Source organism: Triturus cristatus, chromosome 6 (assembly GCF_964204655.1).
Source record: "Triturus cristatus chromosome 6, aTriCri1.1, whole genome shotgun sequence".
In the NCBI taxonomy this organism is placed as follows: Eukaryota; Metazoa; Chordata; class Amphibia; order Caudata; family Salamandridae; genus Triturus; species Triturus cristatus.
Window position 1 is genome coordinate 1,302,402,083 of NC_140589.1, and position 142,663 is coordinate 1,302,544,745.

The window sequence follows — 142,663 nt, forward strand, 5'->3', positions numbered from 1 at the left end:
ATGGGTGTGGGGTGGGAGTGGGGGTGTAGGCCAGCACTCGGGTAGTGGCTGGTAACAAAACAACTAGAACAGTGACCAGCGGGTCACTACTCCCTCCAAAACTTTATTCAAAATAAGTCCAACCTGTGGGAGTGAATAAAACAATAAATAGGAACTTCCACTGTGTCTGTTCAGCTGCTGGCAGAAACAAGACGATCGTACAACTGCAGCTAGGATCACCAGTTCTGCTTGGCACAGTTCAGTGTTGCCCTGCAGGTCCAGTACTCCTTAGACTCCAGGCGTGGAAGTTGACACCAATGACTCTCTATGTCCAGTTCTCTGTGACGGTGCAGGTGGAGTAATGGTGAATCACTCATCAGTCCTGGTTGGTGGGCCATCCACACAAGTGCTACAATGCTTCCCTACAGAAAGGTGAAGTAGTTGCAAACCATCCCTCTCTCCAGGATGCCCTTCTTGTAGGTGTTCCCCTCTCAAGGGATGTCCCGGAGGCCCTCTTCACCAGGCTTCCACTGGACTGGTTGTACTTCACCGTGTCGCTCCAACGCCACCCTCTAGGTGTGTGCAAGAAGCGCTTTGAGTCCTACCTTCAAGTCCCTAGCTCCACCTGAAGGGTAGTTATTTACTCCTGCCACTTAGCACAAGCTCTTTGTGTTCCTGGGACCTGCGGAAGGGCGGCTGTAGACTCATCTCTCGTGGCGGGACCCGCTCTCACCCATGTCCGAGGACTTTGCCCCTGGGTCGCCATGGTCTGGTGTGGAGTGGTTGGATCCTCTTCTTCAGGACGTCCAAGCAGCCCCACCGTCCAGTCTCCTGTGCGACCCCAGATGTGGATGTCACAAATGGTACAGCCTGCTCGCCTCTGCAATCACCAGGTTTGCTTGGTGTTTCGAAGAATCGTGGATAGCTATTTCTCCAGGTGCCACCAATGTTCTCCAGGTACTGTGCTCCATGCCAGATGTTCTTGCACTCTGTCACTTTTGTCTTCTGGTATGCGAGTTGTCAGATCACACACTCCTCTCTTCTCTTCTTCTTGAAATTTATTTGGGGTGGCGTCATGCCACACAGTTTCCTCCTTCTTGTTCCTTTGCTACACGAAATGGTCTAGTCCCCTCCGATCTTGCACTTCTCTGACCAGGCCTCTTTGTGTGACATGCACTCCACATGGGTCTCCCTGGTCCTTTCTTACCCCTAGGACAATGCATTCTTGTTGGACTTGGCCCTTTTTGCAAGTTCATCTCTAGACATGGTGTTGGTGGTTTTAGGACTCTGGGCACTTTAGCACTGCTGTCCAGTGTAAAGTGTGTGTGCCCTCTGTGTTACATATGGTAAGATTGGTCTACACCTGTTTGGCCTTTTTAATTTACCTGTCAGTCCCTTGTAAAGTGGTATATCATATACCCAGGGCTGGTAAATTAAATGCTACTGGTGGGCTTGCAGCGCTGATTGCGCCACCCACCAAAGTAGCCTTTCAAACCTATCTCAGGCCTCTGCCATTGCAGGGCCTGTGCGCGCAGGGTTGCTGTGAAGTGGCACCTAAAGTGTGTGCCATGTCTATGAACCACCTTTTACTGCATGTCAGTCACCACTAAGGTAGGCCCTAGCTAGCCCTATGGGCAGGGTGCATTGTAGGAAAAAGGTAGGACATGTACCTTAAGTGTGTGACATGTCCTGGTAGTGACAAACAGCCATTTTGGTTTCTCATTACTGTGAGGCTGCCCTCCCATAGGAATGCATTGGGAAATCCCTGAAAAGTGTTTCAGTTTTAATTCCTAATATGAGAGGAGCAGCGTTGTCAAGTTTAGTATATTTGGAATGGTAATAATAAATGCTGCACAATGGTGTGCTCAGATTTATTATAACTGTTTTAGAAATGCCACTGTTAGAAGTTGGCATTTCTGTGTGCCATGTGTCTGCCTGCCTGATGTGAATTGTATGTCTGGCTTTTGAGTTACAGGGGCTGGTGAGGTGTGTGTGGCTCCAGGAGGGGCAGGGTGAGGCAGCACTAGGCTGAATGGGACATCTGCATTTGGAGTAGTGGGAGGAGAAGTCCCTGGTCCCTGAATAGGTCTGTGCCTAGCCTGTACAATTGTGGCTCCGCCCCCTGTGGTGTGTCTGATGACGTGCCCCCCACCTGACAAAGGGGAAGAGGAGCCTGGTGCTCCAATTCCCCCCTGAACCAGTTTTTGCTTTTTCCCCCAAGCCCCGTGCCAGGGCAGACAAAGCCCAGAGGTAATATAAATATAGGGGCTGTGACCCCATGAATTGTGGTGCTTTTTGGTGCTTGTTCTTGTGCTGGGGGCTTGCTGCTGCTGGGCTCCAGGAGGAACATCCAAGAGGGACTGTCTCCCTGCTGGTGGGCCCTGTGTGCTGGCCTGCCTGGGCCCAACCTTGCGCCTCTAGAACTTTGCCCTGGACTTTGGATTCTAGCGCCTTGTGAGCGCTTTGCTTTTGTTCTGGAGAGCTCTTTACTTTCTTTCCCAGGCCGGGAGAGGGCTGGGGCCTTACAGCACTGAGCTGCGACGTCTGGAGAGGAAATCCCAATGTATGGATTCCCCCGCATTTGGCCCAACAGAGCGGGAGCCTACCTCACTTTATGCATATCTTACCCGTGGGTGCCCACCCCGCATTTCTGTCACTTTTGAACGGGTGCCCACCCCTCTTATGGTGTTTACGAGTGGGTGCCTACCCCGCATTTATGCTTATCTAAGAAGCGGGTGCCCACCCGCATTCTCTGTGACTTACGGTGGGAGCCCCCCCTGCATTACGTGTTTTCCGGCGGGAGCCCAACCGGCATGTGGTGCTCTACGACGGGAGCTCACCCCGCACTTTGCCACGAAGACAGGAACCGTCGCTCCGGGAGCGACCCAGAAGCCAGGCGGCCTTGCCTGACTGTGGGCGGAGCCTCTGATGCCGAGGGCATGGAGGAAGTCGAGGCCGGAGGGTTGAGCGGGGCTCCCATGAGTGGAGAGAAGAGGAGAGGTCCCAGTGAGCGCTGCCCCGCCGAGGCACATTGTTGGTGCCTGGGACCTGGGCACATTTGTTTTAGAGAGTCCCAGTGGGGACCCAGGAGGCACAATGGTGCCAGAGCTATAATTTCTTTGGGGGCATTTTTGGTCTGCACAAGAAGAAAGAAGTGAGATACACTCCTGCCCTGCCCCAGCGCAATTACGCACTTTGATTTTGCTTCATTGGCAGCCAAGCCCTGACATTTTGGACATAGGGCATTTGAGCCCCAGAGAAAAGGCCAGTTGGCCTGGGTCAGTTTTGGTAGGGTGCAAGGCCCTATTGTGATTAATGCACCATGATTTATGCCTCTGATTTTTAGGCTTATGGGGCTATTGCATACTGGGTTTATACTGGTGCATCTTATTGCCGAATGTGGTTTATACTTATGAGGTTGGCGCATAATGTGTTTTACGCCTAATGTGATGCTGATTGCATAATGTGATTTATGGTGCAGGATATAATGCTGAGTACTCTATTTTGACAGTATTTACTGGTTGTCTTCTACATTATTTGTGTTTTGTGGTGGTTCTGACAGTGGCCCAATTGGCCCTATCGTGTATATAATCCCCTGTAAATATTGCCTAGTGCCAGTTGGCACAGTGTATATTGTGTGATTACTATTCTAATGTGTTTTAGATAACACAAAGGCTATTTTTATATATAACCTTGTGTGGAGTTTCTTTTGTGGTGTGCCTTGTGTGTTGCTGCTGTGTGTGTGTTGCGCAAACGCTTTACACATTGCCTCTGGGATAAGCCTGACTGCTCATGCCAAGCTACCAAGAGGGTGAGCAGGGGTTATCTTCAGCGTGTAACTCCCTTACCCTGACTAGAGTGGTGGTTTCTTCCTGGCTTTGGCGCAAGCCTTAGCCAACCAGAAATCCCATTTCTAACAATTCTCTTCTCTTGGTGAGCAGACATGTTGTCGCCACCTTCTTCCATTCATTACTTCTGACTTCAGGTCAATCTTGTCAGACCTCTCCTCGGTCATCTTGTCAGACCTCTTCTCAGGTCACCACTTCTCCGACCTCTTCTCAGTTCGCCTCTTCTCCGACCTCTTCTCAGATCACTTCACTTTGACCTCCTGCAGGTCATCCTTGCCGACCTCTTGCAGGTCATCCTTGCCAACCTCTTGCAGGACATCTCTGCCAACCTCTTGCAGGTCATCTCCACCAACACCTTGCAGGTCATCTCCGCAAACCTCTTGCAGGTCATCTCCGCCAACCTCTTGTAGGTTATCCTCTCTGGAGGGCACGCTCCAGGCGCCTCAATACCATACCGACGTGGCTCTCTCTTTGCAGCCTCCACTTGGGCCGGCTTCACAGGATGAGTCACACCATGTGCCTGCCTGGGCACTCTTCCTTGCAGGGTGCACACTCTGTGGCTCCAGCTCATACCGTCACCACCTCGGGAACGATCTTCTGCGCCATTCTCTCCTTGCGTTCTCCATCCTTCGTCTGACGGTATTGCTGCATCGGGTGGCTTGTGCACTTACTTCTTCCACTTCCAGTGGGGTCCTTTCGCCACGGGGCGCGCATGCTGCGCACTTCCTCCAGTCCCTCGGAGTCTTGCTGCCTGGGGCTGTTGTCCTGTACCCCACCTGCTGTCCAAGTGCAGATCTTCACTGGTGTATTACTGCTGCAGTGACCACCCATGGCCACTAGGCATCACTGCAGCTCTTCTCACCGGCCCTGGCAGCCTTTTACTTAAAGTTCCTTCAGTGCTCACTTGCTTACTAATGCTGTAGTCCTTTCTCCACCAAAAGCAAGACGGAGTCTTGGGGGTTTAATAGTGCAATTTAGGTAGGTACACTTTGCCCTAACAACATTGAATTTTAATGACTCTTCCTGTGCCGTTGTGCTTTACCCTTTTCTCACTGCAGTCCTCTTCCTAGGCCTTGGCAGTTTTCTCCATTATGTTCATGGTGGGAGTATCTATCTGCAGGGCTGCCGTTTCCTTTTACTCATTTTTATTTCTCAGTGCGTTACTGCAAAATGGCCACTAAGTGGCACTTCAAGGCTTTTTTGGGGGTTCACAGCTGTTTCTTCTTCTCGGTCTGCCCCTCTTCCACACTCTGCATTCATCCCGGGCCAGGTTTGCTGTTTTGACCCGCCCTGGGGTGTGGAGCACTTCCAACATCCCCACCCTGCCGGACCAGGGATGCCATCCGGAGCTGGGTCAGTCTCTTTTTCTTTTAACTGCTCGGCACATCCTCTGCACGGTGAGCATTTTACTTTGGGGGACGTGTAGTGGGTGACATGTCTTTTTTAATATCACGGGGAGGGACTCGCTTTCCTCCTCCCGACTGGTCCTTGTACGCCAGGCACCCTCATTGCGTGCTTCCCAATTCGACTGCCAGAACAGGCCCTTTACTGTAACTGCTGACCACTGCCTCGGTAGCGTTACGCTGCGGGCATCACCTTCCATGGGCACATGAGCAGTCCACTACGCCGCAGCTTTCTAACCCCCTCTGCTGGCCCCTCACACACGCCACTAGTCACCTCGGTTCACTGGCAGTTTCGCCAGTTGCAGGGACTTCACATGTGGGCTGAGCTCCTGCTCTGCTCTTGCTTCAGTCGGGTCTCAGCAGGTTGGTAGCCGGAGTCCTGCCACTGGTCCCGTCACTTGCCACACGATCTTTTTGTTGGGTGCCACCATGGACTTGCAGGTACGTCAGGAACGGGTTGGGCTCCCGATCTCCACCTTCTCTGCAGGGCTTTTCCATGCCCCGCGGCCCGTTGGGTACCTCCTACGCCTGCAGTCATGGGGTGTCCTTGACACGGGCAGCACTCAACCACCAAACGACAAGGCAGCTGCACACGCAGGCTCAGCCTGCACGTCGCCATTGTAATGTTGTGGGGCCCTGGGACCCTATGCCTAAATAGAAAGGACAAAGGCACACTTAGACAGTTGGTAGAACTGGCCCAGAGCAAGTGCGCCCGGACTCTTTTATTGTTAGGGTCACATGTCGTGTGACGCCTGTGCTGGATGGGTGTGGGGTGGGGTGTAAGCCAGCCCTCGGGGAGTGGCTCATAACAGAACATCTAGAACAGTGACCAGCAGGTCAGTAGAGTCCTCATGGACACAGTTATCCTGCTGCCCGAAGCGACCCTGTAGGCAGTCTGACCCATACGACGATGCCAGGAAGGAGAGGCAATTGCTCGATGGCACAGAGACGCCCAGAACAGAGATGGCCCAGACACAAACAATGTGTGAGGCCCAGCTACGGAGTGACAAGATGCGACGGCCTACCAGACCTGATGACCTAGGCAACCACTGTGAGACCGCACAGAGCGGTAGTGGACAACGGACTTGAGAGGCACTGGGTGAGTGGCAAGCCACCAGCGGTGCACCCTTGGGTGAGAAGTACCCCTTCCAGGGAGGGGGATGGTCTGTCCGAGCGCAGGTGTGAGTCCTGCCTGCAGAGACTGGGTGTCACATTTAGGGAGGTTCAGAGCAAGCGCTGCAACATCGCAGGAGGGATTGTTCCTCCCAGGACTTGGGGACAGTGTTTCTTGAGGTCAGCAATGGCCGTGGGAGCCCTCGGCCCCGGCCATAATAAAGAAAGTGGGTCCAGTATCATGGAGGGTGCCAGAAGGGGGCCCGGAGACATGACAGGAGTGCTAGATACTAGGGGTCGCTGCTGTTTGGGAGCGAGCGACAGTCCCCCTAGCATATGTTCAGGCTGTCTAGTTTTAGGTTTATACCTATAATAACTGATAAAACCCCACCGGAAGGAAAATAGCCCTCACTTGTGTAAATATATAAACACTGAAAAAACTCTTGGACAACCACAAACTAAATGCCAATCAAAGAAAAGGAGAGTGAAAGAGTCATTTTTATTTCTTCCTTAAGGGGCCAATACAATGTAACTTTGTTATATAAGGTAGTAGTAAGAAATAATGGGCTAACATTATTCTGCTTGAGTTTTGTTGTTTGGGGATGTCACAAAAATATTGTTTCTTCTTCCTTTTTTCAGTTTTGTGGTCTTTGGTCTAAAGATACAGGGGTTAGAAGCATGTTTTAGGTGTTGTTTATGTTTTTATAAACTATAGAGAACCAGGAAATATAAAAATTATATTTGATGTTTTGGCTACGTTTGAGTCTTTCACTGATAGGAAAAATGTAGGTTTAATAAGAATCTTACCCAATATGTACCATCACATTTAACCACAGAGAATGGGTAAAACCCTTGATACATCAGCCCCCTTGTCTAGTGAGTCAGTATTGATAGTAGGTGAATTGCCAAACATCCCAGGCTTTAAACATGCAATGCAAGGTATAGTGACAGGTATATGTGAAAAGAGTGCAGCCACAAAGCAACTGAGATACTGGTGAAAACATGACACCAGACTTTTGGAAAACATGGAACGCGGTGTCACTTGGAATGCTGCTGCAAAAAGTTCTTACCAAGTTCAACAAAGATTGGAGTGATTTTATTTGTATTTGTAGTGATTCAGCTACGTATATGAAAAAGTTGTGTGATGACCTGTCAAAATCGATACCTGTGCTGAAGAGCTTCCCTGTAAGAGATCCTTGCCACTTGTTAGATGGTGTGCTGAAAGCATCTTTGCAATTTTTAGAGTTAATGAAGAATGCTGTTGACTTTTTAGTACCTTCTGGTGCACTGTTTTGCTATGCACAGAAACTAAAATGCAATTATTTCTCATTATGTGCTTTGTGTGGCATCAAAGAAAGAGTCATCCCAACAGTGTCACTTAGCTGGTGGTTCTCAGTCCTAGAGGCCATGAATGCTATAATATCCTCGTGGCAACCGGTCACAGTACTTTTGCTGAGTGATGATGACAAAGGCAAGAAATGTGAGGATCTTTGATCACATATTGATAGTGATTTGAAAAAAGTACACTCTATTGCATTCTTAGATTTTTACAGGAAAGCATTCCTGCTGTAGTGGACATGATAAAAAAACTAGAGTCTGAAAACACCCTTGTCTACCAAGTGATCAGCATAATTGGTGTAGATGTGAAACATCTACTTGAGAGTAGGCTGGGCGACACTTTTAGTGACTTTGGCATTGAAACGTGTTATATGTTAGAGTGCCTGCCACTTGGTAAGCAAAGAAATGTTGAGGAGCAATTCAGGAACTTTTATTTTACAATGTATGAGAAAGCCCTTTACCAATCATGGCATTTGAAGTCAATGAAGCCTCACTGTGGTACTCTGCACAAGTCATAGATCCCTTCCGTAAAGGCAAATTTTCTCCCGAATTTCAAATGTGCTGCTTCATTATTGACCGCTTCAATAACTCTGAAGGCATTTGCGCCAAGTTCAATGCATATGTTGCAGACCCTGTCGCAGAGAATCACAATCTTCAGGTGCATCATTATTGGCATGGAAAGCTATGTGAGTGGCCAGAGTTAGCAAATTGTATACTGGCTATTTTGGCATTGCCTGAATCAAGTGCCAATGTTGAGAGGGCCTTTTCACACATAAAAGTTTTCATGGGAAGGAAAGAGCGAGTGTGCATGACCAAAGACTCTCTGAAGAAGTATTGTGTGGTCTACGATAAGTATGATTTGTAAAAATGTATTTAGACCTCATTTACACTGTACATACACTGTCTATATACCATGCACTATCAGTGCAGAAAGCAAGCAATAATAAAAGCAAAAAGTTCCATAAACACTGGAAAAACACTGTTTCTGTTGTTTTTAATTGCGCAAAAATGTGTACCCACTGCTAACCACTGTTTTTTTGAGGTATTGATTTCATTTAACACTGAAAAAAAAACGCCACAATTTACGAAAAATAGAAACTGAAAACAGGAAAGCCTACATATGTTTAAGCCCAATATGGGTGGGCTCATGGACTACAGCCTTGGTGGGGGGATTGCTGAAGGTAACGATGACCATGAGAGCCACAGCGCATGGATCTCGAGTGCTGGGAGCAGCTTGACCAGGCCTAGAGCACCCAGACACTGAGAGCGGCTGCACAGGAGAGGTGTGAAGCAGCACACCCACAAGGTGTTAGTGATTACTGAGACTATGACGACAGGGTATCCCTCTGTGGTTGCGAGCTAGGCCGGTGAGGCAAGACCTTTAAAGTGAGTGACCACTAACGAAAGGCCCCTAAACATTCGACATATATGACCAGCACTTGGGATACCGAGGCCGGATAGCGGAGATAGCTGAAAGGGGGTCAAAGTATGCATCCTCTTCTGAGCCTACAGTAGCGGCCCCGGGATCTGGTATTGAAGACAGCTAGACAGTGAGTCTGGCATGCTCGTGCCTGCAAGTGGAGCTGTGCTTGCCCGCCTTGAGCTAGCTATTTCTGTGGCTTAGGCCGGGTCTCAGGGGGGGCAGAGAAACTGGCCTCCGGTGGGAATGGGGCAGGTGACTGAGTTGGGATGGACACCTGGGCGAGGATCAAGTGACTGCCAAAGCCTCAGTGACAGAACTGACTAGGCACTCCACATCACTATGGTATGCACTAAGCCGGCAAAATCAAGCCTAACCGTCGATACCGTGCAGCTCCAGCAGACCCCTCATGACAAGATCCTGCCAAACTAAAGCTTGGAAAACCATATGGTGGTGATTTAGGCAGTCATCACTGATACTAAAATGGCACTGGAAAACAACATTTATGCAGTTTCCCTAGACCTGGGGGTCCTATGCGCTGATCACAGGAAACTAGTGGAAGGAGTGGTGGACACAAAACCCGCACTGACCCAGCTTCAACCCACGGTCTCTGAGAATGACAAGAAGATTTGTTCCATGCAGAAAACCATAGATAGGCTACAAGAACGTGTTGATGATGCCAGGGGTAGACCTCGGCACAACAAATTGAGAAAGGTGGGAATCCCTGAAAAGGGAGAAGGCCCAAGTATGGAACTCATCCTCGAGGACTGGTTGCTAATGGCGGTCAAGGAAGGTAAGGCCTCTAATGTAGACACAGTGAAAAAAGTCTGCAAAGTACCGGCCACCAGTGCCAGGAGCTCCGTCCAGGGCCATTATTGCTAGACTCCTGAACTTTGGAGGCAGGGATAACATACTACAGAGTGCACTCTCTAATGGAACATGGCAAATAGCCGTGGGAATGGTGAACATATATCTAGAGTTAATGTAGTTCAGCGCCAAAGAGAAACATTCTTAACAGGAAAACAACAGCTGTGAAGATTTAACCTGAAGTATGCTTTATTGTTCCCAGCAATACTCTGCATGACGGACCAGGAGAGGTTATATGTTTTTGCTACAAGAGCGGATGTTTGGACTTGGTTGGAAAGTAGAGGGCACCTGCCCACAGAAGTATTGGGGAGAGACAATCAAACGGAGTAGTAGAGACCAAAATCGAAACACTGGCCACGAGGTCTAGAGCAGTTCCGACCAAAGATCAAGCAGAGACCAGGAGGGCACAGTTAGTGGCAGTGATATAACACCAACACTCTCTGTCTACCAGCAACAGATAGGCAGAGCTGGCACAGTCATCGGAAGACTCAGTGGAGGGGTGTTAGAAATGGGGGTCTCTAGTTGGCAGTGGTTTGCACCCTATCCAGGGTAAGGACCCTACCTTCTTGTCAGGGGAAGGGGATTACACAGCTAAGATAACCCCTGCTCCCCCTTGGTAGCTTGGAACGAGCAGGCAGGCTTATCTCATAGGCAATGTGTAAAGCATTTGTATATAAACACACAGTAACACAGTGGAAACACTACAAATGGACACCACACTAGTTTAGAAAAATAGCCAAACTTTATCTAAGCCAAGAAAGACCAAAACAACAGAAATCCAACATACATTTATCAAAATATCACTTTTTAAACAATTGAAACAGCTCAGTCTATATAAAACTATGGATGTGTCACTTTCTGTACAATGTATCTGGGATGAGTGAAAATCACAAGACAAAAACAGGTGCAGGGGAGGTGAGGCGCCGGAAAGCAAAGCGATGCATTGCTTCCTTACATGCAGGGACGGTGAAGCGTTGGTTTCTTACTCACAGGGAAGGTGATGCTTCGGTTCCTTGCTCCGGGGGATGTGATGCGTCGGTTCCTTACTGTTATGCAGGGGCGGTGATGCGTTGGTTCCTTACTGAGAAAGGAGGTGAGGAGTTGCTTTCATTCTGCAAGGGGAGGTGATGCTTTGGTTTCCTTCTGCAAGGTGAGGTGATGCGTCGATTCTGCAGACACGTGGCCTCGGTTCCTTACTGGAGCACAGCATCGATGATGATTTGGTGCACAGGTCCGATGCATGGAGAATATGGACACGCTGGAGTTGAAAAAGGTGCTGCGTCGATTCTTGGAGCCGTTTGCAGGTGATGCAGTGCTTCCTTCAGCCACATAGCAGGGCCTGCGTCGGAGTTGAAGCGGGCATCACGTACGTCGGAGACATGGTACTCTGGACTCGGGCTACGGCAGTTCTTTCACCTGCGGCAGGCACTGCATTGATCTTTCCTGCTGCATCGCGGAGATGAGTTGGTTTTTCAACCGCACGGCAAGCTAGCAATGGGAAAACAGCGCTAAAGAACGATACGTGGATTTTCAGCTATTCTTGCAGCAGCACTCACGAGAACTGGAATTGGCACCACTTGGCAGGTCAGAACTGCCAGCGGAGGAGTTCAGGGGCTGCAGGTGAAGTCTTTGATGGCCCTGAGACTTCTTAACAGGGGGCAAGCAAACACAAGCCCTAATAGAATCTTCTCAAGCAGGATGCCAAAGCAAAAGTCCAGTATTTAGTCTCTCCAAGACAGAAGCAGCAACTACAGGCCAAGCCAACAAAGCAAACACAACAAAGGGGCAGTGCTCCTCCTGACAACTATCCAGCTCTTTCTCTTAGCAGAGTCTCTTCTTGATCCAGAAGTGTTATAAAAGTCTGGGGTTATGGGTTCAATACTAATACCTCTTTTGGCATTTGAAGTAAGCATACTTGAAAGGCTAGTCTTTGTAGTGCACAGATCCTGCCTTGCCCTGATTGGATCCAGGCACGCTGCAGGGGGTGGAGACAGTATTGTGAGAGGCCAGGCACAGCCCTATTCAGGTGCCAGTAAAAATTGCTCCCACCACTCAAGCTCAGAAAGGGCCATCAGCCTGGTTATGGCCAATCATGTTATGCAGGGCACACCTCATCTCCCTTTTGTGTGACTGTCTAGAATTAATGCCCAAACAGCCCAACTATCAGTCTAAACCAGATGTTGATTCCACAGGCAGGCAGAGGCACAGGATGGCAAAGCAAGAAAATGCCCACTTTCTAAAAGTCGCATTTTCATACACACAATTTAAAAACCAGCTCACTAAAAGATTTGATTTTAAATTCTGGGCTCAGAGAGCCCAAACACCAAATCTCTAGCTCTATCCAATTGAAAATTACACTTGTAAGATGGTACAAGGCAGCTCCAATGATAACCTATGGTAGAGCTAGTCCTTGCAATAGTTAAAAAAGGTAATTGGCAGTATTTCACTATTGGGACATGTCAAACACACCAGTACATGCCCTACCTTTCACATACACTGCAACCTGCCCAAGGGGCTACCTAGGGTTTACCTTAGAGGTGCCTTACATGCAGTAAAAGGGAAGGTTTGGGCCTGGCAAGGTGGTGCACTTGCCAGGGTGAAATGGCAGTTTAAAACAGCACTTGCAGACACTGCAATGGAAGGCCTGAGACATGTTTAGAGAAATATTAATGTGGGTGGCACAACCAGTGCTGCAGGCCCACTAGTAGCATTTGATTTACAGGCCCTGGGCACACAGTGTATGCCTGGCTGTAATGGAGCCGAGGGCACCGTTCGCGATGCTCACGGCGCACCGCCCCAACTCGCACAGCAGCCGCGACCTCACTGACGCCAGCACTTTATCATTGCGGAGCCGATACCTGGCGTGGGTGACCTCCCGAATCTATTGACCCTGCATCGTCGTAAGGAACCGACGCCTAGACGCCATCGCAATGTCAACTCCCCGGCAACAGTAAGGTACCAACGCCTCCCCTCCCATGCATCGCAGTAAGGAACCAACGCCTCACCTCCACTGTGGTCGTAAGGAACCAATGCCACCCAGCACCAACAAAGCATGACCTCCCCGACACTGTGCACCATCTTTGTTTTCATTGTTTACCAAGGTACTGTTCTTTGGGGTCCGTGTGACTCCGGGCCTAACGCCGTGCACATTGCGGTCGGCACAGTACTTTGGGATTTTTAGCTGTCACAACGTCGGAATAGCCCCAGGTGGAGATACTTGCAACTATAAGCTTTATTTTGATGAATAACCTATTTTTGATGGTATCATGATATATGTGATGGAGCAGGGTTTCACAAAAATGAAACCTGCTCGAATCGAGTACCCCCATAATACGTACTAACAGTAAATAGATGTAGTGAACCTAACGTGCACCCACATAAACACAAGGGAACTGCTTTGTGCATGACTGAATTAACACGTAATAACACAGTATTGTAATAACTTTTGTGCTTTTGAAGAAACGAAGAAGTTGCATGAATAGGCCACATGTGCATTATTGCTTTTGCATGTTGCATCCTGCTTTAACGTAATAATTAATACTGCTCTTGCACTAAGCTTATTCTAGGTAACATTAATGGGAAGTAGTGAATGGTGGGTGGTAAACAGTTATGGTTTCATTATCACATGATTAATATGCATTTATTTTTTCATTTGCTTTAGTGTACTGGATGAAGACGCCATTTTATTTAACCTAGCTATGGTGGGAAGGGGGAGTTGTTAGGAGCCAGTTCGTTTTGCCATGAGGAGAAAAAGATGTGCTGTGCACCGCAGATGACATGTGAAGGCCAGTGTGTCAGTCGCCTGCCAACTACTGTACCCGAGCGTGGGACCGGAGATGTTTTCTGCGAATAACTTTAATTCATATGAAGAAGAATGTGAATTTGTAACTTATGAGGGGAGCATGTGAATAAGCTGAGATTCAGACCATGGGAACCGTCTTCCACAATAAAGTTGTTGAATAAAGGTGAAGTCATGGTGGTGTGACAACACCACCTCCTCAGCCCACCAATCCCTGTGCAAGTTTGATTGTAGAATGCAACATTTGTGGGATGGACATGTCAATTTAGACTATAACCAAGGTGCCTTTAGGGGTGGGGGTAGGTTTAGGCTGACAGAAGAGAAGAGGGGAGAGGCATCGCTGTCCCTCAGTTTGCAGAGAGGCCTAGCGGTTCCTGACCTGTCCTGTTTCTGTCCTTATATCTCTTGTCCCCTGATTTCCCTTATGGGGAACCTCCATCCTCTCCTGGGTCCAGGGGGTGGTTTTCCTGCAGACTACAGGTTTGTATTTAGCCTATATCGTTTTTACAACTTCAGTATTAATGTATTTGTCTCTCAATCTTTTGTCTCTCCACCTATCCACTCCGTCAACAAATAATGAAATCATTATTTTAGATGAACCTATTGTCTCTTCATCTATCCCTCCATTAGGAATATTATTATCTGGCATAATTATTTGCTGAACCTTTTCTTCCTTCACCTATCCACCCCTTCATCGCATAATGTCATTGCATAATGAGTCTGTATAAATGTATAATTTCTCCTTTTATGAGGTTCTATGTTTGCAATTGTGACCTAATGTAATTGAGCATTTACCTTTTAACTGAGATAAAATGTCATTACTAACCTTACCGAGAGTCTGTAATTAATTGACTAAATGGTTGGTAAGTTGGTAATTATCATTGCCATCAACTATTCGACTAATGGGTTCATCGACCAAGTAGAAGGAAAGTTGATATCAAGATTAGTTATTTAACGGATGTCCAAAGGGATTCATCAAATAAATATTTGATGGAAGGAACAAAATTGACCCCAGAGCATCAGGGATACTGAGTGAATGTGAATGGGCCATTGTAGTGATGTTGTTAAGTATCAATCCCTGATCAATTATTGGTATTGGCACTGGATCATATGTATGGGGGATTTTGTCAGTTTGGTCTTGTTTTGTTTATATAAATGTTTCCTATTTTTCTAAACTGTTGTGGTGTCCATTCGTAGTGTTTTAAATGTATTACTGTATGTGTGCACAAATGCTATGCACACTGCCTCTGAGATAAGCCTGTCTGCTCGTGCCAAGCTATGAAGGGGATGAGCAGGGTTTGTCTAAGGGTGTAACTCCCTTACCATGGCTTGAAGCAAGGGCCCCTACATTAACAAAGGTGCAAACCATTACCAACTAGAGACCCCCGTTCCTAAAAGGTAGGGATTCTGGCACGTGAACTCTTCCGCAGGAAATTTCCAAAACTTGGATAAACAAAAATGGATACTAGGTGGCAGTACATGGGCATTGCTATGGTAAGGATCCGGTGATGGCATCATGCTTTTTCGTCCTGGCCTACAAACTGAGGGGCTAGACCACTTCGGTAGTACCACAGATGTGATGATAATCATTGGTTGTGATTTTAACTTGACCCTACAGGGGGACTTGGATAGAGTCATGTTCACCGGGGAGAAACCAAGAACTGATGTACGCTTGGCCACCTTTGTGAAGGTACTAGGAATGGCAGATCTTTGGCAGGAAGACCACACAGAGACATGGCACTACTCCTATGCGGCCAACCACATGTGGTCCATGTCTAGGTTAGACTACCTCCTGGTGCTGCACCATCAGATGGAGAGGTTTAAACACACAGCCTTTCTGCCACAAGGTATATCGGATCATTCGCCCATAGGTATGAGTATACAAACCGGTATACCGGGCCTGAAGCATGATTGGAGACTGGATACATGGGAGTTGAAGGACTAGGATACCAGAAAGATAATTACCAACACTATAGACCTGAACTTCAAAGAGAATACTGTAAAATCTGAGATGGATCTGTGGGATGCATACAAAGTGGTGATAAGGGGCCAGCTGATTGTCCACCTGATGGGGAAGAAGAGAGAGAAAGATGGAGAAAGCAGCAAGCTGGAGGTCAGGCTGCTGGACTGAGAGCGAGAATATGTGGTCTCACCCTCCCATGACCTGACTCTCAGGATTGAGGGCACAACACAGGTCTATAGAACCCATGTCAAACTTGTCAAGGCTTTACTGAATCTTCTTGTATCTTTTACAAAGCTTTAAATAAAGATTTGTATATATTGATTTTCCCGAAAAACTCCACTTTAGCCCAGTATGTTTATGATTTATTAACCCTGTCTGTCACTCTTAACGAATGCAAGATAGATTCCCTACTATTGTTAGCTGAATTGGCCAACAACAGAAAGCTTTTGAAGAGACCTAGGTCACGAAATTTCTACTGGTGAGCACCACCTGAAATCTAAGATAATAGAAGACATTTGTATGTTACCATAACCAGTGACCATCTCTCAGGAATGCACTTTCCTGCGGATAGTTGGATACTGTTGACCTTGGATTTTCGAATTTGCTGTCCTAGGGCACCCATTGCAAATAAAGACACCAAGAACCCTTTTAATGGTCAGAGGAGGCACACAGTGCCTTTGTGAAGGGTAACAAGTTACTGGATGCTGCACCTGTAGTGGAGCACATAGAATACAGTCAACCATGTACGTTATATTGCGATGGAAGAAGCAGGTATGCTCTTAGAGTATTGGTGCAAAATCATGGGGATCAGAAAAAGCCAGTTACATTATTCATCTGACCTCAACCTCAAATGAGCAGAGTTCCCACTGCTCTTGCACTCTGTTGAGATAGAAGGCTCTGAAAACATTGTGCTGGGTTCAACCGATTGTAGCTGATCCCAGTGGCGGCTGCCTCAGAATGGGGTTGGTGGGGCAGAGGATGAAAAAATAATAATATTAAACTTACCTGTCAATGCCACCGCCGCATCTCCTCCGTCCTCAGTCTTGGCACTGGCACCACCGGAAGCACCCAGGCTTCCAGACTCTCCCAGTCAACCACGACGCTGCATCAGCAGTGTTGTGATTGGTCTGAGCAGCCTGTTTGGCCGCTGAGGTAGTGCCTGAGAGCCTGAGCATGTTCTCCACCGGGCTGTGCAACACAACCAGGTGGAGAAAATGCTAAATGTGCATGCAGTTTGGCTGCCCAAGAGGGCCGACCAAACCGTCATGAGCACTTAGAGACTGCAAAAATCTCTTTCTCCCTCTGACGGCAGCAAGCCCAGACCCACCCTAACCTGTCTTTGAGTCGCACAGAAAAATAAAAAGATAATAACGTCTTATTATCATTTAATTTAATTTTTTTTTGCACTGCTCAATGAGCAGTGGGGTGACACTCCTCCGCCTTAGCGGAGGAGCCCCCACTGACTGTTCCTCACTCAGTCGCAGCTTTACTCCTTACCTCCTAAACACATTTGTCTACCGTTAGGTTATCTTGATACAAGATTTTCTTGTTTTCCGCTTCTCACATCACCCTAGTTTGCTGCCCACCCTGAACCCAGCCTCTTTGATACCCACCTCCAATGAGGAAAAACCCCATGATTGCCTTGCAGTCACTCAGCATGTCATGAAACCCACATTGAATTCACTTATACACCCGATAAAACAGCAGGCCTGTTTACTATGTTGATGGTTCATGTCTTAGAGCTAATGATAGAATTCTCACTACTGCTGGTTAGGCTGCACGTTGATTCTAAACATGCAGCTGAACTTGTAGCCCAAACCGAAGTGCGCATGCTCGCAGAGAAAAAGATTATCATATTGAGAGACTCCAAGTATGCCTTTGGAGTGCCCCATGATTTTCGGCTGCTATGGATGCAGCATGGATTCATCACCCAGTTTGGGACTCCTATTAAAAATGTAATGTATGTGAAATATTTGCTGAATGCTCTTCTGCTTCCTACCAGAATTGCCCACCAACCAGTCCTAGATAATATGTCCCAAGGGAATGCTGTCATAGATCAAGTGGCTAAGGAAGCTGCTCTTTAACCTTACTATGAGTCTACAAAGTGTCTTTTAATGTCTGATGTTACCCTGTACCCCCTCTCAAAGCCTTATTGCAAGAGCAAGCTTTAGAGGCTGAGAAACAAAATTGGATTAAGTTGAATTGTAAAAGGGACCCAGAAGGAGTCTGGAGGGTTGGCAGTGGTATAGCGGTAGCCCCAAAATTTATGCTCCGCAACCTTGTCAAACTATATCCTGGCTTTGTCCATGTTGGGAGAGATGGTGTGATACGGGCTGCTGCCAGCCACTGTTTGCCCCTAAATTAATCTCTGTCACACAGAATGACTGCCATGCATCTGTTATTTGTCAAGCCCACAATGTTGGAAAAGAGATTATGACTCGATGCTGCTCACCTTCTTCTTTGGTGCCCCATTATCATCTGCAATTTCACTTTATCCAAATGCTCAGATGTGGGCCTTACTTGTATGGTCTAGTGATTGCTTGTATGATATCTGGCTGGGTGGAGGCTTATCTGTGCACCTGGGTGTATGTTGTTACAGTTACCAAGAAGTTGTTGCAAGACTTAATTCCCCATTTTGTGGTACCCCGCGACTGCCCAGCGACTCCACTTCATTTCAGCTGTAGTTGAGGGAGGTCTGCAAAGCCTGTGGAATAAGCCAACTCTTTCATTTTGCATACCATCCTGAATCTGCAAATCTGTAGACAAAGTAAATTGCAACAATGCCACCTCAGAAAATAAATTAGCGAAAATATATAACGAGACTCATCTCAAGTGACCTGATGCCTTACTTTTTGCCCTTTGGTCAACCCATGCTACTTCATCGCAGAAAACAAGTTCGGGCTGACTAATGATTAAAATCTTTCTTCTTGCTAGATTTGAGATCAATAAAGCTTTGACATAACCACAGCATGACAACTAGGTGGTTCCCAGATCCCTCTATCATGGATATGTCTATAACAATTTTCAGCTGCTACCTATAAGATCACACATTTGGATCGAATTTCTGGGATGGGCTGGGTAGTAGCTCGGGTTAATAGCAATTGTCTTGCAGTTTCCAGACTTAAATGTCCACCAAGTAGACAGACTGATAATCTAGCATTCCTTGTAAAGGCGATTGTATATTGTTGCTTTGCCTAACAGCCTGGTGTGGTAAATGGGTTCCTAGACATCGTCTGTAGAGATCTAGTTCATTTTGCATTTAAAGCTGCTAGCATAACTGAATGTTAATGCCTATATGAATATCCATGATCTATCTGGTGCGAAGCACCTTTGAGGAGCCTTGCTAGTCTGGCGGCTCTTCGGGTAATTAAATGTCTCATACATATAGTGTCACACCTTAGACCACATCTCCTTCTAGCCTACTTCGATGGATATATTATACTGCAATCCAATCCCATATAGACACTGATACTAGAACATGTGGCTGCCAAGGTTGCCCTCCATTTGTGAACCGATCCTGGTTGGAACTGAGTTCACACTACTTCATGAAATCTGTGGCACAAACTAATTAGTGTGAATCAATGTCAAGCCTCCCCCTTAATCAGGGCCTGAATGCGGTTAATTGTGCTATTCCTGTTAAATCATTTACTCGCAAGCGGTCACCGTTTAAGCCGTCTGGTTTTCACGCGAATTAGCAGCTGCTATAACATCATTTAAATTTGTCGAGCACAGATTTCGAATGTCATTACTCGCCCACTGGAAAATCATATACACCAAAACTTTATCCCAGCATATAAAGTTTTGGGGGAGGGAGTGTGCCAGGGTCTGAAACCTTGGCAGCTATGCTTGTGTTACTTATTTTAAATCGATTAAATACACATTAATTGAAAATCGCCTAGAAACTCAATATACAAGTGTTACTTCTATGCCCGTACAAGCGTCATCCTAGTGTATCTTTTGTGTTTTTGAGTGACTGCCATCTATTGCTGTATTGCACCTCTTCATGTATCTCGTTTGCTTCTGTAAGATGTACATTTGTAACATTCTCCTCATGTAACGTACTTGGGGGCATATTATCAATGGCCAGCGATAACTATCGCTGGCCGTGCTTGGCGAAAAATTTCTTATCGCAGGCTATCTCTGGAATTTATCGCCCTGGTAGCGCGTTATTAACAACGCATTTCTCCAGGGCGATAAAAATTCCAGAGATAGCGAGGTTATCGCCGTTTTGCATGGAACATTGCTGGGTTTCCATCGATGTTCCCTGCAAAACGGCGATAACCTTGCTGATACGACCCTGTGATCTTATCAGCATAATCCACCCCCTATGTCAAACATAGCTAAGTCAGGATTTTAGCAGACGTTAGATTTTGGCGAAAACAGCAGAAAACTGCCGTTTTCGCCAAAATCTAACGTCTGCTAAAATCCTGTGGGCTGCCTTGTAAATATTGCGATGTGAACATCAACGATATTTGCAAGGTAGTCCATCCGGGGTACGCCCAGTGACGCCCACTTTGCATCTCATTAGAGATGCAAAGGGAGGTGCTGGGAAAAAGGGAGCTAACATGCGATTATGCATGTTTGCACCCTCTTGTAAATAGGGCGATAGTTTTATCTCCGCTTTTTTGGCTTTTTAAGCCAAAAACGCGGAGATATAGGCCTTGTAAATATGCCCCTCTGTTCTATTGTGAAGCGCTCTCACACCTTTGGAAAAACTCCGCGCTATATAAAAATGCATAAATAAATACATATATATCGTTTTTACATGCAAAGTGCTTATTTTGGCGGCTGGGTTTTACTTATTTAGCAGACTAGGGTTTCGGAACCGGAAGAAAAGCACTGAGTATATGCCAGTGCAACATACCAAAATATGCCTTTTCTGCTTCCTGAAATATGCATTTTCCCCAACCATGATAGGCGGAGATCAACAGGGCTGGTTCGAGGGGCTATTGGGCATCACTGTGGCCCATCCTATCGCTTGTTAGTTATGATTCCTGGGCAACTCTGATTGGCACGTCTACGAGTAAGAGGCGGGCGTCTCAATGTTAACTTCTCGAACAGGAAACCCGCCAATGAACAGTTACCAAGCCTACATTTTATTTGAAATGATTTCACACATATATGTTTTAAATGAAACAGAGAAGTTTCATCACATAATTTTTTCACATCGCGGCACTCCTGCTCTTTGTTTACACTATTCTAACTAGGGCGGTCAAAACCCAGCCACCCAGCCGCCCAATCAGATCACGCAGTGCCAAGCCTGCATGGTGACGTACACCACGGATGTTTAACAAGCTGGCGGTTTCCCATACAATCGTGCTCAGTGTGAGCGCCGTCTTCTGGTGAATTTCAATGTCGTGGTATAACCTTCGCCATTGTAGCACAAGCGCCATCGGAACTGTTCTGCTTAATGCGAGTTCTGCGAAAATAACAGGCGGCAAAAATACAATGATAATAACAGAATCCAATTCTGGTTCGGTGTACCATTGACATCAGTCGTGCAGACCACAATCCGTCACCCGCACCAGGATGGCCGAGTGGTTAAGGCGTTGGACTTAAGATCCAATGGACATGTGTCCGCGTGGGTTCGAACCCCACTCCTGGTAGATGGATTTTTTTTCTCCCATGGCACCGTTTATTTAAATATAAATGTATGCATTTTTCCCAATTGTACATTATTAATAATAAGATAGAAGCTACATATTAAATCTGCATAGTAATTAACAGGAATTCTTCTACAAAATACAAAGTAAATCAGTTACTTGTGCTCGTCAAATGTCTAATTTGGAAGTTTCCATGTTTTGGGGAACAGGTCGTCCGCCTGATTACTTTTCAGTTGGTTTGACTTAGTTTTTCTGTTTCTATTTTGTTTATAAGGAAATACAATCTTGATTGTGTGATTGCTCTAAGGACGTACAAAAGCTCTCTACCAGGAGTGGGGTTCGAACCCACGCGGACACATGTCCATTGGATCTTAAGTCCAACGCCTTAACCACTCGGCCATCCTGGTGGTGTGTTTATCTGTCCACCTACATGGAAATCTTCTAATGGAGTGATGTAGTTGAGTGTATGATATCTATATATATTTGATGGAAATAAGCACAGGCTGTTAAAGTAATATTATTGTTCGGTGCTATAAAAATATATTGTTCTTTTTTCTAAAAAAAACCTTAACATTTTTCTGAAAATAGCAAAGGTTAAAGTACAGTTGGGTGAACTTGTCAGTAACAACATTTTGAACAAAATAAAATCACACAATAATTCAGCAGGGATAGTCAGGAGAGCTAACAATAACTTGTGCCTAGCCATGCACTGCTTGTGATCTTACATATGACATCACTTATGACATCATTGATGACATCAGTGATATCACAGTCTGCAGCCAGGCCCTGTGGTCAAACCCTCCCAATGGCAGCCAACACCTCACTGCACACAGCCTTTGACCGTTGGTGCATAGGCTATAGGGTCATCACTCAGGGCCTTTTCTGTTTTTTATTAAAGGGAAGTGGAGCAGTGCGGCCCTCCTTCCCAAGTCTGTTTAGGCCCTGGGTGCCCATCCCCCGGGCTGTACATATAAGTTAAAATGCTCGTGGCCCACCCTCCCAGGACCATGCAAGGCCCTCGGGGGGGGGGGGGGGGCTTTTTTTTAATGAAAGGGGAAGGGAGTCATGTGGTACTCCTCTCCGAGTCTTTTTGGGCCCTGGGGACCCTATCCCGAGGGCCGCATTTATACTTTAAAAGGGGAGGGCGCCTCACAGCCACCTTATTGCAGAACCGTGTAATGCCCAGGGGACACCATCCCCCGGGAACGTTTGTTTTTTAATTAAAGGGGAGGGGGCAACTCAGCCCCTCACTCCAACCCTTGATAGGCCATTGAGGACCTCATCTCCCTGGGCCATTTCTTAAGATAAAGGGAATGGGGCCGGATGGCCCCTCCTCAAGCCATAATGGGCCCGGGGACCCCATCCCTCAGGGCCACTTATACTAAATTATTAAAAATAAAGTGGGGCCATGTGCTCCCCCTCCCCAGGGTTCTTTAGACCCTGGGGACCCCATTCCCCAGGACAGTACATATGTCTAAAAAAGGGGAGGGGTCATGTGGTCCCCCTCCCTGAGCCTCTTTAGACCCTGGCGATCCCATGCTCCAGGGCCGTGTATTTTTGTAAGGGGAGCGGGGTCACGCGCCCCCCTCTCTGAGCCATTATCCACCTTGGAGATCCTATTCCCCGGGGCCACTTATTTAAATAATGGGAGGTGGTAGTGTGGGCCCCGTCCCCGAGCCTTGTTAGGCCCTGGGGACCCCATCCCCCAGGGCCACTCTTTTAGATTGAGGGGAGGGGGCAAGTGTAGCCCCCCTCCCTGGGCTGATGTCAGCCCTGGGGACCCCATGGGGCCTTGCGTGCTTTTTGGAGGAAGAGGGAAACACAATCCCCCACTTCTCCGGGCTGATTTCAGCCTCAGGGACCTCATTCCCAGGGGCCCTCAAACTTCACCCCCCACCCATACACAATATGTTCAACCCCAGGGGTGGGCTCCCTGAGGCCTCTGATGGCTCGGGGAGTGGGAGCAGGCAGCCCTCCCCTTTATGAATACAGCCCCAGGGCTTATAGCGAATTAATGCGTCCTATCCACCAATTGAGGTTGGTTATTTTCAACCCCACAAGAGTTTAGCTGTGTAGCAGCATGTTTGGCTGATTTTCTTCTCATTTAGGTCCCAGAGGGTCCCTCGGGTCACCCCATGCGGCTCTGGAGGTCAGTGTATCCCTACGCCTTCCCCTCATACATATTTTTGTTAACTTCAGGACAAGATACTAAGGGGCTCATTAGGATGGCGGGCGGAGACACATCCGTGGTTCTGGCTGTAGCGGAAAATTTATTTTTCCGCACTCCAGCAGCGGTCCTCGCTCCCGCCATATTACAATAGGCAAACATAGCCCATTTTCGGTAAGCTGCGGCAGAGGCAGCCAATAGAGACACACCACCGTGCGGAATGACGTCCCGTCCAATGTACAAATCACAATGCCGCAAACAGCCCATCACACCGCAGTTGAGAATCCCCCACCCAGAGACAGCAGAAGCACGAAAGCGGAGCGCAAAACCAGACTCCCGGTCCCTCCACCCGGTCCTGAACGCAATGAACCCAGCTCTACAAGCCTTTCCACTTCTGTACCTCATCCACTACCAGCAAATAATGCAACGTCACAGACAACGCTGCAAGTACGCAAATACACAATTCCGCACACAACCACAACACACAAACTCCTGTGCTGACATACAGTTCCTGTCCACATCAGACACTCTGGTTGGGACAGGAACATATCCCCCAGTGTACCCACACATGTCCTACCTGTCAGAAACTCACCCCTCCGCATCCGGGTCACCCATTGAAGGAGAGTAGGATCTGCCTCTTATGTTGCCCCCACTTTTTTTCTGATGTTTACACTGGTTTCTGGCTATAGTCTGGCTGGGACCCTGCTAATCAAGGCCCCATCCTCTCTGTTCTCTCTAAAGAACTTGGAGTGCATATTATGTGCACTAGTGATTGGATACTGTGGTACCTTATGAGCCCCTAGTATATGGTACCTTAGGTGCCAAGGGCATAGGTACTTCACAGGCCTACCAGGGGCTGAAGCATGTATTATGCCACCCCTGGGAAGCAGACTAAATATGATACCACAGGCCTGCTACTGCAGCCTGGGTGAGGTAGTGTTAGCACTCCTCACTGAGATATAGGTTCACTATATCTCTCCATGAACACACATTTAAACCTATCAGTCACCCCTAAGGCAGGCCCTATCAATCCTGAGGGCAGGGTGCTCGGTTTCCATGTGAGGGGGTGCCTCTGCCTGAGCAGGGCCCCTCTGCAGCTCTCAGAGTCTATTCTCTGGGGCTGTTTGTGAATGCGGTCAAACCATATACTCTTAAGTGCTTTATAACCTCGCAGTAAATGCTAACTATGGGATGGCTGCATCAAAACATGTAGTGTTTGGTGTCAAACGATTTGGAATCATACCCCCACACCAGTAACTGGTGTGGGAGTATGATCGCACCCTTCTAGAGGGATAGACATGTACCGACTGTGGAAACACGGTAGAATCCTGCAGAGCCCTGGCATCACAAAATGGATGCCACCAGTCACAGACACTGGGCTGCCCTCCTGCTGATGACCGAAACTCGCAGTGGAGGAGGCCCAACAATAGGCATCCTGTCACAGGGAGGTGTGATTGCTGGAGCAGAGTTTTCTATTGAAAATTTATTGAGATTTAAACTCCAGTTTATGTTTATATGTCATAATTAAAATTACATGATAAATTAATTATTAATTATTAATTATGTTGAAGTTTCTGACTAACCAACATTACTAATGAAAGAATTACACGCGGGAATGCATTTATGTTGCTTTATTGATACGTGAACTAAGTCAGTGAGCGAATTAATTAAATATGTGTGGCTAAAGTGCTATTTGTTTCGTATTTGTGCTTTAAAATAACGTGCTTTAAATGCTTCTTTATGTTGCAGATGGCTAGATAATTACATACACATAAGGGTATTAGTGGGAATTAACACTGTTTAATCATTACGATGTAGTAACGTTGTTTTGTATTTCTTTTAATTAAGATGGTCCATTTTGGCCTAATCCAAGATGGCCGATATTTACAGCCTGCATTTGAGTTGCCGAAAAATGAAGAGAGGCCTCGCTGAATATGGTTAGAAACCACCTGACCTCGGCCTCTGACTGTATTAAAAGTTTCCGTAAGGACAGCAGCTCCAGGCATGCTGCCAGTTGCCCTTGGAGGAGAATAAAGCCACAATGAACTCTGATAAACTTGCGGTGGCTTCACTATGATTCCGAGGAAGTGCATTCATGGATGTAACGTTTTCTAGTTTGAGCTTCCTTCTTCCGTGTTTTTATTTTTGTGATTTTCGAGAGCGGAGATTTTCTAAATGTTGCAAGTCAACATCCTTTCCTGCTCGCTCTGCTCAGCGGCTCAACGGACGTCTCCCAAGATGGCCACCAGAGACAAAAGAGCCCAAATGTAGCCCAAATATCACCCAGATGTAGCCCATGTATAGCCCAATGACAGAATGTCCCAGAGTGTTCTAACGAACAACTAGAGCGCTAACAAGCTGGCGGTTTCCCATACAATCGTGCTCAGTGTGAGCGCCGTCTTCTGGTGAATTTCAATGTCGTGGTATAACCTTCGCCATTGTAGCACAAGCGCCATCGGAACTGTTCTGCTTAATGCGAGTTCTGCGAAAATAACAGGCGGCAAAAATACAATGATAATAACAGAATCCGATCATGGTTCAGTGAAACATTGACATCAGTCGTGCAGACCACAAATCCATCACCCGCACCAGGATGGCCGAGTGGTTAAGGTGTTGGACTTAAGATCCAATGGACATGTGTCCGCGTGGGTTCGAACCCCACTCCTGGTAGATGGATTTTTTTTTCTCCCATGGCACCGTTTATTTAAATATAAATGTATGCATTTTTCCCAATTGTACATTATTAATAATAAGATAGAAGCTACATATTAAATCTGCATAGTAATTAACAGGAATTCTTCTACAAAATACAAAGTAAATCAGTTATTTGTGCTCGTCAAATGTCTAATTTGGAAGTTTACATGTTTTGGGGAACAGGTCGTCCGCCTGATTACTTTTCAGTTGGTTTAACGGATGGTTAAACATGACTTAGTTTTTCTGTTTCTACTTTGTTTATAAGGAAATACAATCTTGATTGTGTGATTGCTCTAAGGAAGTACAAAAGCTCTCTACCAGGAGTGGGGTTCGAACCCACGCGGACACATGTCCATTGGATCTTAAGTCCAACGCCTTAACCACTCGGCCATCCTGGTGCTGTGTTTATCCTCCCACCTACATGGGAATCTTCTAATGGATTGATGTAGTTGAGTGTATGATATCTATATATATTTGATGGAAATAAGCACAGGCTGTTAAAGTAATATTATTGTTCGGTGCTATAAAAATATATTGTTCTTTTTTCTAAAAAAAACCTTAACATTTTTCTGAAAATAGCAAAGGTTAAAGTACAGTTGGGTGAACTTGTCAGTAACAACATTTTGAACAAAATAAAATCACACAATAATTCAGCAGGGATAGTTAGGAGAGCTAACAATAACTTGTGCCTAGCCATGCACTGCTTGTGATCTTACATATGACATCACTTATGACATCATTGATAACATCAGTGATATCACAGTCTGCAGCCAGGCCCTGTGGTCAAACCCTCCCAATGGCAGCCAACACCTCACTGCACACAGCCTTTGACTGTTGGTGCATAGGCTATAGGGTCATCACTCAGGGCCTTTTCTGTTTTTTATTAAAGGGAAGTGGAGCAGTGCGGCCCTCCTTCCCAAGTCTGTTTAGGCCCTGGGTGCCCATCCCCCGGGCTGTACATATAAGTTAAAATGCTAGTGGCCCACCCTCCCAGGACCATGCAAGGCCCTCGGGGGGGGGGGGCTTTTTTTTAATGAAAGGGGAAGGGAGTCATGTGGTACTCCTCTCCGAGTCTTTTTGGGCCCTGGGGACCCTATCCCCGAGGGCCGCATTTATACTTTAAAAGGGGAGGGCGCCTCACAGCCACCTTATTGCAGAACCGTGTAATGCCCAGGGGACACCATCCCCCGGGAACGTTTGTTTTTTAATTAAAGGGGAGGGGGCAACTCAGCCCCTCACTCCAACCCTTGATAGGCCATTGAGGACCTCATCTCCCTGGGCCATTTCTTAAGATAAAGGGAATGGGGCCGGATGGCCCCTCCTCAAGCCATAATGGGCCCGGGGACCCCATCCCTTAGGGCCACTTATACTAAATTATTAAAAATAAAGTGGGGCCATGTGCTCCCCCTCCCCAGGGTTCTTTAGACCCTGGGGACCCCATTCCCCAGGACAGTACATATGTCTAAAAAAGGGGAGGGGTCATGTGGTCCCCCTCCCTGAGCCTCTTTAGACCCTGGCGATCCCATGCTCCAGGGCCGTGTATTTTTGTAAGGGGAGCGGGGTCACGCGCCCCCCTCTCTGAGCCATTATTCACCTTGGAGATCCTATTCCCCGGGGCCACTTATTTAAATAATGGGAGGTGGTAGTGTGGGCCCCGTCCCCGAGCCTTGTTAGGCCCTGGGGACCCCATCCCCCAGGGCCACTCTTTTAGATTGAGGGGAGGGGGCAAGTGTAGCCCCCCTCCCTGGGCTGATGTCAGCCCTGGGGACCCCATGGGGCCTTGCGTGCTTTTTGGAGGAAGAGGGAAACACAATCCCCCACTTCTCCGGGCTGATTTCAGCCTCAGGGACCTCATTCCCAGGGGCCCTCAAACTTCACCCCCCACCCATACACAATATGTTCAACCCCAGGGGTGGGCTCCCTGAGGCCTCTGATGGCTCGGGGAGTGGGAGCAGGCAGCCCTCCCCTTTATGAATACAGCCCCAGGGCTTATAGCGAATTAATGCGTCCTATCCACCAATTGAGGTTGGTTATTTTCAACCCCACAAGAGTTTAGCTGTGTAGCAGCATGTTTGGCTGATTTTCTTCTCATTTAGGTCCCAGAGGGTCCCTCGGGTCACCCCATGCGGCTCTGGAGGTCAGTGTATCCCTACGCCTTCCCCTCATACATATTTTTGTTAACTTCAGGACAAGATACTAAGGGGCTCATTAGGATGGCGGGCGGAGACACATCCGTGGTTCTGGCTGTAGCGGAAAATTTCTTTTTCCGCACTCCAGCAGCGGTCCTCGCTCCCGCCATATTACAATAGGCAAACATAGCCCATTTTCGGTAAGCTGCGGCAGAGGCAGCCAATAGAGACACACCACCGTGCGGAATGACGTCCCGTCCAATGTACAAATCACAATGCCGCAAACAGCCCATCACACCGCAGTTGAGAATCCCCCACCCAGAGACAGCAGAAGCACGAAAGCGGAGCGCAAAACCAGACTCCCGGTCCCTCCACCCGGTCCTGAACGCAATGAATCCAGCTCTACAAGCCTTTCCACTTCTGTACCTCATCCACTACCAGCAAATAATGCAACGTCACAGACAACGCTGCAAGTACGCAAATACACAACTCCGCACACAACCACAACACACAAACTCCTGTGCTGACATACAGTTCCTGTCCACATCAGACACTCTGGTTGGGACAGGAACATATCCCCCAGTGTACCCACACATGTCCTACCTGTCAGAAACTCACCCCTCCGCATCCGGGTCACCCATTGAAGGAGAGTAGGATCTGCCTCTTATGTTGCCCCCACTTTTTTTCTGATGTTTACACTGGTTTCTGGCTATAGTCTGGCTGGGACCCTGCTAATCAAGGCCCCATCCTCTCTGTTCTCTCTAAAGAACTTGGAGTGCATATTATGTGCACTAGTGATTGGATACTGTGGTACCTTATGAGCCCCTAGTATATGGTACCTTAGGTGCCAAGGGCATAGGTACTTCACAGGCCTACCAGGGGCTGAAGCATGTATTATGCCACCCCTGGGAAGCAGACTAAATATGATACCACAGGCCTGCTACTGCAGCCTGGGTGAGGTAGTGTTAGCACTCCTCACTGAGATATAGGTTCACTATATCTCTCCATGAACACACATTTAAACCTATCAGTCACCCCTAAGGCAGGCCCTATCAATCCTGAGGGCAGGGTGCTCGGTTTCCATGTGAGGGGGTGCCTCTGCCTGAGCAGGGCCCCTCTGCAGCTCTCAGAGTCTATTCTCTGGGGCTGTTTGTGAATGCGGTCAAACCATATACTCTTAAGTGCTTTATAACCTCGCAGTAAATGCTAACTATGGGATGGCTGCATCAAAACATGTAGTGTTTGGTGTCAAACGATTTGGAATCATACCCCCACACCAGTAACTGGTGTGGGAGTATGATCGCACCCTTCTAGAGGGATAGACATGTACCGACTGTGGAAACACGGTAGAATCCTGCAGAGCCCTGGCATCACAAAATGGATGCCACCAGTCACAGACACCGGGCTGCCCTCCTGCTGATGACCGAAACTCGCAGTGGAGGAGGCCCAACAATAGGCATCCTGTCACAGGGAGGTGTGATTGCTGGAGCAGAGTTTTCTATTGAAAATTTATTGAGATTTAAACTCCAGTTTATCTTTATATGTCATAATTAAAATTACTGATACATTAATTATTAATTATTAATTATGTTGAAGTTTCTGACTAACCAACATTACTAATGAAAGAATTACACGCGGGAATGCATTTATGTTGCTTTATTGATACGTGAACTAAGTCAGTGAGCGAATTAATTAAATATGTGTGGCTAAAGTGCTATTTGTTTCGTGTTTGTGCTTTAAAATAACGTGCTTTAAATGCTTCTTTATGTTGCAGATGGCTAGATAATTACATACACATAAGGGTATTAGTGGGAATTAACACTGTTTAATCATTACGATGTAGTAACGTTGTTTTGTATTTCTTTTAATTAAGATGGTCCATTTTGGCCTAATCCAAGATGGCCGATATTTACAGCCTGCATTTGAGTTGCCGAAAAATGAAGAGAGGCCTCGCTGAATATGGTTAGAAACCACCTGACCTCGGCCTCTGACTGTATTAAAAGTTTCCGTAAGGACAGCAGCTCCAGGCATGCTGCCAGTTGCCCTTGGAGGAGAATAAAGCCACAATGAACTCTGATAAACTTGCGGTGGCTTCACTATGATTCCGAGGAAGTGCATTCATGGATGTAACGTTTTCTAGTTTGAGCTTCCTTCTTCCGTGTTTTTATTTTTGTGATTTTCGAGAGCGGAGATTTTCTAAATGTTGCAAGTCAACATCCTTTCCTGCTCGCTCTGCTCAGCGGCTCAACGGACGTCTCCCAAGATGGCCACCAGAGACAAAAGAGCCCAAATGTAGCCCAAATATCACCCAGATGTAGCCCATGTATAGCCCAATGACAGAATGTCCCAGAGTGTTCTAACGAACAACTAGAGCGCTAACAAGCTGGCGGTTTCCCATACAATCGTGCTCAGTGTGAGCGCCGTCTTCTGGTGAATTTCAATGTCGTGGTATAACCTTCGCCATTGTAGCACAAGCGCCATCGGAACTGTTCTGCTTAATGCGAGTTCTGCGAAAATAACAGGCGGCAAAAATACAATGATAATAACAGAATCCAATCATGGTTCAGTGAAACATTGACATCAGTCGTGCAGACCACAAATCCATCACTCGCACCAGGATGGCCGAGTGGTTAAGGCGTTGGACTTAAGATCCAATGGACATGTGTCCGCGTGGGTTCGAACCCCACTCCTGGTAGATGGATTTTTTTTTCTCCCATGGCACCGTTTATTTAAATATAAATGTATGCATTTTTCCCAATTGTACATTATTAATAATAAGATAGAAGCTACATATTAAATCTGCATAGTAATTAACAGGAATTCTTCTACAAAATACAAAGTAAATCAGTTATTTGTGCTCGTCAAATGTCTAATTTGGAAGTTTACATGTTTTGGGGAACAGGTCGTCCGCCTGATTACTTTTCAGTTGGTTTAACGGATGGTTAAACATGACTTAGTTTTTCTGTTTCTACTTTGTTTATAAGGAAATACAATCTTGATTGTGTGATTGCTCTAAGGAAGTACAAAAGCTCTCTACCAGGAGTGGGGTTCGAACCCACGCGGACACATGTCCATTGGATCTTAAGTCCAACACCTTAACCACTCGGCCATCCTGGTGCTGTGTTTATCCTCCCACCTACATGGGAATCTTTTAATGGATTGATGTAGTTGAGTGTATGATATCTATATATATTTGATGGAAATAAGCACAGGCTGTTAAAGTAATATTGTTGTTCGGTGCTATAAAAATATATTGTTCTTTTTTCTAAAAAAAACCTTAACATTTTTCTGAAAATAGCAAAGGTTAAAGTACAGTTGGGTGAACTTGTCAGTAACAACATTTTGAACAAAATAAAATCACACAATAATTCAGCAGGGATAGTTAGGAGAGCTAACAATAACTTGTGCCTAGCCATGCACTGCTTGTGATCTTACATATGACATCACTTATGACATCATTGATGACATCAGTGATATCACAGTCTGCAGCCAGGCCCTGTGGTCAAACCCTCCCAATGGCAGCCAACACCTCACTGCACACAGCCTTTGACCGTTGGTGCATAGGCTATAGGGTATTCACTCAGGGCCTTTTCTGTTTTTTATTAAAGGGAAGTGGAGCAGTGCGGCCCTCCTTCCCAAGTCTGTTTAGGCCCTGGGTGCCCATCCCCCGGGCTGTACATATAAGTTAAAATGCTCGTGGCCCACCCTCCCAGGACCATGCAAGGCCCTCGGGGGGGGGGTGGGGGGCTTTTTTTTAATGAAAGGGGAAGGGAGTCATGTGGTACTCCTCTCCGAGTCTCTTTGGGCCCTGGGGACCCTATCCCCGAGGGCCGCATTTATACTTTAAAAGGGGAGGGCGCCTCACAGCCACCTTATTGCAGAACCGTGTAATGCCCAGGGGACACCATCCCCGGGAACGTTTGTTTTTTAATTAAAGGGGAGGGGGCAACTCAGCCCCTCACTCCAACCCTTGATAGGCCATTGAGGACCTCATCTCCCTGGGCCATTTCTTAAGATAAAGGGAATGGGGCCGGATGGCCCCTCCTCAAGCCATAATGGGCCCGGGGACCCCATCCCTTAGGGCCACTTATACTAAATTATTAAAAATAAAGTGGGGCCACGTGCTCCCCCTCCCCAGGGTTCTTTAGACTCTGGGGACCCCATTCCCCAGGACAGTACATATGTCTAAAAAAGAGGAGGGGTCATGTGGTCCCCCTCCCTGAGCCTCTTTAGACCCTGGCGATCCCATGCTCCAGGGCCGTGTATTTTTGTAAGGGGAGCGGGGTCACGCGCCCCCCTCTCTGAGCCATTATCCACCTTGGAGATCCTATTCCCCGGGGCCACTTATTTAAATAATGGGAGGTGGTAGTGTGGGCCCCGTCCCCGAGCCTTGTTAGGCCCTGGGGACCCCATCCCCCAGGGCCACTCTTTTAGATTGAGGGGAGGGGGCAAGTGTAGCCCCCCTCCCTGGGCTGATGTCAGCCCTGGGGACCCCATGGGGCCTTGCGTGCTTTTTGGAGGAAGAGGGAAACACAATCCCCCACTTCTCCGGGCCGATTTCAGCCTCAGGGACCTCATTCCCAGGGGCCCTCAAACTTCACCCCCCACCCATACACAATATGTTCAACCCCAGGGGTGGGCTCCCTGAGGGCTCTGATGGCTCGGGGAGTGGGAGCAGGCAGCCCTCCCCTTTATGAATACAGCCCCAGGGCTTATAGTGAATTAATGCGTCCTGTCCACCAATTGAGGTTGGTTATTTTCAACCCCACAAGAGTTTAGCTGTGTAGCAGCATGTTTGGCTGATTTTCTTCTCACTTAGGTCCCAGAGGGTCCCTCGGGTCACCCCATGCGGCTCTGGAGGTCAGTGTATCCCTACGCCTTCCCCTCATACATATTTTTGTTAACTTCAGGACAAGATACTAAGGGGCTCATTAGGATGGCGGGCGGAGACACATCCGTGGTTCTGGCTGTAGCGGAAAATTTCTTTTTCCGCACTCCAGCAGCGGTCCTCGCTCCCGCCATATTACAATGGGCAAACATAGCCCATTTTCGGTAAGCTGCGGCAGAGGCAGCCAATAGAGAGACACCACCGTGCGGAATGACGTCCCGTCCAATTTACAAATCACAATGCCGCAAACAGCCCATCACACCGCAGTTGAGAATCCCCCACCCAGAGACAGCAGAAGCACGAAAGCGGAGCGCAAAACCAGACTCCCGGTCCCTCCACCCGGTCCTGAATGCAATGAATCCAGCTCTACAAGCCTTTCCGCTTCTGTACCTCATCCACTACCAGCAAATAATGCAACGTCACAGACAACGCTGCAAGTACGCAAATACACAACTCCGCACACAACCACAACACACAAACTCCTGTGCTGACATACAGTTCCTGTCCACATCAGACACTCTGGTTGGGACAGGAACATATCCCCCAGTGTACCCACACATGTCCTACCTGTCAGAAACTCACCCCTCCGCATCCGGGTCACCCATTGAAGGAGAGTAGGATCTGCCTCTTATGTTGCCCCCACTTTTTTTCTGATGTTTACACTGGTTTCTGGCTATAGTCTGGCTGGGACCCTGCTAATCAAGGCCCCATCCTCTCTGTTCTCTCTAAAGAACTTGGAGTGCATATTATGTGCACTAGTGATTGGATACTGTGGTACCTTATGAGCCCCTAGTATATGGTACCTTAGGTGCCAAGGGCATAGGTACTTCAAAGGCCTACCAGGGGCTAAAGCATGTATTATGCCACCCCTGGGAAGCAGACTAAATATGATACCACAGGCCTGCTACTGCAGCCTGGGTGAGGTAGTGTTAGCACTCCTCACTGAGATATAGGTTCACTATATCTCTCCATGAACACACATTTAAACCTATCAGTCACCCCTAAGGCAGGCCCTATCAATCCTGAGGGCAGGGTGCTCGGTTTCCATGTGAGGGGGTGCCTCTGCCTGAGCAGGGCCCCTCTGCAGCTCTCAGAGTCTATTCTCTGGGGCTGTTTGTGAATGCGGTCAAACCATATACTCTTAAGTGCTTTATAACCTCGCAGTAAATGCTAACTATGGGATGGCTGCATCAAAACATGTAGTGTTTGGTGTCAAACGATTTGGAATCATACCCCCACACCAGTAACTGGTGTGGGAGTATGATCGCACCCTTCTAGAGGGATAGAAATGTACCGACTGTGGAAACACGGTAGAATCCTGCAGAGCCCTGGCATCACAAAATGGATGCCACCAGTCACAGACACTGGGCTGCCCTCCTGCTGATGACCGAAACTCGCAGTGGAGGAGGCCCAACAATAGGCATCCTGTCACAGGGAGGTGTGATTGCTGGAGCAGAGTTTTCTATTGAAAATTTATTGAGATTTAAACTCCAGTTTATGTTTATATGTCATAATTAAAATTACTGATACATTAATTATTAATTATTAATTATGTTGAAGTTTCTGACTAACCAACATTACTAATGAAAGAATTACACGCGGGAATGCATTTATGTTGCTTTATTGATACGTGAACTAAGTCAGTGAGCGAATTAATTAAATATGTGTGGCTAAAGTGCTATTTGTTTCGTGTTTGTGCTTTAAAATAACGTGCTTTAAATGCTTCTTTATGTTGCAGATGGCTAGATAATTACATACACATAAGGGTATTAGTGGGAATTAACACTGTTTAATCATTACGATGTAGTAACGTTGTTTTGTATTTCTTTTAGTTAAGATGGTCCATTTTGGCCTAATCCAAGATGGCCGATATTTACAGCCTGCATTTGAGTTGCCGAAAAATGAAGAGAGGCCTCGCTGAATATGGTTAGAAACCACCTGACCTCGGCCTCTGACTGTATTAAAAGTTTCCGTAAGGACAGCAGCTCCAGGCATGCTGCCAGTTGCCCTTGGAGGAGAATAAAGCCACAATGAACTCTGATAAACTTGCGGTGGCTTCACTATGATTCCGAGGAAGTGCATTCATGGATGTAACATTTTCTAGTTTGAGCTTCCTTCTTCCGTGTTTTTATTTTTGTGATTTTCGAGAGCGGAGATTTTCTAAATGTTGCAAGTCAACATCCTTTCCTGCTCGCTCTGCTCAGCGGCTCAACGGACGTCTCCCAAGATGGCCACCAGAGACAAAAGAGCCCAAATGTAGCCCAAATATCACCCAGATGTAGCCCATGTATAGCCCAATGACAGAATGTCCCAGAGTGTTCTAACGAACAACTAGAGCGCTAACAAGCTGGCGGTTTCCCATACAATCGTGCTCAGTGTGAGCGCCGTCTTCTGGTGAATTTCAATGTCGTGGTATAACCTTCGCCATTGTAGCACAAGCGCCATCGGAACTGTTCTGCTTAATGCGAGTTCTGCGAAAATAACAGGCGGCAAAAATACAATGATAATAACAGAATCCAATCATGGTTCAGTGAAACATTGACATCAGTCGTGCAGACCACAAATCCATCACCTGCACCAGGATGGCCGAGTGGTTAAGGCGTTGGACTTAAGATCCAATGGACATGTGTCCGCGTGGGTTCGAACCCCACTCCTGGTAGATGGATTTTTTTTTCTCCCATGGCACCGTTTATTTAAATATAAATGTATGCATTTTTCCCAATTGTACATTATTAATAATAAGATAGAAGCTACATATTAAATCTGCATAGTAATTAACAGGAATTCTTCTACAAAATACAAAGTAAATCAGTTATTTGTGCTCGTCAAATGTCTAATTTGGAAGTTTCCATGTTTTGGGGAACAGGTCGTCCGCCTGATTACTTTTCAGTTGGTTTAACGGATGGTTAAACATGACTTAGTTTTTCTGTTTCTACTTTGTTTATAAGGAAATACAATCTTGATTGTGTGATTGCTCTAAGGAAGTACAAAAGCTCTCTACCAGGAGTGGGGTTCGAACCCACGCGGACACATGTCCATTGGATCTTAAGTCCAACGCCTTAACCACTCGGCCATCCTGGTGCTGTGTTTATCCTCCCACCTACATGGGAATCTTTTAATGGATTGATGTAGTTGAGTGTATGATATCTATATATATTTGATGGAAATAAGCACAGGCTGTTAAAGTAATATTATTGTTCGGTGCTATAAAAATATATTGTTCTTTTTTCTAAAAAAAACCTTAACATTTTTCTGAAAATAGCAAAGGTTAAAGTACAGTTGGGTGAACTTGTCAGTAACAACATTTTGAACAAAATAAAATCACACAATAATTCAGCAGGGATAGTCAGGAGAGCTAACAATAACTTGTGCCTAGCCATGCACTGCTTGTGATCTTACATATGACATCACTTATGACATCATTGATGACATCAGTGATATCACAGTCTGCAGCCAGGCCCTGTGGTCAAACCCTCCCAATGGCAGCCAACACCTCACTGCACACAGCCTTTGACCGTTGGTGCATAGGCTATAGGGTCATCACTCAGGGCCTTTTCTGTTTTTTATTAAAGGGAAGTGGAGCAGTGCGGCCCTCCTTCCCAAGTCTGTTTAGGCCCTGGGTGCCCATCCCCCGGGCTGTACATATAAGTTAAAATGCTCGTGGCCCACCCTCCCAGGACCATGCAAGGCCCTCGGGGGGGGGGGGGGGGCTTTTTTTTAATGAAAGGGGAAGGGAGTCATGTGGTACTCCTCTCCGAGTCTTTTTGGGCCCTGGGGACCCTATCCCGAGGGCCGCATTTATACTTTAAAAGGGGAGGGCGCCTCACAGCCACCTTATTGCAGAACCGTGTAATGCCCAGGGGACACCATCCCCCGGGAACGTTTGTTTTTTAATTAAAGGGGAGGGGGCAACTCAGCCCCTCACTCCAACCCTTGATAGGCCATTGAGGACCTCATCTCCCTGGGCCATTTCTTAAGATAAAGGGAATGGGGCCGGATGGCCCCTCCTCAAGCCATAATGGGCCCGGGGACCCCATCCCTCAGGGCCACTTATACTAAATTATTAAAAATAAAGTGGGGCCATGTGCTCCCCCTCCCCAGGGTTCTTTAGACCCTGGGGACCCCATTCCCCAGGACAGTACATATGTCTAAAAAAGGGGAGGGGTCATGTGGTCCCCCTCCCTGAGCCTCTTTAGACCCTGGCGATCCCATGCTCCAGGGCCGTGTATTTTTGTAAGGGGAGCGGGGTCACGCGCCCCCCTCTCTGAGCCATTATCCACCTTGGAGATCCTATTCCCCGGGGCCACTTATTTAAATAATGGGAGGTGGTAGTGTGGGCCCCGTCCCCGAGCCTTGTTAGGCCCTGGGGACCCCATCCCCCAGGGCCACTCTTTTAGATTGAGGGGAGGGGGCAAGTGTAGCCCCCCTCCCTGGGCTGATGTCAGCCCTGGGGACCCCATGGGGCCTTGCGTGCTTTTTGGAGGAAGAGGGAAACACAATCCCCCACTTCTCCGGGCTGATTTCAGCCTCAGGGACCTCATTCCCAGGGGCCCTCAAACTTCACCCCCCACCCATACACAATATGTTCAACCCCAGGGGTGGGCTCCCTGAGGCCTCTGATGGCTCGGGGAGTGGGAGCAGGCAGCCCTCCCCTTTATGAATACAGCCCCAGGGCTTATAGCGAATTAATGCGTCCTATCCACCAATTGAGGTTGGTTATTTTCAACCCCACAAGAGTTTAGCTGTGTAGCAGCATGTTTGGCTGATTTTCTTCTCATTTAGGTCCCAGAGGGTCCCTCGGGTCACCCCATGCGGCTCTGGAGGTCAGTGTATCCCTACGCCTTCCCCTCATACATATTTTTGTTAACTTCAGGACAAGATACTAAGGGGCTCATTAGGATGGCGGGCGGAGACACATCCGTGGTTCTGGCTGTAGCGGAAAATTTATTTTTCCGCACTCCAGCAGCGGTCCTCGCTCCCGCCATATTACAATAGGCAAACATAGCCCATTTTCGGTAAGCTGCGGCAGAGGCAGCCAATAGAGACACACCACCGTGCGGAATGACGTCCCGTCCAATGTACAAATCACAATGCCGCAAACAGCCCATCACACCGCAGTTGAGAATCCCCCACCCAGAGACAGCAGAAGCACGAAAGCGGAGCGCAAAACCAGACTCCCGGTCCCTCCACCCGGTCCTGAACGCAATGAACCCAGCTCTACAAGCCTTTCCACTTCTGTACCTCATCCACTACCAGCAAATAATGCAACGTCACAGACAACGCTGCAAGTACGCAAATACACAATTCCGCACACAACCACAACACACAAACTCCTGTGCTGACATACAGTTCCTGTCCACATCAGACACTCTGGTTGGGACAGGAACATATCCCCCAGTGTACCCACACATGTCCTACCTGTCAGAAACTCACCCCTCCGCATCCGGGTCACCCATTGAAGGAGAGTAGGATCTGCCTCTTATGTTGCCCCCACTTTTTTTCTGATGTTTACACTGGTTTCTGGCTATAGTCTGGCTGGGACCCTGCTAATCAAGGCCCCATCCTCTCTGTTCTCTCTAAAGAACTTGGAGTGCATATTATGTGCACTAGTGATTGGATACTGTGGTACCTTATGAGCCCCTAGTATATGGTACCTTAGGTGCCAAGGGCATAGGTACTTCACAGGCCTACCAGGGGCTGAAGCATGTATTATGCCACCCCTGGGAAGCAGACTAAATATGATACCACAGGCCTGCTACTGCAGCCTGGGTGAGGTAGTGTTAGCACTCCTCACTGAGATATAGGTTCACTATATCTCTCCATGAACACACATTTAAACCTATCAGTCACCCCTAAGGCAGGCCCTATCAATCCTGAGGGCAGGGTGCTCGGTTTCCATGTGAGGGGGTGCCTCTGCCTGAGCAGGGCCCCTCTGCAGCTCTCAGAGTCTATTCTCTGGGGCTGTTTGTGAATGCGGTCAAACCATATACTCTTAAGTGCTTTATAACCTCGCAGTAAATGCTAACTATGGGATGGCTGCATCAAAACATGTAGTGTTTGGTGTCAAACGATTTGGAATCATACCCCCACACCAGTAACTGGTGTGGGAGTATGATCGCACCCTTCTAGAGGGATAGACATGTACCGACTGTGGAAACACGGTAGAATCCTGCAGAGCCCTGGCATCACAAAATGGATGCCACCAGTCACAGACACTGGGCTGCCCTCCTGCTGATGACCGAAACTCGCAGTGGAGGAGGCCCAACAATAGGCATCCTGTCACAGGGAGGTGTGATTGCTGGAGCAGAGTTTTCTATTGAAAATTTATTGAGATTTAAACTCCAGTTTATGTTTATATGTCATAATTAAAATTACATGATAAATTAATTATTAATTATTAATTATGTTGAAGTTTCTGACTAACCAACATTACTAATGAAAGAATTACACGCGGGAATGCATTTATGTTGCTTTATTGATACGTGAACTAAGTCAGTGAGCGAATTAATTAAATATGTGTGGCTAAAGTGCTATTTGTTTCGTATTTGTGCTTTAAAATAACGTGCTTTAAATGCTTCTTTATGTTGCAGATGGCTAGATAATTACATACACATAAGGGTATTAGTGGGAATTAACACTGTTTAATCATTACGATGTAGTAACGTTGTTTTGTATTTCTTTTAATTAAGATGGTCCATTTTGGCCTAATCCAAGATGGCCGATATTTACAGCCTGCATTTGAGTTGCCGAAAAATGAAGAGAGGCCTCGCTGAATATGGTTAGAAACCACCTGACCTCGGCCTCTGACTGTATTAAAAGTTTCCGTAAGGACTGCAGCTCCAGGCATGCTGCCAGTTGCCCTTGGAGGAGAATAAAGCCACAATGAACTCTGATAAACTTGCGGTGGCTTCACTATGATTCCGAGGAAGTGCATTCATGGATGTAACGTTTTCTAGTTTGAGCTTCCTTCTTCCGTGTTTTTATTTTTGTGATTTTCGAGAGCGGAGATTTTCTAAATGTTGCAAGTCAACATCCTTTCCTGCTCGCTCTGCTCAGCGGCTCAACGGACGTCTCCCAAGATGGCCACCAGAGACAAAAGAGCCCAAATGTAGCCCAAATATCACCCAGATGTAGCCCATGTATAGCCCAATGACAGAATGTCCCAGAGTGTTCTAACGAACAACTAGAGCGCTAACAAGCTGGCGGTTTCCCATACAATCGTGCTCAGTGTGAGCGCCGTCTTCTGGTGAATTTCAATGTCGTGGTATAACCTTCGCCATTGTAGCACAAGCGCCATCGGAACTGTTCTGCTTAATGCGAGTTCTGCGAAAATAACAGGCGGCAAAAATACAATGATAATAACAGAATCCGATCATGGTTCAGTGAAACATTGACATCAGTCGTGCAGACCACAAATCCATCACCCGCACCAGGATGGCCGAGTGGTTAAGGTGTTGGACTTAAGATCCAATGGACATGTGTCCGCGTGGGTTCGAACCCCACTCCTGGTAGATGGATTTTTTTTTCTCCCATGGCACCGTTTATTTAAATATAAATGTATGCATTTTTCCCAATTGTACATTATTAATAATAAGATAGAAGCTACATATTAAATCTGCATAGTAATTAACAGGAATTCTTCTACAAAATACAAAGTAAATCAGTTATTTGTGCTCGTCAAATGTCTAATTTGGAAGTTTACATGTTTTGGGGAACAGGTCGTCCGCCTGATTACTTTTCAGTTGGTTTAACGGATGGTTAAACATGACTTAGTTTTTCTGTTTCTACTTTGTTTATAAGGAAATACAATCTTGATTGTGTGATTGCTCTAAGGAAGTACAAAAGCTCTCTACCAGGAGTGGGGTTCGAACCCACGCGGACACATGTCCATTGGATCTTAAGTCCAACGCCTTAACCACTCGGCCATCCTGGTGCTGTGTTTATCCTCCCACCTACATGGGAATCTTCTAATGGATTGATGTAGTTGAGTGTATGATATCTATATATATTTGATGGAAATAAGCACAGGCTGTTAAAGTAATATTATTGTTCGGTGCTATAAAAATATATTGTTCTTTTTTCTAAAAAAAACCTTAACATTTTTCTGAAAATAGCAAAGGTTAAAGTACAGTTGGGTGAACTTGTCAGTAACAACATTTTGAACAAAATAAAATCACACAATAATTCAGCAGGGATAGTTAGGAGAGCTAACAATAACTTGTGCCTAGCCATGCACTGCTTGTGATCTTACATATGACATCACTTATGACATCATTGATAACATCAGTGATATCACAGTCTGCAGCCAGGCCCTGTGGTCAAACCCTCCCAATGGCAGCCAACACCTCACTGCACACAGCCTTTGACTGTTGGTGCATAGGCTATAGGGTCATCACTCAGGGCCTTTTCTGTTTTTTATTAAAGGGAAGTGGAGCAGTGCGGCCCTCCTTCCCAAGTCTGTTTAGGCCCTGGGTGCCCATCCCCCGGGCTGTACATATAAGTTAAAATGCTAGTGGCCCACCCTCCCAGGACCATGCAAGGCCCTCGGGGGGGGGGGGCTTTTTTTTAATGAAAGGGGAAGGGAGTCATGTGGTACTCCTCTCCGAGTCTTTTTGGGCCCTGGGGACCCTATCCCCGAGGGCCGCATTTATACTTTAAAAGGGGAGGGCGCCTCACAGCCACCTTATTGCAGAACCGTGTAATGCCCAGGGGACACCATCCCCCGGGAACGTTTGTTTTTTAATTAAAGGGGAGGGGGCAACTCAGCCCCTCACTCCAACCCTTGATAGGCCATTGAGGACCTCATCTCCCTGGGCCATTTCTTAAGATAAAGGGAATGGGGCCGGATGGCCCCTCCTCAAGCCATAATGGGCCCGGGGACCCCATCCCTTAGGGCCACTTATACTAAATTATTAAAAATAAAGTGGGGCCATGTGCTCCCCCTCCCCAGGGTTCTTTAGACCCTGGGGACCCCATTCCCCAGGACAGTACATATGTCTAAAAAAGGGGAGGGGTCATGTGGTCCCCCTCCCTGAGCCTCTTTAGACCCTGGCGATCCCATGCTCCAGGGCCGTGTATTTTTGTAAGGGGAGCGGGGTCACGCGCCCCCCTCTCTGAGCCATTATTCACCTTGGAGATCCTATTCCCCGGGGCCACTTATTTAAATAATGGGAGGTGGTAGTGTGGGCCCCGTCCCCGAGCCTTGTTAGGCCCTGGGGACCCCATCCCCCAGGGCCACTCTTTTAGATTGAGGGGAGGGGGCAAGTGTAGCCCCCCTCCCTGGGCTGATGTCAGCCCTGGGGACCCCATGGGGCCTTGCGTGCTTTTTGGAGGAAGAGGGAAACACAATCCCCCACTTCTCCGGGCTGATTTCAGCCTCAGGGACCTCATTCCCAGGGGCCCTCAAACTTCACCCCCCACCCATACACAATATGTTCAACCCCAGGGGTGGGCTCCCTGAGGCCTCTGATGGCTCGGGGAGTGGGAGCAGGCAGCCCTCCCCTTTATGAATACAGCCCCAGGGCTTATAGCGAATTAATGCGTCCTATCCACCAATTGAGGTTGGTTATTTTCAACCCCACAAGAGTTTAGCTGTGTAGCAGCATGTTTGGCTGATTTTCTTCTCATTTAGGTCCCAGAGGGTCCCTCGGGTCACCCCATGCGGCTCTGGAGGTCAGTGTATCCCTACGCCTTCCCCTCATACATATTTTTGTTAACTTCAGGACAAGATACTAAGGGGCTCATTAGGATGGCGGGCGGAGACACATCCGTGGTTCTGGCTGTAGCGGAAAATTTCTTTTTCCGCACTCCAGCAGCGGTCCTCGCTCCCGCCATATTACAATAGGCAAACATAGCCCATTTTCGGTAAGCTGCGGCAGAGGCAGCCAATAGAGACACACCACCGTGCGGAATGACGTCCCGTCCAATGTACAAATCACAATGCCGCAAACAGCCCATCACACCGCAGTTGAGAATCCCCCACCCAGAGACAGCAGAAGCACGAAAGCGGAGCGCAAAACCAGACTCCCGGTCCCTCCACCCGGTCCTGAACGCAATGAATCCAGCTCTACAAGCCTTTCCACTTCTGTACCTCATCCACTACCAGCAAATAATGCAACGTCACAGACAACGCTGCAAGTACGCAAATACACAACTCCGCACACAACCACAACACACAAACTCCTGTGCTGACATACAGTTCCTGTCCACATCAGACACTCTGGTTGGGACAGGAACATATCCCCCAGTGTACCCACACATGTCCTACCTGTCAGAAACTCACCCCTCCGCATCCGGGTCACCCATTGAAGGAGAGTAGGATCTGCCTCTTATGTTGCCCCCACTTTTTTTCTGATGTTTACACTGGTTTCTGGCTATAGTCTGGCTGGGACCCTGCTAATCAAGGCCCCATCCTCTCTGTTCTCTCTAAAGAACTTGGAGTGCATATTATGTGCACTAGTGATTGGATACTGTGGTACCTTATGAGCCCCTAGTATATGGTACCTTAGGTGCCAAGGGCATAGGTACTTCACAGGCCTACCAGGGGCTGAAGCATGTATTATGCCACCCCTGGGAAGCAGACTAAATATGATACCACAGGCCTGCTACTGCAGCCTGGGTGAGGTAGTGTTAGCACTCCTCACTGAGATATAGGTTCACTATATCTCTCCATGAACACACATTTAAACCTATCAGTCACCCCTAAGGCAGGCCCTATCAATCCTGAGGGCAGGGTGCTCGGTTTCCATGTGAGGGGGTGCCTCTGCCTGAGCAGGGCCCCTCTGCAGCTCTCAGAGTCTATTCTCTGGGGCTGTTTGTGAATGCGGTCAAACCATATACTCTTAAGTGCTTTATAACCTCGCAGTAAATGCTAACTATGGGATGGCTGCATCAAAACATGTAGTGTTTGGTGTCAAACGATTTGGAATCATACCCCCACACCAGTAACTGGTGTGGGAGTATGATCGCACCCTTCTAGAGGGATAGACATGTACCGACTGTGGAAACACGGTAGAATCCTGCAGAGCCCTGGCATCACAAAATGGATGCCACCAGTCACAGACACCGGGCTGCCCTCCTGCTGATGACCGAAACTCGCAGTGGAGGAGGCCCAACAATAGGCATCCTGTCACAGGGAGGTGTGATTGCTGGAGCAGAGTTTTCTATTGAAAATTTATTGAGATTTAAACTCCAGTTTATCTTTATATGTCATAATTAAAATTACTGATACATTAATTATTAATTATTAATTATGTTGAAGTTTCTGACTAACCAACATTACTAATGAAAGAATTACACGCGGGAATGCATTTATGTTGCTTTATTGATACGTGAACTAAGTCAGTGAGCGAATTAATTAAATATGTGTGGCTAAAGTGCTATTTGTTTCGTGTTTGTGCTTTAAAATAACGTGCTTTAAATGCTTCTTTATGTTGCAGATGGCTAGATAATTACATACACATAAGGGTATTAGTGGGAATTAACACTGTTTAATCATTACGATGTAGTAACGTTGTTTTGTATTTCTTTTAATTAAGATGGTCCATTTTGGCCTAATCCAAGATGGCCGATATTTACAGCCTGCATTTGAGTTGCCGAAAAATGAAGAGAGGCCTCGCTGAATATGGTTAGAAACCACCTGACCTCGGCCTCTGACTGTATTAAAAGTTTCCGTAAGGACAGCAGCTCCAGGCATGCTGCCAGTTGCCCTTGGAGGAGAATAAAGCCACAATGAACTCTGATAAACTTGCGGTGGCTTCACTATGATTCCGAGGAAGTGCATTCATGGATGTAACGTTTTCTAGTTTGAGCTTCCTTCTTCCGTGTTTTTATTTTTGTGATTTTCGAGAGCGGAGATTTTCTAAATGTTGCAAGTCAACATCCTTTCCTGCTCGCTCTGCTCAGCGGCTCAACGGACGTCTCCCAAGATGGCCACCAGAGACAAAAGAGCCCAAATGTAGCCCAAATATCACCCAGATGTAGCCCATGTATAGCCCAATGACAGAATGTCCCAGAGTGTTCTAACGAACAACTAGAGCGCTAACAAGCTGGCGGTTTCCCATACAATCGTGCTCAGTGTGAGCGCCGTCTTCTGGTGAATTTCAATGTCGTGGTATAACCTTCGCCATTGTAGCACAAGCGCCATCGGAACTGTTCTGCTTAATGCGAGTTCTGCGAAAATAACAGGCGGCAAAAATACAATGATAATAACAGAATCCAATCATGGTTCAGTGAAACATTGACATCAGTCGTGCAGACCACAAATCCATCACTCGCACCAGGATGGCCGAGTGGTTAAGGCGTTGGACTTAAGATCCAATGGACATGTGTCCGCGTGGGTTCGAACCCCACTCCTGGTAGATGGATTTTTTTTTCTCCCATGGCACCGTTTATTTAAATATAAATGTATGCATTTTTCCCAATTGTACATTATTAATAATAAGATAGAAGCTACATATTAAATCTGCATAGTAATTAACAGGAATTCTTCTACAAAATACAAAGTAAATCAGTTATTTGTGCTCGTCAAATGTCTAATTTGGAAGTTTACATGTTTTGGGGAACAGGTCGTCCGCCTGATTACTTTTCAGTTGGTTTAACGGATGGTTAAACATGACTTAGTTTTTCTGTTTCTACTTTGTTTATAAGGAAATACAATCTTGATTGTGTGATTGCTCTAAGGAAGTACAAAAGCTCTCTACCAGGAGTGGGGTTCGAACCCACGCGGACACATGTCCATTGGATCTTAAGTCCAACACCTTAACCACTCGGCCATCCTGGTGCTGTGTTTATCCTCCCACCTACATGGGAATCTTTTAATGGATTGATGTAGTTGAGTGTATGATATCTATATATATTTGATGGAAATAAGCACAGGCTGTTAAAGTAATATTGTTGTTCGGTGCTATAAAAATATATTGTTCTTTTTTCTAAAAAAAACCTTAACATTTTTCTGAAAATAGCAAAGGTTAAAGTACAGTTGGGTGAACTTGTCAGTAACAACATTTTGAACAAAATAAAATCACACAATAATTCAGCAGGGATAGTTAGGAGAGCTAACAATAACTTGTGCCTAGCCATGCACTGCTTGTGATCTTACATATGACATCACTTATGACATCATTGATGACATCAGTGATATCACAGTCTGCAGCCAGGCCCTGTGGTCAAACCCTCCCAATGGCAGCCAACACCTCACTGCACACAGCCTTTGACCGTTGGTGCATAGGCTATAGGGTATTCACTCAGGGCCTTTTCTGTTTTTTATTAAAGGGAAGTGGAGCAGTGCGGCCCTCCTTCCCAAGTCTGTTTAGGCCCTGGGTGCCCATCCCCCGGGCTGTACATATAAGTTAAAATGCTCGTGGCCCACCCTCCCAGGACCATGCAAGGCCCTCGGGGGGGGGGTGGGGGGCTTTTTTTTAATGAAAGGGGAAGGGAGTCATGTGGTACTCCTCTCCGAGTCTCTTTGGGCCCTGGGGACCCTATCCCCGAGGGCCGCATTTATACTTTAAAAGGGGAGGGCGCCTCACAGCCACCTTATTGCAGAACCGTGTAATGCCCAGGGGACACCATCCCCGGGAACGTTTGTTTTTTAATTAAAGGGGAGGGGGCAACTCAGCCCCTCACTCCAACCCTTGATAGGCCATTGAGGACCTCATCTCCCTGGGCCATTTCTTAAGATAAAGGGAATGGGGCCGGATGGCCCCTCCTCAAGCCATAATGGGCCCGGGGACCCCATCCCTTAGGGCCACTTATACTAAATTATTAAAAATAAAGTGGGGCCACGTGCTCCCCCTCCCCAGGGTTCTTTAGACTCTGGGGACCCCATTCCCCAGGACAGTACATATGTCTAAAAAAGAGGAGGGGTCATGTGGTCCCCCTCCCTGAGCCTCTTTAGACCCTGGCGATCCCATGCTCCAGGGCCGTGTATTTTTGTAAGGGGAGCGGGGTCACGCGCCCCCCTCTCTGAGCCATTATCCACCTTGGAGATCCTATTCCCCGGGGCCACTTATTTAAATAATGGGAGGTGGTAGTGTGGGCCCCGTCCCCGAGCCTTGTTAGGCCCTGGGGACCCCATCCCCCAGGGCCACTCTTTTAGATTGAGGGGAGGGGGCAAGTGTAGCCCCCCTCCCTGGGCTGATGTCAGCCCTGGGGACCCCATTGGGCCTTGCGTGCTTTTTGGAGGAAGAGGGAAACACAATCCCCCACTTCTCCGGGCCGATTTCAGCCTCAGGGACCTCATTCCCAGGGGCCCTCAAACTTCACCCCCCACCCATACACAATATGTTCAACCCCAGGGGTGGGCTCCCTGAGGGCTCTGATGGCTCGGGGAGTGGGAGCAGGCAGCCCTCCCCTTTATGAATACAGCCCCAGGGCTTATAGTGAATTAATGCGTCCTGTCCACCAATTGAGGTTGGTTATTTTCAACCCCACAAGAGTTTAGCTGTGTAGCAGCATGTTTGGCTGATTTTCTTCTCACTTAGGTCCCAGAGGGTCCCTCGGGTCACCCCATGCGGCTCTGGAGGTCAGTGTATCCCTACGCCTTCCCCTCATACATATTTTTGTTAACTTCAGGACAAGATACTAAGGGGCTCATTAGGATGGCGGGCGGAGACACATCCGTGGTTCTGGCTGTAGCGGAAAATTTCTTTTTCCGCACTCCAGCAGCGGTCCTCGCTCCCGCCATATTACAATGGGCAAACATAGCCCATTTTCGGTAAGCTGCGGCAGAGGCAGCCAATAGAGAGACACCACCGTGCGGAATGACGTCCCGTCCAATTTACAAATCACAATGCCGCAAACAGCCCATCACACCGCAGTTGAGAATCCCCCACCCAGAGACAGCAGAAGCACGAAAGCGGAGCGCAAAACCAGACTCCCGGTCCCTCCACCCGGTCCTGAATGCAATGAATCCAGCTCTACAAGCCTTTCCGCTTCTGTACCTCATCCACTACCAGCAAATAATGCAACGTCACAGACAACGCTGCAAGTACGCAAATACACAACTCCGCACACAACCACAACACACAAACTCCTGTGCTGACATACAGTTCCTGTCCACATCAGACACTCTGGTTGGGACAGGAACATATCCCCCAGTGTACCCACACATGTCCTACCTGTCAGAAACTCACCCCTCCGCATCCGGGTCACCCATTGAAGGAGAGTAGGATCTGCCTCTTATGTTGCCCCCACTTTTTTTCTGATGTTTACACTGGTTTCTGGCTATAGTCTGGCTGGGACCCTGCTAATCAAGGCCCCATCCTCTCTGTTCTCTCTAAAGAACTTGGAGTGCATATTATGTGCACTAGTGATTGGATACTGTGGTACCTTATGAGCCCCTAGTATATGGTACCTTAGGTGCCAAGGGCATAGGTACTTCAAAGGCCTACCAGGGGCTAAAGCATGTATTATGCCACCCCTGGGAAGCAGACTAAATATGATACCACAGGCCTGCTACTGCAGCCTGGGTGAGGTAGTGTTAGCACTCCTCACTGAGATATAGGTTCACTATATCTCTCCATGAACACACATTTAAACCTATCAGTCACCCCTAAGGCAGGCCCTATCAATCCTGAGGGCAGGGTGCTCGGTTTCCATGTGAGGGGGTGCCTCTGCCTGAGCAGGGCCCCTCTGCAGCTCTCAGAGTCTATTCTCTGGGGCTGTTTGTGAATGCGGTCAAACCATATACTCTTAAGTGCTTTATAACCTCGCAGTAAATGCTAACTATGGGATGGCTGCATCAAAACATGTAGTGTTTGGTGTCAAACGATTTGGAATCATACCCCCACACCAGTAACTGGTGTGGGAGTATGATCGCACCCTTCTAGAGGGATAGAAATGTACCGACTGTGGAAACACGGTAGAATCCTGCAGAGCCCTGGCATCACAAAATGGATGCCACCAGTCACAGACACTGGGCTGCCCTCCTGCTGATGACCGAAACTCGCAGTGGAGGAGGCCCAACAATAGGCATCCTGTCACAGGGAGGTGTGATTGCTGGAGCAGAGTTTTCTATTGAAAATTTATTGAGATTTAAACTCCAGTTTATGTTTATATGTCATAATTAAAATTACTGATACATTAATTATTAATTATTAATTATGTTGAAGTTTCTGACTAACCAACATTACTAATGAAAGAATTACACGCGGGAATGCATTTATGTTGCTTTATTGATACGTGAACTAAGTCAGTGAGCGAATTAATTAAATATGTGTGGCTAAAGTGCTATTTGTTTCGTGTTTGTGCTTTAAAATAACGTGCTTTAAATGCTTCTTTATGTTGCAGATGGCTAGATAATTACATACACATAAGGGTATTAGTGGGAATTAACACTGTTTAATCATTACGATGTAGTAACGTTGTTTTGTATTTCTTTTAGTTAAGATGGTCCATTTTGGCCTAATCCAAGATGGCCGATATTTACAGCCTGCATTTGAGTTGCCGAAAAATGAAGAGAGGCCTCGCTGAATATGGTTAGAAACCACCTGACCTCGGCCTCTGACTGTATTAAAAGTTTCCGTAAGGACAGCAGCTCCAGGCATGCTGCCAGTTGCCCTTGGAGGAGAATAAAGCCACAATGAACTCTGATAAACTTGCGGTGGCTTCACTATGATTCCGAGGAAGTGCATTCATGGATGTAACATTTTCTAGTTTGAGCTTCCTTCTTCCGTGTTTTTATTTTTGTGATTTTCGAGAGCGGAGATTTTCTAAATGTTGCAAGTCAACATCCTTTCCTGCTCGCTCTGCTCAGCGGCTCAACGGACGTCTCCCAAGATGGCCACCAGAGACAAAAGAGCCCAAATGTAGCCCAAATATCACCCAGATGTAGCCCATGTATAGCCCAATGACAGAATGTCCCAGAGTGTTCTAACGAACAACTAGAGCGCTAACAAGCTGGCGGTTTCCCATACAATCGTGCTCAGTGTGAGCGCCGTCTTCTGGTGAATTTCAATGTCGTGGTATAACCTTCGCCATTGTAGCACAAGCGCCATCGGAACTGTTCTGCTTAATGCGAGTTCTGCGAAAATAACAGGCGGCAAAAATACAATGATAATAACAGAATCCAATCATGGTTCAGTGAAACATTGACATCAGTCGTGCAGACCACAAATCCATCACCTGCACCAGGATGGCCGAGTGGTTAAGGCGTTGGACTTAAGATCCAATGGACATGTGTCCGCGTGGGTTCGAACCCCACTCCTGGTAGATGGATTTTTTTTTCTCCCATGGCACCGTTTATTTAAATATAAATGTATGCATTTTTCCCAATTGTACATTATTAATAATAAGATAGAAGCTACATATTAAATCTGCATAGTAATTAACAGGAATTCTTCTACAAAATACAAAGTAAATCAGTTATTTGTGCTCGTCAAATGTCTAATTTGGAAGTTTCCATGTTTTGGGGAACAGGTCGTCCGCCTGATTACTTTTCAGTTGGTTTAACGGATGGTTAAACATGACTTAGTTTTTCTGTTTCTACTTTGTTTATAAGGAAATACAATCTTGATTGTGTGATTGCTCTAAGGAAGTACAAAAGCTCTCTACCAGGAGTGGGGTTCGAACCCACGCGGACACATGTCCATTGGATCTTAAGTCCAACGCCTTAACCACTCGGCCATCCTGGTGCTGTGTTTATCCTCCCACCTACATGGGAATCTTTTAATGGATTGATGTAGTTGAGTGTATGATATCTATATATATTTGATGGAAATAAGCACAGGCTGTTAAAGTAATATTATTGTTCGGTGCTATAAAAATATATTGTTCTTTTTTCTAAAAAAAACCTTAACATTTTTCTGAAAATAGCAAAGGTTAAAGTACAGTTGGGTGAACTTGTCAGTAACAACATTTTGAACAAAATAAAATCACACAATAATTCAGCAGGGATAGTTAGGAGAGCTAACAATAACTTGTGCCTAGCCATGCACTGCTTGTGATCTTACATATGACATCACTTATGACAACATTGATGACATCAGTGATATCACAGTCTGCAGCCAGGCCCTGTGGTCAAACCCTCCCAATGGCAGCCAACACCTCACTGCACACAGCCTTTGACCGTTGGTGCATAGGCTATAGGGTCATCACTCAGGGCCTTTTCTGTTTTTTATTAAAGGGAAGTGGAGCAGTGCGGCCCTCCTTCCCAAGTCTGTTTAGGCCCTGGGTGCCCATCCCCCGGGCTGTACATATAAGTTAAAATGCTCGTGGCCCACCCTCCCAGGACCATGCAAGGCCCTCGGGGGGGGGGGGGTGGGGGGCTTTTTTTTAATGAAAGGGGAAGGGAGTCATGTGGTACTCCTCTCCGAGTCTTCTTGGGCCCTGGGGACCCTATCCCCGAGGGCCGCATTTATACTTTAAAAGGGGAGGGCGCCTCACAGCCACCTTATTGCAGAACCGTGTAATGCCCAGGGGACACCATCCCCCGGGAACGTTTGTTTTTTAATTAAAGGGGAGGGGGCAACTCAGCCCCTCACTCCAACCCTTGATAGGCCATTGAGGACCTCATCTCCCTGGGCCATTTCTTAAGATAAAGGGAATGGGGCCGGATGGCCCCTCCTCAAGCCATAATGGGCCCGGGGACCCCATCCCTTAGGGCCACTTATACTAAATTATTAAAAATAAAGTGGGGCCATGTGCTCCCCCTCCCCAGGGTTCTTTAGACCCTGGGGACCCCATTCCCCAGGACAGTACATATGTCTAAAAAAGGGGAGGGGTCATGTGGTCCCCCTCCCTGAACCTCTTTAGACCCTGGCGATCCCATGCTCCAGGGCCGTGTATTTTTGTAAGGGGAGCGGGGTCACGCGCCCCCCTCTCTGAGCCATTATCCACCTTGGAGATCCTATTCCCCGGGGCCACTTATTTAAATAATGGGAGGTGGTAGTGTGGGCCCCGTCCCCGAGCCTTGTTAGGCCCTGGGGACCCCATCCCCCAGGGCCACTCTTTTAGATTGAGGGGAGGGGGCAAGTGTAGCCCCCCTCCCTGGGCTGATGTCAGCCCTGGGGACCCCATGGGGCCTTGCGTGCTTTTTGGAGGAAGAGGGAAACACAATCCCCCACTTCTCCGGGCTGATTTCAGCCTCAGGGACCTCATTCCCAGGGGCCCTCAAACTTCACCCCCCACCCATACACAATATGTTCAACCCCAGGGGTGGGCTCCCTGAGGCCTCTGATGGCTCGGGGAGTGGGAGCAGGCAGCCCTCCCCTTTATGAATACAGCCCCAGGGCTTATAGCGAATTAATGCGTCCTATCCACCAATTGAGGTTGGTTATTTTCAACCCCACAAGAGTTTAGCTGTGTAGCAGCATGTTTGGCTGATTTTCTTCTCATTTAGGTCCCAGAGGGTCCCTCGGGTCACCCCATGCGGCTCTGGAGGTCAGTGTATCCCTACGCCTTCCCCTCATACATATTTTTGTTAACTTCAGGACAAGATACTAAGGGGCTCATTAGGATGGCGGGCGGAGACACATCCGTGGTTCTGGCTGTAGCGGAAAATTTCTTTTTCCGCACTCCAGCAGCGGTCCTCGCTCCCGCCATATTACAATAGGCAAACATAGCCCATTTTCGGTAAGCTGCGGCAGAGGCAGCCAATAGAGACACACCACCGTGCGGAATGACGTCCCGTCCAATGTACAAATCACAATGCCGCAAACAGCCCATCACACCGCAGTTGAGAATCCCCCACCCAGAGACAGCAGAAGCACGAAAGCGGAGCGCAAAACCAGACTCCCGGTCCCTCCACCCGGTCCTGAACGCAATGAACCCAGCTCTACAAGCCTTTCCACTTCTGTACCTCATCCACTACCAGCAAATAATGCAACGTCACAGACAACGCTGCAAGTACGCAAATACACAATTCCGCACACAACCACAACACACAAACTCCTGTGCTGACATACAGTTCCTGTCCACATCAGACACTCTGGTTGGGACAGGAACATATCCCCCAGTGTACCCACACATGTCCTACCTGTCAGAAACTCACCCCTCCGCATCCGGGTCACCCATTGAAGGAGAGTAGGATCTGCCTCTTATGTTGCCCCCACTTTTTTTCTGATGTTTACACTGGTTTCTGGCTATAGTCTGGCTGGGACCCTGCTAATCAAGGCCCCATCCTCTCTGTTCTCTCTAAAGAACTTGGAGTGCATATTATGTGCACTAGTGATTGGATACTGTGGTACCTTATGAGCCCCTAGTATATGGTACCTTAGGTGCCAAGGGCATAGGTACTTCACAGGCCTACCAGGGGCTGAAGCATGTATTATGCCACCCCTGGGAAGCAGACTAAATATGATACCACAGGCCTGCTACTGCAGCCTGGGTGAGGTAGTGTTAGCACTCCTCACTGAGATATAGGTTCACTATATCTCTCCATGAACACACATTTAAACCTATCAGTCACCCCTAAGGCAGGCCCTATCAATCCTGAGGGCAGGGTGCTCGGTTTCCATGTGAGGGGGTGCCTCTGCCTGAGCAGGGCCCCTCTGCAGCTCTCAGAGTCTATTCTCTGGGGCTGTTTGTGAATGCGGTCAAACCATATACTCTTAAGTGCTTTATAACCTCGCAGTAAATGCTAACTATGGGATGGCTGCATCAAAACATGTAGTGTTTGGTGTCAAACGATTTGGAATCATACCCCCACACCAGTAACTGGTGTGGGAGTATGATCGCACCCTTCTAGAGGGATAGACATGTACCGACTGTGGAAACACGGTAGAATCCTGCAGAGCCCTGGCATCACAAAATGGATGCCACCAGTCACAGACACTGGGCTGCCCTCCTGCTGATGACCGAAACTCGCAGTGGAGGAGGCCCAACAATAGGCATCCTGTCACAGGGAGGTGTGATTGCTGGAGCAGAGTTTTCTATTGAAAATTTATTGAGATTTAAACTCCAGTTTATGTTTATATGTCATAATTAAAATTACTGATAAATTAATTATTAATTATTAATTATGTTGAAGTTTCTGACTAACCAACATTACTAATGAAAGAATTACACGCGGGAATGCATTCATGTTGCTTTATTGATACGTGAACTAAGTCAGTGAGCGAATTAATTAAATATGTGTGGCTAAAGTGCTATTTGTTTCGTATTTGTGCTTTAAAATAACGTGCTTTAAATGCTTCTTTATGTTGCAGATGGCTAGATAATTACATACACATAAGGGTATTAGTGGGAATTAACACTGTTTAATCATTACGATGTAGTAACGTTGTTTTGTATTTCTTTTAATTAAGATGGTCCATTTTGGCCTAATCCAAGATGGCCGATATTTACAGCCTGCATTTGAGTTGCCGAAAAATGAAGAGAGGCCTCGCTGAATATGGTTAGAAACCACCTGACCTCGGCCTCTGACTGTATTAAAAGTTTCCGTAAGGACAGCAGCTCCAGGCATGCTGCCAGTTGCCCTTGGAGGAGAATAAAGCCACAATGAACTCTGATAAACTTGCGGTGGCTTCACTATGATTCCGAGGAAGTGCATTCATGGATGTAACGTTTTCTAGTTTGAGCTTCCTTCTTCCGTGTTTTTATTTTTGTGATTTTCGAGAGCGGAGATTTTCTAAATGTTGCAAGTCAACATCCTTTCCTGCTCGCTCTGCTCAGCGGCTCAACGGACGTCTCCCAAGATGGCCACCAGAGACAAAAGAGCCCAAATGTAGCCCAAATATCACCCAGATGTAGCCCATGTATAGCCCAATGACAGAATGTCCCAGAGTGTTCTAACGAACAACTAGAGCGCTAACAAGCTGGCGGTTTCCCATACAATCGTGCTCAGTGTGAGCGCCGTCTTCTGGTGAATTTCAATGTCGTGGTATAACCTTCGCCATTGTAGCACAAGCGCCATCGGAACTGTTCTGCTTAATGCGAGTTCTGCGAAAATAACAGGCGGCAAAAATACAATGATAATAACAGAATCCAATCATGGTTCAGTGAAACATTGACATCAGTCGTGCAGACCACAAATCCATCACCCGCACCAGGATGGCCGAGTGGTTAAGGCGTTGGACTTAAGATCCAATGGACATGTGTCCGCGTGGGTTCGAACCCCACTCCTGGTAGATGGATTTTTTTTTCTCCCATGGCACCGTTTATTTAAATATAAATGTATGCATTTTTCCCAATTGTACATTATTAATAATAAGATAGAAGCTACATATTAAATCTGCATAGTAATTAACAGGAATTCTTCTACAAAATACAAAGTAAATCAGTTATTTGTGCTCGTCAAATGTCTAATTTGGAAGTTTACATGTTTTGGGGAACAGGTCGTCCGCCTGATTACTTTTCAGTTGGTTTAACGGATGGTTAAACATGACTTAGTTTTTCTGTTTCTACTTTGTTTATAAGGAAATACAATCTTGATTGTGTGATTGCTCTAAGGAAGTACAAAAGCTCTCTACCAGGAGTGGGGTTCGAACCCACGCGGACACATGTCCATTGGATCTTAAGTCCAACGCCTTAACCACTCGGCCATCCTGGTGCTGTGTTTATCCTCCCACCTACATGGGAATCTTTTAATGGATTGATGTAGTTGAGTGTATGATATCTATATATATTTGATGGAAATAAGCACAGGCTGTTAAAGTAATATTATTGTTCGGTGCTATAAAAATATATTGTTCTTTTTTCTAAAAAAAACCTTAACATTTTTCTGAAAATAGCAAAGGTTAAAGTACAGTTGGGTGAACTTGTCAGTAACAACATTTTGAACAAAATAAAATCACACAATAATTCAGCAGGGATAGTTAGGAGAGCTAACAATAACTTGTGCCTAGCCATGCACTGCTTGTGATCTTACATATGACATCACTTATGACATCATTGATGACATCAGTGATATCACAGTCTGCAGCCAGGCCCTGTGGTCAAACCCTCCCAATGGCAGCCAACACCTCACTGCACACAGCCTTTGACTGTTGGTGCATAGGCTATAGGGTCATCACTCAGGGCCTTTTCTGTTTTTTATTAAAGGGAAGTGGAGCAGTGCGGCCCTCCTTCCCAAGTCTGTTTAGGCCCTGGGTGCCCATCCCCCGGGCTGTACATATAAGTTAAAATGCTAGTGGCCCACCCTCCCAGGACCATGCAAGGCCCTCGGGGGGGGGGGGGGCTTTTTTTTAATGAAAGGGGAAGGGAGTCATGTGGTACTCCTCTCCGAGTCTTTTTGGGCCCTGGGGACCCTATCCCCGAGGGCCGCATTTATACTTTAAAAGGGGAGGGCGCCTCACAGCCACCTTATTGCAGAACCGTGTAATGCCCAGGGGACACCATCCCCCGGGAACGTTTGTTTTTTAATTAAAGGGGAGGGGGCAACTCAGCCCCTCACTCCAACCCTTGATAGGCCATTGAGGACCTCATCTCCCTGGGCCATTTCTTAAGATAAAGGAAATGGGGCCGGATGGCCCCTCCTCAAGCCATAATGGGCCCGGGGACCCCATCCCTTAGGGCCACTTATACTAAATTATTAAAAATAAAGTGGGGCCATGTGCTCCCCCTCCCCAGGGTTCTTTAGACCCTGGGGACCCCATTCCCCAGGACAGTACATATGTCTAAAAAAGGGGAGGGGTCATGTGGTCCCCCTCCCTGAGCCTCTTTAGACCCTGGCGATCCCATGCTCCAGGGCCGTGTATTTTTGTAAGGGGAGCGGGGTCACGCGCCCCCCTCTCTGAGCCATTATCCACCTTGGAGATCCTATTCCCCGGGGCCACTTATTTAAATAATGGGAGGTGGTAGTGTGGGCCCCGTCCCCGAGCCTTGTTAGGCCCTGGGGACCCCATCCCCCAGGGCCACTCTTTTAGATTGAGGGGAGGGGGCAAGTGTAGCCCCCCTCCCTGGGCTGATGTCAGCCCTGGGGACCCCATGGAGCCTTGCGTGCTTTTTGGAGGAAGAGGGAAACACAATCCCCCACTTCTCCGGGCTGATTTCAGCCTCAGGGACCTCATTCCCAGGGGCCCTCAAACTTCACCCCCCACCCATACACAATATGTTCAACCCCAGGGGTGGGCTCCCTGAGGCCTCTGATGGCTCGGGGAGTGGGAGCAGGCAGCCCTCCCCTTTATGAATACAGCCCCAGGGCTTATAGCGAATTAATGCATCCTATCCACCAATTGAGGTTGGTTATTTTCAACCCCACAAGAGTTTAGCTGTGTAGCAGCATGTTTGGCTGATTTTCTTCTCATTTAGGTCCCAGAGGGTCCCTCGGGTCACCCCATGCGGCTCTGGAGGTCAGTGTATCCCTACGCCTTCCCCTCATACATATTTTTGTTAACTTCAGGACAAGATACTAAGGGGCTCATTAGGATGGCGGGCGGAGACACATCCGTGGTTCTGGCTGTAGCGGAAAATTTCTTTTTCCGCACTCCAGCAGCGGTCCTCGCTCCCGCCATATTACAATAGGCAAACATAGCCCATTTTCGGTAAGCTGCGGCAGAGGCAGCCAATAGAGACACACCACCGTGCGGAATGACGTCCCGTCCAATGTACAAATCACAATGCCGCAAACAGCCCATCACACCGCAGTTGAGAATCCCCCACCCAGAGACAGCAGAAGCACGAAAGCGGAGCGCAAAACCAGACTCCCGGTCCCTCCACCCGGTCCTGAACGCAATGAATCCAGCTCTACAAGCCTTTCCACTTCTGTACCTCATCCACTACCAGCAAATAATGCAACGTCACAGACAACGCTGCAAGTACGCAAATACACAACTCCGCACACAACCACAACACACAAACTCCTGTGCTGACATACAGTTCCTGTCCACATCAGACACTCTGGTTGGGACAGGAACATATCCCCCAGTGTACCCACACATGTCCTACCTGTCAGAAACTCACCCCTCCGCATCCGGGTCACCCATTGAAGGAGAGTAGGATCTGCCTCTTATGTTGCCCCCACTTTTTTTCTGATGTTTACACTGGTTTCTGGCTATAGTCTGGCTGGGACCCTGCTAATCAAGGCCCCATCCTCTCTGTTCTCTCTAAAGAACTTGGAGTGCATATTATGTGCACTAGTGATTGGATACTGTGGTACCTTATGAGCCCCTAGTATATGGTACCTTAGGTGCCAAGGGCATAGGTACTTCACAGGCCTACCAGGGGCTGAAGCATGTATTATGCCACCCCTGGGAAGCAGACTAAATATGATACCACAGGCCTGCTACTGCAGCCTGGGTGAGGTAGTGTTAGCACTCCTCACTGAGATATAGGTTCACTATATCTCTCCATGAACACACATTTAAACCTATCAGTCACCCCTAAGGCAGGCCCTATCAATCCTGAGGGCAGGGTGCTCGGTTTCCATGTGAGGGGGTGCCTCTGCCTGAGCAGGGCCCCTCTGCAGCTCTCAGAGTCTATTCTCTGGGGCTGTTTGTGAATGCGGTCAAACCATATACTCTTAAGTGCTTTATAACCTCGCAGTAAATGCTAACTATGGGATGGCTGCATCAAAACATGTAGTGTTTGGTGTCAAACGATTTGGAATCATACCCCCACACCAGTAACTGGTGTGGGAGTATGATCGCACCCTTCTAGAGGGATAGACATGTACCGACTGTGGAAACACGGTAGAATCCTGCAGAGCCCTGGCATCACAAAATGGATGCCACCAGTCACAGACACCGGGCTGCCCTCCTGCTGATGACCGAAACTCGCAGTGGAGGAGGCCCAACAATAGGCATCCTGTCACAGGGAGGTGTGATTGCTGGAGCAGAGTTTTCTATTGAAAATTTATTGAGATTTAAACTCCAGTTTATCTTTATATGTCATAATTAAAATTACTGATACATTAATTATTAATTATTAATTATGTTGAAGTTTCTGACTAACCAACATTACTAATGAAAGAATTACACGCGGGAATGCATTTATGTTGCTTTATTGATACGTGAACTAAGTCAGTGAGCGAATTAATTAAATATGTGTGGCTAAAGTGCTATTTGTTTCGTGTTTGTGCTTTAAAATAACGTGCTTTAAATGCTTCTTTATGTTGCAGATGGCTAGATAATTACATACACATAAGGGTATTAGTGGGAATTAACACTGTTTAATCATTACGATGTAGTAACGTTGTTTTGTATTTCTTTTAATTAAGATGGTCCATTTTGGCCTAATCCAAGATGGCCGATATTTACAGCCTGCATTTGAGTTGCCGAAAAATGAAGAGAGGCCTCGCTGAATATGGTTAGAAACCACCTGACCTCGGCCTCTGACTGTATTAAAAGTTTCCGTAAGGACAGCAGCTCCAGGCATGCTGCCAGTTGCCCTTGGAGGAGAATAAAGCCACAATGAACTCTGATAAACTTGCGGTGGCTTCACTATGATTCCGAGGAAGTGCATTCATGGATGTAACGTTTTCTAGTTTGAGCTTCCTTCTTCCGTGTTTTTATTTTTGTGATTTTCGAGAGCGGAGATTTTCTAAATGTTGCAAGTCAACATCCTTTCCTGCTCGCTCTGCTCAGCGGCTCAACGGACGTCTCCCAAGATGGCCACCAGAGACAAAAGAGCCCAAATGTAGCCCAAATATCACCCAGATGTAGCCCATGTATAGCCCAATGACAGAATGTCCCAGAGTGTTCTAACGAACAACTAGAGCGCTAACAAGCTGGCGGTTTCCCATACAATCGTGCTCAGTGTGAGCGCCGTCTTCTGGTGAATTTCAATGTCGTGGTATAACCTTCGCCATTGTAGCACAAGCGCCATCGGAACTGTTCTGCTTAATGCGAGTTCTGCGAAAATAACAGGCGGCAAAAATACAATGATAATAACAGAATCCAATCATGGTTCAGTGAAACATTGACATCAGTCGTGCAGACCACAAATCCATCACCCGCACCAGGATGGCCGAGTGGTTAAGGCGTTGGACTTAAGATCCAATGGACATGTGTCCGCGTGGGTTCGAACCCCACTCCTGGTAGATGGATTTTTTTTTCTCCCATGGCACCGTTTATTTAAATATAAATGTATGCATTTTTCCCAATTGTACATTATTAATAATAAGATAGAAGCTACATATTAAATCTGCATAGTAATTAACAGGAATTCTTCTACAAAATACAAAGTAAATCAGTTATTTGTGCTCGTCAAATGTCTAATTTGGAAGTTTACATGTTTTGGGGAACAGGTCGTCCGCCTGATTACTTTTCAGTTGGTTTAACGGATGGTTAAACATGACTTAGTTTTTCTGTTTCTACTTTGTTTATAAGGAAATACAATCTTGATTGTGTGATTGCTCTAAGGAAGTACAAAAGCTCTCTACCAGGAGTGGGGTTCGAACCCACGCAGACACATGTCCATTGGATCTTAAGTCCAACACCTTAACCACTCGGCCATCCTGGTGCTGTGTTTATCCTCCCACCTACATGGGAATCTTTTAATGGATTGATGTAGTTGAGTGTATGATATCTATATATATTTGATGGAAATAAGCACAGGCTGTTAAAGTAATATTATTGTTCGGTGCTATAAAAATATATTGTTCTTTTTTCTAAAAAAAACCTTAACATTTTTCTGAAAATAGCAAAGGTTAAAGTACAGTTGGGTGAACTTGTCAGTAACAACATTTTGAACAAAATAAAATCACACAATAATTCAGCAGGGATAGTTAGGAGAGCTAACAATAACTTGTGCCTAGCCATGCACTGCTTGTGATCTTACATATGACATCACTTATGACATCATTGATGACATCAGTGATATCACAGTCTGCAGCCAGGCCCTGTGGTCAAACCCTCCCAATGGCAGCCAACACCTCACTGCACACAGCCTTTGACCGTTGGTGCATAGGCTATAGGGTATTCACTCAGGGCCTTTTCTGTTTTTTATTAAAGGGAAGTGGAGCAGTGCGGCCCTCCTTCCCAAGTCTGTTTAGGCCCTGGGTGCCCATCCCCCGGGCTGTACATATAAGTTAAAATGCTCGTGGCCCACCCTCCCAGGACCATGCAAGGCCCTCGGGGGGGGTGGGGGGCTTTTTTTTAATGAAAGGGGAAGGGAGTCATGTGGTACTCCTCTCCGAGTCTCTTTGGGCCCTGGGGACCCTATCCCCGAGGGCCGCATTTATACTTTAAAAGGGGAGGGCGCCTCACAGCCACCTTATTGCAGAACCGTGTAATGCCCAGGGGACACCATCCCCCGGGAACGTTTGTTTTTTAATTAAAGGGGAGGGGGCAACTCAGCCCCTCACTCCAACCCTTGATAGGCCATTGAGGACCTCATCTCCCTGGGCCATTTCTTAAGATAAAGGGAATGGGGCCGGATGGCCCCTCCTCAAGCCATAATGGGCCCGGGGACCCCATCCCTTAGGGCCACTTATACTAAATTATTAAAAATAAAGTGGGGCCACGTGCTCCCCCTCCCCAGGGTTCTTTAGACTCTGGGGACCCCATTCCCCAGGACAGTACATATGTCTAAAAAAGAGGAGGGGTCATGTGGTCCCCCTCCCTGAGCCTCTTTAGACCCTGGCGATCCCATGCTCCAGGGCCGTGTATTTTTGTAAGGGGAGCGGGGTCACGCGCCCCCCTCTCTGAGCCATTATCCACCTTGGAGATCCTATTCCCCGGGGCCACTTATTTAAATAATGGGAGGTGGTAGTGTGGGCCCCGTCCCCGAGCCTTGTTAGGCCCTGGGGACCCCATCCCCCAGGGCCACTCTTTTAGATTGAGGGGAGGGGGCAAGTGTAGCCCCCCTCCCTGGGCTGATGTCAGCCCTGGGGACCCCATGGGGCCTTGCGTGCTTTTTGGAGGAAGAGGGAAACACAATCCCCCACTTCTCCGGGCCGATTTCAGCCTCAGGGACCTCATTCCCAGGGGCCCTCAAACTTCACCCCCCACCCATACACAATATGTTCAACCCCAGGGGTGGGCTCCCTGAGGGCTCTGATGGCTCGGGGAGTGGGAGCAGGCAGCCCTCCCCTTTATGAATACAGCCCCAGGGCTTATAGTGAATTAATGCGTCCTGTCCACCAATTGAGGTTGGTTATTTTCAACCCCACAAGAGTTTAGCTGTGTAGCAGCATGTTTGGCTGATTTTCTTCTCACTTAGGTCCCAGAGGGTCCCTCGGGTCACCCCATGCGGCTCTGGAGGTCAGTGTATCCCTACGCCTTCCCCTCATACATATTTTTGTTAACTTCAGGACAAGATACTAAGGGGCTCATTAGGATGGCGGGCGGAGACACATCCGTGGTTCTGGCTGTAGCGGAAAATTTCTTTTTCCGCACTCCAGCAGCGGTCCTCGCTCCCGCCATATTACAATGGGCAAACATAGCCCATTTTCGGTAAGCTGCGGCAGAGGCAGCCAATAGAGACACACCACCGTGCGGAATGACGTCCCGTCCAATGTACAAATCACAATGCCGCAAACAGCCCATCACACCGCAGTTGAGAATCCCCCACCCAGAGACAGCAGAAGCACGAAAGCGGAGCGCAAAACCAGACTCCCGGTCCCTCCACCCGGTCCTGAATGCAATGAATCCAGCTCTACAAGCCTTTCCGCTTCTGTACCTCATCCACTACCAGCAAATAATGCAACGTCACAGACAACGCTGCAAGTACGCAAATACACAACTCCGCACACAACCACAACACACAAACTCCTGTGCTGACATACAGTTCCTGTCCACATCAGACACTCTGGTTGGGACAGGAACATATCCCCCAGTGTACCCACACATGTCCTACCTGTCAGAAACTCACCCCTCCGCATCCGGGTCACCCATTGAAGGAGAGTAGGATCTGCCTCTTATGTTGCCCCCACTTTTTTTCTGATGTTTACACTGGTTTCTGGCTATAGTCTGGCTGGGACCCTGCTAATCAAGGCCCCATCCTCTCTGTTCTCTCTAAAGAACTTGGAGTGCATATTATGTGCACTAGTGATTGGATACTGTGGTACCTTATGAGCCCCTAGTATATGGTACCTTAGGTGCCAAGGGCATAGGTACTTCAAAGGCCTACCAGGGGCTAAAGCATGTATTATGCCACCCCTGGGAAGCAGACTAAATATGATACCACAGGCCTGCTACTGCAGCCTGGGTGAGGTAGTGTTAGCACTCCTCACTGAGATATAGGTTCACTATATCTCTCCATGAACACACATTTAAACCTATCAGTCACCCCTAAGGCAGGCCCTATCAATCCTGAGGGCAGGGTGCTCGGTTTCCATGTGAGGGGGTGCCTCTGCCTGAGCAGGGCCCCTCTGCAGCTCTCAGAGTCTATTCTCTGGGGCTGTTTGTGAATGCGGTCAAACCATATACTCTTAAGTGCTTTATAACCTCGCAGTAAATGCTAACTATGGGATGGCTGCATCAAAACATGTAGTGTTTGGTGTCAAACGATTTGGAATCATACCCCCACACCAGTAACTGGTGTGGGAGTATGATCGCACCCTTCTAGAGGGATAGAAATGTACCGACTGTGGAAACACGGTAGAATCCTGCAGAGCCCTGGCATCACAAAATGGATGCCACCAGTCACAGACACTGGGCTGCCCTCCTGCTGATGACCGAAACTCGCAGTGGAGGAGGCCCAACAATAGGCATCCTGTCACAGGGAGGTGTGATTGCTGGAGCAGAGTTTTCTATTGAAAATTTATTGAGATTTAAACTCCAGTTTATGTTTATATGTCATAATTAAAATTACTGATACATTAATTATTAATTATTAATTATGTTGAAGTTTCTGACTAACCAACATTACTAATGAAAGAATTACACGCGGGAATGCATTTATGTTGCTTTATTGATACGTGAACTAAGTCAGTGAGCGAATTAATTAAATATGTGTGGCTAAAGTGCTATTTGTTTCGTGTTTGTGCTTTAAAATAACGTGCTTTAAATGCTTCTTTATGTTGCAGATGGCTAGATAATTACATACACATAAGGGTATTAGTGGGAATTAACACTGTTTAATCATTACGATGTAGTAACGTTGTTTTGTATTTCTTTTAGTTAAGATGGTCCATTTTGGCCTAATCCAAGATGGCCGATATTTACAGCCTGCATTTGAGTTGCCGAAAAATGAAGAGAGGCCTCGCTGAATATGGTTAGAAACCACCTGACCTCGGCCTCTGACTGTATTAAAAGTTTCCGTAAGGACAGCAGCTCCAGGCATGCTGCCAGTTGCCCTTGGAGGAGAATAAAGCCACAATGAACTCTAATAAACTTGCGGTGGCTTCACTATGATTCCGAGGAAGTGCATTCATGGATGTAACATTTTCTAGTTTGAGCTTCCTTCTTCCGTGTTTTTATTTTTGTGATTTTCGAGAGCGGAGATTTTCTAAATGTTGCAAGTCAACATCCTTTCCTGCTCGCTCTGCTCAGCGGCTCAACGGACGTCTCCCAAGATGGCCACCAGAGACAAAAGAGCCCAAATGTAGCCCAAATATCACCCAGATGTAGCCCATGTATAGCCCAATGACAGAATGTCCCAGAGTGTTCTAACGAACAACTAGAGCGCTAACAAGCTGGCGGTTTCCCATACAATCGTGCTCAGTGTGAGCGCCGTCTTCTGGTGAATTTCAATGTCGTGGTATAACCTTCGCCATTGTAGCACAAGCGCCATCGGAACTGTTCTGCTTAATGCGAGTTCTGCGAAAATAACAGGCGGCAAAAATACAATGATAATAACAGAATCCAATCATGGTTCAGTGAAACATTGACATCAGTCGTGCAGACCACAAATCCATCACCTGCACCAGGATGGCCGAGTGGTTAAGGCGTTGGACTTAAGATCCAATGGACATGTGTCTGCGTGGGTTCGAACCCCACTCCTGGTAGATGGATTTTTTTTTCTCCCATGGCACCGTTTATTTAAATATAAATGTATGCATTTTTCCCAATTGTACATTATTAATAATAAGATAGAAGCTACATATTAAATCTGCATAGTAATTAACAGGAATTCTTCTACAAAATACAAAGTAAATCAGTTATTTGTGCTCGTCAAATGTCTAATTTGGAAGTTTCCATGTTTTGGGGAACAGGTCGTCCGCCTGATTACTTTTCAGTTGGTTTAACGGATGGTTAAACATGACTTAGTTTTTCTGTTTCTACTTTGTTTATAAGGAAATACAATCTTGATTGTGTGATTGCTCTAAGGAAGTACAAAAGCTCTCTACCAGGAGTGGGGTTCGAACCCACGCGGACACATGTCCATTGGATCTTAAGTCCAACGCCTTAACCACTCGGCCATCCTGGTGCTGTGTTTATCCTCCCACCTACATGGGAATCTTTTAATGGATTGATGTAGTTGAGTGTATGATATCTATATATATTTGATGGAAATAAGCACAGGCTGTTAAAGTAATATTATTGTTCGGTGCTATAAAAATATATTGTTCTTTTTTCTAAAAAAAACCTTAACATTTTTCTGAAAATAGCAAAGGTTAAAGTACAGTTGGGTGAACTTGTCAGTAACAACATTTTGAACAAAATAAAATCACACAATAATTCAGCAGGGATAGTTAGGAGAGCTAACAATAACTTGTGCCTAGCCATGCACTGCTTGTGATCTTACATATGACATCACTTATGACAACATTGATGACATCAGTGATATCACAGTCTGCAGCCAGGCCCTGTGGTCAAACCCTCCCAATGGCAGCCAACACCTCACTGCACACAGCCTTTGACCGTTGGTGCATAGGCTATAGGGTATTCACTCAGGGCCTTTTCTGTTTTTTATTAAAGGGAAGTGGAGCAGTGCGGCCCTCCTTCCCAAGTCTGTTTAGGCCCTGGGTGCCCATCCCCCGGGCTGTACATATAAGTTAAAATGCTCGTGGCCCACCCTCCCAGGACCATGCAAGGCCCTCGGGGGGGGGGTGGGGGGCTTTTTTTTAATGAAAGGGGAAGGGAGTCATGTGGTACTCCTCTCCGAGTCTCTTTGGGCCCTGGGGACCCTATCCCCGAGGGCCGCATTTATACTTTAAAAGGGGAGGGCGCCTCACAGCCACCTTATTGCAGAACCGTGTAATGCCCAGGGGACACCATCCCCGGGAACGTTTGTTTTTTAATTAAAGGGGAGGGGGCAACTCAGCCCCTCACTCCAACCCTTGATAGGCCATTGAGGACCTCATCTCCCTGGGCCATTTCTTAAGATAAAGGGAATGGGGCCGGATGGCCCCTCCTCAAGCCATAATGGGCCCGGGGACCCCATCCCTTAGGGCCACTTATACTAAATTATTAAAAATAAAGTGGGGCCACGTGCTCCCCCTCCCCAGGGTTCTTTAGACTCTGGGGACCCCATTCCCCAGGACAGTACATATGTCTAAAAAAGAGGAGGGGTCATGTGGTCCCCCTCCCTGAGCCTCTTTAGACCCTGGCGATCCCATGCTCCAGGGCCGTGTATTTTTGTAAGGGGAGCGGGGTCACGCGCCCCCCTCTCTGAGCCATTATCCACCTTGGAGATCCTATTCCCCGGGGCCACTTATTTAAATAATGGGAGGTGGTAGTGTGGGCCCCGTCCCCGAGCCTTGTTAGGCCCTGGGGACCCCATCCCCCAGGGCCACTCTTTTAGATTGAGGGGAGGGGGCAAGTGTAGCCCCCCTCCCTGGGCTGATGTCAGCCCTGGGGACCCCATGGGGCCTTGCGTGCTTTTTGGAGGAAGAGGGAAACACAATCCCCCACTTCTCCGGGCCGATTTCAGCCTCAGGGACCTCATTCCCAGGGGCCCTCAAACTTCACCCCCCACCCATACACAATATGTTCAACCCCAGGGGTGGGCTCCCTGAGGGCTCTGATGGCTCGGGGAGTGGGAGCAGGCAGCCCTCCCCTTTATGAATACAGCCCCAGGGCTTATAGTGAATTAATGCGTCCTGTCCACCAATTGAGGTTGGTTATTTTCAACCCCACAAGAGTTTAGCTGTGTAGCAGCATGTTTGGCTGATTTTCTTCTCACTTAGGTCCCAGAGGGTCCCTCGGGTCACCCCATGCGGCTCTGGAGGTCAGTGTATCCCTACGCCTTCCCCTCATACATATTTTTGTTAACTTCAGGACAAGATACTAAGGGGCTCATTAGGATGGCGGGCGGAGACACATCCGTGGTTCTGGCTGTAGCGGAAAATTTCTTTTTCCGCACTCCAGCAGCGGTCCTCGCTCCCGCCATATTACAATGGGCAAACATAGCCCATTTTCGGTAAGCTGCGGCAGAGGCAGCCAATAGAGAGACACCACCGTGCGGAATGACGTCCCGTCCAATTTACAAATCACAATGCCGCAAACAGCCCATCACACCGCAGTTGAGAATCCCCCACCCAGAGACAGCAGAAGCACGAAAGCGGAGCGCAAAACCAGACTCCCGGTCCCTCCACCCGGTCCTGAATGCAATGAATCCAGCTCTACAAGCCTTTCCGCTTCTGTACCTCATCCACTACCAGCAAATAATGCAACGTCACAGACAACGCTGCAAGTACGCAAATACACAACTCCGCACACAACCACAACACACAAACTCCTGTGCTGACATACAGTTCCTGTCCACATCAGACACTCTGGTTGGGACAGGAACATATCCCCCAGTGTACCCACACATGTCCTACCTGTCAGAAACTCACCCCTCCGCATCCGGGTCACCCATTGAAGGAGAGTAGGATCTGCCTCTTATGTTGCCCCCACTTTTTTTCTGATGTTTACACTGGTTTCTGGCTATAGTCTGGCTGGGACCCTGCTAATCAAGGCCCCATCCTCTCTGTTCTCTCTAAAGAACTTGGAGTGCATATTATGTGCACTAGTGATTGGATACTGTGGTACCTTATGAGCCCCTAGTATATGGTACCTTAGGTGCCAAGGGCATAGGTACTTCAAAGGCCTACCAGGGGCTAAAGCATGTATTATGCCACCCCTGGGAAGCAGACTAAATATGATACCACAGGCCTGCTACTGCAGCCTGGGTGAGGTAGTGTTAGCACTCCTCACTGAGATATAGGTTCACTATATCTCTCCATGAACACACATTTAAACCTATCAGTCACCCCTAAGGCAGGCCCTATCAATCCTGAGGGCAGGGTGCTCGGTTTCCATGTGAGGGGGTGCCTCTGCCTGAGCAGGGCCCCTCTGCAGCTCTCAGAGTCTATTCTCTGGGGCTGTTTGTGAATGCGGTCAAACCATATACTCTTAAGTGCTTTATAACCTCGCAGTAAATGCTAACTATGGGATGGCTGCATCAAAACATGTAGTGTTTGGTGTCAAACGATTTGGAATCATACCCCCACACCAGTAACTGGTGTGGGAGTATGATCGCACCCTTCTAGAGGGATAGAAATGTACCGACTGTGGAAACACGGTAGAATCCTGCAGAGCCCTGGCATCACAAAATGGATGCCACCAGTCACAGACACTGGGCTGCCCTCCTGCTGATGACCGAAACTCGCAGTGGAGGAGGCCCAACAATAGGCATCCTGTCACAGGGAGGTGTGATTGCTGGAGCAGAGTTTTCTATTGAAAATTTATTGAGATTTAAACTCCAGTTTATGTTTATATGTCATAATTAAAATTACTGATACATTAATTATTAATTATTAATTATGTTGAAGTTTCTGACTAACCAACATTACTAATGAAAGAATTACACGCGGGAATGCATTTATGTTGCTTTATTGATACGTGAACTAAGTCAGTGAGCGAATTAATTAAATATGTGTGGCTAAAGTGCTATTTGTTTCGTGTTTGTGCTTTAAAATAACGTGCTTTAAATGCTTCTTTATGTTGCAGATGGCTAGATAATTACATACACATAAGGGTATTAGTGGGAATTAACACTGTTTAATCATTACGATGTAGTAACGTTGTTTTGTATTTCTTTTAGTTAAGATGGTCCATTTTGGCCTAATCCAAGATGGCCGATATTTACAGCCTGCATTTGAGTTGCCGAAAAATGAAGAGAGGCCTCGCTGAATATGGTTAGAAACCACCTGACCTCGGCCTCTGACTGTATTAAAAGTTTCCGTAAGGACAGCAGCTCCAGGCATGCTGCCAGTTGCCCTTGGAGGAGAATAAAGCCACAATGAACTCTGATAAACTTGCGGTGGCTTCACTATGATTCCGAGGAAGTGCATTCATGGATGTAACATCTTCTAGTTTGAGCTTCCTTCTTCCGTGTTTTTATTTTTGTGATTTTCGAGAGCGGAGATTTTCTAAATGTTGCAAGTCAACATCCTTTCCTGCTCGCTCTGCTCAGCGGCTCAACGGACGTCTCCCAAGATGGCCACCAGAGACAAAAGAGCCCAAATGTAGCCCAAATATCACCCAGATGTAGCCCATGTATAGCCCAATGACAGAATGTCCCAGAGTGTTCTAACGAACAACTAGAGCGCTAACAAGCTGGCGGTTTCCCATACAATCGTGCTCAGTGTGAGCGCCGTCTTCTGGTGAATTTCAATGTCGTGGTATAACCTTCGCCATTGTAGCACAAGCGCCATCGGAACTGTTCTGCTTAATGCGAGTTCTGCGAAAATAACAGGCGGCAAAAATACAATGATAATAACAGAATCCAATCATGGTTCAGTGAAACATTGACATCAGTCGTGCAGACCACAAATCCATCACCTGCACCAGGATGGCCGAGTGGTTAAGGCGTTGGACTTAAGATCCAATGGACATGTGTCCGCGTGGGTTCGAACCCCACTCCTGGTAGATGGATTTTTTTTTCTCCCATGGCACCGTTTATTTAAATATAAATGTATGCATTTTTCCCAATTGTACATTATTAATAATAAGATAGAAGCTACATATTAAATCTGCATAGTAATTAACAGGAATTCTTCTACAAAATACAAAGTAAATCAGTTATTTGTGCTCGTCAAATGTCTAATTTGGAAGTTTCCATGTTTTGGGGAACAGGTCGTCCGCCTGATTACTTTTCAGTTGGTTTAACGGATGGTTAAACATGACTTAGTTTTTCTGTTTCTACTTTGTTTATAAGGAAATACAATCTTGATTGTGTGATTGCTCTAAGGAAGTACAAAAGCTCTCTACCAGGAGTGGGGTTCGAACCCACGCGGACACATGTCCATTGGATCTTAAGTCCAACGCCTTAACCACTCGGCCATCCTGGTGCTGTGTTTATCCTCCCACCTACATGGGAATCTTTTAATGGATTGATGTAGTTGAGTGTATGATATCTATATATATTTGATGGAAATAAGCACAGGCTGTTAAAGTAATATTATTGTTCGGTGCTATAAAAATATATTGTTCTTTTTTCTAAAAAAAAACCTTAACATTTTTCTGAAAATAGCAAAGGTTAAAGTACAGTTGGGTGAACTTGTCAGTAACAACATTTTGAACAAAATAAAATCACACAATAATTCAGCAGGGATAGTTAGGAGAGCTAACAATAACTTGTGCCTAGCCATGCACTGCTTGTGATCTTACATATGACATCACTTATGACAACATTGATGACATCAGTGATATCACAGTCTGCAGCCAGGCCCTGTGGTCAAACCCTCCCAATGGCAGCCAACACCTCACTGCACACAGCCTTTGACCGTTGGTGCATAGGCTATAGGGTCATCACTCAGGGCCTTTTCTGTTTTTTATTAAAGGGAAGTGGAGCAGTGCGGCCCTCCTTCCCAAGTCTGTTTAGGCCCTGGGTGCCCATCCCCCGGGCTGTACATATAAGTTAAAATGCTCGTGGCCCACCCTCCCAGGACCATGCAAGGCCCTCGGGGGGGGTGGGGGGTGGGGGGCTTTTTTTTAATGAAAGGGGAAGGGAGTCATGTGGTACTCCTCTCCGAGTCTTCTTGGGCCCTGGGGACCCTATCCCCGAGGGCCGCATTTATACTTTAAAAGGGGAGGGCGCCTCACAGCCACCTTATTGCAGAACCGTGTAATGCCCAGGGGACACCATCCCCCGGGAACGTTTGTTTTTTAATTAAAGGGGAGGGGGCAACTCAGCCCCTCACTCCAACCCTTGATAGGCCATTGAGGACCTCATCTCCCTGGGCCATTTCTTAAGATAAAGGGAATGGGGCCGGATGGCCCCTCCTCAAGCCATAATGGGCCCGGGGACCCCATCCCTTAGGGCCACTTATACTAAATTATTAAAAATAAAGTGGGGCCATGTGCTCCCCCTCCCCAGGGTTCTTTAGACCCTGGGGACCCCATTCCCCAGGACAGTACATATGTCTAAAAAAGGGGAGGGGTCATGTGGTCCCCCTCCCTGAGCCTCTTTAGACCCTGGCGATCCCATGCTCCAGGGCCGTGTATTTTTGTAAGGGGAGCGGGGTCACGCGCCCCCCTCTCTGAGCCATTATCCACCTTGGAGATCCTATTCCCCGGGGCCACTTATTTAAATAATGGGAGGTGGTAGTGTGGGCCCCGTCCCCGAGCCTTGTTAGGCCCTGGGGACCCCATCCCCCAGGGCCACTCTTTTAGATTGAGGGGAGGGGGCAAGTGTAGCCCCCCTCCCTGGGCTGATGTCAGCCCTGGGGACCCCATGGGGCCTTGCGTGCTTTTTGGAGGAAGAGGGAAACACAATCCCCCACTTCTCCGGGCTGATTTCAGCCTCAGGGACCTCATTCCCAGGGGCCCTCAAACTTCACCCCCCACCCATACACAATATGTTCAACCCCAGGGGTGGGCTCCCTGAGGCCTCTGATGGCTCGGGGAGTGGGAGCAGGCAGCCCTCCCCTTTATGAATACAGCCCCAGGGCTTATAGCGAATTAATGCGTCCTATCCACCAATTGAGGTTGGTTATTTTCAACCCCACAAGAGTTTAGCTGTGTAGCAGCATGTTTGGCTGATTTTCTTCTCATTTAGGTCCCAGAGGGTCCCTCGGGTCACCCCATGCGGCTCTGGAGGTCAGTGTATCCCTACGCCTTCCCCTCATACATATTTTTGTTAACTTCAGGACAAGATACTAAGGGGCTCATTAGGATGGCGGGCGGAGACACATCCGTGGTTCTGGCTGTAGCGGAAAATTTCTTTTTCCGCACTCCAGCAGCGGTCCTCGCTCCCGCCATATTACAATAGGCAAACATAGCCCATTTTCGGTAAGCTGCGGCAGAGGCAGCCAATAGAGACACACCACCGTGCGGAATGACGTCCCGTCCAATGTACAAATCACAATGCCGCAAACAGCCCATCACACCGCAGTTGAGAATCCCCCACCCAGAGACAGCAGAAGCACGAAAGCGGAGCGCAAAACCAGACTCCCGGTCCCTCCACCCGGTCCTGAACGCAATGAACCCAGCTCTACAAGCCTTTCCACTTCTGTACCTCATCCACTACCAGCAAATAATGCAACGTCACAGACAACGCTGCAAGTACGCAAATACACAATTCCGCACACAACCACAACACACAAACTCCTGTGCTGACATACAGTTCCTGTCCACATCAGACACTCTGGTTGGGACAGGAACATATCCCCCAGTGTACCCACACATGTCCTACCTGTCAGAAACTCACCCCTCCGCATCCGGGTCACCCATTGAAGGAGAGTAGGATCTGCCTCTTATGTTGCCCCCACTTTTTTTCTGATGTTTACACTGGTTTCTGGCTATAGTCTGGCTGGGACCCTGCTAATCAAGGCCCCATCCTCTCTGTTCTCTCTAAAGAACTTGGAGTGCATATTATGTGCACTAGTGATTGGATACTGTGGTACCTTATGAGCCCCTAGTATATGGTACCTTAGGTGCCAAGGGCATAGGTACTTCACAGGCCTACCAGGGGCTGAAGCATGTATTATGCCACCCCTGGGAAGCAGACTAAATATGATACCACAGGCCTGCTACTGCAGCCTGGGTGAGGTAGTGTTAGCACTCCTCACTGAGATATAGGTTCACTATATCTCTCCATGAACACACATTTAAACCTATCAGTCACCCCTAAGGCAGGCCCTATCAATCCTGAGGGCAGGGTGCTCGGTTTCCATGTGAGGGGGTGCCTCTGCCTGAGCAGGGCCCCTCTGCAGCTCTCAGAGTCTATTCTCTGGGGCTGTTTGTGAATGCGGTCAAACCATATACTCTTAAGTGCTTTATAACCTCGCAGTAAATGCTAACTATGGGATGGCTGCATCAAAACATGTAGTGTTTGGTGTCAAACGATTTGGAATCATACCCCCACACCAGTAACTGGTGTGGGAGTATGATCGCACCCTTCTAGAGGGATAGACATGTACCGACTGTGGAAACACGGTAGAATCCTGCAGAGCCCTGGCATCACAAAATGGATGCCACCAGTCACAGACACTGGGCTGCCCTCCTGCTGATGACCGAAACTCGCAGTGGAGGAGGCCCAACAATAGGCATCCTGTCACAGGGAGGTGTGATTGCTGGAGCAGAGTTTTCTATTGAAAATTTATTGAGATTTAAACTCCAGTTTATGTTTATATGTCATAATTAAAATTACTGATAAATTAATTATTAATTATTAATTATGTTGAAGTTTCTGACTAACCAACATTACTAATGAAAGAATTACACGCGGGAATGCATTCATGTTGCTTTATTGATACGTGAACTAAGTCAGTGAGCGAATTAATTAAATATGTGTGGCTAAAGTGCTATTTGTTTCGTATTTGTGCTTTAAAATAACGTGCTTTAAATGCTTCTTTATGTTGCAGATGGCTAGATAATTACATACACATAAGGGTATTAGTGGGAATTAACACTGTTTAATCATTACGATGTAGTAACGTTGTTTTGTATTTCTTTTAATTAAGATGGTCCATTTTGGCCTAATCCAAGATGGCCGATATTTACAGCCTGCATTTGAGTTGCCGAAAAATGAAGAGAGGCCTCGCTGAATATGGTTAGAAACCACCTGACCTCGGCCTCTGACTGTATTAAAAGTTTCCGTAAGGACAGCAGCTCCAGGCATGCTGCCAGTTGCCCTTGGAGGAGAATAAAGCCACAATGAACTCTGATAAACTTGCGGTGGCTTCACTATGATTCCGAGGAAGTGCATTCATGGATGTAACGTTTTCTAGTTTGAGCTTCCTTCTTCCGTGTTTTTATTTTTGTGATTTTCGAGAGCGGAGATTTTCTAAATGTTGCAAGTCAACATCCTTTCCTGCTCGCTCTGCTCAGCGGCTCAACGGACGTCTCCCAAGATGGCCACCAGAGACAAAAGAGCCCAAATGTAGCCCAAATATCACCCAGATGTAGCCCATGTATAGCCCAATGACAGAATGTCCCAGAGTGTTCTAACGAACAACTAGAGCGCTAACAAGCTGGCGGTTTCCCATACAATCGTGCTCAGTGTGAGCGCCGTCTTCTGGTGAATTTCAATGTCGTGGTATAACCTTCGCCATTGTAGCACAAGCGCCATCGGAACTGTTCTGCTTAATGCGAGTTCTGCGAAAATAACAGGCGGCAAAAATACAATGATAATAACAGAATCCAATCATGGTTCAGTGAAACATTGACATCAGTCGTGCAGACCACAAATCCATCACCCGCACCAGGATGGCCGAGTGGTTAAGGCGTTGGACTTAAGATCCAATGGACATGTGTCCGCGTGGGTTCGAACCCCACTCCTGGTAGATGGATTTTTTTTTCTCCCATGGCACCGTTTATTTAAATATAAATGTATGCATTTTTCCCAATTGTACATTATTAATAATAAGATAGAAGCTACATATTAAATCTGCATAGTAATTAACAGGAATTCTTCTACAAAATACAAAGTAAATCAGTTATTTGTGCTCGTCAAATGTCTAATTTGGAAGTTTCCATGTTTTGGGGAACAGGTCGTCCGCCTGATTACTTTTCAGTTGGTTTAACGGATGGTTAAACATGACTTAGTTTTTCTGTTTCTACTTTGTTTATAAGGAAATACAATCTTGATTGTGTGATTGCTCTAAGGAAGTACAAAAGCTCTCTACCAGGAGTGGGGTTCGAACCCACGCAGACACATGTCCATTGGATCTTAAGTCCAACGCCTTAACCACTCGGCCATCCTGGTGCTGTGTTTATCCTCCCACCTACATGGGAATCTTTTAATGGATTGATGTAGTTGAGTGTATGATATCTATATATATTTGATGGAAATAAGCACAGGCTGTTAAAGTAATATTATTGTTCGGTGCTATAAAAATATATTGTTCTTTTTTCTAAAAAAAACCTTAACATTTTTCTGAAAATAGCAAAGGTTAAAGTACAGTTGGGTGAACTTGTCAGTAACAACATTTTGAACAAAATAAAATCACACAATAATTCAGCAGGGATAGTTAGGAGAGCTAACAATAACTTGTGCCTAGCCATGCACTGCTTGTGATCTTACATATGACATCACTTATGACATCATTGATGACATCAGTGATATCACAGTCTGCAGCCAGGCCCTGTGGTCAAACCCTCCCAATGGCAGCCAACACCTCACTGCACACAGCCTTTGACTGTTGGTGCATAGGCTATAGGGTCATCACTCAGGGCCTTTTCTGTTTTTTATTAAAGGGAAGTGGAGCAGTGCGGCCCTCCTTCCCAAGTCTGTTTAGGCCCTGGGTGCCCATCCCCCGGGCTGTACATATAAGTTAAAATGCTAGTGGCCCACCCTCCCAGGACCATGCAAGGCCCTCGGGGGGGGGGGGGGCTTTTTTTTAATGAAAGGGGAAGGGAGTCATGTGGTACTCCTCTCCGAGTCTTTTTGGGCCCTGGGGACCCTATCCCCGAGGGCCGCATTTATACTTTAAAAGGGGAGGGCGCCTCACAGCCACCTTATTGCAGAACCGTGTAATGCCCAGGGGACACCATCCCCCGGGAACGTTTGTTTTTTAATTAAAGGGGAGGGGGCAACTCAGCCCCTCACTCCAACCCTTGATAGGCCATTGAGGACCTCATCTCCCTGGGCCATTTCTTAAGATAAAGGAAATGGGGCCGGATGGCCCCTCCTCAAGCCATAATGGGCCCGGGGACCCCATCCCTTAGGGCCACTTATACTAAATTATTAAAAATAAAGTGGGGCCATGTGCTCCCCCTCCCCAGGGTTCTTTAGACCCTGGGGACCCCATTCCCCAGGACAGTACATATGTCTAAAAAAGGGGAGGGGTCATGTGGTCCCCCTCCCTGAGCCTCTTTAGACCCTGGCGATCCCATGCTCCAGGGCCGTGTATTTTTGTAAGGGGAGCGGGGTCACGCGCCCCCCTCTCTGAGCCATTATCCACCTTGGAGATCCTATTCCCCGGGGCCACTTATTTAAATAATGGGAGGTGGTAGTGTGGGCCCCGTCCCCGAGCCTTGTTAGGCCCTGGGGACCCCATCCCCCAGGGCCACTCTTTTAGATTGAGGGGAGGGGGCAAGTGTAGCCCCCCTCCCTGGGCTGATGTCAGCCCTGGGGACCCCATGGGGCCTTGCGTGCTTTTTGGAGGAAGAGGGAAACACAATCCCCCACTTCTCCGGGCTGATTTCAGCCTCAGGGACCTCATTCCCAGGGGCCCTCAAACTTCACCCCCCACCCATACACAATATGTTCAACCCCAGGGGTGGGCTCCCTGAGGCCTCTGATGGCTCGGGGAGTGGGAGCAGGCAGCCCTCCCCTTTATGAATACAGCCCCAGGGCTTATAGCGAATTAATGCATCCTATCCACCAATTGAGGTTGGTTATTTTCAACCCCACAAGAGTTTAGCTGTGTAGCAGCATGTTTGGCTGATTTTCTTCTCATTTAGGTCCCAGAGGGTCCCTCGGGTCACCCCATGCGGCTCTGGAGGTCAGTGTATCCCTACGCCTTCCCCTCATACATATTTTTGTTAACTTCAGGACAAGATACTAAGGGGCTCATTAGGATGGCGGGCGGAGACACATCCGTGGTTCTGGCTGTAGCGGAAAATTTCTTTTTCCGCACTCCAGCAGCGGTCCTCGCTCCCGCCATATTACAATAGGCAAACATAGCCCATTTTCGGTAAGCTGCGGCAGAGGCAGCCAATAGAGACACACCACCGTGCGGAATGACGTCCCGTCCAATGTACAAATCACAATGCCGCAAACAGCCCATCACACCGCAGTTGAGAATCCCCCACCCAGAGACAGCAGAAGCACGAAAGCGGAGCGCAAAACCAGACTCCCGGTCCCTCCACCCGGTCCTGAACGCAATGAATCCAGCTCTACAAGCCTTTCCACTTCTGTACCTCATCCACTACCAGCAAATAATGCAACGTCACAGACAACGCTGCAAGTACGCAAATACACAACTCCGCACACAACCACAACACACAAACTCCTGTGCTGACATACAGTTCCTGTCCACATCAGACACTCTGGTTGGGACAGGAACATATCCCCCAGTGTACCCACACATGTCCTACCTGTCAGAAACTCACCCCTCCGCATCCGGGTCACCCATTGAAGGAGAGTAGGATCTGCCTCTTATGTTGCCCCCACTTTTTTTCTGATGTTTACACTGGTTTCTGGCTATAGTCTGGCTGGGACCCTGCTAATCAAGGCCCCATCCTCTCTGTTCTCTCTAAAGAACTTGGAGTGCATATTATGTGCACTAGTGATTGGATACTGTGGTACCTTATGAGCCCCTAGTATATGGTACCTTAGGTGCCAAGGGCATAGGTACTTCACAGGCCTACCAGGGGCTGAAGCATGTATTATGCCACCCCTGGGAAGCAGACTAAATATGATACCACAGGCCTGCTACTGCAGCCTGGGTGAGGTAGTGTTAGCACTCCTCACTGAGATATAGGTTCACTATATCTCTCCATGAACACACATTTAAACCTATCAGTCACCCCTAAGGCAGGCCCTATCAATCCTGAGGGCAGGGTGCTCGGTTTCCATGTGAGGGGGTGCCTCTGCCTGAGCAGGGCCCCTCTGCAGCTCTCAGAGTCTATTCTCTGGGGCTGTTTGTGAATGCGGTCAAACCATATACTCTTAAGTGCTTTATAACCTCGCAGTAAATGCTAACTATGGGATGGCTGCATCAAAACATGTAGTGTTTGGTGTCAAACGATTTGGAATCATACCCCCACACCAGTAACTGGTGTGGGAGTATGATCGCACCCTTCTAGAGGGATAGACATGTACCGACTGTGGAAACACGGTAGAATCCTGCAGAGCCCTGGCATCACAAAATGGATGCCACCAGTCACAGACACCGGGCTGCCCTCCTGCTGATGACCGAAACTCGCAGTGGAGGAGGCCCAACAATAGGCATCCTGTCACAGGGAGGTGTGATTGCTGGAGCAGAGTTTTCTATTGAAAATTTATTGAGATTTAAACTCCAGTTTATCTTTATATGTCATAATTAAAATTACTGATACATTAATTATTAATTATTAATTATGTTGAAGTTTCTGACTAACCAACATTACTAATGAAAGAATTACACGCGGGAATGCATTTATGTTGCTTTATTGATACGTGAACTAAGTCAGTGAGCGAATTAATTAAATATGTGTGGCTAAAGTGCTATTTGTTTCGTGTTTGTGCTTTAAAATAACGTGCTTTAAATGCTTCTTTATGTTGCAGATGGCTAGATAATTACATACACATAAGGGTATTAGTGGGAATTAACACTGTTTAATCATTACGATGTAGTAACGTTGTTTTGTATTTCTTTTAATTAAGATGGTCCATTTTGGCCTAATCCAAGATGGCCGATATTTACAGCCTGCATTTGAGTTGCCGAAAAATGAAGAGAGGCCTCGCTGAATATGGTTAGAAACCACCTGACCTCGGCCTCTGACTGTATTAAAAGTTTCCGTAAGGACAGCAGCTCCAGGCATGCTGCCAGTTGCCCTTGGAGGAGAATAAAGCCACAATGAACTCTGATAAACTTGCGGTGGCTTCACTATGATTCCGAGGAAGTGCATTCATGGATGTAACGTTTTCTAGTTTGAGCTTCCTTCTTCCGTGTTTTTATTTTTGTGATTTTCGAGAGCGGAGATTTTCTAAATGTTGCAAGTCAACATCCTTTCCTGCTCGCTCTGCTCAGCGGCTCAACGGACGTCTCCCAAGATGGCCACCAGAGACAAAAGAGCCCAAATGTAGCCCAAATATCACCCAGATGTAGCCCATGTATAGCCCAATGACAGAATGTCCCAGAGTGTTCTAACGAACAACTAGAGCGCTAACAAGCTGGCGGTTTCCCATACAATCGTGCTCAGTGTGAGCGCCGTCTTCTGGTGAATTTCAATGTCGTGGTATAACCTTCGCCATTGTAGCACAAGCGCCATCGGAACTGTTCTGCTTAATGCGAGTTCTGCGAAAATAACAGGCGGCAAAAATACAATGATAATAACAGAATCCAATCATGGTTCAGTGAAACATTGACATCAGTCGTGCAGACCACAAATCCATCACCCGCACCAGGATGGCCGAGTGGTTAAGGCGTTGGACTTAAGATCCAATGGACATGTGTCCGCGTGGGTTCGAACCCCACTCCTGGTAGATGGATTTTTTTTTCTCCCATGGCACCGTTTATTTAAATATAAATGTATGCATTTTTCCCAATTGTACATTATTAATAATAAGATAGAAGCTACATATTAAATCTGCATAGTAATTAACAGGAATTCTTCTACAAAATACAAAGTAAATCAGTTATTTGTGCTCGTCAAATGTCTAATTTGGAAGTTTACATGTTTTGGGGAACAGGTCGTCCGCCTGATTACTTTTCAGTTGGTTTAACGGATGGTTAAACATGACTTAGTTTTTCTGTTTCTACTTTGTTTATAAGGAAATACAATCTTGATTGTGTGATTGCTCTAAGGAAGTACAAAAGCTCTCTACCAGGAGTGGGGTTCGAACCCACGCGGACACATGTCCATTGGATCTTAAGTCCAACACCTTAACCACTCGGCCATCCTGGTGCTGTGTTTATCCTCCCACCTACATGGGAATCTTTTAATGGATTGATGTAGTTGAGTGTATGATATCTATATATATTTGATGGAAATAAGCACAGGCTGTTAAAGTAATATTATTGTTCGGTGCTATAAAAATATATTGTTCTTTTTTCTAAAAAAAACCTTAACATTTTTCTGAAAATAGCAAAGGTTAAAGTACAGTTGGGTGAACTTGTCAGTAACAACATTTTGAACAAAATAAAATCACACAATAATTCAGCAGGGATAGTTAGGAGAGCTAACAATAACTTGTGCCTAGCCATGCACTGCTTGTGATCTTACATATGACATCACTTATGACATCATTGATGACATCAGTGATATCACAGTCTGCAGCCAGGCCCTGTGGTCAAACCCTCCCAATGGCAGCCAACACCTCACTGCACACAGCCTTTGACCGTTGGTGCATAGGCTATAGGGTATTCACTCAGGGCCTTTTCTGTTTTTTATTAAAGGGAAGTGGAGCAGTGCGGCCCTCCTTCCCAAGTCTGTTTAGGCCCTGGGTGCCCATCCCCCGGGCTGTACATATAAGTTAAAATGCTCGTGGCCCACCCTCCCAGGACCATGCAAGGCCCTCGGGGGGGGTGGGGGGCTTTTTTTTAATGAAAGGGGAAGGGAGTCATGTGGTACTCCTCTCCGAGTCTCTTTGGGCCCTGGGGACCCTATCCCCGAGGGCCGCATTTATACTTTAAAAGGGGAGGGCGCCTCACAGCCACCTTATTGCAGAACCGTGTAATGCCCAGGGGACACCATCCCCCGGGAACGTTTGTTTTTTAATTAAAGGGGAGGGGGCAACTCAGCCCCTCACTCCAACCCTTGATAGGCCATTGAGGACCTCATCTCCCTGGGCCATTTCTTAAGATAAAGGGAATGGGGCCGGATGGCCCCTCCTCAAGCCATAATGGGCCCGGGGACCCCATCCCTTAGGGCCACTTATACTAAATTATTAAAAATAAAGTGGGGCCACGTGCTCCCCCTCCCCAGGGTTCTTTAGACTCTGGGGACCCCATTCCCCAGGACAGTACATATGTCTAAAAAAGAGGAGGGGTCATGTGGTCCCCCTCCCTGAGCCTCTTTAGACCCTGGCGATCCCATGCTCCAGGGCCGTGTATTTTTGTAAGGGGAGCGGGGTCACGCGCCCCCCTCTCTGAGCCATTATCCACCTTGGAGATCCTATTCCCCGGGGCCACTTATTTAAATAATGGGAGGTGGTAGTGTGGGCCCCGTCCCCGAGCCTTGTTAGGCCCTGGGGACCCCATCCCCCAGGGCCACTCTTTTAGATTGAGGGGAGGGGGCAAGTGTAGCCCCCCTCCCTGGGCTGATGTCAGCCCTGGGGACCCCATGGGGCCTTGCGTGCTTTTTGGAGGAAGAGGGAAACACAATCCCCCACTTCTCCGGGCCGATTTCAGCCTCAGGGACCTCATTCCCAGGGGCCCTCAAACTTCACCCCCCACCCATACACAATATGTTCAACCCCAGGGGTGGGCTCCCTGAGGGCTCTGATGGCTCGGGGAGTGGGAGCAGGCAGCCCTCCCCTTTATGAATACAGCCCCAGGGCTTATAGTGAATTAATGCGTCCTGTCCACCAATTGAGGTTGGTTATTTTCAACCCCACAAGAGTTTAGCTGTGTAGCAGCATGTTTGGCTGATTTTCTTCTCACTTAGGTCCCAGAGGGTCCCTCGGGTCACCCCATGCGGCTCTGGAGGTCAGTGTATCCCTACGCCTTCCCCTCATACATATTTTTGTTAACTTCAGGACAAGATACTAAGGGGCTCATTAGGATGGCGGGCGGAGACACATCCGTGGTTCTGGCTGTAGCGGAAAATTTCTTTTTCCGCACTCCAGCAGCGGTCCTCGCTCCCGCCATATTACAATGGGCAAACATAGCCCATTTTCGGTAAGCTGCGGCAGAGGCAGCCAATAGAGACACACCACCGTGCGGAATGACGTCCCGTCCAATGTACAAATCACAATGCCGCAAACAGCCCATCACACCGCAGTTGAGAATCCCCCACCCAGAGACAGCAGAAGCACGAAAGCGGAGCGCAAAACCAGACTCCCGGTCCCTCCACCCGGTCCTGAATGCAATGAATCCAGCTCTTCAAGCCTTTCCGCTTCTGTACCTCATCCACTACCAGCAAATAATGCAACGTCACAGACAACGCTGCAAGTACGCAAATACACAACTCCGCACACAACCACAACACACAAACTCCTGTGCTGACATACAGTTCCTGTCCACATCAGACACTCTGGTTGGGACAGGAACATATCCCCCAGTGTACCCACACATGTCCTACCTGTCAGAAACTCACCCCTCCGCATCCGGGTCACCCATTGAAGGAGAGTAGGATCTGCCTCTTATGTTGCCCCCACTTTTTTTCTGATGTTTACACTGGTTTCTGGCTATAGTCTGGCTGGGACCCTGCTAATCAAGGCCCCATCCTCTCTGTTCTCTCTAAAGAACTTGGAGTGCATATTATGTGCACTAGTGATTGGATACTGTGGTACCTTATGAGCCCCTAGTATATGGTACCTTAGGTGCCAAGGGCATAGGTACTTCAAAGGCCTACCAGGGGCTAAAGCATGTATTATGCCACCCCTGGGAAGCAGACTAAATATGATACCACAGGCCTGCTACTGCAGCCTGGGTGAGGTAGTGTTAGCACTCCTCACTGAGATATAGGTTCACTATATCTCTCCATGAACACACATTTAAACCTATCAGTCACCCCTAAGGCAGGCCCTATCAATCCTGAGGGCAGGGTGCTCGGTTTCCATGTGAGGGGGTGCCTCTGCCTGAGCAGGGCCCCTCTGCAGCTCTCAGAGTCTATTCTCTGGGGCTGTTTGTGAATGCGGTCAAACCATATACTCTTAAGTGCTTTATAACCTCGCAGTAAATGCTAACTATGGGATGGCTGCATCAAAACATGTAGTGTTTGGTGTCAAACGATTTGGAATCATACCCCCACACCAGTAACTGGTGTGGGAGTATGATCGCACCCTTCTAGAGGGATAGAAATGTACCGACTGTGGAAACACGGTAGAATCCTGCAGAGCCCTGGCATCACAAAATGGATGCCACCAGTCACAGACACTGGGCTGCCCTCCTGCTGATGACCGAAACTCGCAGTGGAGGAGGCCCAACAATAGGCATCCTGTCACAGGGAGGTGTGATTGCTGGAGCAGAGTTTTCTATTGAAAATTTATTGAGATTTAAACTCCAGTTTATGTTTATATGTCATAATTAAAATTACTGATACATTAATTATTAATTATTAATTATGTTGAAGTTTCTGACTAACCAACATTACTAATGAAAGAATTACACGCGGGAATGCATTTATGTTGCTTTATTGATACGTGAACTAAGTCAGTGAGCGAATTAATTAAATATGTGTGGCTAAAGTGCTATTTGTTTCGTGTTTGTGCTTTAAAATAACGTGCTTTAAATGCTTCTTTATGTTGCAGATGGCTAGATAATTACATACACATAAGGGTATTAGTGGGAATTAACACTGTTTAATCATTACGATGTAGTAACGTTGTTTTGTATTTCTTTTAGTTAAGATGGTCCATTTTGGCCTAATCCAAGATGGCCGATATTTACAGCCTGCATTTGAGTTGCCGAAAAATGAAGAGAGGCCTCGCTGAATATGGTTAGAAACCACCTGACCTCGGCCTCTGACTGTATTAAAAGTTTCCGTAAGGACAGCAGCTCCAGGCATGCTGCCAGTTGCCCTTGGAGGAGAATAAAGCCACAATGAACTCTAATAAACTTGCGGTGGCTTCACTATGATTCCGAGGAAGTGCATTCATGGATGTAACATTTTCTAGTTTGAGCTTCCTTCTTCCGTGTTTTTATTTTTGTGATTTTCGAGAGCGGAGATTTTCTAAATGTTGCAAGTCAACATCCTTTCCTGCTCGCTCTGCTCAGCGGCTCAACGGACGTCTCCCAAGATGGCCACCAGAGACAAAAGAGCCCAAATGTAGCCCAAATATCACCCAGATGTAGCCCATGTATAGCCCAATGACAGAATGTCCCAGAGTGTTCTAACGAACAACTAGAGCGCTAACAAGCTGGCGGTTTCCCATACAATCGTGCTCAGTGTGAGCGCCGTCTTCTGGTGAATTTCAATGTCGTGGTATAACCTTCGCCATTGTAGCACAAGCGCCATCGGAACTGTTCTGCTTAATGCGAGTTCTGCGAAAATAACAGGCGGCAAAAATACAATGATAATAACAGAATCCAATCATGGTTCAGTGAAACATTGACATCAGTCGTGCAGACCACAAATCCATCACCTGCACCAGGATGGCCGAGTGGTTAAGGCGTTGGACTTAAGATCCAATGGACATGTGTCTGCGTGGGTTCGAACCCCACTCCTGGTAGATGGATTTTTTTTTCTCCCATGGCACCGTTTATTTAAATATAAATGTATGCATTTTTCCCAATTGTACATTATTAATAATAAGATAGAAGCTACATATTAAATCTGCATAGTAATTAACAGGAATTCTTCTACAAAATACAAAGTAAATCAGTTATTTGTGCTCGTCAAATGTCTAATTTGGAAGTTTCCATGTTTTGGGGAACAGGTCGTCCGCCTGATTACTTTTCAGTTGGTTTAACGGATGGTTAAACATGACTTAGTTTTTCTGTTTCTACTTTGTTTATAAGGAAATACAATCTTGATTGTGTGATTGCTCTAAGGAAGTACAAAAGCTCTCTACCAGGAGTGGGGTTCGAACCCACGCGGACACATGTCCATTGGATCTTAAGTCCAACGCCTTAACCACTCGGCCATCCTGGTGCTGTGTTTATCCTCCCACCTACATGGGAATCTTTTAATGGATTGATGTAGTTGAGTGTATGATATCTATATATATTTGATGGAAATAAGCACAGGCTGTTAAAGTAATATTATTGTTCGGTGCTATAAAAATATATTGTTCTTTTTTCTAAAAAAAACCTTAACATTTTTCTGAAAATAGCAAAGGTTAAAGTACAGTTGGGTGAACTTGTCAGTAACAACATTTTGAACAAAATAAAATCACACAATAATTCAGCAGGGATAGTTAGGAGAGCTAACAATAACTTGTGCCTAGCCATGCACTGCTTGTGATCTTACATATGACATCACTTATGACAACATTGATGACATCAGTGATATCACAGTCTGCAGCCAGGCCCTGTGGTCAAACCCTCCCAATGGCAGCCAACACCTCACTGCACACAGCCTTTGACCGTTGGTGCATAGGCTATAGGGTCATCACTCAGGGCCTTTTCTGTTTTTTATTAAAGGGAAGTGGAGCAGTGCGGCCCTCCTTCCCAAGTCTGTTTAGGCCCTGGGTGCCCATCCCCCGGGCTGTACATATAAGTTAAAATGCTCGTGGCCCACCCTCCCAGGACCATGCAAGGCCCTCGGGGGGGGGGGGGGGCTTTTTTTTAATGAAAGGGGAAGGGAGTCATGTGGTACTCCTCTCCGAGTCTTTTTGGGCCCTGGGGACCCTATCCCCGAGGGCCGCATTTATACTTTAAAAGGGGAGGGCGCCTCACAGCCACCTTATTGCAGAACCGTGTAATGCCCAGGGGACACCATCCCCGGGGAACGTTTGTTTTTTAATTAAAGGGGAGGGGGCAACTCAGCCCCTCACTCCAACCCTTGATAGGCCATTGAGGACCTCATCTCCCTGGGCCATTTCTTAAGATAAAGGGAATGGGGCCGGATGGCCCCTCCTCAAGCCATAATGGGCCCGGGGACCCCATCCCTTAGGGCCACTTATACTAAATTATTAAAAATAAAGTGGGGCCATGTGCTCCCCCTCCCCAGGGTTCTTTAGACCCTGGGGACCCCATTCCCCAGGACAGTACATATGTCTAAAAAAGGGGAGGGGTCATGTGGTCCCCCTCCCTGAGCCTCTTTAGACCCTGGCGATCCCATGCTCCAGGGCCGTGTATTTTTGTAAGGGGAGCGGGGTCACGCGCCCCCCTCTCTGAGCCATTATTCACCTTGGAGATCCTATTCCCCGGGGCCACTTATTTAAATAATGGGAGGTGGTAGTGTGGGCCCCGTCCCCGAGCCTTGTTAGGCCCTGGGGACCCCATCCCCCAGGGCCACTCTTTTAGATTGAGGGGAGGGGGCAAGTGTAGCCCCCCTCCCTGGACTGATGTCAGCCCTGGGGACCCCATGGGGCCTTGCGTGCTTTTTGGAGGAAGAGGGAAACACAATCCCCCACTTCTCCGGGCTGATTTCAGCCTCAGGGACCTCATTCCCAGGGGCCCTCAAACTTCACCCCCCACCCATACACAATATGTTCAACCCCAGGGGTGGGCTCCCTGAGGCCTCTGATGGCTCGGGGAGTGGGAGCAGGCAGCCCTCCCCTTTATGAATACAGCCCCAGGGCTTATAGCGAATTAATGCGTCCTATCCACCAATTGAGGTTGGTTATTTTCAACCCCACAAGAGTTTAGCTGTGTAGCAGCATGTTTGGCTGATTTTCTTCTCATTTAGGTCCCAGAGGGTCCCTCGGGTCACCCCATGCGGCTCTGGAGGTCAGTGTATCCCTACGCCTTCCCCTCATACATATTTTTGTTAACTTCAGGACAAGATACTAAGGGGCTCATTAGGATGGCGGGCGGAGACACATCCGTGGTTCTGGCTGTAGCGGAAAATTTCTTTTTCCGCACTCCAGCAGCGGTCCTCGCTCCCGCCATATTACAATAGGCAAACATAGCCCATTTTCGGTAAGCTGCGGCAGAGGCAGCCAATAGAGACACACCACCGTGCGGAATGACGTCCCGTCCAATGTACAAATCACAATGCCGCAAACAGCCCATCACACCGCAGTTGAGAATCCCCCACCCAGAGACAGCAGAAGCACGAAAGCGGAGCGCAAAACCAGACTCCCGGTCCCTCCACCCGGTCCTGAACGCAATGAATCCAGCTCTACAAGCCTTTCCACTTCTGTACCTCATCCACTACCAGCAAATAATGCAACGTCACAGACAACGCTGCAAGTACGCAAATACACAACTCCGCACACAACCACAACACACAAACTCCTGTGCTGACATACAGTTCCTGTCCACATCAGACACTCTGGTTGGGACAGGAACATATCCCCCAGTGTACCCACACATGTCCTACCTGTCAGGAACACACCCCTCCGCATCCGGGTCACCCATTGAAGGAGAGTAGGATCTGCCTCTTATGTTGCCCCCACTTTTTTTCTGATGTTTACACTGGTTTCTGGCTATAGTCTGGCTGGGACCCTGCTAATCAAGGCCCCATCCTCTCTGTTCTCTCTAAAGAACTTGGAGTGCATATTATGTGCACTAGTGATTGGATACTGTGGTACCTTATGAGCCCCTAGTATATGGTACCTTAGGTGCCAAGGGCATAGGTACTTCACAGGCCTACCAGGGGCTGAAGCATGTATTATGCCACCCCTGGGAAGCAGACTAAATATGATACCACAGGCCTGCTACTGCAGCCTGGGTGAGGTAGTGTTAGCACTCCTCACTGAGATATAGGTTCACTATATCTCTCCATGAACACACATTTAAACCTATCAGTCACCCCTAAGGCAGGCCCTATCAATCCTGAGGGCAGGGTGCTCGGTTTCCATGTGAGGGGGTGCCTCTGCCTGAGCAGGGCCCCTCTGCAGCTCTCAGAGTCTATTCTCTGGGGCTGTTTGTGAATGCGGTCAAACCATATACTCTTAAGTGCTTTATAACCTCGCAGTAAATGCTAACTATGGGATGGCTGCATCAAAACATGTAGTGTTTGGTGTCAAACGATTTGGAATCATACCCCCACACCAGTAACTGGTGTGGGAGTATGATCGCACCCTTCTAGAGGGATAGACATGTACCGACTGTGGAAACACGGTAGAATCCTGCAGAGCCCTGGCATCACAAAATGGATGCCACCAGTCACAGACACTGGGCTGCCCTCCTGCTGATGACCGAAACTCGCAGTGGAGGAGGCCCAACAATAGGCATCCTGTCACAGGGAGGTGTGATTGCTGGAGCAGAGTTTTCTATTGAAAATTTATTGAGATTTAAACTCCAGTTTATGTTTATATGTCATAATTAAAATTACTGATAAATTAATTATTAATTATTAATTATGTTGAAGTTTCTGACTAACCAACATTACTAATGAAAGAATTACACGCGGGAATGCATTTATGTTGCTTTATTGATACGTGAACTAAGTCAGTGAGCGAATTAATTAAATATGTGTGGCTAAAGTGCTATTTGTTTCGTATTTGTGCTTTAAAATAACGTGCTTTAAATGCTTCTTTATGTTGCAGATGGCTAGATAATTACATACACATAAGGGTATTAGTGGGAATTAACACTGTTTAATCATTACGATGTAGTAACGTTGTTTTGTATTTCTTTTAATTAAGATGGTCCATTTTGGCCTAATCCAAGATGGCCGATATTTACAGCCTGCATTTGAGTTGCCGAAAAATGAAGAGAGGCCTCGCTGAATATGGTTAGAAACCACCTGACCTCGGCCTCTGACTGTATTAAAAGTTTCCGTAAGGACAGCAGCTCCAGGCATGCTGCCAGTTGCCCTTGGAGGAGAATAAAGCCACAATGAACTCTGATAAACTTGCGGTGGCTTCACTATGATTCCGAGGAAGTGCATTCATGGATGTAACGTTTTCTAGTTTGAGCTTCCTTCTTCCGTGTTTTTATTTTTGTGATTTTCGAGAGCGGAGATTTTCTAAATGTTGCAAGTCAACATCCTTTCCTGCTCGCTCTGCTCAGCGGCTCAACGGACGTCTCCCAAGATGGCCACCAGAGACAAAAGAGCCCAAATGTAGCCCAAATATCACCCAGATGTAGCCCATGTATAGCCCAATGACAGAATGTCCCAGAGTGTTCTAACGAACAACTAGAGCGCTAACAAGCTGGCGGTTTCCCATACAATCGTGCTCAGTGTGAGCGCCGTCTTCTGGTGAATTTCAATGTCGTGGTATAACCTTCGCCATTGTAGCACAAGCGCCATCGGAACTGTTCTGCTTAATGCGAGTTCTGCGAAAATAACAGGCGGCAAAAATACAATGATAATAACAGAATCCGATCATGGTTCAGTGAAACATTGACATCAGTCGTGCAGACCACAAATCCATCACCCGCACCAGGATGGCCGAGTGGTTAAGGTGTTGGACTTAAGATCCAATGGACATGTGTCCGCGTGGGTTCGAACCCCACTCCTGGTAGATGGATTTTTTTTTCTCCCATGGCACCGTTTATTTAAATATAAATGTATGCATTTTTCCCAATTGTACATTATTAATAATAAGATAGAAGCTACATATTAAATCTGCATAGTAATTAACAGGAATTCTTCTACAAAATACAAAGTAAATCAGTTATTTGTGCTCGTCAAATGTCTAATTTGGAAGTTTCCATGTTTTGGGGAACAGGTCGTCCGCCTGATTACTTTTCAGTTGGTTTAACGGATGGTTAAACATGACTTAGTTTTTCTGTTTCTACTTTGTTTATAAGGAAATACAATCTTGATTGTGTGATTGCTCTAAGGAAGTACAAAAGCTCTCTACCAGGAGTGTGGTTCGAACCCACGCGGACACATGTCCATTGGATCTTAAGTCCAACGCCTTAACCACTCGGCCATCCTGGTGCTGTGTTTATCCTCCCACCTACATGGGAATCTTCTAATGGATTGATGTAGTTGAGTGTATGATATCTATATATATTTGATGGAAATAAGCACAGGCTGTTAAAGTAATATTATTGTTCGGTGCTATAAAAATATATTGTTCTTTTTTCTAAAAAAAACCTTAACATTTTTCTGAAAATAGCAAAGGTTAAAGTACAGTTGGGTGAACTTGTCAGTAACAACATTTTGAACAAAATAAAATCACACAATAATTCAGCAGGGATAGTTAGGAGAGCTAACAATAACTTGTGCCTAGCCATGCACTGCTTGTGATCTTACATATGACATCACTTATGACATCATTGATGACATCAGTGATATCACAGTCTGCAGCCAGGCCCTGTGGTCAAACCCTCCCAATGGCAGCCAACACCTCACTGCACACAGCCTTTGACTGTTGGTGCATAGGCTATAGGGTCATCACTCAGGGCCTTTTCTGTTTTTTATTAAAGGGAAGTGGAGCAGTGCGGCCCTCCTTCCCAAGTCTGTTTAGGCCCTGGGTGCCCATCCCCCGGGCTGTACATATAAGTTAAAATGCTAGTGGCCCACCCTCCCAGGACCATGCAAGGCCCTCGGGGGGGGGGGGGGGGGGGCTTTTTTCTAATGAAAGGGGAAGGGAGTCATGTGGTACTCCTCTCCGAGTCTTTTTGGGCCCTGGGGACCCTATCCCCGAGGGCCGCATTTATACTTTAAAAGGGGAGGGCGCCTCACAGCCACCTTATTGCAGAACCGTGTAATGCCCAGGGGACACCATCCCCCGGGAACGTTTGTTTTTTAATTAAAGGGGAGGGGGCAACTCAGCCCCTCACTCCAACCCTTGATAGGCCATTGAGGACCTCATCTCCCTGGGCCATTTCTTAAGATAAAGGGAATGGGGCCGGATGGCCCCTCCTCAAGCCATAATGGGCCCGGGGACCCCATCCCTTAGGGCCACTTATACTAAATTATTAAAAATAAAGTGGGGCCATGTGCTCCCCCTCCCCAGGGTTCTTTAGACCCTGGGGACCCCATTCCCCAGGACAGTACATATGTCTAAAAAAGGGGAGGGGTCATGTGGTCCCCCTCCCTGAGCCTCTTTAGACCCTGGCGATCCCATGCTCCAGGGCCGTGTATTTTTGTAAGGGGAGCGGGGTCACGCGCCCCCCTCTCTGAGCCATTATCCACCTTGGAGATCCTATTCCCCGGGGCCACTTATTTAAATAATGGGAGGTGGTAGTGTGGGCCCCGTCCCCGAGCCTTGTTAGGCCCTGGGGACCCCATCCCCCAGGGCCACTCTTTTAGATTGAGGGGAGGGGGCAAGTGTAGCCCCCCTCCCTGGGCTGATGTCAGCCCTGGGGACCCCATGGGGCCTTGCGTGCTTTTTGGAGGAAGAGGGAAACACAATCCCCCACTTCTCCGGGCTGATTTCAGCCTCAGGGACCTCATTCCCAGGGGCCCTCAAACTTCACCCCCCACCCATACACAATATGTTCAACCCCAGGGGTGGGCTCCCTGAGGCCTCTGATGGCTCGGGGAGTGGGAGCAGGCAGCCCTCCCCTTTATGAATACAGCCCCAGGGCTTATAGCGAATTAATGCGTCCTATCCACCAATTGAGGTTGGTTATTTTCAACCCCACAAGAGTTTAGCTGTGTAGCAGCATGTTTGGCTGATTTTCTTCTCATTTAGGTCCCAGAGGGTCCCTCGGGTCACCCCATGCGGCTCTGGAGGTCAGTGTATCCCTACGCCTTCCCCTCATACATATTTTTGTTAACTTCAGGACAAGATACTAAGGGGCTCATTAGGATGGCGGGCGGAGACACATCCGTGGTTCTGGCTGTAGCGGAAAATTTCTTTTTCCGCACTCCAGCAGCGGTCCTCGCTCCCGCCATATTACAATAGGCAAACATAGCCCATTTTCGGTAAGCTGCGACAGAGGCAGCCAATAGAGACACACCACCGTGCGGAATGACGTCCCGTCCAATGTACAAATCACAATGCCGCAAACAGCCCATCACACCGCAGTTGAGAATCCCCCACCCAGAGACAGCAGAAGCACGAAAGCGGAGCGCAAAACCAGACTCCCGGTCCCTCCACCCGGTCCTGAACGCAATGAATCCAGCTCTACAAGCCTTTCCACTTCTGTACCTCATCCACTACCAGCAAATAATGCAACGTCACAGACAACGCTGCAAGTACGCAAATACACAACTCCGCACACAACCACAACACACAAACTCCTGTGCTGACATACAGTTCCTGTCCACATCAGACACTCTGGTTGGGACAGGAACATATCCCCCAGTGTACCCACACATGTCCTACCTGTCAGAAACTCACCCCTCCGCATCCGGGTCACCCATTGAAGGAGAGTAGGATCTGCCTCTTATGTTTCCCCCACTTTTTTTCTGATGTTTACACTGGTTTCTGGCTATAGTCTGGCTGGGACCCTGCTAATCAAGGCCCCATCCTCTCTGTTCTCTCTAAAGAACTTGGAGTGCATATTATGTGCACTAGTGATTGGATACTGTGGTACCTTATGAGCCCCTAGTATATGGTACCTTAGGTGCCAAGGGCATAGGTACTTCACAGGCCTACCAGGGGCTGAAGCATGTATTATGCCACCCCTGGGAAGCAGACTAAATATGATACCACAGGCCTGCTACTGCAGCCTGGGTGAGGTAGTGTTAGCACTCCTCACTGAGATATAGGTTCACTATATCTCTCCATGAACACACATTTAAACCTATCAGTCACCCCTAAGGCAGGCCCTATCAATCCTGAGGGCAGGGTGCTCGGTTTCCATGTGAGGGGGTGCCTCTGCCTGAGCAGGGCCCCTCTGCAGCTCTCAGAGTCTATTCTCTGGGGCTGTTTGTGAATGCGGTCAAACCATATACTCTTAAGTGCTTTATAACCTCGCAGTAAATGCTAACTATGGGATGGCTGCATCAAAACATGTAGTGTTTGGTGTCAAACGATTTGGAATCATACCCCCACACCAGTAACTGGTGTGGGAGTATGATCGCACCCTTCTAGAGGGATAGACATGTACCGACTGTGGAAACACGGTAGAATCCTGCAGAGCCCTGGCATCACAAAATGGATGCCACCAGTCACAGACACTGGGCTGCCCTCCTGCTGATGACCGAAACTCGCAGTGGAGGAGGCCCAACAATAGGCATCCTGTCACAGGGAGGTGTGATTGCTGGAGCAGAGTTTTCTATTGAAAATTTATTGAGATTTAAACTCCAGTTTATGTTTATATGTCATAATTAAAATTACTGATAAATTAATTATTAATTATTAATTATGTTGAAGTTTCTGACTAACCAACATTACTAATGAAAGAATTACACGCGGGAATGCATTTATGTTGCTTTATTGATACGTGAACTAAGTCAGTGAGCGAATTAATTAAATATGTGTGGCTAAAGTGCTATTTGTTTCGTATTTGTGCTTTAAAATAACGTGCTTTAAATGCTTCTTTATGTTGCAGATGGCTAGATAATTACATACACATAAGGGTATTAGTGGGAATTAACACTGTTTAATCATTACGATGTAGTAACGTTGTTTTGTATTTCTTTTAATTAAGATGGTCCATTTTGGCCTAATCCAAGATGGCCGATATTTACAGCCTGCATTTGAGTTGCCGAAAAATGAAGAGAGGCCTCGCTGAATATGGTTAGAAACCACCTGACCTCGGCCTCTGACTGTATTAAAAGTTTCCGTAAGGACAGCAGCTCCAGGCATGCTGCCAGTTGCCCTTGGAGGAGAATAAAGCCACAATGAACTCTGATAAACTTGCGGTGGCTTCACTATGATTCCGAGGAAGTGCATTCATGGATGTAACGTTTTCTAGTTTGAGCTTCCTTCTTCCGTGTTTTTATTTTTGTGATTTTCGAGAGCGGAGATTTTCTAAATGTTGCAAGTCAACATCCTTTCCTGCTCGCTCTGCTCAGCGGCTCAACGGACGTCTCCCAAGATGGCCACCAGAGACAAAAGAGCCCAAATGTAGCCCAAATATCACCCAGATGTAGCCCATGTATAGCCCAATGACAGAATGTCCCAGAGTGTTCTAACGAACAACTAGAGCGCTAACAAGCTGGCGGTTTCCCATACAATCGTGCTCAGTGTGAGCGCCGTCTTCTGGTGAATTTCAATGTCGTGGTATAACCTTCGCCATTGTAGCACAAGCGCCATCGGAACTGTTCTGCTTAATGCGAGTTCTGCGAAAATAACAGGCGGCAAAAATACAATGATAATAACAGAATCCAATCATGGTTCAGTGAAACATTGACATCAGTCGTGCAGACCACAAATCCATCACCCGCACCAGGATGGCCGAGTGGTTAAGGTGTTGGACTTAAGATCCAATGGACATGTGTCCGCGTGGGTTTGAACCCCACTCCTGGTAGATGGATTTTTTTTTCTCCCATGGCACCGTTTATTTAAATATAAATGTATGCATTTTTCCCAATTGTACATTATTAATAATAAGATAGAAGCTACATATTAAATCTGCATAGTAATTAACAGGAATTCTTCTACAAAATACAAAGTAAATCAGTTATTTGTGCTCGTCAAATGTCTAATTTGGAAGTTTACATGTTTTGGGGAACAGGTCGTCCGCCTGATTACTTTTCAGTTGGTTTAACGGATGGTTAAACATGACTTAGTTTTTCTGTTTCTACTTTGTTTATAAGGAAATACAATCTTGATTGTGTGATTGCTCTAAGGAAGTACAAAAGCTCTCTACCAGGAGTGGGGTTCGAACCCACGCGGACACATGTCCATGGGATCTTAAGTCCAACGCCTTAACCACTCGGCCATCCTGGTGCTGTGTGTATCCTCCCACCTACATGGGAATCTTCTAATGGATTGATGTAGTTGAGTGTATGATATCTATATATATTTGATGGAAATAAGCACAGGCTGTTAAAGTAATATTATTGTTCGGTGCTATAAAAATATATTGTTCTTTTTTCTAAAAAAAACCTTAACATTTTTCTGAAAATAGCAAAGGTTAAAGTACAGTTGGGTGAACTTGTCAGTAACAACATTTTGAACAAAATAAAATCACACAATAATTCAGCAGGGATAGTTAGGAGAGCTAACAATAACTTGTGCCTAGCCATGCACTGCTTGTGATCTTACATATGACATCACTTATGACATCATTGATGACATCAGTGATATCACAGTCTGCAGCCAGGCCCTGTGGTCAAACCCTCCCAATGGCAGCCAACACCTCACTGCACACAGCCTTTGACTGTTGGTGCATAGGCTATAGGGTCATCACTCAGGGCCTTTTCTGTTTTTTATTAAAGGGAAGTGGAGCAGTGCGGCCCTCCTTCCCAAGTCTGTTTAGGCCCTGGGTGCCCATCCCCCGGGCTGTACATATAAGTTAAAATGCTAGTGGCCCACCCTCCCAGGACCATGCAAGGCCCTCGGGGGGGGGGGGGGCTTTTTTTTAATGAAAGGGGAAGGGAGTCATGTGGTACTCCTCTCCGAGTCTTTTTGGGCCCTGGGGACCCTATCCCCGAGGGCCGCATTTATACTTTAAAAGGGGAGGGCGCCTCACAGCCACCTTATTGCAGAACCGTGTAATGCCCAGGGGACACCATCCCCCGGGAACGTTTGTTTTTTAATTAAAGGGGAGGGGGCAACTCAGCCCCTCACTCCAACCCTTGATAGGCCATTGAGGACCTCATCTCCCTGGGCCATTTCTTAAGATAAAGGGAATGGGGCCGGATGGCCCCTCCTCAAGCCATAATGGGCCCGGGGACCCCATCCCTTAGGGCCACTTATACTAAATTATTAAAAATAAAGTGGGGCCATGTGCTCCCCCTCCCCAGGGTTCTTTAGACCCTGGGGACCCCATTCCCCAGGACAGTACATATGTCTAAAAAAGGGGAGGGGTCATGTGGTCCCCCTCCCTGAGCCTCTTTAGACCCTGGCGATCCCATGCTCCAGGGCCGTGTATTTTTGTAAGGGGAGCGGGGTCACGCGCCCCCCTCTCTGAGCCATTATCCACCTTGGAGATCCTATTCCCCGGGGCCACTTATTTAAATAATGGGAGGTGGTAGTGTGGGCCCCGTCCCCGAGCCTTGTTAGGCCCTGGGGACCCCATCCCCCAGGGCCACTCTTTTAGATTGAGGGGAGGGGGCAAGTGTAGCCCCCCTCCCTGGGCTGATGTCAGCCCTGGGGACCCCATGGGGCCTTGCGTGCTTTTTGGAGGAAGAGGGAAACACAATCCCCCACTTCTCCGGGCTGATTTCAGCCTCAGGGACCTCATTCCCAGGGGCCCTCAAACTTCACCCCCCACCCATACACAATATGTTCAACCCCAGGGGTGGGCTCCCTGAGGCCTCTGATGGCTCGGGGAGTGGGAGCAGGCAGCCCTCCCCTTTATGAATACAGCCCCAGGGCTTATAGCGAATTAATGCGTCCTATCCACCAATTGAGGTTGGTTATTTTCAACCCCACAAGAGTTTAGCTGTGTAGCAGCATGTTTGGCTGATTTTCTTCTCATTTAGGTCCCAGAGGGTCCCTCGGGTCACCCCATGCGGCTCTGGAGGTCAGTGTATCCCTACGCCTTCCCCTCATACATATTTTTGTTAACTTCAGGACAAGATACTAAGGGGCTCATTAGGATGGCGGGCGGAGACACATCCGTGGTTCTGGCTGTAGCGGAAAATTTCTTTTTCCGCACTCCAGCAGCGGTCCTCGCTCCCGCCATATTACAATAGGCAAACATAGCCCATTTTCGGTAAGCTGCGGCAGAGGCAGCCAATAGAGACACACCACCGTGCGGAATGACGTCCCGTCCAATGTACAAATCACAATGCCGCAAACAGCCCATCACACCGCAGTTGAGAATCCCCCACCCAGAGACAGCAGAAGCACGAAAGCGGAGCGCAAAACCAGACTCCCGGTCCCTCCACCCGGTCCTGAACGCAATGAATCCAGCTCTACAAGCCTTTCCACTTCTGTACCTCATCCACTACCAGCAAATAATGCAACGTCACAGACAACGCTGCAAGTACGCAAATACACAACTCCGCACACAACCACAACACACACACTCCTGTGCTGACATACAGTTCCTGTCCACATCAGACACTCTGGTTGGGACAGGAACATATCCCCCAGTGTACCCACACATGTCCTACCTGTCAGAAACTCACCCCTCCGCATCCGGGTCACCCATTGAAGGAGAGTAGGATCTGCCTCTTATGTTGCCCCCACTTTTTTTCTGATGTTTACACTGGTTTCTGGCTATAGTCTGGCTGGGACCCTGCTAATCAAGGCCCCATCCTCTCTGTTCTCTCTAAAGAACTTGGAGTGCATATTATGTGCACTAGTGATTGGATACTGTGGTACCTTATGAGCCCCTAGTATATGGTACCTTAGGTGCCAAGGGCATAGGTACTTCACAGGCCTACCAGGGGCTGAAGCATGTATTATGCCACCCCTGGGAAGCAGACTAAATATGATACCACAGGCCTGCTACTGCAGCCTGGGTGAGGTAGTGTTAGCACTCCTCACTGAGATATAGGTTCACTATATCTCTCCATGAACACACATTTAAACCTATCAGTCACCCCTAAGGCAGGCCCTATCAATCCTGAGGGCAGGGTGCTCGGTTTCCATGTGAGGGGGTGCCTCTGCCTGAGCAGGGCCCCTCTGCAGCTCTCAGAGTCTATTCTCTGGGGCTGTTTGTGAATGCGGTCAAACCATATACTCTTAAGTGCTTTATAACCTCGCAGTAAATGCTAACTATGGGATGGCTGCATCAAAACATGTAGTGTTTGGTGTCAAACGATTTGGAATCATACCCCCACACCAGTAACTGGTGTGGGAGTATGATCGCACCCTTCTAGAGGGATAGACATGTACCGACTGTGGAAACACGGTAGAATCCTGCAGAGCCCTGGCATCACAAAATGGATGCCACCAGTCACAGACACTGGGCTGCCCTCCTGCTGATGACCGAAACTCGCAGTGGAGGAGGCCCAACAATAGGCATCCTGTCACAGGGAGGTGTGATTGCTGGAGCAGAGTTTTCTATTGAAAATTTATTGAGATTTAAACTCCAGTTTATGTTTATATGTCATAATTAAAATTACTGATACATTAATTATTAATTATTAATTATGTTGAAGTTTCTGACTAACCAACATTACTAATGAAAGAATTACACGCGGGAATGCATTTATGTTGCTTTATTGATACGTGATTTAAGTCAGTGAGCGAATTAATTAAATATGTGTGGCTAAAGTGCTATTTGTTTCGTGTTTGTGCTTTAAAATAACGTGCTTTAAATGCTTCTTTATGTTGCAGATGGCTAGATAATTACATACACATAAGGGTATTAGTGGGAATTAACACTGTTTAATCATTACGATGTAGTAACGTTGTTTTGTATTTCTTTTAATTAAGATGGTCCATTTTGGCCTAATCCAAGATGGCCGATATTTACAGCCTGCATTTGAGTTGCCGAAAAATGAAGAGAGGCCTCGCTGAATATGGTTAGAAACCACCTGACCTCGGCCTCTGACTGTATTAAAAGTTTCCGTAAGGACAGCAGCTCCAGGCATGCTGCCAGTTGCCCTTGGAGGAGAATAAAGCCACAATGAACTCTGATAAACTTGCGGTGGCTTCACTATGATTCCGAGGAAGTGCATTCATGGATGTAACGTTTTCTAGTTTGAGCTTCCTTCTTCCGTGTTTTTATTTTTGTGATTTTCGAGAGCGGAGATTTTCTAAATGTTGCAAGTCAACATCCTTTCCTGCTCGCTCTGCTCAGCGGCTCAACGGACGTCTCCCAAGATGGCCACCAGAGACAAAAGAGCCCAAATGTAGCCCAAATATCACCCAGATGTAGCCCATGTATAGCCCAATGACAGAATGTCCCAGAGTGTTCTAACGAACAACTAGAGCGCTAACAAGCTGGCGGTTTCCCATACAATCGTGCTCAGTGTGAGCGCCGTCTTCTGGTGAATTTCAATGTCGTGGTATAACCTTCGCCATTGTAGCACAAGCGCCATCGGAACTGTTCTGCTTAATGCGAGTTCTGCGAAAATAACAGGCGGCAAAAATACAATGATAATAACAGAATCCGATCATGGTTCAGTGAAACATTGACATCAGTCGTGCAGACCACAAATCCATCACCCGCACCAGGATGGCCGAGTGGTTAAGGTGTTGGACTTAAGATCCAATGGACATGTGTCCGCGTGGGTTCGAACCCCACTCCTGGTAGATGGATTTTTTTTTCTCCCATGGCACCGTTTATTTAAATATAAATGTATGCATTTTTCCCAATTGTACATTATTAATAATAAGATAGAAGCTACATATTAAATCTGCATAGTAATTAACAGGAATTCTTCTACAAAATACAAAGTAAATCAGTTATTTGTGCTCGTCAAATGTCTAATTTGGAAGTTTCCATGTTTTGGGGAACAGGTCGTCCGCCTGATTACTTTTCAGTTGGTTTAACGGATGGTTAAACATGACTTAGTTTTTCTGTTTCTACTTTGTTTATAAGGAAATACAATCTTGATTGTGTGATTGCTCTAAGGAAGTACAAAAGCTCTCTACCAGGAGTGGGGTTCGAACCCACGCGGACACATGTCCATTGGATCTTAAGTCCAACGCCTTAACCACTCGGCCATCCTGGTGCTGTGTTTATCCTCCCACCTACATGGGAATCTTCTAATGGATTGATGTAGTTGAGTGTATGATATCTATATATATTTGATGGAAATAAGCACAGGCTGTTAAAGTAATATTATTGTTCGGTGCTATAAAAATATATTGTTCTTTTTTCTAAAAAAAACCTTAACATTTTTCTGAAAATAGCAAAGGTTAAAGTACAGTTGGGTGAACTTGTCAGTAACAACATTTTGAACAAAATAAAATCACACAATAATTCAGCAGGGATAGTTAGGAGAGCTAACAATAACTTGTGCCTAGCCATGCACTGCTTGTGATCTTACATATGACATCACTTATGACATCATTGATGACATCAGTGATATCACAGTCTGCAGCCAGGCCCTGTGGTCAAACCCTCCCAATGGCAGCCAACACCTCACTGCACACAGCCTTTGACTGTTGGTGCATAGGCTATAGGGTATTCACTCAGGGCCTTTTCTGTTTTTTATTAAAGGGAAGTGGAGCAGTGCGGCCCTCCTTCCCAAGTCTGTTTAGGCCCTGGGTGCCCATCCCCCGGGCTGTACATATAAGTTAAAATGCTCGTGGCCCACCCTCCCAGGACCATGCAAGGCCCTCGGGGGGGGGGTGGGGGGCTTTTTTTTAATGAAAGGGGAAGGGAGTCATGTGGTACTCCTCTCCGAGTCTCTTTGGGCCCTGGGGACCCTATCCCCGAGGGCCGCATTTATACTTTAAAAGGGGAGGGCGCCTCACAGCCACCTTATTGCAGAACCGTGTAATGCCCAGGGGACACCATCCCCCGGGAACGTTTGTTTTTTAATTAAAGGGGAGGGGGCAACTCAGCCCCTCACTCCAACCCTTGATAGGCCATTGAGGACCTCATCTCCCTGGGCCATTTCTTAAGATAAAGGGAATGGGGCCGGATGGCCCCTCCTCAAGCCATAATGGGCCCGGGGACCCCATCCCTTAGGGCCACTTATACTAAATTATTAAAAATAAAGTGGGGCCACGTGCTCCCCCTCCCCAGGGTTCTTTAGACCCTGGGGACCCCATTCCCCAGGACAGTACATATGTCTAAAAAAGGGGAGGGGTCATGTGGTCCCCCTCCCTGAGCCTCTTTAGACCCTGGCGATCCCATGCTCCAGGGCCGTGTATTTTTGTAAGGGGAGCGGGGTCACGCGCCCCCCTCTCTGAGCCATTATCCACCTTGGAGATCCTATTCCCCGGGGCCACTTATTTAAATAATGGGAGGTGGTAGTGTGGGCCCCGTCCCCGAGCCTTGTTAGGCCCTGGGGACCCCATCCCCCAGGGCCACTCTTTTAGATTGAGGGGAGGGGGCAAGTGTAGCCCCCCTCCCTGGGCTGATGTCAGCCCTGGGGACCCCATGGGGCCTTGCGTGCTTTTTGGAGGAAGAGGGAAACACAATCCCCCACTTCTCCGGGCCGATTTCAGCCTCAGGGACCTCATTCCCAGGGGCCCTCAAACTTCACCCCCCACCCATACACAATATGTTCAACCCCAGGGGTGGGCTCCCTGAGGGCTCTGATGGCTCGGGGAGTGGGAGCAGGCAGCCCTCCCCTTTATGAATACAGCCCCAGGGCTTATAGTGAATTAATGCGTCCTGTCCACCAATTGAGGTTGGTTATTTTCAACCCCACAAGAGTTTAGCTGTGTAGCAGCATGTTTGGCTGATTTTCTTCTCACTTAGGTCCCAGAGGGTCCCTCGGGTCACCCCATGCGGCTCTGGAGGTCAGTGTATCCCTACGCCTTCCCCTCATACATATTTTTGTTAACTTCAGGACAAGATACTAAGGGGCTCATTAGGATGGCGGGCGGAGACACATCCGTGGTTCTGGCTGTAGCGGAAAATTTCTTTTTCCGCACTCCAGCAGCGGTCCTCGCTCCCGCCATATTACAATGGGCAAACATAGCCCATTTTCGGTAAGCTGCGGCAGAGGCAGCCAATAGAGACACACCACCGTGCGGAATGACGTCCCGTCCAATGTACAAATCACAATGCCGCAAACAGCCCATCACACCGCAGTTGAGAATCCCCCACCCAGAGACAGCAGAAGCACGAAAGCGGAGCGCAAAACCAGACTCCCAGTCCCTCCACCCGGTCCTGAACGCAATGAATCCAGCTCTACAAGCCTTTCCGCTTCTGTACCTCATCCACTACCAGCAAATAATGCAACGTCACAGACAACGCTGCAAGTACGCAAATACACAACTCCGCACACAACCACAACACACAAACTCCTGTGCTGACATACAGTTCCTGTCCACATCAGACACTCTGGTTGGGACAGGAACATATCCCCCAGTGTACCCACACATGTCCTACCTGTCAGAAACTCACCCCTCCGCATCCGGGTCACCCATTGAAGGAGAGTAGGATCTGCCTCTTATGTTGCCCCCACTTTTTTTCTGATGTTTACACTGGTTTCTGGCTATAGTCTGGCTGGGACCCTGCTAATCAAGGCCCCATCCTCTCTGTTCTCTCTAAAGAACTTGGAGTGCATATTATGTGCACTAGTGATTGGATACTGTGGTACCTTATGAGCCCCTAGTATATGGTACCTTAGGTGCCAAGGGCATAGGTACTTCACAGGCCTACCAGGGGCTAAAGCATGTATTATGCCACCCCTGGGAAGCAGACTAAATATGATACCACAGGCCTGCTACTGCAGCCTGGGTGAGGTAGTGTTAGCACTCCTCACTGAGATATAGGTTCACTATATCTCTCCATGAACACACATTTAAACCTATCAGTCACCCCTAAGGCAGGCCCTATCAATCCTGAGGGCAGGGTGCTCGGTTTCCATGTGAGGGGGTGCCTCTGCCTGAGCAGGGCCCCTCTGCAGCTCTCAGAGTCTATTCTCTGGGGCTGTTTGTGAATGCGGTCAAACCATATACTCTTAAGTGCTTTATAACCTCGCAGTAAATGCTAACTATGGGATGGCTGCATCAAAACATGTAGTGTTTGGTGTCAAACGATTTGGAATCATACCCCCACACCAGTAACTGGTGTGGGAGTATGATCGCACCCTTCTAGAGGGATAGAAATGTACCGACTGTGGAAACACGGTAGAATCCTGCAGAGCCCTGGCATCACAAAATGGATGCCACCAGTCACAGACACTGGGCTGCCCTCCTGCTGATGACCGAAACTCGCAGTGGAGGAGGCCCAACAATAGGCATCCTGTCACAGGGAGGTGTGATTGCTGGAGCAGAGTTTTCTATTGAAAATTTATTGAGATTTAAACTCCAGTTTATGTTTATATGTCATAATTAAAATTACTGATACATTAATTATTAATTATTAATTATGTTGAAGTTTCTGACTAACCAACATTACTAATGAAAGAATTACACGCGGGAATGCATTTATGTTGCTTTATTGATACGTGAACTAAGTCAGTGAGCGAATTAATTAAATATGTGTGGCTAAAGTGCTATTTGTTTCGTGTTTGTGCTTTAAAATAACGTGCTTTAAATGCTTCTTTATGTTGCAGATGGCTAGATAATTACATACACATAAGGGTATTAGTGGGAATTAACACTGTTTAATCATTATGATGTAGTAACGTTGTTTTGTATTTCTTTTAGTTAAGATGGTCCATTTTGGCCTAATCCAAGATGGCCGATATTTACAGCCTGCATTTGAGTTGCCGAAAAATGAAGAGAGGCCTCGCTGAATATGGTTAGAAACCACCTGACCTCGGCCTCTGACTGTATTAAAAGTTTCCGTAAGGACAGCAGCTCCAGGCATGCTGCCAGTTGCCCTTGGAGGAGAATAAAGCCACAATGAACTCTGATAAACTTGCGGTGGCTTCACTATGATTCCGAGGAAGTGCATTCATGGATGTAACATTTTCTAGTTTGAGCTTCCTTCTTCCGTGTTTTTATTTTTGTGATTTTCGAGAGCGGAGATTTTCTAAATGTTGCAAGTCAACATCCTTTCCTGCTCGCTCTGCTCAGCGGCTCAACGGACGTCTCCCAAGATGGCCACCAGAAACAAAAGAGCCCAAATGTAGCCCAAATATCACCCAGATGTAGCCCATGTATAGCCCAATGACAGAATGTCCCAGAGTGTTCTAACGAACAACTAGAGCGCTAACAAGCTGGCGGTTTCCCATACAATCGTGCTCAGTGTGAGCGCCGTCTTCTGGTGAATTTCAATGTCGTGGTATAACCTTCGCCATTGTAGCACAAGCGCCATCGGAACTGTTCTGCTTAATGCGAGTTCTGCGAAAATAACAGGCGGCAAAAATACAATGATAATAACAGAATCCAATCATGGTTCAGTGAAACATTGACATCAGTCGTGCAGACCACAAATCCATCACCTGCACCAGGATGGCCGAGTGGTTAAGGCGTTGGACTTAAGATCCAATGGACATGTGTCCGCGTGGGTTCGAACCCCACTCCTGGTAGATGGATTTTTTTTTCTCCCATGGCACCGTTTATTTAAATATAAATGTATGCATTTTTCCCAATTGTACATTATTAATAATAAGATAGAAGCTACATATTAAATCTGCATAGTAATTAACAGGAATTCTTCTACAAAATACAAAGTAAATCAGTTATTTGTGCTCGTCAAATGTCTAATTTGGAAGTTTCCATGTTTTGGGGAACAGGTCGTCCGCCTGATTACTTTTCAGTTGGTTTAACGGATGGTTAAACATGACTTAGTTTTTCTGTTTCTACTTTGTTTATAAGGAAATACAATCTTGATTGTGTGATTGCTCTAAGGAAGTACAAAAGCTCTCTACCAGGAGTGGGGTTCGAACCCACGCGGACACATGTCCATTGGATCTTAAGTCCAACGCCTTAACCACTCGGCCATCCTGGTGCTGTGTTTATCCTCCCACCTACATGGGAATCTTTTAATGGATTGATGTAGTTGAGTGTATGATATCTATATATATTTGATGGAAATAAGCACAGGCTGTTAAAGTAATATTATTGTTCGGTGCTATAAAAATATATTGTTCTTTTTTCTAAAAAAAACCTTAACATTTTTCTGAAAATAGCAAAGGTTAAAGTACAGTTGGGTGAACTTGTCAGTAACAACATTTTGAACAAAATAAAATCACACAATAATTCAGCAGGGATAGTTAGGAGAGCTAACAATAACTTGTGCCTAGCCATGCACTGCTTGTGATCTTACATATGACATCACTTATGACATCATTGATGACATCAGTGATATCACAGTCTGCAGCCAGGCCCTGTGGTCAAACCCTCCCAATGGCAGCCAACACCTCACTGCACACAGCCTTTGACCGTTGGTGCATAGGCTATAGGGTCATCACTCAGGGCCTTTTCTGTTTTTTATTAAAGGGAAGTGGAGCAGTGCGGCCCTCCTTCCCAAGTCTGTTTAGGCCCTGGGTGCCCATCCCCCGGGCTGTACATATAAGTTAAAATGCTCGTGGCCCACCCTCCCAGGACCATGCAAGGCCTTCGGGGGGGGGGGGGGGGGGGGGGGGGCTTTTTTTTAATGAAAGGGGAAGGGAGTCATGTGGTACTCCTCTCCGAGTCTTTTTGGGCCCTGGGGACCCTATCCCCGAGGGCCGCATTTATACTTTAAAAGGGGAGGGCGCCTCACAGCCACCTTATTGCAGAACCGTGTAATGCCCAGGGGACACCATCCCCCGTGAACGTTTGTTTTTTAATTAAAGGGGAGGGGGCAACTCAGCCCCTCACTCCAACCCTTGATAGGCCATTGAGGACCTCATCTCCCTGGGCCATTTCTTAAGATAAAGGGAATGGGGCCGGATGGCCCCTCCTCAAGCCATAATGGGCCCGGGGACCCCATCCCTTAGGGCCACTTATACTAAATTATTAAAAATAAAGTGGGGCCATGTGCTCCCCCTCCCCAGGGTTCTTTAGACCCTGGGGACCCCATTCCCCAGGACAGTACATATGTCTAAAAAGGGGGAGGGGTCATGTGGTCCCCATCCCGGAGCCTCTTTAGACCCTGGCAATCCCATGCTCCAGGGCCGTGTATTTTTGTAAGGGGAGCGGGGTCACGCGCCCCCCTCTCTGAGCCATTATCCACCTTGGAGATCCTATTCCCCGGGGCCACTTATTTAAATAATGGGAGGTGGTAGTGTGGGCCCCGTCCCCGAGCCTTGTTAGGCCCTGGGGACCCCATCCCCCAGGGCCACTCTTTTAGATTGAGGGGAGGGGGCAAGTGTAGCCCCCCTCCCTGGGCTGATGTCAGCCCTGGGGACCCCATGGGGCTTTCGTGCTTTTTGGAGGAAGAGGGAAACACAATCCCCCACTTCTCCGGGCTGATTTCAGCCTCAGGGACCTCATTCCCAGGGGCCCTCAAACTTCACCCCCCACCCATACACAATATGTTCAACCCCAGGGGTGGGCTCCCTGAGGCCTCTGATGGCTCGGGGAGTGGGAGCAGGCAGCCCTCCCCTTTATGAATACAGCCCCAGGGCTTATAGCGAATTAATGCGTCCTATCCACCAATTGAGGTTGGTTATTTTCAACCCCACAAGAGTTTAGCTGTGTAGCAGCATGTTTGGCTGATTTTCTTCTCATTTAGGTCCCAGAGGGTCCCTCGGGTCACCCCATGCGGCTCTGGAGGTCAGTGTATCCCTACGCCTTCCCCTCATACATATTCTTGTTAACTTCAGGACAAGATACTAAGGGGCTCATTAGGATGGCGGGCGGAGACACATCCGTGGTTCTGGCTGTAGCGGAAAATTTCTTTTTCCGCACTCCAGCAGCGGTCCTCGCTCCCGCCATATTACAATAGGCAAACATAGCCCATTTTCGGTAAGCTGCGGCAGAGGCAGCCAATAGAGACACACCACCGTGCGGAATGACGTCCCGTCCAATGTACAAATCACAATGCCGCAAACAGCCCATCACACCGCAGTTGAGAATCCCCCACCCAGAGACAGCAGAAGCACGAAAGCGGAGCGCAAAACCAGACTCCCGGTCCCTCCACCCGGTCCTGAACGCAATGAACCCAGCTCTACAAGCCTTTCCACTTCTGTACCTCATCCACTACCAGCAAATAATGCAACGTCACAGACAACGCTGCAAGTACGCAAATACACAATTCCGCACACAACCACAACACACAAACTCCTGTGCTGACATACAGTTCCTGTCCACATCAGACACTCTGGTTGGGACAGGAACATATCCCCCAGTGTACCCACACATGTCCTACCTGTCAGAAACTCACCCCTCCGCATCCGGGTCACCCATTGAAGGAGAGTAGGATCTGCCTCTTATGTTGCCCCCACTTTTTTTCTGATGTTTACACTGGTTTCTGGCTATAGTCTGGCTGGGACCCTGCTAATCAAGGCCCCATCCTCTCTGTTCTCTCTAAAGAACTTGGAGTGCATATTATGTGCACTAGTGATTGGATACTGTGGTACCTTATGAGCCCCTAGTATATGGTACCTTAGGTGCCAAGGGCATAGGTACTTCACAGGCCTACCAGGGGCTGAAGCATGTATTATGCCACCCCTGGGAAGCAGACTAAATATGATACCACAGGCCTGCTACTGCAGCCTGGGTGAGGTAGTGTTAGCACTCCTCACTGAGATATAGGTTCACTATATCTCTCCATGAACACACATTTAAACCTATCAGTCACCCCTAAGGCAGGCCCTATCAATCCTGAGGGCAGGGTGCTCGGTTTCCATGTGAGGGGGTGCCTCTGCCTGAGCAGGGCCCCTCTGCAGCTCTCAGAGTCTATTCTCTGGGGCTGTTTGTGAATGCGGTCAAACCATATACTCTTAAGTGCTTTATAACCTCGCAGTAAATGCTAACTATGGGATGGCTGCATCAAAACATGTAGTGTTTGGTGTCAAACGATTTGGAATCATACCCCCACACCAGTAACTGGTGTGGGAGTATGATCGCACCCTTCTAGAGGGATAGACATGTACCGACTGTGGAAACATGGTAGAATCCTGCAGAGCCCTGGCATCACAAAATGGATGCCACCAGTCACAGACACTGGGCTGCCCTCCTGCTGATGACCGAAACTCGCAGTGGAGGAGGCCCAACAATAGGCATCCTGTCACAGGGAGGTGTGATTGCTGGAGCAGAGTTTTCTATTGAAAATTTATTGAGATTTAAACTCCAGTTTATGTTTATATGTCATAATTAAAATTACTGATAAATTAATTATTAATTATTAATTATGTTGAAGTTTCTGACTAACCAACATTACTAATGAAAGAATTACACGCGGGAATGCATTCATGTTGCTTTATTGATACGTGAACTAAGTCAGTGAGCGAATTAATTAAATATGTGTGGCTAAAGTGCTATTTGTTTCGTGTTTGTGCTTTAAAATAACGTGCTTTAAATGCTTCTTTATGTTGCAGATGGCTAGATAATTACATACACATAAGGGTATTAGTGGGAATTAACACTGTTTAATCATTACGATGTAGTAACGTTGTTTTGTATTTCTTTTAATTAAGATGGTCCATTTTGGCCTAATCCAAGATGGCCGATATTTACAGCCTGCATTTGAGTTGCCGAAAAATGAAGAGAGGCCTCGCTGAATATGGTTAGAAACCACCTGACCTCGGCCTCTGACTGTATTAAAAGTTTCCGTAAGGACAGCAGCTCCAGGCATGCTGCCAGTTGCCCTTGGAGGAGAATAAAGCCACAATGAACTCTGATAAACTTGCGGTGGCTTCACTATGATTCCGAGGAAGTGCATTCATGGATGTAACGTTTTCTAGTTTGAGCTTCCTTCTTCCGTGTTTTTATTTTTGTGATTTTCGAGAGCGGAGATTTTCTAAATGTTGCAAGTCAACATCCTTTCCTGCTCGCTCTGCTCAGCGGCTCAACGGACGTCTCCCAAGATGGCCACCAGAGACAAAAGAGCCCAAATGTAGCCCAAATATCACCCAGATGTAGCCCATGTATAGCCCAATGACAGAATGTCCCAGAGTGTTCTAACGAACAACTAGAGCGCTAACAAGCTGGCGGTTTCCCATACAATCGTGCTCAGTGTGAGCGCCGTCTTCTGGTGAATTTCAATGTCGTGGTATAACCTTCGCCATTGTAGCACAAGCGCCATCGGAACTGTTCTGCTTAATGCGAGTTCTGCGAAAATAACAGGCGGCAAAAATACAATGATAATAACAGAATCCAATCATGGTTCAGTGAAACATTGACATCAGTCGTGCAGACCACAAATCCATCACCCGCACCAGGATGGCCGAGTGGTTAAGGCGTTGGACTTAAGATCCAATGGACATGTGTCCGCGTGGGTTCGAACCCCACTCCTGGTAGATGGATTTTTTTTTCTCCCATGGCACCGTTTATTTAAATATAAATGTATGCATTTTTCCCAATTGTACATTATTAATAATAAGATAGAAGCTACATATTAAATCTGCATAGTAATTAACAGGAATTCTTCTACAAAATACAAAGTAAATCAGTTATTTGTGCTCGTCAAATGTCTAATTTGGAAGTTTCCATGTTTTGGGGAACAGGTCGTCCGCCTGATTACTTTTCAGTTGGTTTAACGGATGGTTAAACATGACTTAGTTTTTCTGTTTCTACTTTGTTTATAAGGAAATACAATCTTGATTGTGTGATTGCTCTAAGGAAGTACAAAAGCTCTCTACCAGGAGTGGGGTTCGAACCCACGCGGACACATGTCCATTGGATCTTAAGTCCAACGCCTTAACCACTCGGCCATCCTGGTGCTGTGTTTATCCTCCCACCTACATGGGAATCTTCTAATGGATTGATGTAGTTGAGTGTATGATATCTATATATATTTGATGGAAATAAGCACAGGCTGTTAAAGTAATATTATTGTTCGGTGCTATAAAAATATATTGTTCTTTTTTCTAAAAAAAACCTTAACATTTTTCTGAAAATAGCAAAGGTTAAAGTACAGTTGGGTGAACTTGTCAGTAACAACATTTTGAACAAAATAAAATCACACAATAATTCAGCAGGGATAGTTAGGAGAGCTAACAATAACTTGTGCCTAGCCATGCACTGCTTGTGATCTTACATATGACATCACTTATGACATCATTGATGACATCAGTGATATCACAGTCTGCAGCCAGGCCCTGTGGTCAAACCCTCCCAATGGCAGCCAACACCTCACTGCACACAGCCTTTGACCGTTGGTGCATAGGCTATAGGGTCATCACTCAGGGCCTTTTCTGTTTTTTATTAAAGGGAAGTGGAGCAGTGCGGCCCTCCTTCCCAAGTCTGTTTAGGCCCTGGGTGCCCATCCCCCGGGCTGTACATATAAGTTAAAATGCTCGTGGCCCACCCTCCCAGGACCATGCAAGGCCCTCGGGGGGGGTGGGGGGCTTTTTTTTAATGAAAGGGGAAGGGAGTCATGTGGTACTCCTCTCCGAGTCTTTTCGGGCCCTCGGGACCCTATCCCCGAGGGCCGCATTTATACTTTAAAAGGGGAGGGCGCCTCACAGCCACCTTATTGCAGAACCGTGTAATGCCCAGGGGACACCATCCCCGGGGAACGTTTGTTTTTTAATTAAAGGGGAGGGGGCAACTCAGCCCCTCACTCCAACCCTTGATAGGCCATTGAGGACCTCATCTCCCTGGGCCATTTCTTAAGATAAAGGGAATGGGGCCGGATGGCCCCTCCTCAAGCCATAATGGGCCCGGGGACCCCATCCCTTAGGGCCACTTATACTAAATTATTAAAAATAAAGTGGGGCCATGTGCTCCCCCTCCCCAGGGTTCTTTAGACCCTGGGGACCCCATTCCCCAGGACAGTACATATGTCTAAAAAAGGGGAGGGGTCATGTGGTCCCCCTCCCTGAGCCTCTTTAGACCCTGGCGATCCCATGCTCCAGGGCCGTGTATTTTTGTAAGGGGAGCGGGGTCACGCGCCCCCCTCTCTGAGCCATTATGCACCTTGGAGATCCTATTCCCCGGGGCCACTTATTTAAATAATGGGAGGTGGTAGTGTGGGCCCCGTCCCCGAGCCTTGTTAGGCCCTGGGGACCCCATCCCCCAGGGCCACTCTTTTAGATTGAGGGGAGGGGGCAAGTGTAGCCCCCCTCCCTGGGCTGATGTCAGCCCTGGGGACCCCATGGGGCCTTGCGTGCTTTTTGGAGGAAGAGGGAAACACAATCCCCCACTTCTCCGGGCTGATTTCAGCCTCAGGGACCTCATTCCCAGGGGCCCTCAAACTTCACCCCCCACCCATACACAATATGTTCAACCCCAGGGGTGGGCTCCCTGAGGCCTCTGATGGCTCGGGGAGTGGGAGCAGGCAGCCCTCCCCTTTATGAATACAGCCCCAGGGCTTATAGCGAATTAATGCGTCCTATCCACCAATTGAGGTTGGTTATTTTCAACCCCACAAGAGTTTAGCTGTGTAGCAGCATGTTTGGCTGATTTTCTTCTCATTTAGGTCCCAGAGGGTCCCTCGGGTCACCCCATGCGGCTCTGGAGGTCAGTGTATCCCTACGCCTTCCCCTCATACATATTTTTGTTAACTTCAGGACAAGATACTAAGGGGCTCATTAGGATGGCGGGCGGAGACACATCCGTGGTTCTGGCTGTAGCGGAAAATTTCTTTTTCCGCACTCCAGCAGCGGTCCTCGCTCCCGCCATATTACAATAGGCAAACATAGCCCATTTTCGGTAAGCTGCGGCAGAGGCAGCCAATAGAGACACACCACCGTGCGGAATGACGTCCCGTCCAATGTACAAATCACAATGCCGCAAACAGCCCATCACACCGCAGTTGAGAATCCCCCACACAGAGACAGCAGAAGCACGAAAGCGGAGCGCAAAACCAGACTCCCGGTCCCTCCACCCGGTCCTGAACGCAATGAATCCAGCTCTACAAGCCTTTCCACTTCTGTACCTCATCCACTACCAGCAAATAATGCAACGTCACAGACAACGCTGCAAGTACGCAAATACACAACTCCGCACACAACCACAACACACAAACTCCTGTGCTGACATACAGTTCCTGTCCACATCAGACACTCTGGTTGGGACAGGAACATATCCCCCAGTGTACCCACACATGTCCTACCTGTCAGGAACACACCCCTCCGCATCCGGGTCACCCATTGAAGGAGAGTAGGATCTGACTCTTATGTTGCCCCCACTTTTTTTCTGATGTTTACACTGGTTTCTGGCTATAGTCTGGCTGGGACCCTGCTAATCAAGGCCCCATCCTCTCTGTTCTCTCTAAAGAACTTGGAGTGCATATTATGTGCACTAGTGATTGGATACTGTGGTACCTTATGAGCCCCTAGTATATGGTACCTTAGGTGCCAAGGGCATAGGTACTTCACAGGCCTACCAGGGGCTGAAGCATGTATTATGCCACCCCTGGGAAGCAGACTAAATATGATACCACAGGCCTGCTACTGCAGCCTGGGTGAGGTAGTGTTAGCACTCCTCACTGAGATATAGGTTCACTATATCTCTCCATGAACACACATTTAAACCTATCAGTCACCCCTAAGGCAGGCCCTATCAATCCTGAGGGCAGGGTGCTCGGTTTCCATGTGAGGGGGTGCCTCTGCCTGAGCAGGGCCCCTCTGCAGCTCTCAGAGTCTATTCTCTGGGGCTGTTTGTGAATGCGGTCAAACCATATACTCTTAAGTGCTTTATAACCTCGCAGTAAATGCTAACTATGGGATGGCTGCATCAAAACATGTAGTGTTTGGTGTCAAACGATTTGGAATCATACCCCCACACCAGTAACTGGTGTGGGAGTATGATCGCACCCTTCTAGAGGGATAGACATGTACCGACTGTGGAAACACGGTAGAATCCTGCAGAGCCCTGGCATCACAAAATGGATGCCACCAGTCACAGACACTGGGCTGCCCTCCTGCTGATGACCGAAACTCGCAGTGGAGGAGGCCCAACAATAGGCATCCTGTCACAGGGAGGTGTGATTGCTGGAGCAGAGTTTTCTATTGAAAATTTATTGAGATTTAAACTCCAGTTTATGTTTATATGTCATAATTAAAATTACTGATAAATTAATTATTAATTATTAATTATGTTGAAGTTTCTGACTAACCAACATTACTAATGAAAGAATTACACGCGGGAATGCATTTATGTTGCTTTATTGATACGTGAACTAAGTCAGTGAGCGAATTAATTAAATATGTGTGGCTAAAGTGCTATTTGTTTCGTGTTTGTGCTTTAAAATAACGTGCTTTAAATGCTTCTTTATGTTGCAGATGGCTAGATAATTACATACACATAAGGGTATTAGTGGGAATTAACACTGTTTAATCATTACGATGTAGTAACGTTGTTTTGTATTTCTTTTAATTAAGATGGTCCATTTTGGCCTAATCCAAGATGGCCGATATTTACAGCCTGCATTTGAGTTGCCGAAAAATGAAGAGAGGCCTCGCTGAATATGGTTAGAAACCACCTGACCTCGGCCTCTGACTGTATTAAAAGTTTCCGTAAGGACAGCAGCTCCAGGCATGCTGCCAGTTGCCCTTGGAGGAGAATAAAGCCACAATGAACTCTGATAAACTTGCGGTGGCTTCACTATGATTCCGAGGAAGTGCATTCATGGATGTAACGTTTTCTAGTTTGAGCTTCCTTCTTCCGTGTTTTTATTTTTGTGATTTTCGAGAGCGGAGATTTTCTAAATGTTGCAAGTCAACATCCTTTCCTGCTCGCTCTGCTCAGCGGCTCAACAGACGTCTCCCAAGATGGCCACCAGAGACAAAAGAGCCCAAATGTAGCCCAAATATCACCCAGATGTAGCCCATGTATAGCCCAATGACAGAATGTCCCAGAGTGTTCTAACGAACAACTAGAGCGCTAACAAGCTGGCGGTTTCCCATACAATCGTGCTCAGTGTGAGCGCCGTCTTCTGGTGAATTTCAATGTCGTGGTATAACCTTCGCCATTGTAGCACAAGCGCCATCGGAACTGTTCTGCTTAATGCGAGTTCTGCGAAAATAACAGGCGGCAAAAATACAATGATAATAACAGAATCCAATCATGGTTCAGTGAAACATTGACATCAGTCGTGCAGACCACAAATCCATCACCTGCACCAGGCTGGCCGAGTGGTTAAGGCGTTGGACTTAAGATCCAATGGACATGTGTCCGCGTGGGTTCGAACCCCACTCCTGGTAGATGGATTTTTTTTTCTCCCATGGCACCGTTTATTTAAATATAAATGTATGCATTTTTCCCAATTGTACATTATTAATAATAAGATAGAAGCTACATATTAAATCTGCATAGTAATTAACAGGAATTCTTCTACAAAATACAAAGTAAATCAGTTATTTGTGCTCGTCAAATGTCTAATTTGGAAGTTTCCATGTTTTGGGGAACAGGTCGTCCGCCTGATTACAGTTGGTTTAACGGATGGTTAAACATGACTTAGTTTTTCTGTTTCTACTTTGTTTATAAGGAAATACAATCTTGATTGTGTGATTGCTCTAAGGAAGTACAAAAGCTCTCTACCAGGAGTGGGGTTCGAACCCACGCGGACACATGTCCATTGGATCTTAAGTCCAACGCCTTAACCACTCGGCCATCCTGGTGCTGTGTTTATCCTCCCACCTACATGGGAATCTTTTAATGGATTGATGTAGTTGAGTGTATGATATCTATATATATTTGATGGAAATAAGCACAGGCTGTTAAAGTAATATTATTGTTCGGTGCTATAAAAATATATTGTTCTTTTTTCTAAAAAAAACCTTAACATTTTTCTGAAAATAGCAAAGGTTAAAGTACAGTTGGGTGAACTTGTCAGTAACAACATTTTGAACAAAATAAAATCACACAATAATTCAGCAGGGATAGTTAGGAGAGCTAACAATAACTTGTGCCTAGCCATGCACTGCTTGTGATCTTACATATGACATCACTTATGACATCATTGATGACATCAGTGATATCACAGTCTGCAGCCAGGCCCTGTGGTCAAACCCTCCCAATGGCAGCCAACACCTCACTGCACACAGCCTTTGACCGTTGGTGCATAGGCTATAGGGTATTCACTCAGGGCCTTTTCTGTTTTTTATTAAAGGGAAGTGGAGCAGTGCGGCCCTCCTTCCCAAGTCTGTTTAGGCCCTGGGTGCCCATCCCCCGGGCTGTACATATAAGTTAAAATGCTCGTGGCCCACCCTCCCAGGACCATGCAAGGCCCTCGGGGGGGGGGTGGGGGGCTTTTTTTTAATGAAAGGGGAAGGGAGTCATGTGGTACTCCTCTCCGAGTCTCTTTGGGCCCTGGGGACCCTATCCCCGAGGGCCGCATTTATACTTTAAAAGGGGAGGGCGCCTCACAGCCACCTTATTGCAGAACCGTGTAATGCCCAGGGGACACCATCCCCCGGGAACGTTTGTTTTTTAATTAAAGGGGAGGGGGCAACTCAGCCCCTCACTCCAACCCATTGAGGACCTCATCTCCCTGGGCCATTTCTTAAGATAAAGGGAATGGGGCCGGATGGCCCCTCCTCAAGCCATAATGGGCCCGGGGACCCCATCCCTTAGGGCCACTTATACTAAATTATTAAAAATAAAGTGGGGCCATGTGCTCCCCCTCCCCAGGGTTCTTTAGACCCTGGGGACCCCATTCCCCAGGACAGTACATATGTCTAAAAAAGGGGAGGGGTCATGTGGTCCCCCTCCCTGAGCCTCTTTAGACCCTGGCGATCCCATGCTCCAGGGCCGTGTATTTTTGTAAGGGGAGCGGGGTCACGCGCCCCCCTCTCTGAGCCATTATCCACCTTGGAGATCCTATTCCCCGGGGCCACTTATTTAAATAATGGGAGGTGGTAGTGTGGGCCCCGTCCCCGAGCCTTGTTAGGCCCTGGGGACCCCATCCCCCAGGGCCACTCTTTTAGATTGAGGGGAGGGGGCAAGTGTAGCCCCCCTCCCTGGGCTGATGTCAGCCCTGGGGACCCCATGGGGCCTTGCGTGCTTTTTGGAGGAAGAGGGAAACACAATCCCCCACTTCTCCGGGCCGATTTCAGCCTCAGGGACCTCATTCCCAGGGGCCCTCAAACTTCACCCCCCACCCATACACAATATGTTCAACCCCAGGGGTGGGCTCCCTGAGGCCTCTGATGGCTCGGGGAGTGGGAGCAGGCAGCCCTCCCCTTTATGAATACAGCCCCAGGGCTTATAGTGAATTAATGCGTCCTGTCCACCAATTGAGGTTGGTTATTTTCAACCCCACAAGAGTTTAGCTGTGTAGCAGCATGTTTGGCTGATTTTCTTCTCACTTAGGTCCCAGAGGGTCCCTCGGGTCACCCCATGCGGCTCTGGAGGTCAGTGTATCCCTACGCCTTCCCCTCATACATATTTTTGTTAACTTCAGGACAAGATACTAAGGGGCTCATTAGGATGGCGGGCGGAGACACATCCGTGGTTCTGGCTGTAGCGGAAAATTTCTTTTTCCGCACTCCAGCAGCGGTCCTCGCTCCCGCCATATTACAATGGGCAAACATAGCCCATTTTCGGTAAGCTGCGGCAGAGGCAGCCAATAGAGACACACCACCGTGCGGAATGACGTCCCGTCCAATGTACAAATCACAATGCCGCAAACAGCCCATCACACCGCAGTTGAGAATCCCCCACCCAGAGACAGCAGAAGCACGAAAGCGGAGCGCAAAACCAGACTCCCGGTCCCTCCACCCGGTCCTGAACGCAATGAATCCAGCTCTACAAGCCTTTCCGCTTCTGTACCTCATCCACTACCAGCAAATAATGCAACGTCACAGACAACGCTGCAAGTACGCAAATACACAACTCCGCACACAACCACAACACACAAACTCCTGTGCTGACATACAGTTCCTGTCCACATCAGACACTCTGGTTGGGACAGGAACATATCCCCCAGTGTACCCACACATGTCCTACCTGTCAGAAACTCACCCCTCCGCATCCGGGTCACCCATTGAAGGAGAGTAGGATCTGCCTCTTATGTTGCCCCCACTTTTTTTCTGATGTTTACACTGGTTTCTGGCTATAGTCTGGCTGGGACCCTGCTAATCAAGGCCCCATCCTCTCTGTTCTCTCTAAAGAACTTGGAGTGCATATTATGTGCACTAGTGATTGGATACTGTGGTACCTTATGAGCCCCTAGTATATGGTACCTTAGGTGCCAAGGGCATAGGTACTTCACAGGCCTACCAGGGGCTAAAGCATGTATTATGCCACCCCTGGGAAGCAGACTAAATATGATACCACAGGCCTGCTACTGCAGCCTGGGTGAGGTAGTGTTAGCACTCCTCACTGAGATATAGGTTCACTATATCTCTCCATGAACACACATTTAAACCTATCAGTCACCCCTAAGGCAGGCCCTATCAATCCTGAGGGCAGGGTGCTCGGTTTCCATGTGAGGGGGTGCCTCTGCCTGAGCAGGGCCCCTCTGCAGCTCTCAGAGTCTATTCTCTGGGGCTGTTTGTGAATGCGGTCAAACCATATACTCTTAAGTGCTTTATAACCTCGCAGTAAATGCTAACTATGGGATGGCTGCATCAAAACATGTAGTGTTTGGTGTCAAACGATTTGGAATCATACCCCCACACCAGTAACTGGTGTGGGAGTATGATCGCACCCTTCTAGAGGGATAGAAATGTACCGACTGTGGAAACACGGTAGAATCCTGCAGAGCCCTGGCATCACAAAATGGATGCCACCAGTCACAGACACTGGGCTGCCCTCCTGCTGATGACCGAAACTCGCAGTGGAGGAGGCCCAACAATAGGCATCCTGTCACAGGGAGGTGTGATTGCTGGAGCAGAGTTTTCTATTGAAAATTTATTGAGATTTAAACTCCAGTTTATGTTTATATGTCATAATTAAAATTACTGATACATTAATTATTAATTATTAATTATGTTGAAGTTTCTGACTAACCAACATTACTAATGAAAGAATTACACGCGGGAATGCATTTATGTTGCTTTATTGATACGTGAACTAAGTCAGTAAGCGAATTAATTAAATATGTGTGGCTAAAGTGCTATTTGTTTCGTGTTTGTGCTTTAAAATAACGTGCTTTAAATGCTTCTTTATGTTGCAGATGGCTAGATAATTACATACACATAAGGGTATTAGTGGGAATTAACACTGTTTAATCATTACGATGTAGTAACGTTGTTTTGTATTTCTTTTAGTTAAGATGGTCCATTTTGGCCTAATCCAAGATGGCCGATATTTACAGCCTGCATTTGAGTTGCCGAAAAATGAAGAGAGGCCTCGCTGAATATGGTTAGAAACCACCTGACCTCGGCCTCTGACTGTATTAAAAGTTTCCGTAAGGACAGCAGCTCCAGGCATGCTGCCAGTTGCCCTTGGAGGAGAATAAAGCCACAATGAACTCTGATAAACTTGCGGTGGCTTCACTATGATTCCGAGGAAGTGCATTCATGGATGTAACATTTTCTAGTTTGAGCTTCCTTCTTCCGTGTTTTTATTTTTGTGATTTTCGAGAGCGGAGATTTTCTAAATGTTGCAAGTCAACATCCTTTCCTGCTCGCTCTGCTCAGCGGCTCAACGGACGTCTCCCAAGATGGCCACCAGAGACAAAAGAGCCCAAATGTAGCCCAAATATCACCCAGATGTAGCCCATGTATAGCCCAATGACAGAATGTCCCAGAGTGTTCTAACGAACAACTAGAGCGCTAACAGTCTTACTTATGACAAAAGTATGGCACATCTGAAGCCATCTTGATTGGAATAAAGTGGTAACACTTAAAACATTTAATTTACAAAGGAACAAAAGGAGGGGGTTCATTTTGTCATATAAATTATGATTAGTGCTGCAGAAAGAAAAGTTAGGGCACATTTTGACTTCTCAAATCCTCTTCTATTTCATAAAAAAATTCTGACATGCAGACTGAAACATGCACTTTGAATACCAGCAGCAGACTTCCCTGGTGAGCAGTAGCTTTACTGCAGTGATCTAATGAGCAACTAGAGTGCTACCATTCAGAATTTATGGCAAATGTGTGACACATCTGAATGCCTTCTTGATGGAACCAAAATAAAAAACTGAAAGTATTTCCTACTGAGGAGACCGCAGTAAATGAGGAAATTAGGAAACTTCATAACAAATAAATCTCCCAAGATGGCCACCAGAGACAAAAGAGCCCAAATGTAGCCCAAATATCACCCAGATGTAGCCCAAGTATAGCCCAATGACTGAATGTCCCAGAGTGTTCTTAAGAACAACTAGAGCGCTTACTGTCTTACTTATGACAAAAGTATGGCACAACTGAAGCCATCTTGATTGGAATAAACTGGTAACACTTAAAACATTTAATTTAAAAAGAAACACAATGAGGGGGTACATTTTGCCATAGAAATTATGATTAGTGCTGAAGAAAGAAAAATTAGGGCACATTTTGAGTGACTTCTCAAATCCTCTTCTATTTCATTAAAAAATTCTGATATGCAGACTGAAACATGCACTTTGAATACCAACAGCAGACTTCCGTGGTGAGCAGTAGCTTTACTACAGTGATCTAATGAGCAACTAGAGTGCTAACATTCAGAATTTATGGCAAATGTGTGACATATCTGAATACCTTCTTGATGGAATCAAAGTTAAAAACTGAAAGCATTTTCTACTGAGGCGACTGCAGTAAATGAGGAAATTAGGAAACTTCATAACAAAAACATCTCCCAAGATGGCCACCAGAGACAAAAGAGCCCAAATGCAGCACAAATATCACCCAGATGTAGCCCACATGTTGCCCAATGACAGAAGTGTGCAAAACACTTATTTTTTGTGTATTTGCAGTTTTATATAGTGCAGACTTGTCAGGTATTGGAGTGCTTTACATGAGCATTGGTTACATCACACAAGATCAAATTCATTTTGGTTGTAGACATGGGGAGATTAAGTGATTTGACCAGAATCACAGAATGTTGAGCTGAAGCAGAAACTCCAACCTGGTTCCCCAGTTGCAAAGTGTGCAGCTCTGGAAGTAACACCACATCCTCTCCCCTAGGTGCAACATTTAATCAAGTGGTCAACTGGATAAAAAAACATAAAGATTACAAATAATTTAAAAGTTCTTTGTCGCTATTTGAAAACTCAGAAAATATGTCCTCATTTTAGTTTTTTAGAGCACTAACCATAATTTTGATGCAAATAAGACCCTCTCATATATGTAATTTCTAAAGGAAATGCTCTAGGTATTACAGTTTTGATTACATCAAGATGACGTCAGGCGTTCCACACTTTTGTAATAAATATAGAATGCTAGCAATCTAGTTGTTCATTGGGATACGGTTGAGAGGCAGAGGCCAGGGGCACGGACTCTGAAAATTGAAGGCAGGTAGGAGAGTGCAGAGGCAACAATTTGACCACACTGGGCAGGCAGGAAGGGCAGTGGCAGCACAACAGACTATGGAGGGCAGTGGAAAGTGGGGCAGGGGCAACAAACCAACAATACAGGACTGGCAAGAGAGGCTGTGGCAATATAATAGACCATTGTGGGCAGAAGGAAGAGGCTGTGGTAGTGCAACCATACATGCCAACAGACCTGTTTCAGCCAGGAAATTTCCAATGTTTTTAAGCTCAAATGGGCTTTATTTGATCTGTCTCCTGTCTACAATCTCCTCTTTTTCAATGTAACTCAAAGGGGAAAATCAATACCCCAGTTTTTTTTCAAAATCTCCCTCTTACCAAGTTCAAAATGTTCGCAAGTATGGTACATTGGATCATGGTAGGCAGGAGGAATTGGTGTAGGGACATGGAATCGGATAACAGAGGACAGGAGGGACATGGAGAGGTGCACCTAACTGACCCTACAGGGCAGGCATCAGGGTTTACAGCAGCACAATACACCACACAGCGCATGCGGGACGGGAGTGCAGCACAACAATCTATAGAAAGCAATAGGGAGGGGATAGGACCATGCACATGGACAACAGAGAACAGAGGGGAAAGAGGCAATGGTAGCTAGCTGACCATAATGGACAGACAGGAGAGAAAGCTGCAGCATAACAGACCATAAAGGGCAGGAGGGACGGATCAGGGGCATTACAATGGAACAGACAAGCCAGGAGGGAGGAATAGGGGTCTGCACATGGAAACAAAGGGCTGGGGGCAAAGGGGCAGGGCAGGAGCAGCAAGATGACCATGGAGGTCAGGCAGTATGGGCACTAGAAACAAGACACACCATGGAGAGCAACAATGAGACTATGATGGCATACACACAGACCATGGAGGGAAGGTGGGAGGAGGTCAGGGGCAGCTAGCTGACCACACAGGGAAGGTGGGAGGGGCCATGGCAGCACAGAAGACCATGCATGGCAAGCGGGAGGGTTAGTGGCAGCCCAATGGCTATGATGGGCAAGAAGGAGGGTGCAGGGGCATGCACAAAGGACCATGGAGGATAGAAGGGAGGGTCTGGACCTGGGCACAGACAAGAGAGTTCAGGGGAAGGGGCCTCACAACAGACCGCGCGGGGCAGGCAGGAGGAGCAGTTGCAGCACAACAGACCAGGGAGGGTAGAAGGGTGTGACAGTAAAATGGACCATGGAGGACAGGAGGAAGGGGATAGGGGCATGGCATGTGGACAGGCAGGGTGAAGGTGGCAGGGACAGGTTACAGTCATCTGACAATGCTAGGCAGGTGGAAGGGGAGTGGCAGCTCAACAGAACACTCAGAGTAGATAGGAGTGGCAGGTCCATGGAACATGGTGGGCAAAAAGGATGGAGCAGGGGCATGCACAAAGACATCGGAGGGCAGGGGGAAGGAGAATAGGGGCAGCAAGCTAAGCACAGAGGCTAAGCAGGAGGTCAATGATGGGCCATAGAATTGGGCAATGGAGGGCAGGAGGAGTGGACTGGTACATCATGCTAAATGGAGGGCAGTGGCAGGAGGGAGGAGGCTAGTCCATGGATTCAGACAACAGAGGATAGGGAGGAGGTGGCTGGGGCAGCAAGCTAACTGTTCAGAGAAGGTGGGTATTAGGGACTTTATTGTTTTTAAAATGTGTGTCTGTGCGAACTACTTAAAATATGAAAAAGTATGCAGCATAATCTCACTTTTATTCAGGAAGAAGAGGACGTTTGTGACTGTGACTCCGGGCTCACTTTGCAGAAACACCCCCTGATCCTCCACCCCCATTGCAAAATGTAATGCCTGTGAAAAGGGTAGGTGGACGCAGTGTTATATAGAACATAGTCCTGAGAGCACAATTGAAAATGAAAACTAGATATAGTATATGGTATAAACTATGCACCAAAAAGTGTGATATAAGATGAACCGGGGCGTGAAATATAATATGCAATACATTGTGCGCAATGACAGATTCATTGGAGAGCGCGAGATAGCACAGGCACTAGCGCGTGCTATGCGATATGCGCCTTGGAGTGTAATATACACAGGGCAGTGTTGTGTAACCTAACTAGTCTCTAAAGTTGTAATATAAAATATGTGCTGGAGAGTGTAACGTTGCATATGCACTGTGACAAAGATATGGATCCCAGATTGTAATATGTACGGCATAGCGCTGTGCGTTATAACATAGGCATCGAGGAAGGCACATTAGATGTGGCAATATAACCCGTGCAAAGGCAAGTGTGGCATGACATATTCACGGGGTGGTGTTACAGTGCACATGGGCTAGAGAGTGTCATAGCATACGCACTAGCTGGTGGAATACAACACAGAGGTGTGTGGCACTCGGCGGGCACTGGTGGGTGTAACACAGCATTGGGCTCAGCCAGGAGCACGCTGTGACTCTCAAGTGAGTTTCGTCTCCTTTCCAGAGAGTAAAATAAAAAGTATTACACATCTGGCGGTGGATGTGTGTTTTATTAACCGTGAGGGGGGTTTCTTGCAAAGTTTGGTCTAATTTTTGTCGAATCCCCTTTGAATGGCTTGGTGTGCGTGTGTATTAAATGTGCCCGTCAATAGCTACCCATGTTTGTATAAAAAAATGACAAGGGTGTCTACTTGGAGAGTACCCACCGGCGGGGGAGCCGGGATTAGGCACGGTGGGGCGTAAGACACATCAGAGCTTCACTAGCGGTGTAAATACATTCCATGTGGATTCATCGTATGCATAGTCGCCTTTTAATGAATATCACGCAAATCGTCATGGTGATAGGTACATACGGTTTGTCCAGCATGTCCTAGGTGTTTCTATAAATATATATTTTTTTTAAATAATAAAAAACAAAGGCCGGCCCTGGGGGATGGGGTCCCCGGGGCCATAAGTGGCCTGAGGAGGGGGGCAACGCAGTCCCCCTCCTAAAGAATAAAAAAAAAAAAAAGGGCCATGACCCGGGGGTTGGGGTCCCCGGGGCCGATTAAGGCCTTGGGAGGGACAAATTTATTTTTTTCAACAAAAAAAATTAGGGTGCAGGCCCTGGGGGACAGTGTCCCCAGGGCCAATAAATTAGAAAAAGAAGGGGGGCCACACAGCCCTCCTTCTTAAAAATATAAAATAAATAAAAGACCGGCATCGCGCCAGAGGCCACGCCCCCTCCTTGCAGAACTCTGCAAACGCGCCCCCTGGCCAGTTGTAAGTTGGGGAATTAATTCCCTTCAATACCGAGGGTCCCTGAGGGCCAACTAGCCCAACAGGTATCTCCAGTATGCCCCAGGGAGCTGCGTTGCAGACAGGTGTTCTGAGGCCATGCCCCTTTTTACATCTCTATGCAACGCAGCTCTGTGGCACTTACTGGAGGTACCTAGTGGGCCAGTTTGACCCTAAGGACCCTTAGGATTCAAGGGGACTTAATCTCTCAACTTAGAACGGCCACAGGGCGCGTTTAAACAGTGGTGAAGGGAGGGGACGGGGCCTGAGGTGACGTGTGCAAACACGCCCTGTGGCGCGTTTTAAGTTGGGAAAATAATTCCCTTTCAATCCTGAGGGACCCTGGGGGCCAACAAGCCCACCAGGTGCTTCCAGTAAGCACCACTGCTCTGCGGTGCAGAGAGGTGGTGCAGGCCGTGCCCCTTTTTACAACTCTCTGCAATGGCGCTTACTGTATGTACCTAGTGGGCTATTTTGCCCCTAGGGACCCTTAGGATTCAAGGGGACTTAATCTCCCAACTTAAAAAACGGCCACAGGGCGTGTTTACACAGTGGGGAAGGGAGGGGACGGGGCCTGAGGTGACGTGTTCAAACACGCCCCATGGCGCGTTTTAAGTTGGGGAAATAATTCCCCTTCAATCCTGAGGGCCCCTGGGGGCTAACTAGCCCACCAGGTGCTTCCAGTAAGCGCCACTGAGCTGCGTTGCAGAGAGGTGGTCCAGGCCGTGCCACTTTTTACACTTCTCTGCAGCGCAGCTCTGTGGCGCTTACTGGAGGTACCTAGTGGGCTAGTTGAACCCTAGGGACCCTCAGGATTCAAGGGGACTTAATCTCACAACTTAAAACGTCCACAGGGCGTGTTTACACAGTGGTGAAGGGAGGGGACGGGGCCTGAGTTAACGTGGGTAAACAAGCCCTGTGGCACGTTTTAAGTTGGGGAAATAATACCCCTTCAATCCTGAGGGACCCTGGGGGCCAACTAGCCCACCAGTTGCTTCCAGTAAGCGTCACTGCGCTGCGTTGCAGAGAGGTGGTCTAGGCCGTGCCCCTTTTGACATCTCTATGCAACGCAGCTCTGTGGCGCTTACTGGAGGTACCTAGTGGTCTAGTTGGACCCTAGGGACCCTCAGGATTCAAGGGGACTTAATCTCCCAACTTAAAACGGCCACAGGGCGTGTTTACACAGTGGGGAAGGGAGGGGACGGGGCCTGAGGTGACGTGTGCAAACACGCCCTGTGGCACGTTTTAAGAGGTAGTTTTAATCCCCTGCCCTATTATATACTAGGGGCTTACAGAGGGGGTCATGCTAATCACAGGGGGACCCTAACGCATAGTGTTCCCTAGTCTATGTAGGTGTTTTCACTGTATTCTGAGTGTCTTTTAACATAGCACTGGCTCTAGGACTGATTAGTCAGACTCAGTTACCACCAGTATCCGTCTAAAAAAGTTGAGGGTGCAGGATGATTTTGCAACAAGGCTTCTTTCTGCTCTTCTGTTCTTTCTGCATGTTATCCTTCTTCCTGCACTTTTCTTCGTCTTTGAGGACTTCTGTTGCTTCTTTCTGCATTTCTTTTTTTTCTTTCTGTGCGTGTTTTCTTCTTTCTTCACATGTCCTATCTCTGTAGGCATAGTTATAAATTAGCATTTAAAAAACCTTTGAAATTCACTGAAAAAACCATAGGTTTCATGCACATTATAGTTATAAATTAGCATTTAAAAAACCTTAGAAATTCACTGAAAAAACCATAGGTTTCAGGGGCGTTATAGTTAGCTGGACTTTTCACTCGTACAAAACCATTGAAATCCCCCCGTTATAGTTAGTTCAGCTAACTATAACTCGCGCGCCCGCAATGCACTGCTGATGACGTCACATATTACATCACTCATGACATGGTCAGTGACACCACTCATGACATCTCAAATGACATCACTGATGATATTGCTCTGTATGACTCATTGACAAAGACCGTGCTGTCGAAACGCGTCTGAGTCTCGCAATACAATCTCCTTTCAAGATAAACCTGTGTGCGACTTCTTTTTCCTGCGCTTGGAACCGCGCGAGAAATGCTTTTCTGATATATATATATACTGAAAAAAACAAAGGTTACAAGGATGTTACAGTTAGGCTCCGATCTAACTCGTACAAAACCATAGAAATTCAGCAGTTATAGATCACCTGAGCTAACTAGCTAACTATAACTTACGCCACTGCAATGCACTGCTTATGACCTCACATATTGCATCACTCATGAATGTTCAGTGACATCACTGATGGCATCTCTAAGGACATCACTGATGACATCATCCAATGAGTGTAAGTGTTTTCTAAGAATGTATGAGTGTTAAACAAAAATACTAATCTACTACAAAAGTTTAATTAGTATACTAGGGGTACTGCTAATGAGTGTAATGATACTACTTTAAACATATAATATGTGAGTGGCTGGTTGTATCCATGTGTGAGTGGGTGTCTGAGTAGCTATATGGGTGAATGAGTGGGTGTGTGAGTGCGTGTATGGATGTATAAGTAGGTGTGTGAATTGCTGTGTAGGTGGGTTAATGAGTGGCAGTGTGAGTGACTGTATTGGTGAGTGAGTGGGAGTGTTTCTGACTGTATGGGTAGGTGAGTGGGTGTGTGAGTGACTGTATGTGTGAGTGAGTGGGCGTCTGAATGGCTGTGTGATTGAGTGACGGTGTGTAAGTGTGCTGTATGGGTGAGTGAGTGGCTCTTTAAGTTGGAGTTTGGTTAAGTGAGTTGGTGTGTGAGTGGCTGTATTGGAGAGCATGTGTCTGTCTGAATGGCTGTATGGGTGAGTGAGCAATGTGTGAATGGATATGCAAGTGATTATGTGGGTGTGTGAGTGAGTGTGTGATTGGTTGTATGGGTGAATGATTGGCTGTGTTGTGCAGCTGTATGGGTGAGTGAGTGGGTGTGAGATGCTGTATAGGTGAAAACATTGGTGTGCAGTAGCTGTATGGGTGAGCGTGTGGCTGTGTGAGTTGCTGTATGGGTGACTGACTAGTTGTATGAGTAGCTCTATGAGTGAGTGGTTGGGTGAGTGACTGTGTGAATGAGTGAGTATGTGTGTGAGTGGCTCTATGGACGACTAAGTGGATGTATGGGTCTGTGTATGCGTATGTAACTCATTGTGTGGGTGTCTGAGTGTGCATACGAGAGGTTGTATGGGGTGTGAGTGGGTGTGTGAGTGGTTCTGTCGATGATCTCATCTGTGGGAATGTCCATTACAATGCAGGCATTACAAAGCAAAGCCTTTACAACGCATCCATTACAACGCAGCCACTATTACATCGCATGCCATTACAAAGCACATACCTTCACAACGCATGCCATTACAACGCATTGGTGAGTATAGTATGGTAAGTATTTGTTTGGTTGTGGTAGTCTATTTTAATTAATACTCAGATATTAAAATTTATAAAAGAGTATATATTTAAAAAATATTTGAAAATGTTTTAAAAAATGAAATACATAAAAGGGTGGTTTATATTATATAAATATTAAATATTGTAAAAAATTGTTGTTTTATTTTTTTAATGCTCAGGTATTAGAATTAATGCTAGAGTGCCTTGATAAAATTATGAGTTTTAAAGGTTTGTGATATATTAATATATAATAAAAATATATATATTAATATCATAAGGGAGATGTGTTTTATATAAATAATAATTAAAATAAAAAGGTTGTGGTAGTTTAATTTAATACTCATGTATTTAAATTCATACTAGAGTGTTTTAAAAAAACAATTAGAATTTAATGTTTGTGACAATAGTAATAATAAAAGGGAGATCTATATTATATTTAAATTAAATAATTTAAAAAAAGGTTGCGGTAATTTATTTTAATACTTAGGTATTAAAATAATATTAGAATATATAAATTAAAACTTTGTGATAATAGTAGTGTTCAAGGTAAAAAATAAGTTTATTTTAAAAAGTTATAATAACTGATAAAAAATGAAAAATATTGTTTATTATCTGATTAATTAAAAGTTTTGAAAAAAATATGATGTTAGAGAAAATTATAATTAATTATGGGAATGATTTATACTTGGGTTACAAATTAATATTCAGATTTAAAATTTAAAGAGTAAATAAAATGTTAAATAGGTGTTGAAATATTCTAGAGTCAAAAATATAAATATTAATCATTTTTAAAAACAGTAATAACTGTGTGAAATATTTTAATATAATGCAAACAGAATATAATAATTTTATAAAATTTAAAACGAACAAAGAAAGACCAGAGATGTAAATTATTATTATTTAAATAATGTATTTAACATTTATATAAATATTATGTATTCAAAATAAAATATACAAAAATATAAAAAATAGTTTATTTTTAATAGTTTACAAAAATAAACATAGATATTTGTATGTACATTAACATTTTTTTTTAAAGTTCCCACACTTTTACATTAAAGTCAATGGGAGAAAATGTCCTTTTTAGATCTCGGCTAGCGAAGGCTGCGCTTGCGCAGTCTCGCTCGCGAGATTTAATGACTTGGAGAAGAGGGGCTTGAACCCGCCTCTCTTCTCTCCTCTTCTCCATTGGCTGGCCTCTTAAATGCTGGTCAGCCATTGGAGAAGAGGTTTGTCTCTCCAAGCAAGCCCCGTCTCTTTGCGATTCGGGGGCATGATTTTTCGCTTCTTTTCTCTTTTTTAAAACACGCCCATAAGACAGAGGCATGTCTTGCTCACGCTGCCTACACGCGCCAGTCGGCTCTCTGATTGGTTGGCAACTACCAAATAAGCACTGTGATTGGTGGACCTTGTCAACCAATCAGAGAGCCTACTGGCGCGTGCAGGCAGCATGGGGTCCCTAAGGCACTGCGACGCGCTGAGGAAGGAAAGCGCTGTGCCCCTGAAATCACCACCGCCGCCCGGGACCTGAGCGTAAAGTAAGCTGTGGGACTGCAGAGGCAATGGCTCTGCTCATACCGCCACGCATTAAATTTAAATTAGGGTGGGGGGTGTGCCGGTGCCCTGCGTCCGCTCGTACTGCGCCTGCCCTGTCTGTGTGCTGCAAGCTTGCCCTGTCCGGAGGTTCTCTGGGAGGTGTCCGGGGTGCGCTCAGGTGTGTGGGCAGGGCCTGGGTGTGCCGTCTGCGGCTGCCAGGTGTGGTGCGTCACTCCTTGTCTTATCTCGGCTGTGGAGCGCACAGCGCCGCGCTTCCCTCCCGGCGCAGCCATGGGGAGTTCGGGTACCGTCGCCGAGATGGAGGGCCCGGGCCTGCTGCTGGTCCTGGTACGGGAATTAAGAGGGCTGCCCGACAAGCAGGTGAGGAGGGCGGGGTGGGGCAAAAGTGTTGTTGGGGGTTTAAAAGCGTCGACTTCTAGGGGCAGGTGAGGCAAACAGGACTCCCTCTGGAGGGGTCGGATGAGGAGGACCATCAGGGAGTGTAAGCGGGGGCAGGACGGAATTGTGGGCACCACAGTGCTCTCAGCTGAGGGTTCAAGAAGAGGATGGGGCAAAAACTTGATACAACTGCATAGGCACAGCTATCAATGGCGCAGCATCTGCAGTAGCACTGGGACCCTGGAGTACGGGGGTGTTCCATGCCCCTACCATGCATGGATGCAAGGATATGGAGTAAGCGCTACAGCGGTCTACCTCGAAGCTGTGGAACAGGGATCGAGTCTCGGCAGGTACACTCAATAGCCTATGATTCTGGGCAAATCACTTAATCTGCCTGTGCATAACAAAATGAGTGAGTCCGTGTGTAAAGCAACTGGTGATCATTTGTAAAGCGCTCTGATTCCTTCAGGTCGTGTTCGCGCTATATTACCCCCCCCAAAAAAAAAAATGCTGTGTGAAATAGTGATTTGAGGGGACAATTCTTCTTCACTTAAGCTATAGTTCGTGTCACCTTTGCTACGTGACTGGAAACCTGGGCGCACAAACGGGGTTCTGGAGGGGTGGTCACGTGAGAGTGGGTAGGAGGGTGGGCAGAGGGCTGGTCACGTGAGAGTAGGTAGGAGGGTGGGCAGAGGGCTTTCCACAATCCGCAGGGCTAGTGACAACAAACATGTGGGCATGGGAGGGGCAGGTAGGAACATCTGGCAGCGAGGAGAGCAGCAACTCACAAACAGATAAGGCTCTTGCGGGCACAATCAGGTGAGGTGAAAGAGGAAGAGCAGGAGTAGGAGAGGCGTAGGGGCTGACACGTTGTCATGTCAACGGTCGTCTATGTCTCCTAACCTTGGAATTCCTTGGTAATGCCACTACTTCCTTGCCGAAAGAAGGGGGGTCGGGAGGTCTTGTTTCTAAAGAGAGGCCAATGATTGAATGGTCTGGATACACTCATGGCTGGGGCAAACACAGCGGGCAAGAATACTGCCCTCCAGGTTTTCTAAGGATTCCAAGGAGATGCCAGGAGCGGAGCCGAGAAAAAAGCGGGCAACCAGACGACATTACTGTCAGCATAGTGCCAAGACTGATTACAAAAAGGGGGGGGGGCAGTTTGTCTCTATTCTCAGCCCATAAACACCTCCAAAGCAGAATTCGCGGGCCACTGACCGCCCCCGTAGACCCTAAAGACTATGCGTGTCTGTCGGGGACCTATGGAGGCTGCATCGGGTCTGATGTGGTTGCCTGGCACTACAGGAAGCCACAACTGGGATATTGGCCTGCGGGGGAGCCAGCGAGGTCTTCCCGCCAATGGCAGCAGGGCTTGTCTGCCCTCCCTATCTGGGCACATACCTTGACCCGAGGGGCAATGTATAAAACATACAGGAATGCTCTCTCTGCACACAGCAAAGTATTATAAATCCTGTGATAAGAGGTGACTGATGTGTAACCTGACTGCTACATTCTATGATCTGTTGTCATGATTTTGGTCATTCTGAGACTTTACTAGCCAGACTAACAACTGTTATGTGAAGGGGCAGCATGATGTTTGCCGAGTTGTTTGCAAATGTGCTTTATGTATAGTGCAAGGCGTCTGCCGACTAATGTGCCAGTTACAAGTAAGTGCTTTAGTACGCTAACTGTTTATTACCAGTGCCTTATGGCAAGGTGACTATTAGGGTTGTGTGCTTATGGTCTGATCTGATTTACATAACATACAATGTGAGTGTGGTCTAAGGTGTTTTACGTCTAATGGCAAAGTGATTTACGATCTCTATATTTATGACAGTTGCCTAGTGTCAAAGAGGTTTACGATCCATGCATTTCTATGACAAGTTCCTAGTGGCACAGTGATCTAATGTTTTTTATGTATAATACAAAGGATATTTTTATATACACTTGTGTGGAGTCTCTTTTTGTGGTGTGCCTAGTGTGTCACTGATGTGTGTGTGTGTTGCGCAAGCCGGCTGAGGGAGCGCAGATGGCTGTGTGTGTGTGGGTGGCTCTGTGTGCGTGTGGGAGGCTCTGTGTGGGTGGCTCTGTGTGGGTGGCTTTATTTGTAGGTGGCTCTATGCGTTGTGGCTTTGTCTGTGTGAGGGTAACTCTGTGAGTGTGTAGGTGGCTATGTGAGTGGCTCTGTGTGTGTGGGTGGCTTTTAAAAAAAAAATGTCAGGAGCAATGCCAATAGCTCTAACTTTAACAATGCCGAGACCATTGCATTGTAAATGCTTGTTAAATTTTTCCAGATAGACATGACGTTGCCGCGTAAACATAACTTTCGTCATTACGAGGATTGTCGCGCTACGGATCAGATGCAAGGGAGAGCTCCATCAAGGTAAGACAAATTTAGATGATTAAAATACATAGATTAGTGGTAATGTTTATTGTAAGGAGAGAGGAGGGAGGGAGATAGATGTAGTAAATGTGTTTTTGGTACTTTTAATGTGTTAACCAACTAATTCACTCTATAACAGGTTTCAGTAGTACACCCATGTCGGGTCTCATTCTTTTGTAACATGTTTTGTTTAATAAAGTTAATAAAAATATATACATTAAAAACTTTAATAAACAAAAGTGATTCGAAAGGTATCTTTTTTTCTTTTTGCAACGGGTTTAAAAAAAAAAGATTTTGCCGTTGTCGCCATTAGATGTATTTTTAGTATGATTAAAAAAATCTTCTTTTTGGGAAATTAGAAGTTCGATTATTTTTACATCCATTGCTTATTGTCTTTTGGATTTTGGAATTGGAGTTTCGGGGAAGGATTTTGGAACTTGGAATGGATTTGAAATTGTTTTTGAAATAGAATGGATTGCTTCGTTGAATCTTGTTGCGTTTTTTGCCGAAAATCAAAACTTTTTGGGGTGCGTTTTTTTTAGGTACGCACAGACATTATTTGCAATGGATTCAATAAAGACAAAGGACTCTTGGTGAAAATTGGATACTACATAAGTCCAAGAGTTGAAAAAAAGAAGACATCTGAAGGTAAGGACACCAGACCAGATATTTTTAATTGTTAAAAAAAAAATTAATTAGGGTTTTTTTAGGGCAAAATAGGCAACTAAGAAGATAGTGTAGATTAGAAATGGAGGATGTGTGCAAGAATATCAAGGTAGTCTGAAGCCACCATCAACGTAAACTGTTGAATTGCACCCAATAGTCTCTAGGACATTTCCTTTGTTCTTTTTGATATACGTGGGTTCAGACTACCTGTTAATGATTGTAACATTCTCATTTCTTGGAAACTTTGCTCCTTCCTCAAAAGTTCCAAGAAATGATCAAAATTAGGAGGAGGTTTGCCAATTGATTTATTGAATGAGTTGTGCCATCCCTCTATGGCATTGTTTGTTTTTGCTCCTCCCTCTAAGCAGGTCAAATAGCAGTTGCACCACTTCACATGGAAACGTGGTTTCCTCCTGGGACTTGACCTGCTCAGATGGCCAATCATTTTGTCTTCAAAGTAATTTAAAATGGGTGCCAATTTATCATCATTTGAGGTAAAGTACTCTGATTCTGTAATTGAAGTGTAGTACTCGTCTGCATTGTCAGTAGGAACAAAGCAAAGGGCTGTTATTTTTTTTTAGATCAAACTGTAGTTTGCTATCTGATATATAATCCTCAATTAAGGGACCGATTCCGATCTCGCTAGGAAAGCCCTCCGTATGACTCGGATCCGAAAGGCTCTCCGAGCGAAACGTGCTCCGGGAGTACGAACAAGCGAGTACGATGCTGCTGTAGGCTTATGGACTCAGTTTGCTCTGACTCACATTGAACTTTTAGGAGCTCGTGTACAGATGCTTACACAGGCTCCCATAGCAGAAAAGGGGTTGGTGAGGAGGAGCGTACACTCTGTGGCGGGCACCCCATGGTGCCCACCACACTGTGCATGCCTGTATCGGGGAGACCCATAGGCACAACCCGTGACAGATTCGGAGGGCCCCAGGTGAAGGGGGGCCTGCTACGGCCCTCCCAAAGTACCCTTCCGACAGCCGGTTCGTCTCGCTGAGACCGAGGCGAAGCGACTGTCCGAATCATGCATCGTACCCGCTCGGTCGGAAATTGGCTCCATTGTGCGTCACGATTCAGCTACGAACAAGTCATACAGAGCGGTTTGGGTCCAGAAATGATTTGGTCGGCGCTTATGCAATCTCTGCATCATACTTGGTCGTTCGGACCTGTGTAAGATTTGGTCGGAAATAAGGGCTACGAAACAGATCTGGCTGAGCCAAATCCGATTCGGAGGCCTTCCAAACGACATCGGAATCAGGCCCTATGGATGTTTTCTGAATTTTTCACCAATAAGCCTGAGAAAAGTGGAAAAAACATCCTTGAATTTAGGTATCCGTGTACAATTTGGTAATAGTATTAATCATAGGTGTAATTCAAAGTCAATTAGTACTTTTCTAGATCTTTTGTTTGATGTTTTAGCTTTTATCACTGACAAAAATTCAGTGTATGTTGAGGATTGTTTATCAGGGAGTAAACTGTAAACTAAGGGAACTACTGTATTATTAATATATGTATGAATAGTGTATACTTGGGTGAATGGATGGGGCGTTGATTTAAACGTCCCATCTATCTTCCAAATATCACTGTTCTCCAACCTTCCGACAGCTGGTTCGTCTCGCTGAGACCGAGGCGAAGTGACTGTCCGAATCATGCATCGTACCCGCTCGGTCGGAAATTGGCTCCATTGTGCGTCATGATTCAGCTACGAACAAGTCATACAGAGCGGTTTGGGTCCAGAAATGATTTGGTCGGCGCTTATGCAATCTCTGCATCATACTTGGTCGTTCGGACCTGTGTAAGATTTGGCCGGAAATAAGGGCTACAAAACAGATCTGGCTGAGCCAAATCCGATTCGGAGGCCTTCCGAACGACATCGGAATCAGGCCCTAAGGATGTTTTCTGAATTTTTCACCAATAAGCCTGAGAAAAGTGGAAAAAACATCCTTGAATTTGGGTATCCGTGTACAATTTGGTAATAGTATTAATCATAGGTGTAATTCAAAGTCAATTAGTACTTTTCTAGATCTTTTGTTTGATGTTTTAGCTTTTATCACTGACAAAAATTCAGTGTATGTTGAGGATTGTTTATCAGGGAGTAAACTGTAAACTAAGGGAACTACTGTATTATTAATATATGTATGAATAGTGTATATTTGGGTGAATGGATGGGGCGTTGATTTAAACGTCCCATCTATCTTCCAAATATCACTGTTCTCCAACCTTCCGACAGCCGGTTCGTCTCGCTGAGACCGAGGTGAAGCGACTGTACGGATCATGCATCGTACCCGCTCGGTCGGAAATTGGCTCCATTGTGCGTCATGATTCAGCTACGAACAAGTCATACAGAGCGGTTTGGGTCCAGAAATGATTTGGTCGGCGCTTATGCAATCTCTGCATCATACTTGGTCGTTCGGACCTGTGTAAGATTTGGTCGGAAATAAGGGCTACAAAACAGATCTGGCTGAGCCAAATCCGATTCGGAGGCCTTCCGAACGACATCGGAATCAGGCCCTAAGGATGTTTTCTGAATTTTTCACCAATAAGCCTGAGAAAAGTGGAAAAAACATCCTTGAATTTGGGTATCCGTGTACAATTTGGTAATAGTATTAATCATAGGTGTAATTCAAAGTCAATTAGTACTTTTCTAGATCTTTTGTTTGATGTTTTAGCTTTTATCACTGACAAAAATTCAGTGTATGTTGAGGATTGTTTATCAGGGAGTAAACTGTAAACTAAGGGAACTACTGTATTATTAATATATGCATGAATAGTGTATATTTGGGTGAATGGATGGGGCGTTGATTTAAACATCCCATCTATCTTCCAAATATCACTGTTCTCCAACCTTACAAGTTTATGGGGGTGTGCTAAAGATTAGTATTCTTTTTTTGAGGGTTTTTGTTGTCATGCAAAATAAATGGTTCAAAAGTAACTGTTGCAGAGAATTCAGGTGGAATGTTTATGTCAGAAAAGGTTTGGGGTGTTACTCGTAGTGGGTTACTTGCCTGTTTTTTACGTTGAACATTTTTTCTCAGATTAGGAATTGTGGGCATACTTCTTGCAACATGTGGTGGAATGTGTTGGGTTACCTCTCTCAAAACTGCACCACAGGGTTCATTGGAGGAGGATGCAATATCTTTAATTTCATTAATTGTTTCTCTAACCTTAATCTCTATTGAAGAGGCAGAGTGGTTATGTTCTGTGGTTCTTAAAACAGAGTCACCAAGAGTAACCGCTCTGCCTGTGCAATGGGATGAGTAGTATTGCACACACCTCCAATGACACCTGGGCTCAGTTAGTCTCTTCTTACAATAAACATACCCACTATGTTTTAGCAAACACTTGCCCTGGCTGGAGGTGACATATTTGGCATCTTGATTTGATGACATTTTCTGTTATGGATTGAAATAGAAAACAATTTTGTTAGTTTATTTTCAATTTATTGTGTTTATCTGTTTTAAAGAAAAAATATACAGTACAATAACAGTATATATTTTTATACTGTTTAAAGTTAATGCTGTTTGAAGTTATATTTAGGGGCCGATTCCGATCCGGGGCTGAAAGCACTCCGACCGAGTCGAATCCGGAGTGTTTTCCGACCGAGCCGGACCCCTACAGTCCGACCGAGCGAGTACGATGCGCACGTATGCTGTCGGACTCGGTTCGGTCGGACTCCCATAGAAGTCAATGGGAGCCAGTCGTACGACATGCACATGGGCTCCCATTGACTGAATGGGTACGTCTCAAACAAGGGCGCCCTCTACAGTGGGTACGCGTCGGTGCCACCGGCACCGTACATGTTTGCATTCGGGAGACCCATAGGTCTCCCCCTGTGTCCGAGTCGTAGGGCTGCGGGTGTCAGGAGACCGACGCGGACCCCCAAAGTCCAACTCCGGGAGCGTTTGCGAGCCGGACATGCCGGCTTGCACAGGCTGTCCATCGCGTGCATCTTACTGGCTCGGTTGTAAATCGCATCCATTGCACGCCACGGTTAGCTTCCGACTGGGATGTACGGAGCGGTTCGGACCCGGAAACGACTCTGTCGGTGATTTTCATGTAGCTCGCATTGTACTTGCTCGCTCGTACAGCTGTACGAGTCGGCTGGAAAACACGCGTACGGCTCGTTGTTTTTCCGGCCGAACCCGATTCGGTGCCCTTCCGACCGAGATCGGAATCGGCCCCTAAATGTTTTAACCATGTTGCATTTCTAATTTTGCTGATATGTTCTTTAAAAAAATGCTTTATTTGTAGAGAAAAATGGTTACGTTGTTTTATTGTTAAATATTTCTAGATTCTTAACTTTTTTAAAGATGTTTCTTGATGCTTTTAGTTTGGAGGACAGTTTTGTTTTTTACTTGGGTCTGAAAAAGAAAAGATATTATGCGTTTTATCACTGTTATGTTATTTTAATAAAGTTTTCTAGGGAGAGAAATATGGTTGCGTTATTTTATTGTTTATTTCTTTTTTTAATCTTACCTTTTTTTTAAGCTCTTTCTTTAGGTTTTGGGCTTTGTAGACCAGTTTGAATTTTATTGTGGTCTGTAATAGTAAAACAAAAAAATTGTTTAGGTGTTGGTGATATTAGTAAATATTTAACCTGAAATAGAATGAAATAATTTATGGTTATGTAAGAACAGGTAAAGTTTTGCTTTTTTTAAATAGTCATTGTCTTTTCAGAGAAAAAAATAATTTGTGATGATTTTGCAATAGAATGTATGAGAAGAATGAGATATTTATTTACATTCAAAAAGTATTATTACAGTTGAATAGGTATTTTTCTGGAGAAGAGCATTTTGTTGAATTGGAATAGGATTTATTTGTTTTTCTGTTCAAAAACTTTATTGACATTTTTTGTTGTTGAAAAAATTACCTTGGTATGTTTCTTGTTTTGTTGCTCGACTTTAAGAAAGGTAGAGACGTTTGTAGTTGTCCAATCTGGAAAAAAAAATAACATTGTTTAAAAAATGTAAATTACATTTAATTCTATTGATCAACCTGTTTTTAACTTACAATACCATTGATTTTGTGGTTTTCCATGTTTAATTTTCAATGTAATTTACCTTTTTTATAATTTTCTAATGGTCTTCAGTTGCTTCTTTTCTTAGAAAATCTATGTTTTTTTACATCTGTTTATTGTTGCTGTTGTTATCTGTTAACATAAAAAATGTATACTAAATAATGACATATTTATTAAAAATGTTTCAAACAACAAACACCATCCAGCACTGGGGAAGCGCGCGAGACACGCCCGGACGAAGCCAGGACCAAGGGCGGGCCCATCTGCGCCTGTCAGCGACAGGAGGCGGCAAGGCGGGCCCACCTCCTTGGCCCTGAAGGTTTAGAGTCGCCTCGCTGAGATCTACAATTGAGTGTTGTCTACATGTAGAAGTGGAGTTAATAACGGTGCATGGTAAGAAGACCTAATGAATGGAAACAAGGCTCTTTTGTGTGAAACAGACAAGGAAGCGAGAAGGGACTTAAGGGGAAAGAAATTATAGCCAAGAGGGAAGCCTTCCTGTCTGTGTGGAATGAAGGCTCAATTCAAGGTTGTTTTGAGATATATGGATCAAAGAAGAAAGAGTTATTGATGTGTTTTCGTAACATAGATCGAAGAAGGAATTATGACTGTGCTTTGCTAAAGAGAGCATTGTTTGAAGGTACTCTTTTATTGGGTCCATGACAAAAATTTAGAAGGGTCTTTGAGAGTATAATTTGCAATGGCTTTGAACGCAAACTACGCAGAGACTTCTTTAGGATAGGAGAGATTTAGACAACTGTGCCTTACATTTGATGTTTTATTCTTGTTGTGTGGCTTCATGCTATGCAATTCTTGAATTTCGAAACTTTTAATGAAATTTCATGCTGACACCTTTCACTTTATTTTATAGATCTAATTGAAGCTTAGTTTAGCATTTTTAGTATAGCTTAATTGGGCAATTAGAAATCTTCATGCATCATAGACAGGAGGATCAGACTTTTCAATCCTCTCATTCTGCTGTGTTTCTGTTATTTTGTACCATTGCTACTGATGTTCTCATTGGTTATTTACTATTGAGAATTAATTTTGTTCTCAGGGTTGGTAGTCCTTTGATAATTCTGCATTTCTATGTGATGTTTCTGAGACAGATTTATATTACGTTGGCTTTGAATTTGTAATAAATCTATGTTTAACCTGAAAAAAAAACACCATCCAGCACTTTCCCTGAGGTAAGCACCTGATGGAGTAGGAATAGTAAATTTACCCCCACCACTATCCAACACTTTCCCTGAGGTAAGCACCTGTCGGAGTAGGAATAGTAAATTTACCCCCACCACCATCCAACACTTTCCCTGAGGCAAGCACCGGTCGGAGTAGGAATAGTAATTTTGACCCCACCACCATCCAGCACTTTCCCTGAGGTAAGCACTTTGTTGGAGTAGGAATAGTAATTTTTCACCCACCCCCATCCAGCACTTTCCCTGAGGTAAGCACATGTCGGAGTAGGAATAGTAATTTTGCACCCACCACTATCCAGCACTTTTAACTGAGGCAAGCACCTGTCGGAATAGGAATAATAAATTTGCCCCCACCACCCTTCAACACTTTTCCTGAGGCAAGCACCTGTCGGAGTAGGAATAGTAATTTCGACCCCACCGCCATCCAGCTCTTTCCCTGAGGCAAGCACCCATCGGAGTAGGAATAGTAAATTTGCCCCGTCCCCACCACCATCCAACACTTTCCCGGAGGAAAGCTCCTGTCAGAGTAGGAATAGTAAATTTGCCCTCACCACCATCCAACACTTTCCCTGAGGCAAGCACCTGTCGGAGTAGGAATAGTAATTTTGCCCCCACCACCATCCAGCTCTTTCCCTAAGGCAAGCACATGTTGGAGTAGGAATAGTAATTTTGGCTCCACCAACATCCAGCTCTTTCCCTGAGGCAAGCACATGTCGGAGTAGGAATAGTAATTTTCCCCCCATCACTACCCTGCACTTTCCTTGAGGCAAGCACCTGTCGGAGTAGGAATAGTAAATTGGCCCAAACAACCATTTAGCTTTTTGCCTTTGGCAAGCACAGTAAGGAGTAGCCTGATGTAAGTAGTTTGTTTTAAAAAAAGTTTGGAGTATGGCTTTTAGATTTGTACAGTTTATTTTTAGTTTCTAAAAAAAAGTTTGTTTTACTTACATTGTTTATATATTGAATGACTTTTGTGAAGTGTGTTTTTATCACGTCTTTTTTAATTTTCGAAAATAATGTCAAATTAATTAAATGGTATATGTTAACTAATTTTAGGATATGTTTTAGCGTTTTACTTGAAAAATATTTTTTATGGGCACACTTACTTGGAACTGTAGATGGCACTGTTTGAGTTGGAGATTTTCTTGGCATGCAAAACGCATCTGGTCTCTGTGGAAGTCAGTTTGCCCCTGTTTTCAAAATGGTGGCTGGCTGCTTTTAAACTTTTTTTATGTTGAATGCTAATTTATTTAAAAATATGTTTTGTGCATATTTTTTTATATGTTTTTAATGCTGACAAAATGTGTAATTATTTTTAGCGTTTTAGAAATATTTATTTGTTTTAAAGATTTGGGTGCCGATTCCAATCCTGTAAAACCCGGGTACGAATCATCGTACCCGGGAAATCCACCTTACAATCCAGCAAGTACGATTCGTACAGAAATACCATTTCCGTACGATTCGTACAAAACACCGTACGGCTAAAAAATACCTACGAGTCTGATCCTGGACAGCGCAGACGCGACGTCCGTACGGAGCCAGGCAGCGTTTTACGGACCAGCAAGTTGATTCGTCCCTACGTCACTCCGCACACCTATTTTTTTACGGCAGTCAGTCCGATGCGAAAACGGAGCCCCGGTATGCGACGGACTGCTATGGACCCCATCCTACGTGTCATCCTGGCCCTCTTAGCCTACGACCTGGTGCACCGAACCCGACGCACACGCCGCAGAAGGTGAGAACAACACCCAGGGGCCAAAGGGGGGTGAGGGGCAGGAAACATACCCAAATAAAAACCTACACTAGTGAGGACATACATTACCTCCAGGGTCTGGTCACTCCGGGGGGCGTGTCCACCAATCCCTGCGTCCCGCAACAACGGAAGTGGACCTGTACGCGTACCCCTATGGCAACACTACAATAGTGATACGCACCATACTCCCACATCCATAGCGTGAGTACGGTCCGTAGCACTATAGTAGTGGTCCCGTGGGGGTACGCGTGGTACGGACCGTACACACGCTCTCAGAGCATGTGTACGTCCCGTATCACTATAGTAGTGGTGCCGTGGGGGTAAGCTTGGTACGGACCGTACACACGCTCTCAGAGCGTGTGTACGGCCCGTATCACTATTGTAGTGGTGCCGTGGGGGTACGCGTGGTACGGACCGTACACACGCCCTCAGAGCGTGTGTACGGCCCGTATCACTATTGTAGTGGTGCCGTAGGGGTACGCGTGGTACGGACCGTACACACGCTCTCAGAGCTTGTGTACGGTCCGTATCACTATTGTAGTGGTGCCGTAGGGGTACGCGTGGTACGGACCGTACACACCCTATGAATGCAGGGGTACGGTCCGTATCACATGTACCCCTACGGCACCAGTACATTTGGGATACAAGGAGTACACACGCCACAAATGTTGGCCTATGGCCTGGTGCAGCATATTACGTTTATATTGGTGTGTGTGTAGGCCCAGGACAGCAGTGTACTGCACCAAGGGGGTGGGTGGGTGGGTGGCTGCATAGGATTCCCAGTAGTGGACAGACATGTGAGGGGTGGGTGCAGAGGACTCCTAGCAGTGGACAGAGACATGGGGGTGGGTACATATCCCTACCAGAAGTGGACAGAGACATGGGGGTGGGTGCAGAGGACTCCCAGCAGTGGACAGAGACATGGGTGTGGGTGTAGAGGACTCCCAGCAGTGGACAGAGACATGGGGGGTGGGTGCATATCACTCCCAGCAGTGGACAGACATGTGAGGTGTGGGTGTATATGACTCCCAGCAGTGGACAGACATATATGGGTGGGTGCAGAAGACTCCCAGCAGTGGACAGAGACATGGGGGTGGGTGTATAACACTACCAGCAGTGGACAGACATGTGAGGGTTGGGTGTATATGACTGCCAGCAGTGGACAGACATATATGGGTAGGTGCATAACACTACCAGCAGTGGACAGACATGTCAGGGGTGGGTGTATATGACTCCCAGCAGTGGACAGACATATATGGGTGGGTGCAGAGGACTCCCAGCAGTGGACAGAGACATGGGGGTGGGTGCATATCACTACCAGCAGTGGACAGACATGTCAGGGGTGGGTGTAAATGACTACCAGCAGTGGCATGCAATATGAGGGGTGGGTGCATATCACTCCCAGCAGTGGACAGATATGTGAGGTGTGGGTGTATATGACTCCCCGCAGTGGACAGACATATATGGGTGGGTGCAGAGGACTCCCAGCAGTGGATAGAGACATGGGGGTGGGTGCAGAGGACTCCCAGCAGTGGACAGAGACATGGGGGTGGGTGCATAACACTACCAGCAGTGGACAGACATGTCAGGGGTGGGTGTATATGACTCCCAGCAGTGGACAGACATATATGGGTGGGTGCAGAGGACTCCCAGCAGTGGACAGAGACATGGGGGTGGGTGCATATCACTACCAGCAGTGGACAGACATGTCAGGGGTGGGTGTAAATGACTACCAGCAGTGGCCTGCAATATGAGGGGTGGGTGCATATCACTCCCAGCAGTGAACAGACATGTGAGGGGTGGGTGTATATGACTCCCAGCAGTGGACAGACATATATGGGTGGGTGCAGAGGACTCCCAGCAGTGGATAGAGACATGGGGATGGGTGCAGAGGACTCCCAGCAGTGGACAGAGACATAGGGGGGGGGTGCATAACACTACCAGCAGTGGACAGACATGTCAGGGGTGGGTGTATATGACTCCCAGCAGTGGACAGACATATATGGGTGGGTGCAGAGGACTCCCAACAGTGGACAGAGACATGGGGGTGGGTGCAGAGGACTCCCAGCAGTGGACAGAGACATGGGGGTGGGTGCAGAGGACTCCCAGCAGTGGACAGAGACATGGGGGTGGGTGCAGAGGACTCCCAGCAGTGGATAGAGACATGGAGGGGTGTACATCATTATCAGATGACCACAACTCCATGGGTGTATGTACGCATCCCTAACTTTGGACAATGATGATAGTGCCATAACAACACATCACTTGCAGCAGTGTCCCACTCCCAGGAGGATGTATGTCTTTCCCCCACTGCATGACATACCACATGTGGCTGTGAGGACAAATAACACATGCATACCCACCCCTGGTGGATGCAGCACAATACACACACTGAGATCATGCCACAAGACTGTATAGTCATGTCACTGCCTACTAAACTAAGAGAGCCAAAGGGAACACACACTGTCACGCACATCCCAGGACTGATAGGAATGTACAGGTTCTGGCCCAGCCACCAAGACGTTGTCTCTCATGAAAGGAATAGGTTGGAGTTCCCACAGATTCAATGCCCACAATTGTGAGTCAGGTGCCCAAATACCCTGCAGAACAAGTACCATATGTGTGCTAGGCCGGCAGTACACACATGCATAGTGCTGAAAAGGGACAATTTCTCCATGAAGGCATTTCAACATACTCAATACACAAGTACAGTGACTAGCAAGGATGGCACAGACAATGCAGCTGGAGACATGGCTGAGCAGGCATGGCCATAGTTGAAGGGATCCGTCACCAACAAAGGAAATGTAGACACAGGTCAGCACAACAATTGTGAAACTCTTTGCAGGGAAGATGTCAGGTGCCACAGAGGAAGGAACACTCCTTGGGACAATGTCTCAAAACCAAAATAACACACACTACCAATGATTCTTTGCAGAGACCTTGGTCAACCTCATGACCATCAGACTAGAACATTTCTCAGAACCATAACACATTACCACAACACCAACTCCTGGAGCCTCAGCACCAACATCAATACCTGAAATGCAATAGTGTTCAAGTAAAAATAAAATGCTTTATTCAGCATAAAAAACACATTTTTAAATCACACTATATACAAAGGCCAATGGCCAGTCCATAATAGAAGTCCTTGGGGGGACACATGGGCACGCGTCTCCCCTAGCTTGCCTGCACAGTGGAACCCTCAGGTTCGTCGACCGGGGGGCATCATGTGGGGAAGCACCAGGCACTGCAGGGACAGGAGGGGGAAGGGTAGGTGTGGTGGGTGCAGGGGTGGACGTCTCCACCACAGGGGGTGGGGCAGCGCCAAAGGTGGAGGTGAGCTCGGCGCTACACACTGCTACCAGGCCATTCAGGGTAACCCCTGCACCAGAAGAAACCCCAGGGCCAAC

General features: G+C 46.9%; 35 non-coding genes across 35 annotated transcripts; 18 read left to right on the forward strand and 17 right to left on the reverse strand.

The window, feature by feature from the left end:
- The first annotated feature begins 21,253 nt into the window (after positions 1-21,253).
- Positions 21,254-21,336, forward strand: TRNAL-UAA (transfer RNA leucine (anticodon UAA)). The gene has a single exon. It is a non-coding gene; the product is annotated as a tRNA-Leu (tRNA).
- Positions 21,337-21,657: 321 nt separating this feature from the next.
- On the reverse strand, positions 21,658-21,740 carry TRNAL-UAA (transfer RNA leucine (anticodon UAA)). The gene has a single exon. It is a non-coding gene; the product is annotated as a tRNA-Leu (tRNA).
- Positions 21,741-26,087: 4,347 nt separating this feature from the next.
- On the forward strand, positions 26,088-26,170 carry TRNAL-UAA (transfer RNA leucine (anticodon UAA)). Its single transcript has one exon. It is a non-coding gene; the product is annotated as a tRNA-Leu (tRNA).
- A 339-nt stretch (positions 26,171-26,509) lies between these two features.
- Positions 26,510-26,592, reverse strand: TRNAL-UAA (transfer RNA leucine (anticodon UAA)). The gene has a single exon. It is a non-coding gene; the product is annotated as a tRNA-Leu (tRNA).
- Positions 26,593-30,935: 4,343 nt separating this feature from the next.
- TRNAL-UAA (transfer RNA leucine (anticodon UAA)) lies at positions 30,936-31,018 on the forward strand. Its single transcript has one exon. It is a non-coding gene; the product is annotated as a tRNA-Leu (tRNA).
- Positions 31,019-31,357: 339 nt separating this feature from the next.
- TRNAL-UAA (transfer RNA leucine (anticodon UAA)) lies at positions 31,358-31,440 on the reverse strand. The gene has a single exon. It is a non-coding gene; the product is annotated as a tRNA-Leu (tRNA).
- A 4,347-nt stretch (positions 31,441-35,787) lies between these two features.
- Positions 35,788-35,870, forward strand: TRNAL-UAA (transfer RNA leucine (anticodon UAA)). Its single transcript has one exon. It is a non-coding gene; the product is annotated as a tRNA-Leu (tRNA).
- A 339-nt stretch (positions 35,871-36,209) lies between these two features.
- Positions 36,210-36,292, reverse strand: TRNAL-UAA (transfer RNA leucine (anticodon UAA)). Its single transcript has one exon. It is a non-coding gene; the product is annotated as a tRNA-Leu (tRNA).
- A 4,347-nt stretch (positions 36,293-40,639) lies between these two features.
- TRNAL-UAA (transfer RNA leucine (anticodon UAA)) lies at positions 40,640-40,722 on the forward strand. Its single transcript has one exon. It is a non-coding gene; the product is annotated as a tRNA-Leu (tRNA).
- Positions 40,723-41,061: 339 nt separating this feature from the next.
- Positions 41,062-41,144, reverse strand: TRNAL-UAA (transfer RNA leucine (anticodon UAA)). The gene has a single exon. It is a non-coding gene; the product is annotated as a tRNA-Leu (tRNA).
- A 4,343-nt stretch (positions 41,145-45,487) lies between these two features.
- On the forward strand, positions 45,488-45,570 carry TRNAL-UAA (transfer RNA leucine (anticodon UAA)). Its single transcript has one exon. It is a non-coding gene; the product is annotated as a tRNA-Leu (tRNA).
- A 339-nt stretch (positions 45,571-45,909) lies between these two features.
- TRNAL-UAA (transfer RNA leucine (anticodon UAA)) lies at positions 45,910-45,992 on the reverse strand. Its single transcript has one exon. It is a non-coding gene; the product is annotated as a tRNA-Leu (tRNA).
- Positions 45,993-50,339: 4,347 nt separating this feature from the next.
- TRNAL-UAA (transfer RNA leucine (anticodon UAA)) lies at positions 50,340-50,422 on the forward strand. Its single transcript has one exon. It is a non-coding gene; the product is annotated as a tRNA-Leu (tRNA).
- A 339-nt stretch (positions 50,423-50,761) lies between these two features.
- On the reverse strand, positions 50,762-50,844 carry TRNAL-UAA (transfer RNA leucine (anticodon UAA)). The gene has a single exon. It is a non-coding gene; the product is annotated as a tRNA-Leu (tRNA).
- Positions 50,845-55,195: 4,351 nt separating this feature from the next.
- TRNAL-UAA (transfer RNA leucine (anticodon UAA)) lies at positions 55,196-55,278 on the forward strand. Its single transcript has one exon. It is a non-coding gene; the product is annotated as a tRNA-Leu (tRNA).
- A 339-nt stretch (positions 55,279-55,617) lies between these two features.
- Positions 55,618-55,700, reverse strand: TRNAL-UAA (transfer RNA leucine (anticodon UAA)). Its single transcript has one exon. It is a non-coding gene; the product is annotated as a tRNA-Leu (tRNA).
- A 4,345-nt stretch (positions 55,701-60,045) lies between these two features.
- TRNAL-UAA (transfer RNA leucine (anticodon UAA)) lies at positions 60,046-60,128 on the forward strand. The gene has a single exon. It is a non-coding gene; the product is annotated as a tRNA-Leu (tRNA).
- Positions 60,129-64,896: 4,768 nt separating this feature from the next.
- Positions 64,897-64,979, forward strand: TRNAL-UAA (transfer RNA leucine (anticodon UAA)). Its single transcript has one exon. It is a non-coding gene; the product is annotated as a tRNA-Leu (tRNA).
- A 339-nt stretch (positions 64,980-65,318) lies between these two features.
- On the reverse strand, positions 65,319-65,401 carry TRNAL-UAA (transfer RNA leucine (anticodon UAA)). Its single transcript has one exon. It is a non-coding gene; the product is annotated as a tRNA-Leu (tRNA).
- Positions 65,402-69,748: 4,347 nt separating this feature from the next.
- Positions 69,749-69,831, forward strand: TRNAL-UAA (transfer RNA leucine (anticodon UAA)). The gene has a single exon. It is a non-coding gene; the product is annotated as a tRNA-Leu (tRNA).
- Positions 69,832-70,170: 339 nt separating this feature from the next.
- Positions 70,171-70,253, reverse strand: TRNAL-UAA (transfer RNA leucine (anticodon UAA)). Its single transcript has one exon. It is a non-coding gene; the product is annotated as a tRNA-Leu (tRNA).
- A 4,354-nt stretch (positions 70,254-74,607) lies between these two features.
- Positions 74,608-74,690, forward strand: TRNAL-UAA (transfer RNA leucine (anticodon UAA)). Its single transcript has one exon. It is a non-coding gene; the product is annotated as a tRNA-Leu (tRNA).
- Positions 74,691-75,029: 339 nt separating this feature from the next.
- TRNAL-UAA (transfer RNA leucine (anticodon UAA)) lies at positions 75,030-75,112 on the reverse strand. The gene has a single exon. It is a non-coding gene; the product is annotated as a tRNA-Leu (tRNA).
- Positions 75,113-79,457: 4,345 nt separating this feature from the next.
- TRNAL-UAA (transfer RNA leucine (anticodon UAA)) lies at positions 79,458-79,540 on the forward strand. The gene has a single exon. It is a non-coding gene; the product is annotated as a tRNA-Leu (tRNA).
- Positions 79,541-79,879: 339 nt separating this feature from the next.
- On the reverse strand, positions 79,880-79,962 carry TRNAL-UAA (transfer RNA leucine (anticodon UAA)). The gene has a single exon. It is a non-coding gene; the product is annotated as a tRNA-Leu (tRNA).
- A 4,346-nt stretch (positions 79,963-84,308) lies between these two features.
- TRNAL-UAA (transfer RNA leucine (anticodon UAA)) lies at positions 84,309-84,391 on the forward strand. The gene has a single exon. It is a non-coding gene; the product is annotated as a tRNA-Leu (tRNA).
- A 339-nt stretch (positions 84,392-84,730) lies between these two features.
- TRNAL-UAA (transfer RNA leucine (anticodon UAA)) lies at positions 84,731-84,813 on the reverse strand. The gene has a single exon. It is a non-coding gene; the product is annotated as a tRNA-Leu (tRNA).
- Positions 84,814-89,159: 4,346 nt separating this feature from the next.
- TRNAL-UAA (transfer RNA leucine (anticodon UAA)) lies at positions 89,160-89,242 on the forward strand. The gene has a single exon. It is a non-coding gene; the product is annotated as a tRNA-Leu (tRNA).
- Positions 89,243-98,864: 9,622 nt separating this feature from the next.
- On the forward strand, positions 98,865-98,947 carry TRNAL-UAA (transfer RNA leucine (anticodon UAA)). Its single transcript has one exon. It is a non-coding gene; the product is annotated as a tRNA-Leu (tRNA).
- A 339-nt stretch (positions 98,948-99,286) lies between these two features.
- TRNAL-UAA (transfer RNA leucine (anticodon UAA)) lies at positions 99,287-99,369 on the reverse strand. The gene has a single exon. It is a non-coding gene; the product is annotated as a tRNA-Leu (tRNA).
- A 4,348-nt stretch (positions 99,370-103,717) lies between these two features.
- Positions 103,718-103,800, forward strand: TRNAL-UAA (transfer RNA leucine (anticodon UAA)). Its single transcript has one exon. It is a non-coding gene; the product is annotated as a tRNA-Leu (tRNA).
- Positions 103,801-104,139: 339 nt separating this feature from the next.
- On the reverse strand, positions 104,140-104,222 carry TRNAL-UAA (transfer RNA leucine (anticodon UAA)). The gene has a single exon. It is a non-coding gene; the product is annotated as a tRNA-Leu (tRNA).
- A 4,355-nt stretch (positions 104,223-108,577) lies between these two features.
- Positions 108,578-108,660, forward strand: TRNAL-UAA (transfer RNA leucine (anticodon UAA)). The gene has a single exon. It is a non-coding gene; the product is annotated as a tRNA-Leu (tRNA).
- A 339-nt stretch (positions 108,661-108,999) lies between these two features.
- TRNAL-UAA (transfer RNA leucine (anticodon UAA)) lies at positions 109,000-109,082 on the reverse strand. Its single transcript has one exon. It is a non-coding gene; the product is annotated as a tRNA-Leu (tRNA).
- A 4,763-nt stretch (positions 109,083-113,845) lies between these two features.
- On the reverse strand, positions 113,846-113,928 carry TRNAL-UAA (transfer RNA leucine (anticodon UAA)). Its single transcript has one exon. It is a non-coding gene; the product is annotated as a tRNA-Leu (tRNA).
- Between the last annotated feature and the right edge of the window lie 28,735 nt (positions 113,929-142,663).